General features: G+C 48.4%; 1 protein-coding gene across 3 annotated transcripts; it reads left to right on the top strand.

Annotated features, from left to right (window-relative positions):
* The first annotated feature begins 28,044 nt into the window (after window positions 1-28,044).
* On the top strand, window positions 28,045-140,337 carry nup160 (nucleoporin 160). Of its 3 annotated transcripts, XM_070871579.1 has the most exons (36): window positions 28,045-28,134; window positions 31,235-31,340; window positions 37,679-37,889; window positions 41,019-41,238; window positions 42,140-42,218; window positions 42,518-42,632; window positions 44,626-44,781; window positions 45,001-45,081; window positions 45,635-45,732; window positions 47,555-47,639; window positions 48,778-48,846; window positions 50,769-50,852; window positions 51,370-51,540; window positions 52,892-52,991; window positions 54,762-54,927; window positions 62,456-62,568; window positions 64,100-64,260; window positions 64,833-64,969; window positions 75,562-75,632; window positions 77,573-77,732; window positions 80,270-80,339; window positions 84,601-84,699; window positions 85,188-85,307; window positions 90,642-90,737; window positions 94,034-94,128; window positions 97,613-97,709; window positions 98,426-98,531; window positions 101,235-101,395; window positions 106,551-106,611; window positions 110,412-110,522; window positions 111,344-111,467; window positions 121,277-121,378; window positions 126,110-126,251; window positions 127,095-127,220; window positions 139,446-139,550; window positions 139,886-140,337. In XM_070871579.1, the coding sequence occupies exons 1-36, from the start codon at window positions 28,047-28,049 to the stop codon at window positions 139,976-139,978; spliced, it is 4,179 nt and encodes a 1,392-aa protein (XP_070727680.1). In that variant the 5' UTR covers window positions 28,045-28,046; the 3' UTR covers window positions 139,979-140,337. The 3 variants fall into 3 exon arrangements, with proteins under 3 accessions (XP_070727680.1, XP_070727681.1, XP_070727683.1); XM_070871580.1 differs by lacking the exons at window positions 126,110-126,251; window positions 127,095-127,220; window positions 139,446-139,550; window positions 139,886-140,337 and adding an exon at window positions 125,541-125,745; XM_070871582.1 differs by lacking the exons at window positions 121,277-121,378; window positions 126,110-126,251; window positions 127,095-127,220; window positions 139,446-139,550; window positions 139,886-140,337 and adding an exon at window positions 114,816-114,898.
* Window positions 140,338-144,179: the final 3,842 nt, after the last annotated feature.

The raw sequence follows: 144,179 nt of genomic DNA, 5'->3' as shown, positions 1-144,179 counted from the left end.
TACCAGATTCTGTAAATGGTTTCCCTTCGGTGTTTTCGAAGCACCCCCACGTTACACTAGTTCTAGTGCTGGGAGTGATTACTGTACTGAACAGATAAATGAGTCACGAATGAATACCTTGGTCTCCAAAGGCAATGCTTTTATTAATAAAGTTAAAACATTATTAAAGTTAAAAGTACTGCACCCAGTAAAACCACACACACCCTGGTATGTAAAACAAACAAAGGCAGTACAATACACAGTTTGGCCCCTAATGCGAAGTACCCACGTCTAAACATCTCCCCTGAAAACCCCTAAGAATTTGGTTGGAAGAACGCATGATATCCCCTCAAACTGTGGCTGTGACCTTAAAAGATGTGTGTGCAGAGATGATGCTCACCGATTTCACTGGCTTATTCGTTGCTTCTTCCGATAAAAGGTGTCTCTTCTGGTTTCTTCTCTCCGTCCCATTCAGAGGGTTGGATTCTTGTAGAGGCGAAGGAGCGAGGCAAGAGAGAGAGCTGTGTCCACATGGCTGCCTTTTATACCCCCATACTGTCCGCCCCTTTCAGCTTGACTAAAGTTTCGAGGCTTCCTGTGGGTGTGTCTTCTTTTTGGCTCAATAAAGTTTTCTTCCTTTGTTTCGAGGTTTCCTGTTTTTCCAGTGATGGATTTTGCTTCCGAACAGTCTGGGCTTAATGGCTTTCTATTGTTCTGGTATCTCATCCAGGTAATGGCTCAATCACTGATCAGTTCACTTGACGAGTTCACATTGCTTAACAAATGGACTCTCCATTTGCTCATCACCTGTGATGAATTGCCTTATCTTCCCAGATGCCCTGCCCATCATTCCAAGTCCAACATGGAAGAAGTACCTGGGCCCCGCCCACAAATGGCTTCCAGCTTTTTTCTGCAGTGAGAAATTAAAATGCAAGATCCAGATAACCAAAAAGTCTTGGGGATTAAAACGCAATGTCCAGATCCTTAGGGTGTCGATCCTTGCAACTATTTTTAGCTTTTCACCATTTAGAAAGTACCTTTGTCTATCATTTTTAGCTCCAAAGTGAATGACCTCACAATTGCCTACACTGAAGTCCGTTTTCCACAGTTTTGCCCATTCACTTAATCTATCAATATCCCTTTGTAATTTTATGCTTTAAATCTACGCTGCCTACAATGCTGCTTATCTTTGTGTCATCAGCAAATTTAGATATATGACGTTGTATCCTATCATCTAGGTCATTAATAAATGCTGTAAATAGTTGAGGCCCAAACACAGATCCCTGCAGGACACATCTTACCAATTAGAGTATCTGCCTATTATCCCTACTCTCCATCTCCTGCCACTCAGCCAATTTCATAACCAGGACAATAATTTGCCCTCAATTCCGTGTTATCTTATGTGGGACTTTATCAAATGCCTTCTGAAAGTCCATATAAATAACATCCATAGACATTCCCCTGTCTACTTTAGTCATCTCTTCAAAAAATTCAATCAGGTTTATTGGGTATGACCTACGCTTTACAAATCCATGCTGGCTCTCTCTGATCAACTGAAACATTTTGAGGTGTTCAGTCACCCTATCCTTAGTTGTAGACTCTAGTAATTTCCCAACAACAGATGTTGGATAACTGGTCTATAATTTCCTGGTTTTCCTCTCTCACCATTCTTAAGTAGCGGAGTGACACATGCAATTTTCCAATCTAAAAGAATGGTTCCTGAATCGAGAGAGCTTTGGAAGATTATAGTTCGGGCATCTGCAATTTTCTCACCTACTTCCTTTAATCCCTGGGATGGAAACCATCAGGTCCTGGGGATTTGTCACTCTCTAGTGCCATTATCTTCTTCATGACTGTTATTTTACTTACGTTCATTTTATTGAGTCCCTATCATTGATTTAATATTAGTTTCCTTGGAATTTCCAGCATTCTATCCTCTTCCTCTACTGTAAATACTGACGCAAAGTCATTATTCAATTACTCAAAAGATCCACCATTTCCTTATTATCATTGACAATATCACTGCTTACCTTTCGTTATATCATCTCTTATCATAGAAGTAATTTCATCCTTATTCCCTAAGACTACTCCTCCCCCTCCCCCCTCTACCAGATTCCTATCCTTCCTATAGACCTTATAACCTGGTATATTTAGTTCCCAGTCCTGACCATTTCAGTAAGGGCCATCTTGTCATACCCTCCAAATTGAATTTGTGTCTGCAATTCATTCAATGTATTCCATATACTCCATGTGTTTGTAAAAGAACGTTTATTTGGGCCACACATCCTAATCTGTCCTTCGGCTCTGATAGTCGATGGTTGATAGTCTCGCCATTATTCCTACCGGAAAATCCGAGCACATGTGTTTAGCAGTCAGATATCCGGGCAGGGGATTGTGATTGTGCAGCTGTAAATGGGTTGGACGGGTGGGTGCCGCTTTAAGGCAATTGTGGTTGCGCACCTGTAAATGGTCCGGGCAGGCGGGGGCCACTTTAAGGGGATTATGGTTGTGCAACTGTAAATCGGCCGGGCGGGCGGGTGCCGCTTTAAGGCAATTGTAGTTGTGCACCTGTAAATGGGCTGGGTGGTCGGATGCCACTTTAAGGAGAATTTGGTTGTGCATCTGTAAATGGGCCGGGTAGGCAGGGGCCACTTTAAGGCAATTGTGGCTGTGCAGCTGTAAATGGGGTGGGCAGGTGGGGGCCGCTTTCAGGCAATTGTGGTTGTGCAGCTGTGAATGGGCTGGCCGGGCGAGGGCCGCTTTAAGGAGTTTATGGTTGTACACCTGTAAATGGACCGGGCGGGTGGATGCCGCTTTAACCAAATTGTAGTTGTGCACCTGTAAATAGGCCATGAGGGCAGATGCCGCTTTAAGGGGCTTGTGGTTGTGCACCTCGAACTGGAGCAGGTGCCGCTTTAAAGTAAATGTGGTTGTGCACCTGTAAATGGGCTGGGCGTCAGATGCCAATTTAAGGGGATTATGGTTGTACACCTTGAATTGGGCCGGGCGGTCGGATGCCACTTTCAGGCAATTTTGGTTGTGCACCTTTAAATGGGCTGGACGGGCGGGTGCCGCTTTAAGGCAATTGTGGTTGTGCACCTGTAAATGGGCAAAGCGGGCGGGGGCCACTTTAAGGCAATTATAGTTGTACACCTGTAAATGGGCCAGGCGGGCAGATGCCACTTTAAGGGGAGTGTGGTTGTGCACCTGTAAATGGGCCGGCAGGCGCGTGCCACTTTCAGGCAATTGTGTTTGTGCACCTGTAAATGGGCCGAGCAGGTGGGGGCCGCTTCAAGAGATTGTGGTTGTGCACCTGTAAATGGGCTGGGCGGGCAGGGGCCCGCTTTAAGGGGATTGTGGTTGTGCACCTGTGAATGGGTCGGGCGGGCGGGTGCCACTTGAATGCGATTGTGCTTGTGCACCTATAAATGCAGCAGGCTGGACGTGTGGCGCTTTAAGAGGGTTGTGGCTGTGCACCTGTAAATGGGACGGGTGCCGTTTTCAGGGGATTGTGCTTGTGCACCTGTAAATGGGGCAGGTGCCACTTTAAGGCAATTGTGGTTGTGCACCTGTAAATGGACCGGGCGGGCCAGGGCCGCTTCAAGGGGATTATGGTTGTACACCTGTAAATGGGCCGGGCGGGCAGATGCCTCTTTAAGGGGATTATGGTAGTACACCTGTATATGGGCCGAGCGGGCGGGTCCCGCTTCAAGGCAATTGTGGTTGTGTACCTGTAAATGGGCTGGATGGGCGGGTGCCGCTTTAAGGCAATTGTGGTTGTGCATGTGTAAATTGGCCGTGCGGGCGGGTGCCTCTTACGGCAATTGTGGTTGTGCACTTGTAAATGTGCTGGGCGGGTGGGTGACGCTTTAATGCAATTGTGGTTGTGCACCTGTAAATGGACCAAACGGGTGGGTGTCGCTTCAAGGCAGTAGTGGTTATGCTCCTGTAAATGGGCCGAGCGGGCGGGTGCCGCATTAAGGCAATTGTGGTTGTGCACCTGTAAATGGGCTGGACGGGCGGGTGCCGCTTTAAGGCAATTGTGGTTGTGCACCTGTAAATGGGCCGTGTGGGCCTGGCCGCTTTAAGAGGATTATGGTTGTGCACCTGCAAATGGGTCGGGCAGGCAGATGCCTCTTTAAGGGGATTATGGTTGTACACCTGTAAATGGGCTGGGCGGGCAGAGGCCACTTTAAGGGAATTGTGGTTGTGCACCTGTAAATGAACTATGCGGGCGAGTGACGCTTTAAGGCAATTGTGGTTGTGCACCTGTAAAAGGGCCGGGCGAGCATGTACCGCTTTAAGGCAATTGTGGTTGTGCATCTGTAATGGGCTGGGCAGGGGCGGGCCGTTTCAAGGGGATCGTCGTTGTGCACCTGTAAATGGGCCCAGCGGGCGGGTGCCACTTTAAGGGGATTGTGGTTGTGCACCTGTAAATGGGCCATGTGGGCCAGGGCCGCTTTAAGAGGATTATGGTTGTACACCTGTAAATGGGCCGTGCGGGCAGATGCCTCTTTAAGGGGTTTATGGTTGTACACCTGTAAATGGGCCCAGCAGGCAGGGACCGCTTTAAGGCAAATATGGTTGTGCACCTGTAAATGGGCTGGGCGGGCGGTTGCGCTTTAAGGGGATTGTGGTTTTGCACCTGTAAATGGGCTGCACTGGCGGGGCCGCTTTAAGGGGATTATGGTTGTACACCTTGAAATGGGCCAGGCGGTCGGGTGCCACTTTCAGTCAATTTTGGTTGTGCACCTGTATATGGACCGGGCGGGCCGGGGCCGCTTTAAGGGGATTATGGTTGTACACCTGAAAATGGGACGGGCAGGTGGGGGCCGCTTTAAGGGGATTGTCGTTGTGCACCTGTATATGGGCCGGGCGGGCGGGTGCTGCTTTAAGGCAATTGTGGTTGTGCACCTGTAAATGGGCCGAGCAGGGGGTGCCGCATTAAGGCAATTATGGTTGTGCACCTGTAAATGGGCTGGATGGGCGGGTGTCGCTTTAAGGCAATTGTGGTTGTGCACCTTGAAATGGGACGGGCAGGCGGGGGTCGCTTTAAGGGGATCGTCGTTGTACACCTGTAAATGGGCTGCACTGGCGGGGCCGTTTAAGGGGATTATGGTTGTACACCTTGAAATGGGCTGGGTGGTCGGGTGCCACTTTCAGGCAATTTTGCTTGTGCACCTGTAAATGGACCGGGCGGGCCGGGGCCGCTTTAAGGGGATTATGGTTGTACACCTGAAAATGGGACAGGCAGGCGAGGGCTGCTTTAAGGGGATTGTCGTTGTGCACCTGTAAATGGGCCAGGCGGGCAGATGCCTCTTTAAGGGGATTATGGTTGTACACCTGAAAATGGGACGGGCAGGCGGGGGCCGCTTTAAGGGGATTGTCGTTGTGCACCTGTGAATGGGCCAGATGCGTGGGTGCCGCTTTAAGGCAATTGTTGTTGTGCAACTGTAAATGGGCCGGGCGGGCCGGGGCCGCTTTAAGAGGATTATGTTGTACACCTGTAAATGGGCTGGGTGGGCAGATGCCTCTTTAAGGGGTTTATGGTTGTACACGTGTAAATGTGCCCAGCAGGCAGGGACCGCTTTAAGAGGAATGTGGTTGTGCACATGTAAATGAACTGTGCGGGCGGGTGACGCTTTAAGGCAATTGTGGTTGTGCACCTGTAAATGCGGCGGGCTAGACAGGTGCCGCTTTAACGGGTATGTGGCTGTGCACCTGTTAATGGGGCGGGTGCTGCTTTAAGGGGATTTTTAATTTACAGCTGTAAATGTGGCGGGTGCCACTTTGAGGGGATTGTGGTTGTGCTTCTGTAAATGGACCTGGCGGGCAGGTTCCGCTCTAAGGCAATTGTAGTTGTGCACATGTAAATAGGCCGTGCGGGCGGATGCCGTTTAAGGGGATTGTAGTTGTGCAACTTTAAATGGGGTGGAGGCCGCTTTGAGGCGATAGTGGTTGTGCACAAATAAATGGGCCGGGCGGTTGGGGGCCGCTTTAAGGGGATTATGGTTGTACACATGGAAATGGGCCGGGCAGGCGGGGGCCACTTTGAGGGGATTATGGTTGTATACATGTTAGTGGGCCGGGGGGGGGGGGGGGGGCGCATGCCGCTTTAAGGGAATTATGGTTGTACACATGTGAATGGGCTGGGCGGGCGGGTGATGTTTAAGGTAATTGTGGTTGTGCACCTGTAAATGGGCCAAGCGGGCAGATGCCACTTCAAGGGAAGTGTGTTTGTGCACCTGTAAATAGGCGGGACGGGCAGGTGACGATTTAAGTCAATTGTGGTTGTGCACCTGTAAATAGGCCAGCCAGGCAGGTACCGCTTTAAGGCAATTGTGGTTGTGCACCTGTAAATGGGCCGGACGGGCGGGTGCCTCTCTACAGCAATTGTGGTTGTGCACCTGTAAATGTGCTGGGCGAACGGGTGACGCTTTAAAGCAATTGTGCTTGTGCACCTGTAAATGGGCCGGACGGGCCGGTGTCGCTTTTAAGCAATTGTGGTTGTGCTCCTGTAAATGGGCCGAGCGGGCGGGTGCCGCTTTAAGGCAATTGTGGTTGTGCACCTGTAAATGGGCCGGGCGGGCGAAGGCCGCTTCAAGGGGACTGTGGTTGTGCACCTCTAAATGTGCCGGGCAGGCGGGTGCCGCTTTAAGGCAATTGTGGTTGTGCACCTGTAAATAGGCCGGGCGGGTGGCAGCCGCTTCAAGGGGATTGCGGTTGTGCAACTGTAAATGCGGCGGGCTGGGTGGGTACCGCTTGTGGATTGTGACTGTGCACATGTAAATGGGTCGGGTGCCGCTTTGAGGGGATTGTGCTTGTGCACCTGTGCATGGGCCGCAGCATGTGCGGGTGCTGCCTTCAGGCAATTGTAGTTGTGCCCCTGTAAATGGGGCTGGTGCCACTTTAAGGGGAGTTTGAAAGTGCACCTGTAAATGTGGCGTGTGCCGCTTTAAGGGGATTGTGGTTGTGCACCTGTAAATGGGCCAGGTGGGCGGGTGCCGATTTAAGGCAATTGTGGTTATGCACCTCTCAATGGGGCAGGTGCCGCGTTATGGCAAATGTGGTTGTGCACCTGTAAATGGGCCGGATGGGCGGATGCCATTTTAAGGCAATTGTGGTTGCACACCTGTAAATGGGCTGGGAGGGCAGATGCCGTGTTAAGGGGATTATGGTTTTAGACCTGTGAATGGGGCGGGTGGGCGGGGGCCGCTTTAAGGGGATTGTGGTTGTGCACCTGTAAATGGGCTGGGTGGGGAACGCTTTAAGGGGATTGTGGTTGTGCACCTGGAAATGGGCTGGGCAGGCGAGTGATACTTTAAGGCAATTGTGGTTGAGCACCTGTAAATGGGCAGGTCGGGCGGGTGACGCTTTAAGGCAATTGTGGTTGTGCACCTGTAAATGGGCCGGAAGGGCGGGTGACGCTTTAAGGCAATTATGGATATGCACCTGTAAATGGGTCGGACGGGCGGGTGCCACTTTAAGGCAATTGTGGTTGTGCACCTGTAAATGGGCCGAGCAGGCGGGTGCCGCTTTAAGGCAATTGTGGTTGTGCACCTGTTAATGGGCAGGATGGGCGGATGCCACTTGAAGGCAATTGTGGTTGTGCCACTGTAAATGGGGCGGGTGCCGTTTTTAGGCAATTGTGGTTGTGCACCTGTAAATGGGACGGGTGCCGCTTTGAGGGGATTTTGAATGTGCACCTGTAAATGTGCCGGGTGCTGCTTTAAGGGGATTGTGGTTTTGCACCTGTAACTGCGGCGGGCTGGGCGGGTGCCACTTTAAGAGGATTGTGGCTGTGCACCTGTAAATGGGGTGGGTGCCGCTTTAAGTGGATTGTGCTGTGCACCTGTAAATGGGCCGGGCGAGCGGGGGCCGCTTTAAGGGGAATATGGTTGTACACCTGAAAATGGGCTGGACGGGCGGGTGCTGCTTTAAGGCAATTGTGGTTGTGCACCTGTAAATGGACCGGCTCGGCGGGGGCCGCTTTAAGGGGATTATGGTTGTACACCTGTGAATGGACCGGGCCAGCAGATGCCGCTTGAAGGGGATTGTGGTAGCGTACCTGTGATTGGGCCGGGCGGGCAGGTGCAGCTTTAAGGGGAATATGGTTGCACACCTGTAAATGGGCTGGTCGGGCGGGGGCCGCTTTCAGGCAATTGTGGTCGTGCACCTGTAAATGGGCCGGATGGGAGGGTGCCGCTTTAAGGCAATTGTGGTTGTGCACCTGTAAATGGGCCAAGTGGGCGGGTGCCGCTTTGAGGCAATTGTGGTTGTGCACCTGTAAATGGGCCTGACGAGCGGGTGTCGCCTGAAGGCAATTGTGGTTGTGCACCTGTAAATGGGGTAGGTGCCACTTTAAGGCAATTGTACTTGTGCACTTGTAAATGGGGCTGGTGCCACTTTAAGGGGATTGTGTTTGTGTACATGTAAATGGGCCGCACGTGCGGGTGTCGCTTTAAGGCAATTGTGGTTGTGCACCTGTAAATGTGCTGGGTGGGCGGGTGACACTGAAAGGCAATTGTGGTTGTGCACCTGTAAATGGGCCGAGCGGGCGGGTGCCGCTTTACGGCAATTGTGGTTGTGCACCTGTAAATGAGCAGGTCGATTGGGTGATGCTTCAAGGGGATTGTGGTTGTGCACCCGTAAATGGGCCGGGCAGGCGGGTGCTACTTTAAGGCATGTGTGGTTGTGCACCTGGAAATGGGCTGAGCGGGCGGGTGCAGCTTTGAGGCAATTGTGGTTGTACACCTGTAAATGTGCCGGACGGGCGGGTGCCGCTTGAAGGCAATTGTGGTTGTGCACCTGTAAATGGGGCGGGTGCCGGTTTCATGCAATTGTGGTTGTGCACCTGTAAATGGGGCGGGTGCCGTTTTCAGGCAATTGTGCTTGTGCGCTTGTAAATGGGGCGGGTGCCGCTTTAAGGGGATTGTGTTTGTGTACATGTAAATGGGCCGCACGTGCGGGTGCCGCCTTCAGGCAATTGTGGTTGTGCACCTGTAAATGGGGTGGGTGGCGCTTTGAGGAGATTTAGAATGTGCACCTGTAAATGTGCCGGGTGCTACTTTAAGGGGATTGTGGTTTTGCACCTGTAACTGCGGCGGGCTGGGCGGGGCCGCTTTAAGGGGATTGTGGCTGTGTACCTGTAAATGGAGCGGGTGCCGCTTTAAGGCAAATGTGGTTGTGCACCTGTAAATGGGCCGGGCGGGCGGCAGCCGCTTTAAGGCGATTATGGTTGTACACCTGTATATAGGCCGGGCAGGCGGGTCCCGCTTCAAGGCAATTGTGGTTGTGCACATGTAAATGGGCCGGGTGGGTGGGTGCCTCTTTACGGCAATTGTGATTGTGCACCTGTAAATGTGCTGGGCGGGCGGGTGACGCTTTAAGGCAATTATGGTTGTGGACCTGTAAATGGGTCGAGCGGGCGGGTGCCGCTTTAAGGCAATTGTGGTTGTACACCTGTAAATAGGCCGGACGGGCGGGTGCCGCTTGAAGACAATTGTAGTTGTGCACCTGTAAATGGGCCGGACGGGCGGGTACCGCTTTAAGGCAATTGTGATTGTGCATCTGTACATGGGCCAGGCGGGTCAGGCCGCTTTAATGGGATTATGGTTGTACACCTGTAAATGGGCCAGGCGGTCAGATGCCACTTTAAGGGGATTATGGTTGTGCATCTGTAAATCGGCTGGATGGGCGGGTGACGCTTTCAGGTACTTGTGGTTGTGCACCTGTAAATGGGCCAGATGGGCAGGTGCCGCTTTAAGGCAGTTGTGGTTGTGCACCTGTAAATGGGCCAAGCGGGCGGGTGCCGCTTTAAGGCAATTGTGTTTGTGCACCTATAAATGGGCAGGTAGGGCGGGTGACGCTTTAAGACAATTGTGGTTGTGCACCTGTAAATGGGCAGGTCGGGCGGGTGACGCTTTAAGGCAATTGTGGTTGTGCACCTGTAAATGGGTTGGACGGGCGGGTGCCATTTAAGGCAATTGTGTTTGTGCATCTGTAAATGGGCCGAGCAGGTGGGTGCCGCTTTAAGGCAATTGTGATTGTGCATCTGTAAATGGGCCAGGAGGGCGGGTGCCGCTTCAAGGGGATTGTGGTTGTGCATCTGTAAATGAGCCGGCCGGGTGGGGCCGTTTTAAGGGGTTTATGGTTGTGCATCTGTCCCTGGGCCGGGCGGGTGAGGCCACTTTAAGGGGATTATGGTTGTACACCTGTAAATGGGCCAGGCGGGCAGATGCCACTTTAAGGGGATTATGGTTGTGCATCTGTAAATAGGCTGGATGGGCGGGTGACGCGTTCAGGTACTTGTGGTTGTGCACCAGTAAATGGGCCAGATGGGCAGGTGCCACTTTAAGGCAATTGTGGTTGTGCACCTGTAAATGGGCCAAGCGGGCGAGTGCCGCTTTAAGGCAATTATGTTTGTGCACCTATAAATGGGCAGGTCGGGCGGGTGACGCTTTAAGACAATTGTGGTTGTGCACCTGTAAATGGGCAGGTCGGGCGGGTGACGCTTTAAGGCAATTGTGGTTGTGCACCTGTAAATGGGTCGGACGGGCGGCTGCCATTTAAGGCAATTGTGTTTATGCATCTGTAAATGGGCCGAGCAGGTGGGTGCCGCTTTAAGGCAATTGTGATTGTGCATCTGTAAATGGGCCAGGAGGGCGGGTGCCGCTTCAAGGGGATTGTGGTTGTGCATCTGTACATGGGCCGGGCGGGTGAGGCCACTTTAAGGGGATTATGGTTGTACACCTGTAAATGGGCCAGGCGGGCAGATGCCACTTTAAGGGGATTATGGTTGTGCATCTGTAAATACGCTGGATGGGCGGGTGACGCTTTCAGGTACTTGTGGTTGTGCACCTGTAAATGGGCCGAGCAGGTGGGTGCCGCTTTAAGGCAATTGTGATTGTGCATCTGTAAATGGGCCAGGAGGGCGGGTGCCGCTTCAAGGGGATTGTGGTTGTGCATCTGTAAATGAGCCGGCCGGGTGGGGCCGTTTTAAGGGGTTTATGGTTGTGCATCTGTCCCTGGGCCGGGCGGGTGAGGCCACTTTAAGGGGATTATGGTTGTACACCTGTAAATGGGCCAGGCGGGCAGATGCCACTTTAAGGGGATTATGGTTGTGCATCTGTAAATAGGCTGGATGGGCGGGTGACGCGTTCAGGTACTTGTGGTTGTGCACCAGTAAATGGGCCAGATGGGCAGGTGCCACTTTAAGGCAATTGTGGTTGTGCACCTGTAAATGGGCCAAGCGGGCGAGTGCCGCTTTAAGGCAATTATGTTTGTGCACCTATAAATGGGCAGGTCGGGCGGGTGACGCTTTAAGACAATTGTGGTTGTGCACCTGTAAATGGGCAGGTCGGGCGGGTGACGCTTTAAGGCAATTGTGGTTGTGCACCTGTAAATGGGTCGGACGGGCGGCTGCCATTTAAGGCAATTGTGTTTGTGCATCTGTAAATGGGCCAAGCAGGTGGGTGCCGTTTTAAGGCAATTGTGATTGTGCACCTGTAAATGGGTCGGACGGGCGGGTGCCATTTAAGGCAATTGTGTTTGTGCATCTGTAAATGGGCCAAGCAGGTGGGTGCCGTTTTAAGGCAATTGTGATTGTGCATCTGTAAATGGGCCAGGAGGGCGGGTGCCGCTTCAAGGGGATTGTGGTTGTGCATCTGTACATGGGCCGGGTGGGTGAGGCCACTTTAAGGGGATTAGGGTTGTACACCTGTAAATGGGCCAGGCGGGCAGATGCCACTTTAAGGCGATTATGGTTGTGCATCTGTAAATAGGCTGGATGGGCGGGTGACGCGTTCAGGTACTTGTGGTTGTGCACCTGTAAATGGGCCAGATGGGCAGGTGCCACTTTAAGGCAATTGTGGTTGTGCACCTGTAAATGGGCCAAGCGGGCGGGTGCCACTTTAAGGCAATTGTGTTTGTGCACCTATAAATGGGCAGGTCGGGCGGGTGACGCTTTAAGACAATTGTGGTTGTGCACCTGTAAATGGGCAGGTCGGGCGGGTGACGCTTTAAGGCAATTGTGGTTGTGCACCTGTAAATGGGTCGGACGGGCGGCTGCCATTTAAGGCAATTGTGTTTATGCATCTGTAAATGGGCCGAGCAGGTGGGTGCCGCTTTAAGGCAATTGTGATTGTGCATCTGTAAATGGGCCAGGAGGGCGGGTGCCGCTTCAAGGGGATTGTGGTTGTGCATCTGTACATGGGCCGGGCGGGTGAGGCCACTTTAAGGGGATTATGGTTGTACACCTGTAAATGGGCCAGGCGGGCAGATGCCACTTTAAGGGGATTATGGTTGTGCATCTGTAAATACGCTGGATGGGCGGGTGACGCTTTCAGGTACTTGTGGTTGTGCACCTGTAAATGGGCCGAGCAGGTGGGTGCCGCTTTAAGGCAATTGTGATTGTGCATCTGTAAATGGGCCAGGAGGGCGGGTGCCACTTCAAGGGGATTGTGGTTGTGCATCTGTAAATGGGCCGAGCGGGCGGGTTACGCTTCAAGGGGATTGTGGTTGTACACCTGTAAATGGGCCGGGCGGGCAGATGCCACTTTAAGGAGATTATGGTTGTGCACATATAAATGGGCCAGGAGGGCGGGTGCAGCTTCAAGGGGATTGTAGTTGTGCACCTGTAAATGGGCCGAGAGGGCGGGTGATGCTTTAAGGCAATTGTGGTTGTGCTTCTGTAAATGGGCCGAGCGGGCGGGTGCCGCTTTAAGGCAATTGTGGTTGTGCACCTGTGAATGAGCCGGACGGGCGGGCGCCGTTTCAAGGGGATTGTGGCTGTACACATGTAAATGGGCCGGGCGGGCAGATGCCACTTTAAGGAGATTATGGTTGTGCACATATTAATGGGCCAGGAGGGCGGGTGCCGCTTCAAGGGGATTGTGGTTGTGCACCTGTAAATGGGCCGAGAGGGCGAGTGCCGCTTTAAGGCAATTGTGGTTGTGCATCTGTAAATGGGCAGGTCGGGCGGGTGCTGCTTTAAGGCAATTGTGGTTGTGCACCTGTAAATGGGCCGAGCGGGCGGGTGCCGCTTTAAGTCAATTATGGTTGTGCACCTGTAAATGTGCCAGATGGGCAGGTGTCACTTGAATTCAATTGTGGTTGTGTACCTGTAAATGGGGCGTGTGCCGTTTCTAGGCAATTGTGGTTGTGCACCTGTCAATGGGGTGGTTGTGCACCTGTCAATAGGGTGGGTGCCGCTTTAAGGCAATTGTGGTTGTGCACCTGTAAATGGGGCGGGTGGCGCTTTGAGGGGATTTTGAATGTGCACTTGTAAATGTGCCGGGTGCTGCTTTAAGGGGATTGTGGTTTTTCACCTGTAACTGCGGCGGGCTGGGCGGGTGCCACTTTAAGGGGATTGTGGCTATGCACCTGTAAATGGGGTGGGTGCCGCTTTAAGGGGATTGTGCTTGTGCACCTGTAAATGGGCCGGGCGAGCAGATGCCGCTTTAAGGCAAATGTGGTTGTGCACCTGTAACTGGGCCTGGCAGGCGGGGGCCGCTTTAAGTGGAATATGGTTGTGCACCTGAAAAGGGGTGGACGGGCGTTTACCGCTTTAAGGCAATTATGGTTGTGCACCTGTAAATGGACCGGCCGGGCGGGTGGGCCGCATTAAGGGGATTATGGTTGTACACCTGTGAATGGACCGGGCCGGCGGATGCCACTTGAAGGGGATTGTGCTAGCGCACCTGTGATTGGGCCGGGCAGGCGGGTGCAGCTTTAAAGGGAATATGGTTGCACACCTGTAAATGGGCTGGGCGGGCGGGGACCGCTTTAAGGAGATTATGGTTGTACACTTTTAAATGGGCTGGACGGGTGGGTGACGTTTTCAGGCAATTGTGGTCGTGCACCTGAAAATGGGTCAGACAGGCGGGTGCCGCTTCAAGGGGATTGTGGTTGTGCACCCGTAAATGGGCCGGGCAGGTGGGTTCTACTTTAAGGCATTTGTGGTTGTGCACCTGTAAATGGGCCGAGCGGAAGGGTGCCGCTTTGAGACAATTGTAGTTGTGCACCTGTAAATGGGCCGGACGGGCGGGTGCCGCCTGAAGGAAATTGTGGTTGTGCACCTGTAAATGGGGCGGGTGCCGCTTTAAGGCAATTGTGCTTGTGCACTTGTAAATGGGGCGGCTGCCGCTTTAAGGGAATTGTGTTTGTGTACATGTAAATGGGCCGCACGTACGAGTGTCACCTTAAGGCAATTGTGGTTGTACACCTGTAAATGGGGCGGGTGGCGCTTTAAGGGGATTGTGGTTTTGCACCTGTAACTGCGGCGGGCTGGGCGGGTGCCGCTTTAAGGGGATTGTGGTTGTGCACCTGTAAATGGGGCAGGTGCCGCTTTAAGGCAATTGTGCTTGTGCACTTGTAAATGGGACGGCTTCCGATTTAAGGGAATTGTGTTTGTGTACATGTAAATGGGCCGCACGTGTGAATGTCGCCTTAAGGCAATTGTGCTTGTGCACCTGTAAATGGGGCGGGTGGCACTTTAAGGGGATTCTGGTTTTGCACCTGTAACTGCGGCGGGCTGGGCGGGTGCCGCTTTAAGGGGATTGTGGTTGTGCACCTGTAAATGGGCCAGACGGGCGGCAGCCGCTTTAAGGCGATTATGGTTGTACACCTGTATATGGGCCGGGCAGACGGGTCCCGCTTCAAGGCAATTGTGGTTGTGCACCTGTAAATAGGCTGGACAGGTGGGTGCCGCTTTAAGGCAATTGGGGTTGTGCACGTGTAAATGGGCCAGGCAGGCGGGTGCCTCTTTACGACAATTGTGGTTGTGCACCTGTAAATGGGCAGGTCGGGCGGGTGACACTTTAAGGCAATTATGGTTGTGCACCTGTAAATGGGCCAGGAGGGCGGGTGCCGCTTTGAGGCAATTGCGGTTGTGCACCTGTGAATGGGCCTGACGGGCGGGTGCCACTTTAAGGCAATTGTGATTGTGCATCTGTAAATGGGTCGAGCGGGCGGGCGGGTGCCGCTTCAAGGGGATTGTGGTTGTACACCTGTAAATGGGCCGGACGAGCGGGTGCCGTTTTCAGGCAATTGTGGTTGAGCACCTGTAAATGGGGCGGGTGCCGCTTTGAGGGGATTTTGAATGTGCACCTGTAAATGTGCCGGGTGTTGCTTTAAGGGGATTGTGGTTTTGCACCTGTAACTGCGGCGGGCTGGGCGGGTGCCACTTTAAGAGGATTGTGGCTGTGCACCTGTAAATGGGGTGGGTGCCGCTTTAAGTGGATTGTGCTGTGCACCTGTAAATGGGCCGGGCGAGCGGGGGCCGCTTTAAGGGGATTGTGGTTGTGCACCTGAAAATGGGCTGGACGGGCGGGTGCTGCTTTAAGGCAATTGTGGTTGTGCACCTGTAAATGGACCGGCTCGGCGGGGGCCGCTTTAAGGGGATTATGGTTGTACACCTGTGAATGGACCGGGCCAGCAGATGCCGCTTGAAGGGGATTGTGGTAGCGTACCTGTGATTGGGCCGGGCGGGCAGGTGCAGCTTTAAGGGGAATATGGTTGCACACCTGTAAATGGGCTGGTCGGGCGGGGGCCGCTTTCAGGCAATTGTGGTCGTGCACCTGTAAATGGGCCGGATGGGAGGGTGCCGCTTTAAGGCAATTGTGGTTGTGCACCTGTAAATGGGCCAAGTGGGCGGGTGCCGCTTTGAGGCAATTGTGGTTGTGCACCTGTAAATGGGCCTGACGAGCGGGTGTCGCCTGAAGGCAATTGTGGTTGTGCACCTGTAAATGGGGTAGGTGCCGCTTTAAGGCAATTGTACTTGTGCACTTGTAAATGGGGCTGGTGCCACTTTAAGGGGATTGTGTTTGTGTACATGTAAATGGGCCGCACGTGCGGGTGTCGCTTTAAGGCAATTGTGGTTGTGCACCTGTAAATGTGCTGGGTGGGCGGGTGACACTGAAAGGCAATTGTGGTTGTGCACCTGTAAATGGGCCGAGCGGGCGGGTGCCGCTTTACGGCAATTGTGGTTGTGCACCTGTAAATGAGCAGGTCGATTGGGTGATGCTTCAAGGGGATTGTGGTTGTGCACCCGTAAATGGGCCGGGCAGGCGGGTGCTACTTTAAGGCATGTGTGGTTGTGCACCTGGAAATGGGCTGAGCGGGCGGGTGCAGCTTTGAGGCAATTGTGGTTGTACACCTGTAAATGTGCCGGACGGGCGGGTGCCGCTTGAAGGCAATTGTGGTTGTGCACCTGTAAATGGGGCGGGTGCCGGTTTCATGCAATTGTGGTTGTGCACCTGTAAATGGGGCGGGTGCCGTTTTCAGGCAATTGTGCTTGTGCGCTTGTAAATGGGGCGGGTGCCGCTTTAAGGGGATTGTGTTTGTGTACATGTAAATGGGCCGCACGTGCGGGTGCCGCCTTCAGGCAATTGTGGTTGTGCACCTGTAAATGGGGTGGGTGGCGCTTTGAGGAGATTTAGAATGTGCACCTGTAAATGTGCCGGGTGCTACTTTAAGGGGATTGTGGTTTTGCACCTGTAACTGCGGCGGGCTGGGCGGGGCCGCTTTAAGGGGATTGTGGCTGTGTACCTGTAAATGGAGCGGGTGCCGCTTTAAGGCAAATGTGGTTGTGCACCTGTAAATGGGCCGGGCGGGCGGCAGCCGCTTTAAGGCGATTATGGTTGTACACCTGTATATAGGCCGGGCAGGCGGGTCCCGCTTCAAGGCAATTGTGGTTGTGCACATGTAAATGGGCCGGGTGGGTGGGTGCCTCTTTACGGCAATTGTGATTGTGCACCTGTAAATGTGCTGGGCGGGCGGGTGACGCTTTAAGGCAATTATGGTTGTGGACCTGTAAATGGGTCGAGCGGGCGGGTGCCGCTTTAAGGCAATTGTGGTTGTACACCTGTAAATAGGCCGGACGGGCGGGTGCCGCTTGAAGACAATTGTAGTTGTGCACCTGTAAATGGGCCGGACGGGCGGGTACCGCTTTAAGGCAATTGTGATTGTGCATCTGTACATGGGCCAGGCGGGTCAGGCCGCTTTAATGGGATTATGGTTGTACACCTGTAAATGGGCCAGGCGGTCAGATGCCACTTTAAGGGGATTATGGTTGTGCATCTGTAAATCGGCTGGATGGGCGGGTGACGCTTTCAGGTACTTGTGGTTGTGCACCTGTAAATGGGCCAGATGGGCAGGTGCCGCTTTAAGGCAGTTGTGGTTGTGCACCTGTAAATGGGCCAAGCGGGCGGGTGCCGCTTTAAGGCAATTGTGATTGTGCATCTGTAAATGGGCCAGGAGGGCGGGTGCCGCTTCAAGGGGATTGTGGTTGTGCATCTGTACATGGGCCGGGCGGGTGAGGCCACTTTAAGGGGATTATGGTTGTACACCTGTAAATGGGCCAGGCGGGCAGATGCCACTTTAAGGGGATTATGGTTGTGCATCTGTAAATACGCTGGATGGGCGGGTGACGCTTTCAGGTACTTGTGGTTGTGCACCTGTAAATGGGCCGAGCAGGTGGGTGCCGCTTTAAGGCAATTGTGATTGTGCATCTGTAAATGGGCCAGGAGGGCGGGTGCCACTTCAAGGGGATTGTGGTTGTGCATCTGTAAATGGGCCGAGCGGGCGGGTTACGCTTCAAGGGGATTGTGGTTGTACACCTGTAAATGGGCCGGGCGGGCAGATGCCACTTTAAGGAGATTATGGTTGTGCACATATAAATGGGCCAGGAGGGCGGGTGCAGCTTCAAGGGGATTGTAGTTGTGCACCTGTAAATGGGCCGAGAGGGCGGGTGATGCTTTAAGGCAATTGTGGTTGTGCTTCTGTAAATGGGCCGAGCGGGCGGGTGCCGCTTTAAGGCAATTGTGGTTGTGCACCTGTGAATGAGCCGGACGGGCGGGCGCCGTTTCAAGGGGATTGTGGCTGTACACATGTAAATGGGCCGGGCGGGCAGATGCCACTTTAAGGAGATTATGGTTGTGCACATATTAATGGGCCAGGAGGGCGGGTGCCGCTTCAAGGGGATTGTGGTTGTGCACCTGTAAATGGGCCGAGAGGGCGAGTGCCGCTTTAAGGCAATTGTGGTTGTGCATCTGTAAATGGGCAGGTCGGGCGGGTGCCGCTTTAAGGCAATTGTGGTTGTGCACCTGTAAATGGGCCGAGCGGGCGGGTGCCGCTTTAAGTCAATTATGGTTGTGCACCTGTAAATGTGCCAGATGGGCAGGTGTCACTTGAATTCAATTGTGGTTGTGTACCTGTAAATGGGGCGTGTGCCGTTTCTAGGCAATTGTGGTTGTGCACCTGTCAATGGGGTGGTTGTGCACCTGTCAATAGGGTGGGTGCCGCTTTAAGGCAATTGTGGTTGTGCACCTGTAAATGGGGCGGGTGGCGCTTTGAGGGGATTTTGAATGTGCACTTGTAAATGTGCCGGGTGCTGCTTTAAGGGGATTGTGGTTTTTCACCTGTAACTGCGGCGGGCTGGGCGGGTGCCACTTTAAGGGGATTGTGGCTATGCACCTGTAAATGGGGTGGGTGCCGCTTTAAGGGGATTGTGCTTGTGCACCTGTAAATGGGCCGGGCGAGCAGATGCCGCTTTAAGGCAAATGTGGTTGTGCACCTGTAACTGGGCCTGGCAGGCGGGGGCCGCTTTAAGTGGAATATGGTTGTGCACCTGAAAAGGGGTGGACGGGCGTTTACCGCTTTAAGGCAATTATGGTTGTGCACCTGTAAATGGACCGGCCGGGCGGGTGGGCCGCATTAAGGGGATTATGGTTGTACACCTGTGAATGGACCGGGCCGGCGGATGCCACTTGAAGGGGATTGTGCTAGCGCACCTGTGATTGGGCCGGGCAGGCGGGTGCAGCTTTAAAGGGAATATGGTTGCACACCTGTAAATGGGCTGGGCGGGCGGGGACCGCTTTAAGGAGATTATGGTTGTACACTTTTAAATGGGCTGGACGGGTGGGTGACGTTTTCAGGCAATTGTGGTCGTGCACCTGAAAATGGGTCAGACAGGCGGGTGCCGCTTCAAGGGGATTGTGGTTGTGCACCCGTAAATGGGCCGGGCAGGTGGGTGCTACTTTAAGGCATTTGTGGTTGTGCACCTGTAAATGGGCCGAGCGGAAGGGTGCCGCTTTGAGACAATTGTAGTTGTGCACCTGTAAATGGGCCGGACGGGCGGGTGCCGCCTGAAGGAAATTGTGGTTGTGCACCTGTAAATGGGGCGGGTGCCGCTTTAAGGCAATTGTGCTTGTGCACTTGTAAATGGGGCGGCTGCCGCTTTAAGGGAATTGTGTTTGTGTACATGTAAATGGGCCGCACGTACGAGTGTCACCTTAAGGCAATTGTGGTTGTACACCTGTAAATGGGGCGGGTGGCGCTTTAAGGGGATTGTGGTTTTGCACCTGTAACTGCGGCGGGCTGGGCGGGTGCCGCTTTAAGGGGATTGTGGTTGTGCACCTGTAAATGGGGCAGGTGCCGCTTTAAGGCAATTGTGCTTGTGCACTTGTAAATGGGACGGCTTCCGATTTAAGGGAATTGTGTTTGTGTACATGTAAATGGGCCGCACGTGCGAATGTCGCCTTAAGGCAATTGTGCTTGTGCACCTGTAAATGGGGCGGGTGGCACTTTAAGGGGATTCTGGTTTTGCACCTGTAACTGCGGCGGGCTGGGCGGGTGCCGCTTTAAGGGGATTGTGGTTGTGCACCTGTAAATGGGCCAGACGGGCGGCAGCCGCTTTAAGGCGATTATGGTTGTACACCTGTATATGGGCCGGGCAGACGGGTCCCGCTTCAAGGCAATTGTGGTTGTGCACCTGTAAATAGGCTGGACAGGTGGGTGCCGCTTTAAGGCAATTGGGGTTGTGCACGTGTAAATGGGCCAGGCAGGCGGGTGCCTCTTTACGACAATTGTGGTTGTGCACCTGTAAATGGGCAGGTCGGGCGGGTGACACTTTAAGGCAATTATGGTTGTGCACCTGTAAATGGGCCAGGAGGGCGGGTGCCGCTTTGAGGCAATTGCGGTTGTGCACCTGTGAATGGGCCTGACGGGCGGGTGCCACTTTAAGGCAATTGTGATTGTGCATCTGTAAATGGGTCGAGCGGGCGGGCGGGTGCCGCTTCAAGGGGATTGTGGTTGTACACCTGTAAATGGGCCGGACGAGCGGGTGCCGTTTTCAGGCAATTGTGGTTGAGCACCTGTAAATGGGGCGGGTGCCGCTTTAAGGGGATTGTGTTTGTGTGCATGTAAATTGGCCGTACGTGCGGGTGCCGCCTTGAGGCAATTGTGGTTGTGCACCTGTAAATGAGGCGGGTGGCACTTTGAGGGGATTTTGAATGTGCACCTGTAAATGCGCCGGGTGCTACTTTAAGGGGATTGTGGTTTTGCACCTGTAACTGCGGCAGGCTGGGCGGGTGCCGCTTTAAGGGGATTGTGGTTGTGCACCTGTAAATGGGCCGGGCGGGCAGCAGCCGCTTTAAGGCGATTATGGTTGTACACCTGTATATGGGCCAGGCAGGCGGGTCCCGCTTCAAGGCAATTGTGGTTGTTCACTTGTAAATAGGCTGGACAGGCGGGTGCCGCTTTCAGGCAATTGTGGTTGTGCACATGTAAATGGGCGGGTCGGGCGGGTGACGTTTCAAGGCAATTATGGCTGTGGACCTGTAAATGGGTCGAGCGGGCGGGTGACGCTTCAAGGCAATTGTGGTTGTACACCTGTAAATGGGCCAGACGGGCGGGTGCCGCTTGAAGGCAATTGTGGTTATGTACCTGTAAATGGGCCGGACGGGCGGGTACTGCTTTAAGGCAATTGTGATTGTGCATCTGTAAATGGGCCAGGAGGGCGGGTGCCGCTTCAAGGGGATTGTGGTTGTGCATCTGTAAATGAGCCGGCCGGGTGGGGCCGCTTTAAGGGGATTATGGTTGTACACCTGTAAATGGGCCAGGCGGGCAGATTCCACTTCAAGGGGATTATGGTTGTGCATCTGTAAATAGGCTGGATGGGCGGGTGACGCTTTCAGGAACTTGTGGTTGTGCACTTGTGAACGGGCCTGACGGGCAGATGCCACTTTAAGGCAATTGTGATTGTGCATCTGTAAATGGGCTGAGCGGGTGGGTGCCGCTTTAAGGCAAATGTGGTTGTGCACCTGTAAATGGAGCGGGCTGGGCGGGTGCCACTTTAAGGGGATTGTGCTTGTGCACCTGTAAATGGGATGGGTGCCGCTTTAAGGGGATTGTGCTTCTGCACCTGTAAATGGGCCAGGCGAGCGGGTGCCGCTTTAAGGGAAATGTAGTTGTGCACCTGTAAATGGGCCGGACGGGCGGCAGCCGCTTTACGGCGATTATGGTTGTACACCTGTATATGGGCCGAGCAGGCGGCTCCCGCTTCAAGGCAATTATGGTTGTGCACCTGTAAATAGGCTGGACAGGCGGGTGCCGCTTTAAGACAATTGTGGTTGTGCACGTGTAAATGGGCCGGGCGGGCGGGTGCCTCTTTACGGCAATTGTGGTTGTACACCTGTAAATGTGCTGGGCGGGCGGTTGACGCTTAAAGGCAATTGTGGTTGTGCACCTGTAAATGGGCTGAGCGGGCGGGTGCCGCTTTACGGAAATTGTGGTTTTGCACCTGTAAATGGGCAGGTCGAGCGGGTGATGCTTTAAGGCAATTATGGTTGTGCACCTGTAAATGGGCAAGGAGGACGGGTGCCGCTTCAATGGGATTGTGGTTGTGCACCCGTAAAGCCTACATCCGGGCCAGGGTGTCCTTAGAGATGGAGCACGCGGTCTCCACCGGTACGCTCGCGGCCTTCCGCGAGAGGTGGGCACCGGAGGGACTGGAGTGCATTGTCACCCCCGGCAACCAAATTTTAATTTGAATTTATATGTTTTAAAGTTTAATTTGTTTTAATTGCTGGGTTATTAGTGTGCCCCTCCCCTTTTATAGGGGGCACTTGTAAAAATTTATGATTTTATTGCCCCAAAAAAATCACAAATAAAAACAAAAAAAAAAGTTTTTAAAAAAAAGGAAAAAAAAGAGGGCAGTTAAAAGTGTCTGGAGTGTCCCCCAGATCGGGGGGCACTTGATTTAACGGTTTAATTTTGTTCTCCAATCAAAAGAGTTGTGCACCCGTAAATGGACCGGGCAGGCGTGTGCTACTTTAAGGCATTTGTGGTTGTGCACCTGTAAATAGGCTGAGCGGACGGGTGCCGCTTTAAGGCAATTGTGATTGTGCACCTGTAAATGGGCCGAGCGGGCGGGTGCCGCTTTCAGTCAATTGTGGTTGTGCACCTGTAAATGGGGCGGTTGCCGCTTTAAAGGGATTGTGTTCGTGTACATATAAATGGACCGCACTTGCGGGTGCCGCCTTAAGGCAATTGTGGTTGTGCACCTGTAAATGGGGCAGGTGGCACTTTGAAGGGATTTTGAACATGCACCTGTAAATGTGCCTGGTGCTGCTTTAAGGAGATTGTGGTTGTGCACCTGTAACGATGGCAGGCTGGGCGGATGCCGCTTTAAGGACATTGTGCTTGTGCACCTGTAAATGGGCCGGGCGGGCGGGTGCCGCTTTAAGGCAAATGTGGTTGTGCACCTGTAAATGGGCCTGGCGGGCAGAGGCTGCTTTAAGGGGAATATAGTTACACACCTGTAAATGGGCTGGGTGGGTGGGGGCCGCTTTAAGGGGATTATGGTTGTACACCTTTAAAAGGGCTGGACGGGCGGGTGACGCTTTCAGGCAATTGTGGTCGTGCACCTGTAAATGGACAGAGCGGGCGGGTGCCGCTTTAAGGCAATTGTGGTTGTGCGCCTGTAAATGGGCAGGTCGGGCGGGTGACGCTTTAAGTCAATTGTGGTTGTGCACCTGTGAATGGGCCGGATGGGCGGGTGCCACTTTAAGGCAATTGTGGTTGTGCACCTGTAAATGGGCCAGGAGGGCGGGTGCCACTTCAATGGGATTGTGGTTGTGCACCCGCAAATGGGCCAGTCAGGCGGGTGCTACTTTAAGGCATTTGTGGTTGTGCAACTGTAAATGGGCTGAGCGGGCGGGTGCCGCTTTGAGGCAATTGTGGTTGTGCACCTGTAAATGTGCGCACGTGTGGGTGCCGCCTTAAGGCAATTGTGGTTGTGCACCTGTAAATGGGGCGGGTGACGCTTTGAGCGGATTTTGAATGTGCACCTGTAAATGTGCCGGGTGCTGCTTTAAGGGGATTGTGGTTTTCCACCTGTAACTGCGGTGGGCTGGGCGGGTGCTGCTTTAAGGGGATTGTGGCTGTGCACCTGTAAATGAGCCGGATGGGCGGCAGCCACTTTACGGTGATTATGTTTGTGCATCTGTAAATGGGCCAGGAGGGTGTGTGCCGCTTCAAGGGGATTGTGGTTGTGCACCCGTAAATGGGCCGTGCAGGCGGGTTCTACTTTAAGGCATTTGTGGTTGTGCACCTGTAAATGGGCCGAGCGGGCGGGTGCCGCTTTGAGGCAATTGTGGATGTGCACCTGTAAATGGAGCGGGTGCCGTTTTCAGGCAATTGTGGTTGTGCACCTGTAAATGGGGCAGGTGCCGCTTTCAGTCAATTGTGGTTGTGCACCTGTAAATGGGGCGGGTGCCGCTTTAAGGCAATTGAGGTTGTGCACCTGTAAATGGGGCGGGTGGCGCTTTGAGGTGATTTTGAATGTGCACCTGTAAATGTGCCGGGTGCTGCTTTAAGGGGATTGTGGTTTTGCACCTGTAACTGCGGCGGGCTGGGCGGGTGCCACTTTAAGGGGTTGTGGCTGTGCACCTGTAAATGGGGTGGGTGCCGCTTTAAGGGGATTGTGCTTGTGCACCTGTAAATGGGCCGGGCGAGCGGGTGCCGCTTTAAGGCAAATGTGGTTGTGCACGTGTAAATGGGCCTGGCAGGTGGGGGCCGCTTTAAGGGGAATATGATTACACACCTGTAAATGGGCCGGGCAGGCGGCAGCCGCTTTACGGCGATTATGGTTGTACACCTGTATATGGGCCGAGCAGGCGGCTCCCGCTTCAAGGCAATTATGGTTGTGCACCTGTAAATAGGCTGGACAGGCGGGTGCCGCTTTAAGGCAATTGTGGTTGTGCACGTGTAAATGGGCCAGGCGGGCGGGTGCCTCTTTACGGCAATTGTGGTTGTGCACCTGTAAATGTGCTGGGCGGGCGGTTGACGCTTTAAGGCAATTGTGGTTGTGCACCTGTAAATGGGCTGAGCGGGCGGGTGCCGCTTTACGGAAATTGTGGTTTTGCACCTGTAAATGGGCAGGTCGAGCGGGTGATGCTTTAAGGCAATTATGGTTGTGCACCTGTAAATGGGCAAGGAGGGCGGGTGCCGCTTCAGTGGGATTGTGGTTGTGCACCCGTAAAGCCTACATCCGGGCCAGGGTGTCCTTAGAGATGGAGCACGCGGTCTCCACCGGTATGCTCGCGGCCTTCCGCGAGAGGTGGGCACCGGAGGGACTGGAGTGCATTGTCACCCCCGGCAACCAAATTTTAATTTGATTTTATATGTTTTAAAGTTTAATTTGTTTTAATTGCTGGGTTATTAGTGTGTCCCTCCCCTTTTATAGGGGGCACTTGTAAAAATTTATGATTTTATTGCCCAAAATAAATCACAAATAAAAACAAAAAAAAAAGTTTTTAAAAAAAAGGAAAAAAAAGAGGGCAGTTAAAAGTGTCTGGAGTGTCCCCCAGATCGGGGGGCACTTGATTTAACGGTTTAATTTTGTTCTCCAATCAAAAGAGTTGTGCACCCGTAAATGGACCGGGCAGGCGTGTGCTACTTTAAGGCATTTGTGGTTGTGCACCTGTAAATAGGCTGAGCGGACGGGTGCCGCTTTAAGGCAATTGTGATTGTGCACCTGTAAATGGGCCTGACGGGCAGGTGCCGCTTGAAGGCAATTGCGGTTGTGCACCTGTAAATCGGGTGGGTGCCACTTTAAGGCAATTGTGCTTGTGCACCTGTAAATGGGCCGAGCGGGCGGGTGCCGCTTTCAGTCAATTGTGGTTGTGCACCTGTAAATGGGGCGGTTGCCGCTTTAAGGGGATTGTGTTCGTGTACATATAAATGGACCGCACTTGCGGGTGCCGCCTTAAGGCAATTGTGGTTGTGCACCTGTAAATGGGGCAGGTGGCACTTTGAAGGGATTTTGAACGTGCACCTGTAAATGTGCCTGGTGCTGCTTTAAGGAGATTGTGGTTGTGCACCTGTAACGATGGCAGGCTGGGCGGATGCCGCTTTAAGGACATTGTGCTTGTGCACCTGTAAATGGGCCGGGCGGGCGGGTGCCGCTTTAAGGCAAATGTGGTTGTGCACCTGTAAATGGGCCTGGCGGGCAGAGGCTGCTTTAAGGGGAATATAGTTACACACCTGTAAATGGGCTGGGTGGGTGGGGGGCGCTTTAAGGGGATTATGGTTGTACACCTTTAAAAGGGCTGGACGGGCGGGTGACGCTTTCAGGCAATTGTGGTCGTGCACCTGTAAATGGACAGAGCGGGCGGGTGCCGCTTTAAGGAGATTATGGTTGTACACCTGAAAATGGGCTGGACGGGCGGGTGCCGCTTTAAGGCAATTGTGGTTGTGCACCTGTAAATGGACCGGCCGGGCGGTGGCCGCTTTAAGGGGATTATGGTTGTACTCCTGTGAATGGACCGGGCGGGCGGATGCCGCTTGAAGGGGATTGTGGTAGCGCACCTGTGATTGGGCCGGGCGGGCGGGTGTAGCTTTAAGAGGAGTGTGGTTGTGCAGCTGTAAATGGGCTGGGCAGACGGGGGCCGCTTTAATGCAATTGTGATTGTGCACCTGTAAATGGGCTAGACGGGCGGGTGCGGCTTTAAGGCAATTGGGGCTCTGCACCTGTAAATGGGCCGGGCGGGCGGGGACTGCTTTAACGCGGTTGTGGTTGTGCACCATTAAATGCGGCGGCTGGGTGGGTGCCGCTTGAAGGGGATTGTGGTTGTGCACCTGTAAATGCGGCAGGCTGGGCGTGTGCCGCTTTAAGGGGATTCTGGCTGTGCACCTGAAAATGGGGCGGATGCCGCTTTAAGTGAATTGTGCTTGTGCACCTGTAAATGGGCCGCACGTGCAGGTGCCGCCTTCAGGCAATTGTGGTTGTGTACCTGTAAATGGGGTGGATGCCGCTTTAAGGGGATTTCGAATATGCAGTTGTAAATGTGGCGGGTGGCACTTTAAGGCAATTGTAGTTGTGCACCTGTGAATAGGTCGTGTGGGCGGTTGCTGTTTTAAGTAGATGGTAGTTGTGCACCTTTAAATGGAGCGGGGCCGCCTTGAGGCAATTGTGGTTGTGCACCTGTAAATGGGCCGGACGGATGGGGGCCGCTTAAAGGGGATTATGGTTGTATACATGTAAATGTTCCGGACTCCTGGTGGGTCAGTGGCGGGTGGACTCCTTGCCGGAGGAGCTCAGGCCTTTTGCCTGGATTACGATCCATCTCCTCTAGCCCCGACGAGGAAGCCTGGCCGGCGAACTGGCAAGATCTGAAGGCCAAGGTCGCCGCTCACCTAGTGCACTGGACAGGACTGCTCCGAGTGCTGTCCTACAGGGGTCAAGCGCTAGTCATAAACCAGCTGGTGGCCGCTATGCTGTGGTACCGGCTGGTCACTTTGGCCCCTCCCCCTGCGTTTGTCGCCAAGAAACAGAAGAAGCTGGTGGACTTCTTCTGGAACAACAGGAAGCACTGGGTCTCTGCGGCGGTCTTGAGTCTCCCGCTTAGGGAGGGCGGTCAGCCGTTGGTGTGCGTCAGCACCCAGCTAGCGACTTTCCATCTTCAGACCCTGCAGAGATACCTTTACGTTGAGCCCCCTCCTAGGTGGCGTGTGCTGGCGACGTATTTCTTCCGCCAGCAGCACAGCCTCCTGCTTGATGGCGGAGGAGTGGGCTGGATGGCGCCAGACGTGCTGGCACAGCACCTAAATTCGGCCGACGTGCGGCCGATGCCATCGAGTCGCTAAAAACAGCTCTGGGCCCTGACTCCGTTAGGTGTGTCGAGGAGGCTCAAGCACATGGGAAGATCCCGTCCGAACTGACCCCGTCCGGATGGAATTCCTCATCGGCGCCAAGCCCCGAAACCTCCCTCGGGAGCCGGCACCTCACAACTTGAGCCGCCTCGGGGAAATCCCCTCCATGCCTTTCAGTTCGGAGGAGGCGGGGGTCCCCGATGGAGTGCACTCTACGCGGGAGTTCTCTATTTATCGGGGACTTGGCCTGGAGGATGGTGCATGGAGCAGTCCTGTGCAATACATTTTTAAGCCGGTTCACGGGCTCCCAGGCCGCCTGTAATTTCTACGGTCTGGAAGAGTCCGTGTTCCATGTTTTTATGGAGTGTGCGAGGTTGCAGCCCCTGTTCCATTATTTAAAGGGGCTGCTCCTCAATTTCTGGTTGCACTTCAGTCCCACACTCCTGATCTTTGGGCACCCTGTGCGGAGGGGAGCGGGTAGGTATGAGGGCCTCCTCATAGGACTGCTCCTGAGCACGACCAAGGGTGCCATCAGCCGGTCCAGGCAGCGGGCGGTCAAGGGGATCGTTCAGCCTGACTGCCTGCCTCTCTTCCACGCCTACATCCGAGCCAGGATGTCCTTCGAGATGGAGCACGTGGTGTCCACCGGTACGCTCGCGGCCTTCTGTGAGAGGTGGGCACCGGAGGGACTAGAGTGCATCATCACCCCCGGCAACCAAATTTTAATTTGATTTTTACATGTTTTAAAGTTTAATTTGTTTTAATTGCCGGTTTAAGTGTCCTCCTCCCCTTTTATAGGGGGTACTTGTAAATTCTGGTTTCACTGCCCAAAAAAACCCACAAAAAGCACAAAAAAAACCCCAAAAAAGGGCATTTGAAAAGTGTCTGGAGGGACACTCGATCTAACTGTTTATTTTGTACCCCCCCCCCCCTATAAATGTGGCGGCCTGGGCGGGTGTCGATTTAAGGGGATTGTGACTGTGCACCTGTAAATGGGCCGGACGGGCGGGTGCCGCTTTAAGGCAATTGTGGTTGTGCAGCTGTAAATGGGCCGGACGGGCGGGCGCCGCTTTAAGGAGTTTGAACTCAAACGGCGCCGGCGGGAAGGCTGTCCCAAAGTACTGCGCGGCAAGATGGCGGCGGGTTGGGAGCGGAGCCTGCTGGAGATCGGTGGCGCCGAGCGCGACCTCCCGGCCTGGAGGGAGGTGCGGGCCGACCTGGGTGAGTGAGTGAGTGAGTGAGTGAGTGAGCGGGGCCCGGGGGAGAGGCCGGAGAGCGGGGGGGACCCGGCGCGGGGCGCTGTCCGGGAGCATAGCCCGCGTGCGGTGAGGCCCAGGCCCGGTGTCGCTCCCGCCCGCCTGGTCCAGGAGCAGGCCGCACTCGGGCCCTCACACCGGGGAGCGGCCTCCCGCTCTCCCGACTGCACCTCTTCGCTGTCTCCCTGTCAGTGACCAACAACTAACTACTTGTGTTTATATACCGCCTATAACCCAATGAAACGTCCCAAGGCGCTTCACAGCAGGGTTATAAAACAACAGATACATTTGACACCGAGCCACATAAGGAGAAATTAGGGCAGGTGACCAAAAGCCTGGTCAAAGAGATAGGTTTTAAAGAGCGTCTTAAAGGAGGAAAGAGGAGGAGCGGTTTAGGGAGGGAGTTCCAGAGCTTGGGGCCCAGGTAACAGAAGGCACGGCCACCAATGGTTGAGTGATTATAATCAAGGATGCTCAAGAGGGCAGACTTAGAGTAGCACAGATATCTCGGGGAGGTTGTGGGATTGGAGGAGATTACAGATAGGGAGGGGCGAGGCCATGGAGGGATTTGAAAACAAGGATGAGAATTTTGAAATCAAGGCATTGTTTAACCTAGAGCCAATGTCAGTCAGCGAGCATGGGTGAGAGGGACGGTGCGAGTTAGGACACGGGCTGCCGAGCTTTGGATCACCTCTAGTTTACGTAGGAGGCCAGCCAGGAGTTCTTTGGAATAGCCAAGTCTAGAGATGATAAATGCATGGATGAGGGCTTCAGCAGTGGATGAGCTAAGGCAAGGGCAGAGACGGGTGATGTTAGAGGTGGAAATATGTGGTCGAAAGTGCATTTCAGGGTCAAATATGTGCACAGGTTGTAAATGGTCTGGTTCAGCCTCAGACAGAAGTTGGGGGGAGAGAGATGGAGTCAGTGGCTAGGGAACAGAGTTTGTGGCAGGGGCTGAAAACAATGGCTTTGGTTTTCCTGATATTCAATTGGAGTAATCAACAAAGGCAACAAATGTTGAACTATAATATCCAAACAGATATTAGAGGAAGTCCTGATCACACCGTGCAGGGTCAGGTCACACACACTGAGGAAAAGAACATAAAATAACAAATAGGAGCAGGAATAGGCCATACGGCCCTGCGACTCTACTCTGCCATTCAATCAGCCATGATCTTAGACTCATGGTCCAAGACACTCTGATCTCTGAACTTCACCTGCAGTTCCTTTTAACTGTTCATGGAGTACATGTTAACTATTTTTTGTTCCACATTGCAGCACTTTACACTTGTCTGCACTTGTCTTATCGAAACGTATAAAATTATGTGTGGGCTTGACAAGGTGGATGCAGAGAGGATATTTCCACTGATGGGGAGACTAGAACTGGGGGGCATGATCTTAGAATAAGGGGCTGCCCATTTGAGGCACAGATTGGGGGGGGGGGGATGTTTCTTCTGAGTTGTGGATCTGTGGAATTTGCTGCCTCGGAGAGCTGTGGAAGCTGGGACATTGAATGGATTTAAGACAGGAATAGACGATTGGGGGGGATAGGGTGGGGAAGTGGAGCTGAGTCCATGATCAGATCAGCCATGATCTTATTGAATGGCAGTGCAGGCTCGAGGGGCTGTATGGCCTACTCCTGTTTCTATTTATGTTCTTATTAACTTTTGTCTGCCACTGCTCTGTCCACTCACACACTTTAACTGATGCTGTAATTTCTGAAATGCTTCCTGATTTGACTGCTCTCTTTAGTCTTGGGGATCCATAAGCTCTGTGGACTTGGGTAAATTCGCTTGTATCAAACAACCATTTGACGTGTAGATTTCTCAGGTTTATTTTGGCGATAGTGGTACTCGCGTGTTTCCTGACCTGAGTGGCAGAATGTTGGGTTTCAAAAGGTGTTTGATATGGTGCCACATTGGAGTTGGGGTACTCATTAAAGAAAGTGTGGTAACATAGTTATGAAATTGGTTAAAAAGGACAGAAGACAATATTATTTCACTGCAGCGGACTGTTGGCGTCTGGGAAAATACACAAGTAAGATGATATGTTTTAGGAGGATACATTAATTAATTGGTACAACGTTTTGGAGTAGATGGATTGAAGGGTTCAAATACACAAATCTTTGTTTGGTTAGACCAGGTTGATAAAGGTATTTTTAGAAGAAAAAAAATCTGTTCCAAAGCTTTCTAAGTAGGGGTAAACAAAGAGCTACGGCTAAAGCTGTACAAATCATTCATTCGGTAATAGTTCGAATATTGTGCTGTTTTGAGGGCCCAACTTTCGGATTGTCATGGGCATGGGGAGGGTGTGGAAGAGATTCATAAAGATACCAAATGGCTTTACTTGTGAGGAGTGACGAGAGCTCTTTTGTTAGAATGAAGACGGTTAAGAAGAGATCTGATAGGTGTTGAGAATTGAGAAGGTTTGAGGAGGTAAATTGGTAGACTATTTTCACTGGTCAGAGAGTCTGTGACTGGAGGGCAAAAATGTACCACCAAAAGATCAGAGGGAGAGGTGAGAATGTTTCTGTCGCAGAGGGTTGTTAGGATCTGGAATGCTGGACCAGACAGTGGTGGAAGCACAATCCGTGATGGCTTTTAAAGATACATATCATAAAAATAACATTTTAAAGACTCGAGAGGAATGAGACTCAGTGGAGAGCTCCTTGAGAGATGGCGCCAGCCTGATGGGCCGAATAAGAAAGGGCAGAGGACGGAGACTGGAGAGTGTGAGGACCTTGGGGATGATGAAAGGGATCTTGGCACCTATGGAGTATGAGATAGTCTCTCCAGGAAAAGAAGTTAAGGAATAATGACAATGAGTAAACCATTATTGAAACTAAAAGCATGACATCCCATTAGACTAGTTTGAAAGATGATCTTTTAAAGAAGTATAGATATGTTTATAGAGATTATATAGTGTCAGCCTTTTGTCATGCAGCTACCTTGCTGGTTATTGGCGGTATTCATTCAGGGTATGTGTTTCCTCTAGCTGAGCCTCCCTGTATGTCTCCGCTGAGGATGGATGAAGAGAGAGTCATGTGTTGTGTGTCTGATCCACAGGTGTGAACGCTGTCCCAGGAGTGAAGTATTCTGATAGTGCTGGTGGATTTTTCTATGAAGAAAGTGGAAAGCTACAGTCTGTCACTAGGAATCGCTTCATACACTGGTGGGTATTATCTGCTTGAAAGAAAGATAGTGTATAGCGCCTTTCGCAATCTGCAGACGTCCCAAAGCTTTACAGCTAATGAAGTACTTTTGGAGTCACTGTTATAATGTGGGAAACGTGGCAGCCTATTTGCGCACAGCAAGCTCCCACAAACAGCAATGTGATCATAACTAGATAATCTGTTTGTTATGTTGACTGAGGGATAAATGTTGGCCAGGATACTAGGGATAACTCCCCTGCTCTTCGAAATAGTGCCATGGGATCTTTTACGTCCACCTGAAAGGGCAGATGGGGCCTCGGTTTAACATCTCATCCGAAAGGCGGCACCTCCGACAGTGCAGCACTCCCTCAGCACTGCAGGAAGTGCCAGCCTAGACTTTTGTGCTTGAACCCACAACCTTCTGACTCGGGCAAGTGTGCTATCCATTGAGCCATGGCTGACACTGCAGGGTGGGGTCCCGTGGCACTGTCTGTACCTGTCGGAGCTGTTGTGTGTAACACTGCTATGAGGATGCTTATTTAGGCACAGTTCTGAGGACTTTGGCCAGAGTGAGGATAGGTGTAGTAAAAAAAATTATGGTTGCGTGTTCCAAAAGTTTTGGGTTGTTGCTGTAGGGATAGAAACATAGAAACATAGAAAATAGGTGCAGGAGCAGGCCATTCAGCCCTTCTAGCCTGCAGCGCCATTCAATGAGTTCATGGCTGAACATGAAACTTCAGTACCCACTTCCTGCTTTCACGCCATACCCCTTGATCCCCCGAGTAGTAAGGACTTCATCTAACTCCCTTTTGAATATATTTAGTGAATTGGCCTCAACTACTTCCTGTGGTAGAGAATTCCACAGGTTCACCACTCTCTGGGTGAAGAAGTTTCTCCTTATCTCGGTCCTAAATGGCTTACCCCTTATCCTTAGACTGTGACCCCTGGTTCTGGACTTCCCCAACATTGGGAACATTCTTCCTGCATCCAACCTGTCCAAACCCGTCAGAATTTTAAACGTTTCTATGAGGTCCCCTCTCACTCTTCTGAACTCCAGTGAATACAAGCCCAGTTGATCCAGTCTTTCTTGATAGGTCAGTCCCACCATCCCGGGAATCAGTCTGGTGAATCTTCGCTGCACTCCCTCAATAGCAAGTATGTCCTTCCTCAAGTTAGGAGACCAAAACTGTACACAATACTCCAGGTGTGGCCTCACCAAGGCCCTGTACAACTGTAGCAACACCTCCCTGCCCCTGTACTCAAATCCCCTCGCTATGAAGGCCAACATACCATTTGCTTTCTTAACCGCCTGCTGTACCTGCATGCCAACCTTCAATGACTGATGTAACATGACACCCAGGTCTCGTTGCACCTTCCCTTTTCCTAATCTGTCACCATTCTAATAATAGTCTGTCTCTCTGTTTTTACCACCAAAATGGATAACCTCACATTTATCCACATTATACTTCATCTGCCACGCATTTGTCCACTCACCTAATCTATCCAAGTCACTCTGTAGCCTCATAGCATCCTCCTCGCAGCTCACACTGCCACCCAACTTAGTGTCATCCGCAAATTTGGAGATACTACATTTAATCCCCTCGTCTAAATCTTAATGTACAATGTAAACAGCTGGGGCCCCAGCACAGAACCCTGCCATTCCGAAAAGTACCCATTTACTCCTACTCTTTGCTTCCTGTCTGACAACCAGTTCTCAATCCACGTCAGCACACTACCCCCAATCCCATGTGCTTTAACTTTGCACATTAATCTCCTGTGTGGGACCTTGTCGAAAGCCTTCTGAAAGTCCAAATATACCACATCAACTGGTACTCCTTTGTCCACTTTATTGGAAACATCCTCAAAAAATTCCAGAAGAATTGTCAAGTATGATCTCCCTTTCACAAATCCATGCTGACTTGGACCTATCATGTCACCATTTTCCAAATGCGCTGCTATGACATCCTTAATAATTGATTCCATCATTTTACCCACTACTGAGGTCAGGCTGACCGGTCTATAATTCCCTGCTTTCTCTCTCCCTCCTTTTTTAAAAAGTGGGGTTACATTGGCTACCCTCCACTCGATAGGAACTGATCCAGAGTCAATGGAATGTTGGAAAATGACTGTCAATGCATCCGCTATTTCCAAGGCCACCTCCTTAAGTACTCTGGGATGCAGTCCATCAGGCCCTGGGGATTTATCGGCCTTCAATCCCATCAATTTCCCCAACACAATTTCCCGACTAATAAAGATTTCCCTCAGTTCCTCCTCCTTAATAGACCCTCTGACCACTTTTATATCCGGAAGGTTGTTTGTGTCCTCCTTAGTGAATACTGAACCAAAGTACTTGTTCAATTGGTCTGCCATTTCTTTGTTCCCCGTTATGACTTCCCCTGATTCTGACTGCAGGGGACCTACGTTTGTCTTTACTAACCTTTTTCTCTTTACATACCTATAGAAACTTTTGCAATCCGCCTTAATGTTCCCTGCAAGCTTCTTCTCGTACTCCATTTTCCCTGCCCTAATCAAACCCTTTGTCCTCCTCTGCTGAGTTCTAAATTTCTCCCAGTCCCCAGGTTCGCTGCTATTTCTGGCCAATTTGTATGCCATTTCCTTGGCTTTAATACTATCCCTGATTTCCCTAGATAGCCACGGTTGAGCCACCTTCCCTTTTTTATTTTTACACCAGACAGGAATGTACAATTGTTGTAATTCATCCATGCGGTCTCTAAATGTCTGCCATTGCCCATCCACAGTCAACCCCTTAAGTATCATTAGCCAATCTATCTTAGCCAATTCATGCCTCATACCTTCAAAGTTACCCTTCTTTAAGTTCTGGACCATGGTCTCTGAATTAACTGTTTCATTCTCCATCCTAATGCAGAATTCCACCATATTATGGTGGAATATCTTCCCCAAGGGGCCTCGCACAATGAGATTGCTAATTAATCCTCTCTCATTACACAACACCCAGTCTAAGATGGCCTCCCCCCTAGTTGGTTCCTCGACATATTGGTCTAGAAAACCATCCCTTATGCATTCCAGGAAATCCTCCTCCACCGTATTGCTTCCAGTTTGGCTAGCCCAATCTATGTGCATATTAAAGTCACCCATTATAACTGCTGCACCTTTATTGCATGCACTCCTAATTTCCTGTTTGATGCCCTCCCCAACATCACTACTACTGTTTGGAGGTCTGTACACAACTCCCACTAACGATTTTTGCCCTTTAGTGTTCTGCAGCTCTACCCATATAGATTCCACATCATCCAAGCTAATGTCTTTCCTAACTATTGCATTAATCTCCTCTTTAACCAGCAATGCTACCCCACCTCCTTTTCCTTTTATTCTATCCTTCCTGAATGTTGAATACCCCTGGATGTTGAGTTCCCAGCCCTGATCATCCTGGAGCCACGTCTCCGTAATCCCAATCACATCATATTTGTTAACATCTATTTGCACAGTTAATTCATCCACCTTATTGCGGATACTCCTTGCATTAAGACACAAAGCCTTCAGGCTTGCTTTTTTAACACCCTTTGTCCTTTTAGAATTTTGCTGTACAGTGGCCCTTTTTGTTCTTTGCCTTGGGTTTCTCTGCCCTCCACTTTTCCTCATCTCCTTTCTGTCTTTTGCTTTTGCCTCATTTTTGTCTCCCTCTGTCTCCCTGTATAGGTTCCCATCCCCCTGCAATATTAGTTTAACTCCTCCCCAACAGCACTAGCAAACACTCCCCCTAGGACATTGGTTCCGGACCTGCCCAGGTGCAGACCGTCCGGTTTGTACTGGTCCCACCTCCCCCAGAACCGGTTCCAATGCCCCAAGAATTTGAATCCCTCCCTGCTGCACCACTGCTCAAGCCATGTATTCATCTGCGCTATCCTGCGATTCCTACTCTGACTAGCACGTGGCACTGGTAGCAATCCCGAGATTACTACTTTTGAGGTCCGACTTTTTAATTTAGCTCCTAGCTCCTTAAATTCTTTTCGTAGGACCTCATCCCTTTTTTTAACCTATGTCGTTGGTACCAATGTGCACCACGACAACTGGCTGTTCTCCCTCCCATTTCAGAATGTCCTGCACCCGCTCCGAGACATCCTTGACCCTTGCACCAGGGAGGCAACATACCATCCTGGAGTCTCGGTTGCGTCCGCAGAAACGCCTATCTATTCCCCTCACCATCGAATCCCCTATCACTATCGCGCTCCCACTCTTTTTCCTGCCCTCCTTTGCAGCAGAGCCACCTACGGTGCCATGAACTTGGCTGCTGCTGCCCTCCCCTGATGAGTCATCCTCCCCAACAGTACTCAAAGCAGTGTATCTGTTTTGCAGGGGGATGACCACAGGGGACCCCTGCACTATCTTTCTTGCACTGCTCTTCCTGCTGGTCTTTCATTCCCTATCTGGCTGTGGACCCTTCTCCTGCGGTAAGACCAACTCACTACACGTGATACTCACGTCATTCTCAGCATCGTGGATGCTCCAGAGTGAATCCACCCTCAGCTCCAATTCTGCAACGCGGACCGTCAAGAGCTCGAGGCGGATACACTTCCTACACACGTAGCGCCCAGGGACACCGGAAGTGTCCCCGAGTTCCCACATGGTACAGGAGGAGCATATCACATGGCCGAGCTCTCCTGCCATGTCTTAACCTTAGATACCCTTAAATTGGTAATAACAATGTTACAGTTCACTTACTGATATAAAAAAGAAAAGAAAAGCTACTCACCAATCACCAGCCAATCACTTACCCCATTGGCTGTGACGTCACTTTTTGATTACTTTCTACTTCTATTTTGCTTTCTCTCCCGCTGTAGCTGCACCGGTACGCTGGCTCTCGATCTCCCGCTGGGCTTTTGACAGGTCGCTCCCCTCTCACCAACTGCCGCTGGCTCTCGATCTCCCGCTGGGCTTTTGACAGGTCGCTCCCCTCTCACCAACTGCCGCTGGCTCTCGATCTCCCGCTGGGCTTTTGACAGGTCGCTCCCCTCTCACCAACTGCCGCTGGCTCTCGATCTCCCGCTGGGCTTTTGACCGGTCGCTCCCCTCTCACCAACTGCCGCTGGCTCTCGATCTCCCGCTGGGCTTTTGACAGGTCGCTCCCCTCTCACCAACTGCTGCTGGCTCTCAATCTCCCGCTGGGCTTTTGACAGGTCGCTCCCCTCTCACCAACTGCCGCTGGCTCTCTATCTCCCGCTGGGCTTTTGACAGGTCGCTCCCCTCTCACCAAGTGTGCTGGTTGTTTAGTGGCAGTGCTCTCCCTGCAGTGTTACATTATTGGGGTATAACCTGCTGTGATTCAGTGCACCGTAATGGAATGGCCCTGTACTTGGGGTCACACTCTTGTAACTGCTGTGTTCCCTTGGCATAGTCTTGGATCAGGTGGGCACACCTTGCCTAACCGGTTAGCAGATTAATGAAGATTGAGCAGAATTTAAACATTCGCCTGTTTCAGCGGGCGTTAAGAGTATTGTAGCAGCAGCCTGCTCCTCTAAGTCCACCTGATTGTGCCACTTCTCCAGAGAAGAGGTCTGGTTAACCAATGGAGCTGTGAGAAGCACTTCAGTACACACTGCTATTCTGGTCCCTCTTGGTATATCACATCATTCTGTTCATCAGACGGGGCCAGGATTGCAGTGGAGAGAGTTCTGTGTACAATAATGCTCTATGACCATCTCTACACCACAGCACTTACAGGTGAGATCTGGCTATTATACCAGGCATTGTGCAGATTAAGTTGATCTGCAGGATGGGCAGGTGGCTCCCCATCCATCTGAACCAGGGTTATTCACTCCCATTCCGTTTCATATAGTCTCTGTCAAGTGGCTGTTACCCTGTGGCTCCGGCACGACCTGGCCTGTCTGAGACTACCTTGAGTTGGGCCAGTAGCACCAGCACAAAATACAGTCCCCTCCCCGAGGAGATTAGAAATGGCCCAACCAGACTAAACTGTGTGCAATTAAATCCCGATCAAGTTTCCTTCATCGGTGATGCCGTTGGTGTCCAGCAGAAGGTTTTGGCCACTCTGGGTTGGTACGTTTTAAAATGCGGTTATAACAGTGGCTCTCTACAAGCGGATACAGTGTTCCTTTAAAGTACTCATCAGTGTGGGTTAACGGGCTGCCCTAAATATCCAAAGTGGGGGTATAGACGAGGGTCTGGTTGTGCTCCTGTTGCTGTGCCAGCTGACTGGGGCTGCAGCTGAGCTCCAGGTATCACCCACTGCTCTGCTAGTTTTAGCAAGTATCTTCTGGATATTTGTAACCCTTCACCAAAGGCATGCTAGAAAATTAGCATTTATCTGAGTGTCAGTGGGAGAGGTTTGAAGTGCTAATGCTGTGTCCCATGCCCTCAGGACCAGCTCTGGCGACACCCTGCAGCTGATGGAACAGTCCTTGGACGTCAACCTCCTCAACAACACCGTGCGCCTAAAGTTCCTCAACTGTCACGTGCTGCCGGCTGGAGTCCATGTACACGAGACCCATGACCGTGTGACTCTCCTCATCCTCACCAACCAGACTGTGCACAGGATCGTGCTGCCCCACCCCTCCCGTATGTACAGAAGTGTAAGTAGTCATTCCCTAATGGTCCCTGGGGAGGAAAGAATCGTGGAGCTTCCCCCAACTCTCCCCGATTGATCGGATCACTCGCAGCCGAGTTGGAAGTTCGTGCGTTAGAGATGCTACAGTACGGTATCGCCACCGAGGTGGATAAATGTAAGATTGTGAATGTGTGAGGGGGCAGAAGATGGAGGTGTGCCTGCTCCTCATTACTGACCCCTTCTGAAGCCTCCTGTCGCGGGCTCCTCCGGCAGGATACCCAGGACTCTGACCTGCTCTCCAAATTAAACTTCCAGTCCGTGTCTCTGCCTTGGTTTGTGTTGAAAGTTTGGGCCTCATGGCAATTGAATACCTACCTCCTGTTGGGGGAGTGCTTCCTCCTGGGTGAGTGCATTGAGCGGGATGGTACTGAGCTACATGGGCAGGATGGTCATTGGTGTGAGCCCTGAACCATGCTGTGTCTGCTGGCACCTATCTTTGTGTCATCAGCAAATTTGGCTACAGTACACTCTGTCCCTTCATCCATGTCATTAATATAGATTGTAAATAGCTGGGGTCCCAGCACTGATCCCTGTGGCACCCCACTACTTACTGTTTGTCAACCTGAAAATGACCTATTTATCCTGACTCTCTGTTTTCTGTTAGTTAGCCAATTTCTATCCATGCTAATATATTACCCCCAATCCCATGAGCTCTTGCCTTGTACAGTAACCTTTTATGTGGCACCTTATCGAATGCCTTCTGGAAATCCAAATACATTATATCTACTGGTTCCCCCTTATCCGCCCTGCTTGTTACATCCTCAAAGAACTCTAGCAAATTTGTCAAACACGATTTCCCCTTCATAAAACCATGCTAACTCTACTTGACTGTATTATGGTTTTCTAAACGTCCTTCTACTACTTCCTTAATAATGGACTCCAGCATTTTCTCCATGACCAATGTTAGGCTAACTGGTCTATAGTTTCCTGCTTTCTGTCTCCCTTCTTTCTTGAATAGGGGTGGTACATTTGCGGTTTTCCAATCCGCAGGGGCCGCCCCAGAATCCAGGGAATTTTGGTAGATTACAACCAATGCATCCACTATCTCTGCAGGATGCAGGCCATCGGGTGCAGGGGACTTGTTCACCTTTCGTCCATTAGTTTGCCTAGCACTTTTTCTCTAGTGCTTGCTTTAAATTCCTCCCACCCTATAAGCCCCCGATTATTATTATTGGGATGCTTGTAGTGTCTTCTACAACAACAGCTACTTTTATTTAGTAAAATGTCCCAAGGCACTTCACAGCGTTATAAGACAACAAAAGGTAGATTTGAAACTGAGCATAAAAAGACACCAGATGACCAAAAGCTTCGTCAAAGAGGTAGGTTTTAAGGAGCAGAGGAAAGAGAGGTAGGGAGGCGAAGAGGTTTAGGGAGGGAGTTCCAGAGTTGGGGCCCAAGCAGCTGAAGGCACAGCCACCGATGGTTGAGCAGTTATAATGAAGGATACTCAAGAGGGCAGAATTTGGGGAGCGCAGACATCTCGTGGGGTTGTGAGGCTGAAAGAGATTAACGATAGGGAGGGGTGAGGCCATGGAGGTATTTGTAAATGAGGATGAGAATTTTGAAATTGAGGCATTGCTTAACTGGGAGCCAATGGAGGTCAGCGAGCACAAGGTGATGGATGAGCGGGATTTGATGCGAGTTAGGACACGGGCTGCCGAGTTATGAATGACCCAAGTTTACGTAGGGTAGAATGTGGGAGGCCAGCCAGGAGTGCATTGGAATAGTCAAGTCTAGAGTTAACAAAGGCATGATGAGGGTTTCAGTAGCAAATGAGCTGAGGCAGGGGCGGGCAATGTTACAAAGGTGGAAATAGGCGGTTTTAGTGATGCCGCAGATACGTGGCCAGAAGCTAATTTCAGGGTCAAATGTGACTCCTAGCTTGTGAACAGTCTAGTTTAGCCTCAGATAGATGCTAGGGAGAGAGATGGAGTCATTGGCTCGGGAATGCAGTTTGTGGTGGGGACCGAAGGTCTTCCCAATATTTAATTCTGCTCATCCAGTGCTGGATGTTGGACAAGCAGTCTTGACAATTTAGTGACCATGGAGGGATCGAGAGAAGTGGTGGAGAGGTAGAGCTGGGTGTCATCAGCGTACATGTGGAAAGTGACACCATGTTTTTGGATGATGTCACCGAGGGACAACATATAGATGAGAAATAGGAGGGGGGCAAGCATAGATCCTTGGGGGAACACCAGAGGTAACGATGCGGGAGTGGGAAGAGAAGCCATTGCAGGAGATTTTCTGGCTGCGATGAAGACCGATACTAAATATTTGTTCAAAGTCTGCCAATTCCCCAGTCTCATCCTCTAAAGGTCGATGTTTACTTTAGCTATTCTTTTCTGTTTTAGAAGCTGTCTGTTTTTAAATTTCTTGCTAACTTATTCTCATAATCTATCTTCTCCCTCTTTATTATTTATTTAGTCATTCTTTGCTGGTTTCTAAAAGTTTCCCAATCCTCTGGCCAACCACTAATTTTCACAACATTGTATGCCTTTTCTTTCAATTTGATACCACCCTTAACTACCTTAGTTAGCCATGGATGGTTCATTCTTCTCGTAGTCTTTCTCACTGGAATACATCTTTGCTAGAGTTATGAAATATCTCCTTAAATATCTGCCACTGCTTATCTGCCGTCTTACCCTTTAGTCTATTTTCCCAGTCCACTTTAGCCACCTCTGTCTTCATACCCTTGTAATTGCCTTTATTTAAGTTTAGGACACTAGTTTCAGATCCAAGTTTCTCGCCCTTGAAATTTGAAATTCTAACATGCTATGATGACTACACAGAAAATCTCCCAACAATGTCCTTGGCTCCAACCACCAGAGTTGCTTGTTTTCTTATCCCACAACAACCACTGAGTGAAATTATCCTTTGTGCTACATTAGGGAAGTTTTTTTAGTGGCTGAATTAAATCTCACTTCATACTTGAGCTGCCAGGATCTAACTATATAAACTTGCTCTAGTGTCCGGTCCCCTGAAAACAGCTTCCGTTGTTGAAGATTGCCTGCTGTTGTCTCTCAATTGCTGGAGTTAAGTTTCCCGAAGCGAACAGTTGCATTGATCTGTATTACTACTGTTGATATCTCTGCAGGAGCTGATCAGTGAGGGTCATATCCAGTCCATCTTCACTGACATTGGGAAGCTGAACCTGCGCGATCCAGCCAACAGTTTTTTGATTCCTGGTATCCAGGGCCACTCTAACTCAACAGCTTCAGCCACTTGGCTCAACGATGATGGAGAGGCCATGTTTGCGATGGCATCTGGGTCTGGAGGAATTCTGATCATCCAACTTCCCGAGCAAGACACTGCAGGTAATTTGGGGCACACCGCTAAATGGAGCAGGAGTTGATCATCTGAAGCTGTGATGTGTAACCTCCATTGTCTTGGAGTTTGTTATTGCAGTGTTGACTAATATCTGACGTGCACCGATTTCTTTGTGGGACCAAACTGGACAATGTGGAGTGTAATTGGCTATGTGAATCTGCTACTGGGGGAGGGGGCAAGGAGGAGGAGAGCAGATCAAAACCATTGTCTGGAACATCCCAGTGCATCAATTACAGAAACGTCTGGACAACTGTCAGTGGGCCTCAGATTTATGATGTCGTTTGAGCCCCTTTAATTAGATTCCAACCTGTATCTCACTCCCGGGTATCTGTTCTATATATAAACCACCTGAACCCCTCGATTAGATTCCAGTCTGTATCTCACTCCCGGGTATCTGTTCTATATATAAACCACCTGAACCCCTCGATTAGACTCCAGTCTGTAACTCACACCCGGATATCTGTTCTATATATAAACCACCTGAACCCCTCGATTAGATTCCAGTCTGTAACTCACTCCCGGGTATGTGTCCTTTTATAAACAACCCAAACCCCTCGATTAGACTCCAGTCTGTAACTCACACCCAGGTATCTGTTCTATATATAAATCCCGCAAACCCCTCTTAGATTCCAGTCTGTAACTCACTCCCGGGTATCTGTTCTATATATAAAATGCATTGTGCTTTCCAAACCCAAGGTGCAATATTTTATCAATGTCACAATGAGTAATTGATTTAAAGAACTGTAAATTCAGAAAGGGAGTCAGTACAGTGAGCATAATGAGGACTTGGTGAATGGAGCTGACATTGGAGTTACTCCTTTAGTGAATGTTTAGATTTCCACTTTGAATCGTAAGCTGATTGAGAGATTGACTGTTGTGTTGTTACAGGCTCTGCAGCTTTCCTGGAGCTGAAGCAGAGCTCCGTCATGCAAAGGTTACTCACAGGGTGGATGTCAACGGCAATCAGGTCAGTGTGAGCCCGCCCCCGTCGGCTATCACAGCCCCTGTCCCTGAGCCCGTCCTTTCCCCGCGGTGGGAGCGAGCCCTTGGAGGGGGGTGTGAGCAGTATTACCCATTGTTACTTGGTACCGGGTGAGGTTCATTACTTGTCCATCCTAAAATAATGGAGTGTCATGGAAACTAGAGGCTGCTTTGGGCAGTGAACAGGGAAATTAATGTTGAAGAGATGGAACCATTGCGTCTGAAGATTGGGTAAAACGGAGACTCATTAAAGATTATTGAAAGACTTTTCTGTGCTCTCTGCAGAGGTGACCAAGGGCCCTCGGACCTACCCGTCAGCCTAGCAGTCCAGCTGTTGGAACATGATGCTTTTATCTTCGCTCTGTGTCAGGACCACAAGCTGCGACTTTGGTCCTACAAGGTATGTACGATGGGTGTTGGTGATCGGGCGTTGTGCAAACTGTTCTGTCAAAGGGCAAGGGATGCTGCAGTTACCCAACACTTTCTCCATACCTGCAATTGGGAGGGGATAGGTAGTGGGGTGGGGGTTAAAATGGTCTGTTCTTTAAATTTTCAAGTTGCGTGGAAAGTATTGTGTACAGGCAATACTTCACAGAACATCGATGAGGGAGATTGTACTACGAATTGCTGTTGGTGTCCTGGAAAATCGCGCTTTTACTTTCCTTGGAAACTGTTCCGGATATCCCCTTCACCAGTGTTAAAGTTCCTCATTGTGTACAGTCCATGCGCCTCAGGTTACAAGAATGCTGCTACTCATATAGACCTGTAATATTCAAGTTTACCTGTGTGGGGACCACTTGTAAATATTGACACTCCCAGGACCCCTCTCCTCGCTGTGTGTGGGGACCACCTGTAAATATCGACACACTCCCAGGATCCCTCTCCTCGCCGTGTGTGGGGGGGCCACCTGTAAATATCGACACACTCCCAGGACTCCTCTCCTCGCCATGTGTGGGGACCACCTGTAAATATCGACACACTCCCAGGACACCTCTCCTCGCTCCGTGTGGGGACCATCTGTAAATATCGGCACACTCCCAGGACACCCCTCCTCGCTCCGTGTGGGGACCACCTGTAAATATCGACACACTCCTGGGATCACTGTCCTAAAGTTGAGAAACTTTAGCTCCCCAAATTTGCAGGCAATCTGGTTTATCAGCAAAAAAAACGTGCCATTTAAATCAACACACACGGTACGAATATATGATAGATCAGACTAATGTCTGCCTGAGATATGGGGTGGTGGAGGATATTGCTTAGATCTTCTCACTTTTCCGTCACCCATTCCAGTTCCAGGATTCCGAGTTTTTAAACCTATGGTGCAGACAGAGACCAGTGAAGAACATGCACGTCAACCACGTCTTGCTGCAACCACTGTCCATAATGACCCAGAATTTGCTGGAGCAGTGCATTTGGGGCAGGTCCCGTTAGTTGGACTTTATCCCATACCATTACCCTGCAAGTTGCTGGAAGTGCAAGCTGATAGCGGGCATCTGGGACCTTATCCACACACATACACTGTACCGTACTGCATCCACACGCACACGCTGTACCGTACTGTGTCCACGCACACGCTGTACCGTACTGTGTCCACGCACACGCTGTACCGTACTGTGTCCACGCACACGCTGTACCGTACTGTGTCCACGCACACGCTGTACCGTAGCTGGACGGAGAAGGAAGCGCTGCAAAAAGGAGAGCGGTCCTCCTCACGGTCTGCGGGGCACCAACCTACAGCCTCATGAAGAATCTTCTGGCTCCGGTGAACCCCAAAGATAAGTCGTATGAGGAGCTGTGTACACTGGTTCGGGAGCATCTTAACCCGAGGGAGAGAGTGCTGATGGCGAGGTATTGGTTTGACAGGACCAACACACTATCTCCTTTACCAATAAGGATTGAGAAAGAAACAGTAATGACGGAGAAGGGTGAATTAGTCATCGGGTACAGAAGGAGAAATGGAGAGGGAGAGAAAAAAGGGAGACAAAGGAAATCTAAGAATACATTTTAAAATCTCTAACAGTTTACTACCAGTAGGAATGAGACTCTGTGTTTTCAATTGTTCCTTTGCTGGGCCGGAGAGGTTGATTGCCATTTGCAGCAACATAAATCTCCTAATTAAAAAGGAACTTGGGCTGTTGAGTACCAGCCTTAACATTTTGCGACGAGTTTAATTGGCAATGAATTTGCTAATGCAGCAACTTCATGAAATACCTGTAGATTTTGAGGGCGAGGTGCCCAACCTGCGAGGCGAATGGTGGAGCGGCACAAATCGGCCTCGCCACGAGTTACACATTTACACAATATAGTGAGTGCCAAGTCCGGGTGTTGCTGGGTGTGAGTAACATTCTCTGTAATGATCTTGTAACTAGCTTGCGTTTATTTGTTTTGTTTAGGATCAGATGTGTCTGATGGTTGCGGACTTGTTGGTATTCATGCCAGCCAATAAGGAGCTGAGACACACAGTCAGTCTGGGCCACAAGCTACGTTTGGCATACTCTTCCTCCGGCTTCTTCCTGGGGGTCTACCTGCACTGCCCTAAACGTGGACAGGTACTGCACAGTGTGTTCCAACCTCACCAATTCTGGCTGCATTCACCTGTTTAAAATGTGCATAAAGCATTTAATCAACTGGGCACCAGGCTATTCATTGCACTGCTTCCCCTCCACTAAAACCCGGCTACTCTAATCCGTGCAACTGCAGGGCGGGAGGTTATTTTACCCATTGTCATCACTAACCCAGCAATGAATCTTGACTGTTATCTCTTGTAGTTTTGTGTCTTCCAATTGGTGAGCTGCATTGAGAGTAATCGCTACAGTCTGGATCACATTTCCACTCTCTTCTCCACGCAGGTGGGTACCTCCCAGTGTCGGCCACTTCTCAGTATTAGAAGGGTCTTGGTCGCAAGGCTGGTTTTTATTGTCTTCAGTGAAGGTCATTGTGTGAAGGTCTAGAGAATATTTGAACCTTATTTACAACACTTGGATTGAGAGATCTGTGTTAAACTACAGGCATTGCAGAGAAGGGGTGGGGTCCATGTCTCGGCGGTGGGGTCCGGTGCAAAGGCCCTTTCTTCCTCTTTGTTAACCCTGATGTGATCAGACTTGGTCTGAGCTGCTGCTCTACACGTGGTGCGTACAGTGCAGCCTACTTGCTGGTACAGGAATCAAAGATTATTCCCTTGGGAATGGTTAACTCCTCGATTGAGAGTAACTGTTGTGAAATGCAGCAGCCATTTGCAGTGAGGATGGCAACTTTAAGGACCTCTAGCTATTAAAATGGTATTTCAGTGCCATTTGCACCCCACCAAGACTGGGTGAAGTTGGTCGAGGGGACCATGTGTGTGTGTGTACTCTCTAGGATGAGGTGACTGATTTACATGCCTGCTCTTTGGTCTCCCCACAGGAAATGTTGGTGGATTTTGCTCTAACTCCCACTGATATCTGGGCCTTGTGGCAGGATGAGGATAACCAAGCAAATGTTCGATACATCAACTTTGAGCAGTAAGTTCTCAGTCAGGCTGTCGAAACAGAAAGCGGCAGCAAAAAAATTACAGCCGATTCCTTGGAGAAGATGGATGTTGCGGCAAAAACCTGGAACTCGAGTTCCCCGTTTACACTGTTGGCGCTGAACCCAAAAGTGCCCACTGATGGAGTGATTACTAATAACCGCTCCTACAGGATAGGAACATGTAGTGAAGGACTGTATGGTACTTTGTGCCCCATGGGCTGCCTGATATCATGCACTGGTGTGTTCCAGTGAGGTGGAGCAAGGGATAGACTGGGAAGTGGGGGAGGGGAACGAGCTAGACACCAGCATTGCAGTAGAATGAGTGTTAGACCAAAACTGCCAGGGTCGTTATCAGTGAGTGCAGAAGGACTGGTGGGATAAGAGCAGGGAATGCTGGCCAGTCAGCTCCGGGCAGAGCACCCACTGCCTCATTCGCGATACAAGTGAGGAGCAAAGAGAAAAACCCGTGGTTAGGAACCTGGTGTAGAGGAGCAGCTGGGGATTGGTTTTTAAATTCCATTTTATCAGCTGCGAACCATTCCCAGTTTAAATTTGACTGCATTGCCAGATCATTATGGGTGAGGGAGGCCATTGGGCCCATCCTGACTAGTCCATCCAACAGCGCTCTACCTTCGCCCCCATTGCGTTATCCAACAGCTCTCTACCTTCGCCCCTATTGGTTTACCCAATGTTGTTAGTGATTGCCAGGCTTTGTGCCCTGGTCCAGTCTATGTGTTTGTCCCTGGAGAATAACTTTCTAATGTCAGCCCTACAGTAGTTTGTATCTGTGGCCCATTGATCTAGCTTTACAATTTACTTGAAAGTAATATTCTGGGTTATCCTTATCCATACCATTTACTATCTTCTAAAATCCTCTAAGATCACCTCTCAGACCCCTCCTTTCCGAGGTGAAAAACCCAAGTACCTCTGGCCTATCCTCATAACTGCGCCCCGTAACACCAGGGATCGGCTTGGTAGTTCTCTGCACGGCCTCCAGTCCTCGACAGTCTCCCTTGTTCCTGGGTCACCCGCTCTGTGCCTGGTGCTCTGTGCAGTCCGAGTGGAGCCCCATGTGGTTTGATCACTTAGTGCGCTGATTCCCAACCAGAGTAATTGTGATCAACTGAAAGTGGGTTGCATATACATCAAGATCATGTAGCCGTGGTGTCTGGAAGAATAGCAGTCCGGAAGGCCTGCCCTCCTTTTACTTTGGGTTGGGTATATGGTAGTAGTTTAATTTCTTCCCCTCTCCAATTTAAAAAAAAAAATTAAATCTGCTATCGGCAGCACATTTTTGTGTATCAATTTCACACTGCGATAACGCCCACTTCCTCCCTCTCTCTTTTCTCCTGTCCTGTCCCAAATCTGGTTTGTTGGGTAAATGCAGTGCCAGTTATAACTGAGCTGTACAGTAGAGGAATGCCCCAGGTCCAGATCCTGCTCTGTGCTGAGTTACCTTTGCTGAGGGCCGTTAAATGATATTGCAATTGGCCTCAGCACGGATGGGCTAGGAGGTGCAGTCAGCCAGGATTCTCTCTTAACCCAGTGCTGACTCGCACACCTCCCCATTCTAGACAGTGGGTAAAGGGGAGTGTGGATATGGCTCACTTTGTTGCCCTCCTTTATCAAATACCCCGTCTACACTCGGTGCCTTGGCTCCATGTAAAGGGTGGTTGCTGGATGCGATTCGTACAATGGCCGGTGCCTGGGGTAACATGGGTGGCCATATTGCTGAGTTGTTGTGCCTTCAGAGAGGGGTAGCTTTGTTCCAGGGACACCTATGACCTACAGTCACATGATATGTTTTTGTTGCAGTAACAATGCAGGGCAGTGGAATCAGGTCTTTATCCAGCCTATTGCTGATGAAGAATTGCATGTGCCAGAGGATCAGGACCCCAAGGTGAGTGTTCATTACCTGTCAGACATTCTCTCCAGCCTGCAACACTGTAATCCTACTAACCAGATTGCATCATTATAGTCGGGTGTTGAATTGTACTTGCAATGTCAAGGCTGGGATTCGCTGTGTGTTTGGCTCTGTGCGCTCTGGCTAATCTGACCCATCTGATATTCTTATTGATGGGCGCAATTGACATCATCCCTTTTAATTGTGGCGACCCTGGTGGTGCGATGGGTAAATGCATCCTGCTATGGTACTGTGCCACTCGGACCAGGGAAGGTACTGTAATTGCCTTAACGTACGAGGGAACGAATTGGTCAGAGTTCCAGCGTCGGATGGCTGTCCAACTGGTGAATGAATGTGTGTGACAGATGGGTACTTGGCTCTAATTCTCCCTGCCCCTACCTCCACTGTGGACTAATAGCCTCCTGTCATGGAACGTGAGTATGGCGAGCTGAGGGAGGTGCTGAAGTGCTGCTGGAACCAGCAGCACCATTCCCTCTTTGCTGAGCCTGGGGCATAGCCATGTATTTTTGGGCAAGGGCGACAGTGTTCGCCAACTGGCGAATGGATTGGAAAGGTTGGCTGCCAGATTATGGGATGTTTGTAACAGTCCGCCCATATCCGGATTGCAATACAGGCTGATTTTAGTTTGGGGTGTTTTGGACGAGCACCATAAGTTTGAACTCAGCGGCATGTGTCCTAACTCGCATCAAGTCCCACTCATCCATCACCCCTGTGCTCGCTGACCTACTTTGGCTCCTGTTCCAGCAATGTCTCAATTTTTAAATTCTCATCTTTGTGTTCAAATCCCTCCATGACCTCACCTCTCCCTATCTCTGCAATCTCCTACACCTCTCCAAGATCTCAGTGCTCTTCCAATTCTGGCCTCTGGCCCATCCCTGATTTCCTTCACTCCACCATTGGCGACTGCTTAGGCCGTAGGCACTGGAATTTCCTCCGTAAACCGCTCAGCATTTCTACCCCTTTCTCCTCCTTTAAGGTGCACCGTAAAACCGACCTCTTTGACCAAACCTATCCCACTATCTCTCTCGCTCTGCCGTGGGATGTTTTACTACGTTAAAGGGGCTTTATAATGCATTGTTGTTTGTAATGAATCGCTATCCTGGTCTCTCCGCAGGAAGCCTACCTGGAATACCTCTTTGCCCCCGGCCGTTTCACAATTCAGGCCCTACTGAAAGCTCTGCAGGTAATCGCAGGGGATCTGTGCTTTTCAAATCAAAGCTCTGTTGCTATAGTGTAATGTCATTCTGGTTGGGCTCCTGGCCCAGTGTTCACAAGGTGGCTGGTGTGTTGTAACAGCGTGCCGGCATTTGGTGTCTGCTACAGAGGGTGGCAGCTGGACCAGAGGAGGGTTCCTACCTTGTTTCTGCTGTTGCTATTGGGCTGCAGAAGGGTGCAGAGCAGAATCCGGCTCCGGAGAGGGAGAAATCGGAGGGCAACATTTCGAGCCCTGGCGATGGCACCGTAACATCATAATCACACTGCTGGATGAGCAGTGGAGATGTTGAGAATTCAGATCCCACCAAGGCAGCTTGTAAAATTTGAACTCCATAAATCTGGTCATTTGTGGTTGGGGACCCAAGGGGAATCTCGAAAGCTGCCAGATTGTGGTTACAGCCCAATGGCTCACTAATGTGAATTCAGGAAAGGAAGCTGTAGCTGCGATGCACGTGACTCCTGTCCCACTTTATGCAGCTTATTCTCTCATGCCCTCTGAATTGGACTAGCAAGCAACATGATTGTAAAAACACTCGCTTCAAAATACCACCACACTCGGGGCAATTAGTAAACTGTCGGTGTCACCCACATCCCAGCAACACTTGATAAATAGTTGGTGCTTTATTCCTACTGCAGAGAATTGTAAAAAGAATTCAAGGACTTGTGTTTATATTCACTTTTCATGTCCTCAGGATGTCCCAAAGACATTGGAAGTATTCTTGAAGGATAGTCACTGGTAATGTTGTAATGTAGGAAACACAGCAGCCAATTTGCACAGCAAGTTCCCACACAGCTATGAAATAAATGGCTAGAATTTGTTTTTTAGTGAAGTTGGATGGGGGATAAATATTGGTTAGGACACCAGGGGGAAATCCTGCTGGTCCATTTCAATTAGTTCCATAGAATTTTTTATGTCCACCTGAGAGGGCAGACGTCTTATCCAATCATCCAGCACTCCCTCAGTACTATACTGGAGTGTCACCTAGATTTTGTTCTCAAGACTGGAGCGGGCCTTGAACCCAACTCCCCAAGCCTTTGAATGGCCAGCCTCTCTGGTTCAATAAACGTTGCTGAACTACAAATTGATTCAGCCATTGTGCTTCAGCGTAATGCTGGAGGATTTATGTGATCAATGTCTCAGCAGCTTTATTGCAGGCCCATAAATGTGTACTCCAGAATAATAAGTTTGGAGCTAGGTCCCACAAACTTTCCCAAATTTGGGAGTGTCTTTATTTGGATGAATAAGTCGTTGCTGGTTAAGTAGACTGTCTGAAATGCCAGTTAGTGAGAGCAGTGTGCCAGGAGTTCACAGCTGATGGGACGAGATGTGTCCAGTTTGGGGACATGGTCTACATGAAGGCTTTGAGTTGACAGTCTCAATGGTGGGATTACAGGTGTCTAACTTGAGTGTGCCTTGTTCGTGTTGGCTTTCGGTCTGTAAACATGAGATTTTTCATTGCTCCTTGTTAGGTTGGTTAGCAGTGAAATCAGTCTGATCCAATTGTTCAGGTTCACAGTTAATGGGTAATTCAATATTGTAAACAGTCCAAGCAATCTGATCGCTCAGTAAGGTCGGGAGGGGAGCTGATATCTGAGGGGCCGGGGGGTGGAGGGCGGAGGGCGGGGATTGGGGGACATGGGCCATGGGCGGGGTGTGGATTGGGGGAGGGGCCATACTAAGCTTCCCTTTTGTTGGATGAAAACCCAAACCGCAGATGTATAAGACCATAAGGTGTCGTCTTGTACCTTGCAAAAACTACCAACAGAAACTAGCATTAACCCTGTGTGCACCGTGGCCAACAACAAGCCCGATCAATAAAGTAACATGGGCTTACTGCACTAAAACCCAGTGATTGAGCTTTACCTGACATTCTTTAATCTTGGTTTTAGATATACTGTCGTGGGGCGGACAGAATCTCGGACCCTTCTATGGATGTACTGAAGAAGGAAGTGACCTTGGCTGTGGAAAATGCGGTAATGTTGGCGATGGCAGGGTGGGGGTAATGTTAGAATTTAATGTTCTTTAAAGCCAGGAGCCAGGATCGGTCTGCAAAATGTGTCTCATGAATATCTATTGGTACTGGATGCAGCTTTAAGTACATCACAATATAGTTTAGTGGTGCAGCTTCCTGCTCCTTGATTGTTTAATTTTGCATTTAAAATGCAGCGTTCCTTCTGTCCACCTTCCTGTGTCTTTAATTAAAGTGAAATGTTCCTCCTCTCTGTCTAAGTATATAACACGAGTGCTTTCCAGCTCATTGTTTGCACAATGAGTTTGGAGGTAGATGGTCTTCTCTCTCTGCATTTGTGCACATTCAGAAAGTGTTGGTTATTTTCCGAGCATGGGAAATTAATTAATTAGAAGTGGGAAGACTTTTTAAACTGAATATCGCAATTGTGTTGATTTGGATTGGCCTCGTTTACCCGACTGCCCCTTTTGAGGTCCGGGGTGAGTGTTGTCTGTTCTAATTTTTGGTCTTGTTGTGTTCAGATTCAAAACAGTGTGACGGAGTACGAGTTCTCCCAGGAGGTGTACCGTCAGCTGCAAGTGGAATTCTGGTCCAAGTTCTACGCTTGCTGCCTGCAATACCAAGAGGCCTTGGCACGACCCCTGGCATTGCTCATCGATGTACGCACAAACATGGTGTGCCTGCTGAAAAAGGTGAGGGCTGGGTGTCGGCCAGTTCAATCGGGAGTTGGATTTCTCATCGATGCACTGATTTCTCTCCCCACCTCCGGTGTGAGAGGCCCCTTAATAATGATGCCGTTAACAACAGCCCTCCCACCCAAAGATGATTCTGTACACAAAACTGACTGAATAAGCTGCCTATATAGTCGAGGGGCAGGTTTTAAACCATGTACTGATTCACTGTTAGCCGTGGCTGATGGGTAGCACCCTCACCTCGGAGTCAGGAGGTTGTGGGTTCAAGTCCCATTTCAGTGACTTGACAATCCGGTGCAGTGCTGAGGGAGCGCTGCACTGCCTGAGGTGCTGTCTTTCGGATGAGACATTAAACTGGGGCCACGTCTGCCTTCTTGGGTGGATGTACAAGATCTCGGGGCATATTTTGAAGAAGAGCAGGGAATTCTCAAAGATGTCCTGATCAATGTTATTCCTCCACTAACATTGCTAAAACAGATTATCTGGTCATTATCAGGTTGTTGTTTATGGGACCTTGCTCTGCGCAAATTGGCGGCCGTGTTTCCTACATTACAAAAGTGACTGCACTTCTTAGGCTGAGGTTGTCGAAGGCACTATATAAATGCAAGTCTTTAATTGATTATTAATGAGCAGTGTACAGTTTGATACAATGTGTGTTCTCCTGCTCTCCTCTGGTTGCCGAAACCAATATACCGCTTGCTTTCGGTCAGTATGTGTTGTAAAGCAGAGGACTACCTTCTCCGGCTTAACCCTCAGCTGCTGCAGACTTTAAAACATAGATGGCCATTTTCTTGTTGCGAAACCTCTGACAACTGTGCCAGAGATGCTAAACTACCCTGAGCCCCTCTCAGCACTGCTCCCAGGAGGCAGTGAGTCCAGGATCTGCCCACGAGTAATCAGTCACCGAGGGCTCCTGTTTGGAACTTCTCTTCAGAACTGTGGGAAGACGCTATACCCCTTCTGATTGAAATAACCCAGCGTGTTTGCATTCAATACCACTGAATAGCCAATCTTTGTCGATGGCTTAAACTGCTCTTCAATAATTCTGACCATTGCAGCTCACTGAACCTGGGTTTCCCATTATTCACATCTGAAGCCCCTGAGGGGGTAGGTAGTGACATTGCAGATCTATTGAGCCCTTCCTAAAAACCCCTGATCCTCCCTCCCTTTTTGAAAAACCCTGGTTGACACCGATTTAACCCCTTGTGTGACAATCCTAGCAGCGCATAAATAATCATGGCTTTTTTAAACTGCAACGTGAGCAACCCAGTGAAAACAATAGGTGAGGGTGAGCTGAATACTCTAGACCGGGCATTGTAAACATTATGACTGTTGGTTTGTTTCCTTGCAGGGATTTATGTCTGTCTTGTTTCCCTGCATCACCATAGACCACCTCTATATGTCCTCCGATGAGTGTCTGTTTCTAGAAGATGAGTGTTCCCTCACAGATGGTGAGTTAACTACAGGTCGAAGGGGTCTTATTGAAGAATAATTGGTGTAGTTCTGGGATCTGCAGAGTTCCTGTTTCCTTGTCCCCTCAGTTGATGCAGAAGTGGCTAATTCTGGGCTCGCCCTCACTTTGTGCTGAGCCTTGTTGTCACTCTCTGATCCAGCCATTTGAATTCCAGGCACTGATTCGGAAGTTCACTGTTCTTATCTCATGCAGGGCGATTGCCTTTGTTTTATCTGAAATAAACCGTTAACATCTCTGGGATTATAACTGGAAAGCTGCAACACATACGAGGCTATAAACTGTGCAGTGGAGATAGGGTGTAGAATTGTGAGTGACTGGAGACAGCTATTCTGAGGGCAGAGGAGAAGATGCGAAGAGTGCAGTAAAGGCCTCCGTCACCGGGGATCCTGCTACACCCAGGAGACACGTGTCTGGTTCAAGCTGAAGCGATACTCTGCTATCTTTTTGGCACGTTTCAGTGAAATCACTTTTTCTATTGCTGTCATTAGTCAACTTGGCTGAGAGGAGAAAACAACACGGAGCAGGGAATGATCATGGGCCCTTGTTGGTCTGTATGTTTCCCCTGGCTGGGAAGTCCAGAACAAGGGTCACAGTCTCAGGATACAGGGTGGGAACTTTGGGACCGAGGTGAAGAGAAATGTTTTCACTCAGAGGGTGGTGAACCTGTGGAATTCTCTACCACAGAAGGCTTGTGGAGGCCAAGTCATTGAATATATTTAAGAGGGAGATAGATTTCTAGACACAAAAGACATCAAGGGGTATGGGGAAAAAGCGTGAATATGGTGTTGAGAGAGAGGATCAGCCAGGATCATATTCAAGGGCTGAATGGCCAACTACTGCTCCTATTTTCTATGACTCGGTGATTCACTAACCCAGAGAGTCAGCGTGCAGACATGGCTTTCATAGCACTTCATGCCATTAGAGTGCGCTTCTTGAGACATTTCCCCAACCTGGGTAAACTAGGTGACCTTATCACTTGGTGTCTGGCATCAGATGTAAAGACCACAAATAGGCCTCTTGTATTGTGCCCAATTCAGACTGGTCCTGCTGTCAGCAGTTACTGGCACCTACAGATTGATGTACAGGAACGCTATGCCGCAGACCACCTTCAATCCGCACAATAGAAGTATTTCAGGAGGTCTACTCGCCCTGAAAATATCAGTGCACCGCAAGGGGACTCGGCTTTTCGGGGTGCGTAGGGCTCCAGAGAAACGTCACAACATGCAAACAAAAAAACTGCAGCTGCTGGACATCTGAAATAAAAACACACAATGCTGGAAACACTCAGCAAGTCGGGCAGCATCTGTAGGGAGAGAAAGTGAGTTAACTACAAGTTGACGACCCTTCGTCAGAACTGGAAAAGCATCCAGCGGACACCGTTGTGGATTGAGCAAGGTCTGCCACATTGTGTGACCATCCAGAGGTGCCAGCCCCAATTAGGCAGTGTACAAGGAGCCCCCTCGTGGCCCTCAATCCCAGGTTGATGATCACTTGTGAACGCAATGTGGGACAGCTGCATTCCTTCACACTCCTCGTCCGTGCTGAATCTCAATCTCTCTCTATTTTTGAGAATTCTGAGCAGTAACTGGTTTTGTTTGTTTTTAGACAAATGCATTGTCACCTGTTGGTTTTGAGGTCTTGCATTCACTTTCACACAGGTGTCTGGGCCTCTTGCACATGTCATGGTGGTCGTAGTGAGGGCTGCTGTCTGTGTGATGTGTAAAGGACTCCGTTTCTGCTCCCTTAGATCCAGATGTAGCAAGGGACCTATTTCGATTAGTGCAATGTCTCCGGCTTGTGGGAGACTCCATCTCTCTGGAAATGGCGTCGTTGATGGAAACGGCAGTTAGCCACCTGCAACCCCCAGAAAAGGCTGCTGAGCAGATCCTGGAGCATCTTCTGGCCAGAGACACGTGAGTAACGCTAAGTGGTGGTGCCGTGTTGTGGGAGTCATTGAATCCCACTCTTTACTGGGACAAAAGACACCATTTGAATAAAAAGGTGTTGCTGATGGTGCCTGGCTCTAAGTTAGTCATTGTCGGTTGTGGTGGTGGTTAGAATTTCTTTGCTAACCTCATTTCTCCCCTGCACATTGGAAGGTGTTGGTACCTTGATGGGCTAGCCACCCTCCAGGATTGTTCACGTGGGCGTCTTTGCGCGTCGGTAGATTATTTGGCAGTGAGCAGTACTGTTGCCAAAGCCCACACAACTCTTTTAGTCTGCTCAGTTTGGGAATTGTGCATCTTCCGAACACTGAACAAAGCTCTCGGAGCACCCACACTTCCCACTCCAGTACGAACTTGTAGAAAGTATAGCCAGGTGGGGAAGCTGCCAAGTTTCAGCCAAAGCCACAATATTAGTGCAGCCGTCCACAATAAGGTGGTGGATGGCCGTGGCCTTGTTCACACGGAGCGGATATTCTGGAGGGAAATGAGGAGAGGGGCGGTCCGAGGAGACAATGGGGGTTGGGACAGAGGTTGGAGTGTTGATTTTGTGCAGGGTCCTGCCATCTTGTTAAGTGTGGCCCAGATCTACCAGTGTCAACAGCTGTTGACTTGGGTACATGCACCATAAGAAATGACGGTGGTTGGCTGTGTCCTTTCATTATCACCCTGCAGACATTGGATAGGCCATCCCATGGGCATCTCTCGATTGGCTCCCAACACAGGCCTGCTGCGAGGAGCAATCCTCCTGCCTTCACTGGGTCTTCATTCTTCAAATAGAAGCATTCTCCACACCTATCCAGCCATGTGTCCAGGCCTCGGTCAACACAAACTGCGACGCAAGTATGACACCTGACAGGAAAAACCGGAGCAGCGGCTCGAGTGTCTAATTACCATCCATCTCCCCTGTGTGCCAAGTGCGTGTGCCCCTGCTCCAGGGGCTAACCTGACTTGCAGCCTTTGAGGAATGCTTCTGTTCGGTGCGTCGGAGAGGCGGGAGTCGGAGCGGCAGCGGCCTATAAAAGGCCCAGCAGTTCGGGGACCAGCGAGGTACGGCAGCAACCTATAAAAGGCCCAGCAGTTCGGGGACCAGCGAGGTGCGGCAGCAACCTATAAAAGGCCCAGCAGTTCGGGGACCAGCGAGGTGCGGCAGCAACCTATAAAAGGCCCAGCAGTTCGGGGACCAGCGAGGTGCGGCAGCAACCTATAAAAGGCCCAGCAGTTCGGGGACCAGCGAGGTGCGGCAGCAACCTATAAAAGGCCCAGCAGTTCGGGGACCAGCGAGGTGCGGCAGCAACCTATAAAAGGCCCAGCAGTTCGGGGACTAGCGAGGTGCGGCAGCAACCTATAAAAGGCCCAGCAGTTCGGGGACTAGCGAGGTACGGCAGCAGCCTATAAAAGGCCCAGCAGTTCGGGGACCAGCGAAGTACGGCAGCAACCTATAAAAGGCCCAGCAGTTCGGGGACCAGCGAGGTGCGTCGGAAAGGCCCAGCCGGTGCAGCTGCAGCAGGGAGGCAAAAAAGAAGTAGAAAGAAATCGAAAGGTGACGTCACAGTCAAGGGGGTAAGTGATTGGGAAGTAGTTTTTCTTTTTCTTTATCAGTAAGTAACCTTTAGCATTATTGCCAAATTAAGTTTATCTAAGGTTAAGTCATGGCAGGAGAGCTTCAGACACGTGTTATATAAGAACATAAGAATTAGGAACAGGAGTAGGCCCTCGAGCCTGCTCCGCCACTCAAGATCATGGCTGATCTGGCCGTGGACTCAGCTCCACTTACCTGCTCGCTCCACGTAACCCTTAATTCCCTTATTGGTTAAAAATCTATCTAGCTGTGATTTGAATATATTCATTGAGCTAGCCTCAACTGCTTCCTTGGGCAGAGAATTCCACAGATTCACAACCCTCTGGGAGAAGAAATTCCTTCTCAACTCGGTTTTAAATTGGCTCCCCCGTATTTTGAGGCTGTGCCCCCTAGTTCTCGTCTCCCCGACCAGTGGAAACAACCTCTCTGCTTCTCTTGTCTATCCCTTTCATTATTTTAAATGTTTCTATAAGATCACCCCTCATCCTTCTGAATTCCAACGAATAAATCTACTCAATCTATCATCATAAGGTAACCCCCTCATCTCTGAAATCAGCCTAGTCAATCGTCTCTGTACCCCCTCCAAAGCTAGTATATCCTTCCTTAAGTAAAGTGACCAAAACTGCACGCAGTACTCCAGGTGCGGCCTCACCAATACCCTGTACAGTTGCAGAAGGACCTCCCTGCTTTTGTACTCCATCCCTCTCGCAATGAAGGCCAACATTCCATTCGCCTTCCTGATTACCTGCTGCACTGCAAACTAACTTTTTGGGATTCATGCACAAGGACCCCCAGGTCCCTCTGCACCATAGCATGTTGTAATTTCTCCCATTCAAATAATAATCCCTTTTACTGTTTTTTTTCCAAGGTGCATGACCTCACATTTTCCAACATTGTATTCCATTTGCCAAACCTTAGTCCATTCGCTTAACCTATCTAATTCTCTTTGCAGCCTCTCTGTCCTCTACACAACCCACTTTCCCACTAATCTTTGTGTCATCTGCAAATTTTGTTACACTACACTCTGTCCCCTCTTCCAGGTCATCTATGTATATTGTAAACAGTTGTGGTCCCAGCACCGATCTCTGTGGCACATCACTAACCACCGATTTCCAACCCGAAAAGGACCCATTTATCCCGATTCTCTGCTTTCTGTTAGCCAGCCAATTCTCTATCCATGCTAATACATTTCCTCTGACTCCGCGTACCTTTATCTTCTGCAGTAACCTTTTGTGTGACACCTTATCGAATGCCTTTTGGAAATCTAAATACACCACATCCATCGGTACATCTCTATCCACCATGCTCGTTATATCCTCAAAGAATGCTCCTCCTGTACTATGTGGGAAGTCAGGACGCTTCCGGTGTCCCTGACGACTGTGTGTGGGAAGTGTATCCGCCTGCAGATCCTAACAGACCGCATTGCGGCACTGGAGCTGCGGGTGGATTCACTCTGCAGCATCCACAATGCTGAGAATGACGTGAATAGCACGTTTAGCAAGATGGTCTTACCGCAGGAAAAGGGTACACCGCCAGATAGGGAATGGAAGACCAACAGGAAGAGCACTGGAAGGAGGTAGTGCAGGGGCCCCCTGCGGTCATCCCCCTACAAAAACGATACACCGCTTTGGGTACTGTTGAAGGGGATGACTCATCAGGGGAGAGCAGCAGCAGCCAAGTCCATGGCACCGTGGGTGGCTCTGCTGCACAGGAGGGCAGGAAAAAGAGTGGGATAGTGATGGGGTATTCAATTGTAAGGGGAATAGATAGACGTTTCTGTGGCCGCAACCGAGATTCCAGGATGGTATGTTGCCTCCCTGGTGCAAGGGTCAAGGATGTCTCTGAGCGGGTGCAGGACATTCTAAAAACAAAGGGTGAACAGCCAATTGTCGTGGTACATATAGGTACCAACGATATAGGTAAAAAAAACGGGATGAGGTCCTACGAGATGAATTTAGGGAGCTAGGAGTTAAATTTTAAAAAGTAGGACCTCAAAAGTAGTAATCTCAGGATTGCTACCAGTGCCACGTGCTAATCAGAGTAGCTCAGATGAATACGTGGCTTGAGCAGTGGTGCAGCAGGTAGGGATTCAAATTCCTGGGGCATTGGAACTGGTTCTGAGGGAGGTGGGACCAGTACAAACCGGACGGTCTGCACCTGGGCAGGACCGGAACCAATGTCCTGGAGGGAGTGTTTGCTAGTGCTGTTTGGGAGGAGTTAAACTAATATGGCAGGGGGATGGGAACCTATGCAGGGAGACACAGGGAAATAAAATGGAGACAGAAGCAAAAGATAGAAAGGAGACTAGTAAAAGTGGAGGGCAGAGAAACCCAAGGCAAAAAACAAAACTTTACAGCAAAATTCTAAAGGGTCAAAGTTTGTTTAAAAAGACAAGCCTGAAGGCTCTGTGCCTCAATGCGAGGAGTATTCGGAATAAGTTGGACGAATTAACTGCGCAGATAGCAGTTAACGGATACGATGTGATTGGCATCATGGAGACATGGCTCCAGGGTGACCAAGGCTGGGAACTCAACATCCATGGGTATTCAGTATTTAGGAAGGATAGACAAAAAGGAAAAGGAGGTGGGGTGGCGTTGCTGGTTAAAGAGGAAATTAATGCAATTGTAAGGAAGGACATTGGCTTGCATGATGTGGAATCGGTATGGGTGGAGCTACGGAATATCAAAGGACAGAAAATGCTAGTGGGAGCTGTGTACAGGTCACCAAATAGTAGTAGTGAGGTTGGGGACAGCATCAAACAAGAAATAAGGGATGTGTGCAATAAAGGTACAGCAGTAATCATGGGCGACTTTAATCTACATATTGATTGGGCTAACCAAACTGGTAGCAATGCAGTGGAGGAGGATTTCCAGGATTGTATTAGGGATGTTTTTCTAGACCAATATGTCGAGGAACCAACCAGAGAGCTGGCCATCCTAGACTGGGTGATGTGTAATGAGAAGGGACTTAATTAGCAATCTTGTTGTGCGAGGCCCCTTGGGGATGAGTGACCATAATATGGTAGAATTCTTTATTAAGATGGATGGTAGCAAAGTTAATTCAGAAACTAGGATCCTGAACTTAAGGATAGGTGACTTTGACGGTATGAGGTGTGAATTGGCTAGATTAGACAGGCAAATGATACTTAAAGGGTTGACAGTGGACAGGCAATGGCAAACCTTTAAAGATCATATGGGCGAACTTCAACAATTGTACATCCCTGTCTGGAGTAAAAATAAAACGGGGAAGGTGGATCAACCGTGGCTAACAAGGGAAATTAAGGATAGTGTTAAATCCAAGGAAGAGGCATACAAATTAGCCAGAAAAAGCAGCAAACCGGAGGACTGGGAGAAATTTAGAATTCAGCAGAGGACGACAATAATTAAGAGGGGGAAAATAGAGTACGAGAGGAAGCTTGCTGGAAAACTGACTGCAAAAGCTTCTATAGATATGTGAAGAGAAAAGATTAGTGAAGACAAACATAGGTCCCTTGCAGTCGAATTCGGGTGAATTTATAATGGGGAACAAAGAAATGGCAGACTAATTGAACAAGTACGTTGGTTCTGTCTTCACAAAGGAAGACACAAATAACCTTCCGGGTGTTCTAGAGGACCCAGGGCCTAGTAAGAAGGAGGAGCTGAAGGATATCCTTATTAGGCAGGAAATTGACGGGATTGAAGGCCGATAAATCCACGGGGCCTGATAGTCTACATCCCAGAGTACTTAAGGAATTGGCCCTAGACATAGTGGATGCATTGGTGATAATTTTCCAACAGTCTATCGACTCTGGATCAGTTCCTATGGACTGGAGGGTTGCTAATGTAACACCACTTTTTTTTTAAAAAAAAGGAGAGCGAGAGAAAACGGGTAATTATAGACCGGTTAGCCTGACATCGTAGTGGGGAAAATGTTGGAATCAATCATTAAGTATGAAATAGCAGCGCATTTGGAAAGCAGTGATAGGATTGGTCGAAGTCAGCATGGATTTATAAAAGGGAAATCATGCTCGACAAATCTTCTGGAATTTTTTGAGGATGTAACTAGTAGAGTGGACAAGGGAGAACCAGTGGATGTGGTGTATTTGGACTTTCAAAAGGCTTTTGACAAGGTCCCACACAAGAGATTGGTGTGCAAAATCAAAGCATATGGTATTGGGAGTAATGTACTGGGGTGGATAGAGAACTGGTTGGCAGACAGGAAGCAGAGAGTCGGGATAAACGGGTCCTTTTCAGAATGGCAAGCAGTGACTAGTAGAGTGCCGCAGGGCTCAGTGCTGGGACCCCAGCTCTTTACAATATATATTAATGATTTAGATGATGGAATTGAGTGCAATATCCCCAATTTTGCAGATGACACTAAGCTGGGTGGCGGTGTGAGCTGTGAGGAGGACGCTAAGAGGCTGCAGGGTGACTTGGACAGGTTTGACGAGTGGGCAAATACGTGGCAGATGCAGTATAATGTGGATAAATGAGGCTATCCACTTTGGGGGAAAAACGGCAAAGGCTGAATATTATCTGAATGGCGGCAGATTAGGAAAAGGGGAGGTGCAACGAGACCTGGGTATCATGGTTCATCAGTCATTGAAAGTTGGCATGCAGGTACAGCAGGTGGTGAAGAAGGCAAAAATGGTATGTTGACCTTCATAGCAAGGGGATTTGAGTATAGGAGCAAAGAAGTCTTACTGCAGTTGTACAGGGCCTTGGTGAGGCCCCACCTGGAATATTGTATTCAGTTTTGGTCTCCTAATCTGAGGAAGGACATTCTTGTTATTGAGGGAGTGCAGCGAAGGTTCAGCAGACTGATTCCCAGGATGGCTGGACTGACATAGGAGAAGAGACTGGATCAACTGGGCCTTTATACATTGGAGTTTAAAAGGATGAGAGGGGATCTCATAGAAACATATAAGATTCTGACGGGACTGGACAGGTTAGATGCAGGAAGAATGTTCCTGATGTTGGGGAAGTCCAGAACCAGGGGACACAGTCTTCGGATAAGGGGCAGGCCATTTAGGACTGAGATGAGGAGAAACTTCTTCACTGAGTTGTTAACCTGTTGAATTCCCTGCCGCAGAGAGTTGTTGATGCCAGTTCATTGGATATATTTAAGAGGGAGTTAGTTATGGGCCTTGCGGCTAAAGGGATCAAGGGGTATGGAGAGAAAGCAGGAAAGGGGTACTGAAGGAATGATCAGCCATGATCTTATTGAATGGTGGTGCAGGCTCGAAGGGCCAAATGGCCTACTCCTGCACCTATTTTCTATGTTTCTAAAGTCATTGATGTATCTTTTTTCAGATCCAGGTCCCACTCTGTTGTATTAATTTGGAAGTTATTTAAACTGAGGGTATTATCCATGAGAATGCTCGGTAACATTTTGATTTCATTGAGCAGAGGAGCCAGTTACAGTACACGAGGTATTACGTGATTGCACTGTGGTGAGGGGCGGCTACTCCATTCATGGGATGTGGGCAATGCTGACCAGGCATTCATTGCCCACCCTTATTTTCCCATAAGCTGGTGGATCGTCTACTCGACCCACTGCTGTCCCTGCGGTGATGATGCTCCCACAGTGGTACTGAGCAGAGAATTCCGGGATTCTCACCCAGAGGTAATGAACGAACTGGTGTCATGGCACTTTGAGATGATATTCTCAGTCTTGTTGCTCCTTTCCTTCTCGGCGTTCGAGGCCCCAGGGCTTGGAGGTGTTGTTGATATAAGCTTGCTGAAGGTGGTATATACTGCAGGGGGCTGTGGGCTCCTTCGATAGGAACACGGGGTTCAGAGTGTGGAATTCCCTGGCTGCTCCAACATCTTGTTCTATTGATGACAACTCTGCTGTCTGAGCTTTTCCCCTTGGATTGTGGAGTGGTCCTCCAAGAACCAAAGATGAGTTTAATTATTTCTCTCTTGTTTTTCATAGTGAGACGCATATGGAGCTTCAAAGTAAATTGCAGGATATCCGTAACCCAGGGCACATAATCCAGCTGTTGCTGCGGGAAATGGACCTCGAGGGTGACCTGGACACAGGCAATGGTATGGGCTGACTCCTGGGGTGAGGGCTGGGCAGTAATCTGGGGAGCTGAAAATGTGGACTGCCCATCACATTCTCATCTGTTTTTGGCCAACTCTACAATATTTGTAGAACCAACGGTGGCTATTCATAAACGACTGTGGACTCACTGCATGCATTCGTGGGTTGTATTTCTTTGAATGGAGTGTGGTTAGGGTGATGCCCAATGATAACTGCTGTGGGATAGAGATTGGCAGTGGCTCTCTGTCTTCCTGATAGAATTGTACTCCACGGGATACTGAACCAGTAATCCAATGGGTATGGATGAAGTTGCTGCACAGGCTTGCTGTGTGGTCTGTTATCAGGTTGGGCTCCATCAGGCACTGATGCTGCAAACTGGTGGGCCTTTAGAAACCGGTCTGCCCAAAGGCCTTTGCTGCTATCATCATTGCCAGGGAGGGTGAGAGCAGACTAGAGTGGCTTTCTCCGGGCACTGGGATAATCGTGGCTTTCTCCGGGCACTGGGATAATCGTGGCGTTGTGTCTGACTGACTGGTTCTGAAGTCAACTGGGCCTTTTCCATTGGTCTACATCTCCATCACAGTAAGGTGACAGAAAATGCTGGAAATACTTAGCAGGTCAGGCATCCTCTGGAGAGAGAAACTGTTCATGTTTCAGGACAACCTTTCATCAGAACTGGGAAAAGTTAAAGATGTAACAGGTTTTAAGCAAGTACAGAGGCTGGGAAAGAGTGGGAGAGGGCAGGAAAGAACGAAAAGGGAAGGTCTGTGAGAGGTCAGTCGGCAGGAGAGCTTAAATGACAAAAGGAGTGATGGTGCAAGGCCAATGAGCATGGTAATGGGACAAGTAAAGAAACAAAAGATGGGTCTTGATGAGCTGAAAATGGCGAGCAGCATCATTTCCAGCAAATTGGGAGTAGTAGTTATGATCAGAAATTGTTGACCTGAGTCTGGAAGTCTGTAAAGTGCCTAATCGAAAGATGAGGTGCTGTTCCTTGAGCGTCATTGGAACAGTGTAGGAGGCCAAATTGAGTGGAGTGGGCCGGAGAATTAAAATGACAAGCGACCAGGAGCTCGGTCACATTGCGGACTGAATAGAGGTGCTCTGCAAAGCAAACTCCCAACCTGCGTTTGGTCTCCTCAATGTACAAGTGACTGAAAGCCGGCCTTTGCTGTATGAGGATGCTGACGAAGTAAACTGCACGTTTGTTTTCTGTTGTGGGGCTTACAGTATCTTTCTCCCTTCCCTTACTTGGGTGGTCTTGCACCACACTCCATCCCCAGTCAAAATAGACAATGCCCTGCCTCCTTGATCTCTGTTCTGAATTGGCCACTGGGAGGTGCATGATCCTATCCGGGCTAATGAGTGCGTGTGGGTCTTCCCACATCCGCATAGCTGCGATTTATTAACACAGGAGGTAGGGAACTCTGGACCCAGATCTGTGTGGTCCGATTGACACTATTCGATTACAACAGGCTGTGCTGCCTGCCCAGTATCTTGTGTTTTTTTATTAATTTGAAACTTGTTTTCCAGTCCAACCTCTGCACATCCGGATGAGCATGGCCCAGTTTTATGGCAGCAATGTCGCCATTAATGTTGTGTGTCAGGCGGCATACCACATGTCCATGACTCGGTTCCTCATCTGTCGTGACCTGCTGATTCTGCAGCAACTAATGTTGCATCTAGGAGACAACGTAAGTATCTTTGTACGGCTCATTAGACAGTCACACACCCTCCCCAGGTCTTACCCCTCCAGGCTGCTGGCTACTGTGGCTAGAGGTAGGTCTCCAGTTTATCTTATTGGCTGGCGAGTATATTCTGTGGTGATTTTGTTTCAGCTTATCTCCTTGGTTTGAGGTATATTCTGTCTCCATTTATTAATGCTTGGATGCAGAAATAAGTTTGCATTTAACCTCTGTTGCATTTGTCATTGCGAAAGTGACTATTTTCAAGGTGTTTGGTTATTGCCCTCTGGGTGACTGTAGTCAGCGGTGCTTCAATTTTCTATTATTTACACATATCCAGCACATTCAAAGTTGGGATATGGGGGCATTCCTTTTAAAGCAACCTCCTCGCCCAGTGGATGAGCAGATTACACCAACACAGTTTGAGGCTAGTCGGGGAGAACTCTGGGTGCTTTCAGCAATTTGAACCTGCTGGAGTTAGGAAATACGAAGCCCCCTCCTTCAATAGTTTCTCAAACACACGCACAGAGAACGATTTGTTCAATCCTAACGTGTTCCTCTTCCTGAATGCTATTCCTCAGGTGAATTTGGGAGCTAATGGATACCTCTTGCACTTCCAACAAGATCTGATTCCTCGGACATCTCTCCTCGTGTGTTCCTACTTTGTGGTGAGGTGGGCCAGTCGCACCTTGGCATCAGTGGTGCCCATTGACACGCTGTAAGTACAGTTAGGAGTGTGGGGTAAATGGGAGCAACATTTGCGTAGGGATTAGTGTCTTTCCTGAATTTTTTTTAACCATAATAGTCACCCAATTGTTTATAGCTTGACTATAACTGATTATCTCAGTTACCAGCAGCCACACACTGAGTACTGAGATGCAGTCCTTTTGAAGTCTTTTCAGGGAGAATAGAATCATAGAAATTTACAGCACAGAATTGGGCCATTTCGGCCCATTGTGTCCATGCCAGCTGACAGAGCTATCCAGCCCAATCCCACGTTCTAGCTCTTGGTCGGTAGCCTTGTAGGTTATGGCACTTCAAGTGCATATCCAATTACTTTTTAAATGCTATGAGTGTTTCTGCCTCTATCACCCTTTCAGGCAGTGCATTCCATACCATCACCACCCTCTGGGTGAAATAATTTCCCCTGAAATCCCCTCTAAATCTCCTACCAATTAATTAAAATCTATGAGCCCTATTTGTTTACCCCTCTGGTAAGGGAAATAGGTCCTTCCTATCCCCTCATAATTTTATTCACCTCAGTAAGGTCTCCCCTCAGCCTCCTCTGTTCCAAAGACCTCTGCTATTTATAATATACATTAATGATTTGGATGAGAGAATTGAGTGTAATATCTCCAAGTTTGCAGATCATTAAGCTGGGTGGCATTGTGAGCTGTGAGGAGGACGCTAAAAGGCTGCAGGGTGACTTGGACAGGTTAGGTGAGTGGGCAAACGCGTGGCAGATGCAGTATATTGTGGATAAATGTGAGGTTATCCACTTTGGTGGCAAAAACATGAAGGCAGAATATTATCTGGTGGCAGATTAGAAAAAGGGGAGGTGCTACGAGTCCTGGGTGTCATGGTACATCAGTCATTGAAAGTTGACATGCAGGTACAACAGGTGGTGAAGAAGCCAAATGGTATGTTGGCCTTCAAGCTAGGGGATTTGAGTATAGGAGCAGGGGGAGGTTTTACTGCAGTTGTACAGGGCCTTAGTGAGGCCTCACCTGGAATATTGTGTTCAATTTTGGTCTCCTAATCTGAGGAAGGACGTTCTTGCTATTTGAGAGAGTGCAGCGAAGGTTCACCAGACTTATTTCTCAGGATGACAGGACTGACATATGAAGAGAGACTGGATCGTTTGGGCCTATATTCACTGGAGTTTAGAAGGATGAGGGGGGATCCCATAGAAACATAAAATTCTGACGGGACTGAACAGGTTAGATGCAGGAAGAATGTTCCCGATGTTGGGGAAGTCCAAAACCAGGGGACATAGTCTAAGGATAAGAGGTAGGCCATTTAGGACTGAGATGAGGAGAAACTTCTTCACTCAGAGTTGTTAATCTGTGGAATTCCTTACCACAGAGTTGTTGATGCCAGTTCATTGGATATATTCAAGAGGGAGCTAGATATGGCCCTTATGGTTAAATGGATCAAGGGGTATGGAGAGAAAGCAGGAATGGGGTACTGAGGTGAATGATCAGCCATGATCTTATTGAATGGTGGTGCAGGCTCAAAGGGCCGAATGGCCTACTGTACCTATCTTCTATGTTTTTAAAACAACCCCAGCCTATCCAATCCTAGCTGAAATTCTCCAGTCCAGGCAACATCCTCATAAATCTCCTCTGTCCCCCCTCTTGTTCAATCACATCTTTCCTGTAATACGGTGACCAGAACTACATACAGTACTCTAGCTGTGGCCTAATTAGTGTTTTATACTGTTCAACCATAACCTTCCTGCTCTTGTATTCTATGCCTCAGCTAATAAAGGCAAGTATTCTGTATGCCTTCTTAACCACCTTATCTACTTGGCCTGCTACCTTCAGGGATCTGTGGACATGCACCTCAAGGTCCTTTGTTCCTCTACACTTCTCAGCGTCCTGCCATTAAATGTATATTCCCTTGCTTTGTTAAACCTCCCCACATGCATTACCTCACACTTCTCCGGATTGAATTCCATTTGCCACTGTTCTGCCCACGTGCCCAGTACATTGATATCTTCCTGCAGTCCGCAGCTTTCTTCTTCCCCTGGACCTGATGACTTGCATCCTAGGGTCTTAAGAGAAGTAGCAGCAGGGATTGTGGATGCATTGGTTATAATTTACCAAAATTTCCTGGATTCTGGGGAGGTCCCAGCAGATTGGAAAACTGCAAATGTAACACCCCTATTTTAAAAAAAAAAGGAGGCAGACAAAAAGCAGGAAACTATAGGCCAGTTAGCCTAACATCTGTGGTTGGGAAAATGTTCATTATTAAGTCCATTATTAAAAAGTCCATTATTAAAGAAGCAGTAGCAGGACATTTGGAAAAGCAAAATTGGGTCAGGCAGAGTCGGCATGGATTTATGAAGGGGAAGTCATGTTTGATAAATTTGCTGGAATTCTTTGCGGATGTAACGAATAGGGAGGATAAAGGGGGACCGATGGATGTGGTGCATTTGGACTTCCAGAAGGCATTTGACAAGGTGCGACATAAAAGGTTACTGCACAAGATAAAAGTTCTCAGGGTTGGGGGTAATATCAGTATGGATAGAGGATTGGCTAACTAACAGAGACCAGAGTCATAAGAACATAAGAATTAGGAACAGGAGTAGGCCATCTAGCCCCTCGAGCCTGCTCCCCCATTCAACAAGATCATGGCTGATCCAGCCGTGGACTCAGCTCCACTTATCCGCCCGCTCCCCATAACCCTTAATTCACTTGGTTAAAAATCTATCTATCTGTGATTTGAATACATTCAATGAGCTAGCCTCAACTGCTTCCTTGGGCAGAGAATTCCACAGATTCACAACCCTCTGGAAGAAGTTGTTACCTCTCAACTCGGTTTTAAATTGGCTTCCCCGTATTTTGAGACTGTGCCCCCTAGTTCTAGTCTCCCCGACCAGTGGAAACAGCCTCTCTGCCTCAATCTTGTCTATCCCTTTCATTATCTTAAATGTTTCTATAAGATCACCCCTCATCCTTCTGAACTCCATGAGTAAAGACCCAGTCTACTCAATCTAGCATCATAAGGTAACCCCCTCATCTCCGGAATCAGCCGAGTGAATCGTCTCTGTACCCCCTCCAAAGCTAGTATATCCTTCCTTTAAATAAGGTGACCAAAACTGCATGCAGTACTCCAGGTGCGGCCTCACCAATACCCTGTACAGTTGCAGCAAGAACTCCCTGCTTTTCTACTCCATCCCTCTCGCAATGAAGGCCAACATTCCATTCGCCTTCCTGATTACCTGCTGCATCCTCAAACTAACTTTTTGGGATTCATGCACAAGGACCCCCAGGTCCCTCTGCACCGCAGCATGTTGTAATTTCTGCCCATTCAAATAATATTCCCTTTTACTGTTTTTTTTTCAAGGTGGATGACCTCACATTTTCCGACATTGTATTCCATTTGCCAAACCTTAGCCCATTCGTTTAACCTATCTAAATCTCTTTGCAGCCTCTGTGTCCTCTACACAACCTGCTTTCCCACTAATCTGTGTCATCTGCAAATTTTATTACACTACACTCTGTCCCCTCTTCCAGGTCATCTATGTATACTGTAAACAGTTGTGGTCCCAGCACCGATCCCTGTGGCACACCACTAACCACCGATTTCCAACCCGAAAAGGACCCGTTTATCCCGACACTCTGCTTTCTGTTAGCCAGCCAATTCTCTATCCATGCTAATACATTTCCTCTGACTCTGCGTACTTTTATCTTCTGCAGTAACCATTTGTGTGGCACCTTATCGAATGCCTTTTGGAAATCTAAATACACCACATCCATCGGTACACCTCTATCCACCATGCTCGTTATATCCTCAAAAGAATTCCAGTAAATTAGTTAAACATGATTTCCCCTTCATGAATCCATGTTGCATCTGCTTGATTGCATTATTCCTATCTAGATGTCCTGCTATTTCTTCCTTAATGATAGCTTCAAGCATTTTCCCCACTACAGATGTTAAAATAACCGGCCTATACTTACCTGCCTTTTGTCTGCTCCCTTTTTTAAACAGAGGCGTTACATTAGCTGCTTTCCAATCCGCTGGTACCTCCCCAGAGTCCAGAGAATTTTGGTAGATTATAACGAATGCATTTGCTATAACTTCCGCCATCTCTTTTAATACCTTGGGATGCATTTCATTAGGGCCAGGGGACTTGTCTACCTTGAGTCCCATTAGCCTGTCCAGCACTACCCCCCTAGTGATTGTCTCGAGGTCCTCCCTTCCCACATTCCTGTGACCAGCAATTTCTGGCATGGTTTTTGTGTCTTCCACTGTGAAGACCGAAGCAAAATAATTGTTTAAGGTCTCAGCCATTTCCACATTTCCCATTATTAAATCCCCCTTCTCATCTTCTAAGGGACCAACATTTATTCTAGTCACTCTTTTCCATTTTATATATCTGTAAAAGCTTTTACTATCTGTTTTGATGTTTTGCGCAAGTTTACTTTCGGGATAAATGGTTCATTCTCTGGTTGGCAATCAGTAACTAGTGGGGTGCCACAGGGATCAGTGCTGGGACCCCAACTATTTACAATCTGTAGTAACGACTTGGAAGAAGGGACTGAGTGTAACGTAGCCAAGTTTACTGACGATACAAAGATGGGAGGAAAAGCATTGTGAGGGGAGGACACAGAAAATCTGCAAAAGGACATAGACAGGCTAAGTGAGTGGGCAAAAATTTGACAGATGGAGTATAATGTTGGAAAATGTGAGGTCATGCACTTTGGCAGAAAAAAATCAAAGAGCAAGTTATTATTTAAATCGAGAAAGATTGCAAAGTGCTGCAGTACAGCAGGACCTGGGGGTACTTGTGCATGAAACAAAAGGATAGTATTCAGGTACAGCAAGTGATCAGGAAAGTCAATGGTATCTTGACCTTTATTGCAAAGTGAATGGAGTATAAAAGTAGGGAAGTCTTGCTGCAGCTATATAACGTATTGGTGAGGCCACACCTGGAATACTGCATGCAGTTTTGGTTTCCATATTTACGAAAGGATATACTTGCTTTGGAGGCAGTTCAGAGAAGGTTCACTAGGTTGATTCCGGGGATGAGGAGGTTGACTTATGAGGAAAGGTTGAGTAGGTTGGGCCTCTACTCACTGGAATTCAGAAGAATGAGAGGTGATCTTATCAAAACGTATAAGATTATGAGGGGGCTTGTCAAGCTGGATGCAGAGAGCATGTTTCCACTGATGGGGGAGACTAAAATGAGAGGGCATGATCTTAGAATAAGGGACCGCCCATTTAAAACTCAGATGAGGAGAAATTTCTTGAGGGTTGTAAATCTGTGGAATTCGCTGCCTCCGAGAGCTGTGGAAGCTGGGACATTGAATAAATTTAAGACCGAAATAGAAACATAGAAACATCGAAAATAGGTGCAGGAGTAGGCCATTCGGCCCTTTGAGCCTGCACCGCCATTCAATGAGATCATGGCTGAACATGCAACTTCAGTACCCCATTCCTGCTTTCCCGCCATACCCCTTGATCCCCTAGTAGTAAGGACTACATCTAACTCCTTTTTGAGTATATTTAGTGAATTGGCCTCAACAACTTTCTGTGGTAGAGAATTCCACAGGTTCACCACTCTCTGGGTGAAGAAGTTTCTCCTCATCTCGGTCCTAAATGGCTTATCCCTTATCCTTAGACTGTGACCACTGGTTCTGGACGTCCCCAACATTGTGAACATTCTTCCTGCATCCAACCTGTCTAAACCCGTCAGAATTTTAAACGCTTCTATGAGATCCCCTCTCATTCTTCTGAACTCCAGTGAATACAAGCCCAGTTGATCCAGTCTGTCTTGATATGTCAGTCCCGCTATCCCGGGAATCAGTCTGGTGAACTTTCGCTGCACTCACTCAATAGCAAGAATGTCCTTCCTCAGATTAGGTGACCAAAACTGTACACAATACTCCAGGTGTGGCCTCACCAAGGCCCTGCACAACTGTAGTAACACCTCCCTGCCCCTGTACTCAAATTCCCCTCACTATGAAGGCCAACATGCCATTTGCTTTCTTAACCGCCTGCTGTACCTGCGTGCCAACCTTCAATGACTGATGTACCATGGCACCCAGGTCTCGTTGCACCTCCCCTTTTCCTAATCTGTCACCATTCAGATAAGTCTGTCTCTCTGTTTTTAAGCACCAAAGTGGATAACCTCACATTTATCCACATTTAGGCCCCAAGTTTCCACATGATTTGCTCCTGATTTTTAGGAGCAACTGGTGGAGAACGGAGTATCTTAGAAATCGGAATTCTCCACATTTAAGTTTTCTGCAGTTCTTGTCAGGTAGAACAGTTTCACTTTTGAACAGAACTTTTTTTTCAAAAGGGGGCGTGTCCGGCCACTGCCGCCTGATTTGAAAGTTTCCACAGTGAAAACGTACTCCAAACTAACTTAGAATGGAGCAAGTGAAGATTTTTGTAGGCTTGAAAAAACCTTGTCTACACATTCAAAAATCAGGCGCAGGTTACAAATTAGACATCGGGAACGAGGTGGAGGGGAAGGGAAGTCATTAAATTCTACAATAAATTCTTAGTTATACTTACACAAATATTATACAAATAAATCCAACCTGAATAAAAATTTATAAGCAAAGAAAAGATTAAATAAACCATGTTCCTACCTGTGTGAAAGTGCTTCAGGCAGGCCTTTCAGGCAGCGGTTTGCTGTCGGGACCGACCGACGGCAGGGGGGGGGGAGGCAGTGAGAAGGCTGCAGGAAGCCTCATTACTTGAGGCAGCCGTTTGCCGTCGGGCCCGACCGACGGCAGGGGGAGAAAGCTGCAAGAAGCCTCAGTGCTGATCATGGAAGGGCAATGTGGTTTTATTAAAAAATGTTAAAAATTGAACAGCTACAAAGAATTTGAATAGTCTCAAACAAGTGCATTTGTCCCGTTTATCACAGTCTATCTTTAATTACAGAATGCACTCCCTCACACAGAAATATCAAGAACATTAAAATACAAGCCTTTGCAAGGGTTCAATAAACAAATTTTCACTTTTTCTGCAACACTTTTTTTAAAATGGCCGAGTGCCAATGTTTACTTCAGACTGCGCGAACGCTCCAACGCGCACGCGCAGGGTTGCCGGCACGAAAAAAACTCATTTAAATTGTACCCGCCCCCTCCTACTTACAAAATCGGCATGAGTGGTAAGCTCCGCCCCCTGTGCGCCGCGCCAAGCAGACATCGAGCTGCAAAGCGCTCGAGATTAGCGTGTTTTTTTTCAGGAGCCGTTTTCGGTGCGAAAACGCCGCCCAGCTCAGAGGGACGCCTGTTTTGCCGCGTGTAGAAACTTGGGGCCCATACTTCATCTGCCATGCATTTTCCCACTCACCTAACCTATCCAAGTCACTCTGCAGCCTCATAGCATCCTCCTCGCAGCTCACACTGCCACCCAACTTAGTGTCATGCGCAAATTTGGAGATACTTTAATCCCCTCGTCTAAATCATTAATGTACAATGTAAACAGCTGGGGCCCCAGCACAGAACCTTGTGGTACCTCACTAATCACTGCCTGCCATTCTGAAAAGTACCCATTTACTCCTACTCTTTGCTTCCTGTCTGCCAACCAGTTCTCAGTCCACGTCAGCACACTACCCCCAATCCCATGTGCTTCAACTTTTCACATTAATCTCTTGTGTGGGACCTTGTCAAAAGTCTTCTGAAAGTCCAAATACATCACATCAACTGGTTCCCCCTTGTCCACTCTACTGGAAACATCCTCAAAAAATTCCAGAAGATTTGTCAAGCATGATTTCCCTTTCACAAATCCATGCTGACTTGGACCTATCATGTCACCTCTTTCCAAATGTGCTGCTATGACATCCTTAATAATGGACTCCAGCATTTTCCCAATGACAGATGTTAGGCTGACTGGTCTATAATTCCCTGTTTTCTCTCTCCCTCCTTTTTTTTTAAAAAGTGGGGTTACATTGGCTACCCTCCACTCCGTAGGAACTGATCCAGAGTCTATGGAATGTTGGAAAATGACTGTCAATGCATCCGCTATTTCCAAGGCCGCCACCTTAAGTACTCTGGGATGCAGTCCATCAGACCCTGGGGATTTATCGATCTTCAATCCCATCAATTTCCCCAACACAATTTCCCGACTAATAAGGATTTCCCTCAGTTCCTCCTTCCTACTAGACCCTCTGACCCCTTTTATATCCGGAAGGTTGTTCTGTGTCCTCCTTGGTGAATACCGAACCAAAGTACTTGTTCAATTGGTCTGCCATTTTTGTTCCCAGTTATAACTTCCCCTGATTCTGACTGCAGGGGACCTATGTTTGTCTTTACTAATCTTTTTCTCTTTACATATCTATAGAAGCTTTTGCAGTCCATTTTAATGTTTCCTGCAAGCTTCCTCTCATACTCTACTTTCCCTGCCCTAATCAAACCCTTTGTCCTCCTCTGCTGAGTTCTAAATTTCTCCCAGTTCCTGGGTTCACTGCTATTTCTGGCCAATTTGTATGCCACTTCCTTGACTTTAATACTATCCCTGATTTCCCTTGATAGCCACGGTTGAGCCACCTTCCCTTTTTTATTTTTATGCCAGTCAGGGATGTACAATTGTTGTAGTTCATCCATGCGGTCTATAAATGTCTGCCATTGCCCATCCACTGTCAACCCCTTAAGTATCATTCGCCAATCTATCCTAGCCAATTCACACCTCATACCTTCAAAGTTACCCTTCTTTAAGTTCTGGACCATGGTCTCTGAATTAAATGTTTCATTCTCCATCCTAATGTAGAATTCCACCATATTATGGTCACTCTTCCCCAAGGGGCCTTGCACAACGAGATTGCTAATTAATCCTCTCTCATTACACAACACCCAGTCTAAGATGTCCTCCCCCCTAGTTGGTTCCTTGACTTATTGGTCTAGAAAACCATCCCTTGTGCACTCCAGGAAATCCTCCTCCACTGTATTGTTTCCAGTTTGGTTAGCCCAATCTATATGCATATTAAAGTCACCCATGATAACTGCTGCACCTTTTATTGCATGCCCCCCTAATTTCCTGTTTGATGCTCTCCCCAACATCACTATTACTGTTTGGAGGTCTGTACACAACTCCCACTCGCGTTTTCTGCCCTTTGGTATTCCGTAGCTCCACTCATACCGATTCCACATCATCAAAGCTAATGTCTTTCCTTACAATTGCATTAATTTCCTCTAACGCCACCCCGCCTCCTTTTCCTTTCTGTCTATCCTTCCTAAATGTTGAACACCCCTGGATGTTGAGTTCCCAGCCTTGGTCACCCTGGAGCCATGTCTCCATGATGCCAACCACATCGTATCCGTTAACTGCTATCTGCACAGTTAATTTGTCCACCTTATTCCGAATACTCCTCGCATTGAGGCACAGAGCCTTCAGGCTTGCCTTTTTAACACACTTTGACCCTTTAGAATTTTGCTGCAAAGTGGCTCTTTTTGTTTTTTGCCTTGGGTTTCTCTGCCCTCCACTTTTACTCATCTCCTTTGTCTTTTGCTTCTGTCTCCATTTTGTTTCCCTCTGTCTCCCTGCATTGGTTCCCATCCCCCTGCCATATTAGTTTAACTCCTCCCAAACAGCACTAGCAAACACTCCTCCTAGGACATTGGCTCCGGTCCTGCCGAGGTGCAGACCGTCCGGTTTGTACTGGTCCCACCTCCCCCAGAACTGGTTCCAATGCCCCAGAATTTGAATTCCCTCCCTGCTGCACCACTGCTCAAGAAATATACAGTTTCTTAAACGATAAGGGATTATAAGGGGGCGGGAAAGTGGAGCTGAGTCCATGACCAGATCAGCCATCATATTGAATGGCGGAGCAGGCTCAAGGGGCCGTATGGCCTACTCCTCCTATTTCTTATGTTCTTCATTATCAACCACACAGCCAATTTTAGTATCATCTGCAAATTTCTTAATCATACCCCCTACATTCAAGTCTAAATCAAGAAATATTGCCTGTTGCAAAATTGAGCAGATCGGGCAGTGTGCCAAACACTGACTGTTGACCCCTGGGATCAAATCCAGCCCCAGATTTGGGGAGGAGGTTATAAGTATCTTGGATTTGTTGTCTTGTAAGAGTCGTGTATGATAAGTTTGGCCATCGGCCCCATTGTTCCCAATCTGGCACACTCTCTCCAACTGCAACATGGTTGCTGTGGAAAATGAGGAGCTCTTCTGAGGCTGGGGCTGCGGGTTAGAATCGAGCTTTACCTGTGCCCTCTGACCTGAGGGTGAATGTTCACACCAGGTATGTAAAGGAGAAAGTGTTGCACTTCCCAGCACACTCATTCTTCACCTTGAGCACCCGTTAAAAAAATTGAGCAAAATATGGCTTGCTCTTACCGCTTTTACTGTCTCGATACAGAGCAACACCGACACAGGGCCAGGAGTGGAGGTGTTGTCCTGTTCTCCAGGGTGGGCTGTGGCTATACTGGCTCCATCTCCAGCAGAGAGCGAGTGGTGGTGCACCACTGGCAGCAGTTGACAAGATGTGTGTCACATGGACTGCGTGCACTGCTGGATGAAAAGGGGGTTGTCTGTGGAGGTGAGTGTTAAAATGACAAGTCACAAGAGCGTTTGTAGAAGGTATGAACTAACAGTTTTGTGTGGTTTCAGGGAATCGAACCTGCGACAGTTGTCGGTGTTGGAACTGTCAGACACTAATGCCTTAACGTCACAACGGACAGGTGAGTACATCTGCCAAACCTCTGTCCTCTGGTGGCTGCCTTTATCCCTCTGCTGTGGGCACCAACAGACACTTCAAACCTCAGCACAGGCAGACAGAGAGTCTTGTCCTTTCATTCCTCCGCAGTCTTCAGCTACATGGTGTCCCAGTCGGAGTGCTGCCTCAGTACCGTACAGGTGGGGCCTGTTGTACGTCACAGGCGGAGTGCTGCCTCAGTACCGTACAGGTGGAGCCTGTTGTACGTTATAGGCAGAGTGCTGCCTCAGTACTGTACAGGTGGAGCCTGTTGTATGTCACAGGCGGCATGCTGCCTCAGTACCGTACAGGTGGGGCCTGTTGTACGTTATAGGCAGAGTGCTGCCTCAGTACTGTACAGGTGGAGCCTGTTGTACGTCACAGGCGGAGTGCTGCATCAGTACAGACGGGGCCTGTTGTACGTCACAGGCGGAGTGCTGCCTCAGTACAGTACAGGTGGGGCATGTTGTACGTTATAGGCAGAGTGCTGCCTCAGTACCGTACAGGTGGGGCCTGTTGTATGTCACAGGCGGAGTACTACTTCAGTACTGTACAGTGGGGCCCGTTGTACGGTCAGTTATAGTGTGGAACACTAGCTTGCTTTTCTGGTCCCTTTTACAGTTTTAATGAATGAAGCGAGGTGCTCCCTATCCCCACTGACTCCCTGAACGAGGTGATCAGTTAACAACCCAGCTATGTGTTTGAGCCAGGGTCCGAGCAGCAGCTGGTGACAGTGCAGCCCAGTGTTCCCTCTAAGCTGCACAGCTCTTTTCCAACGTTTAATGCCGCGCATGCACAAAACTCTGTGTGCCCCTTAAAGGAGCCACGCACCCAAAAAAGTTAGCTTGAACATTGGTGCAGTCCTCTTCTGGTGGTCTCGCCCTTAAACTATGGGCAGCTCAGTCCTATTTGCCCTTGTGTTTCTCATTTCTGGCACGTTTCCTTCACTAAAGGACATTGGTGAACCAGTTGGATTTTTATGACAATCCAGCAGCTTCATGGGCACTTTTACTCATACCAGCTTTTCATTTCCAAATGTATTTTCTAGCTGAATTAAAATTCTCAAACTAGCATGGTGGGGTTTGAACGCCCATTCTGGGGATTACTAGTTCAGTAGTATTACCACTGCACTATGCTTTTGAAAAGCCCTCTCGCCATATCTCACTGGTGGATAAATCAAAGATCAGCACACCAAGATCTGTTGTTATCAGCAACCTGAGATAAGTACATGGAATCCGACCTTGCAGGAGGCCCCGAGGCTGCATGGTAAGCCCCTATTGTAGCCCATGAAGGCAGGAGCTCGGAGAGCCCAACTTTGGGGCACCTCGATTGTTCTCGATAGCCGTTGAGAATTTGATCTAATGGGTAATGAGCTTGTGGGAGTTCAGTAGGGGGCAAGTGTCGAAAAGTTGTCTGGGCTCATTCCTTTACATTTTTTAGAGAATTACATTTCGAGAATAATGTGCCGGAAAGGGAATGGACACGCTAGGGTTATTCGGAGTGCACTACATGCATGTAAGGAGAATGGGGTGCTTGACAGAGGGATGAGTTAGCATGCTAGACGAAACGTTCAAGTTGAACCGTCTCTTCTCGTCTGACTTTCAGGTGTAATATGAAGAGACAATCCAAATCCAGCCCACTGGCCATGTACAACACACCACAATGTACAGCTGGGATCACTACTGCTATTCAATCTTACTTTTAGAATTGATGCTTAGATCCATGGGGATCTGGTCTTGTGGTTAATAAGGTACCAGTGGGTTTCTAGCTCTGGTTAATGTGGTTTCTGGTCCTGTCTTTCAGTCTCCAGCCAACTGAAGATGGTGAATTTGGTTAATATGGAACGGTTGGTTTCTCTGGTGTCGATGATTTGATTTCTAACCCTGGTTAATGTAATGCTGATTAATTGCTGTCCCTGTTTTCCAGCCACCAGCCCACGGACAGTGGTGGAGTTGTTCTACCAGAATGTGGGTAGAAAACACATCCTCTCCCGCCTATTATCCCAGGCAAATAGTCCTTTAAACCAGCCGGTGATCAACTGGGCACAGATTGGTACTGCCATTACCAACTACCTCCTACAGTACTTGTATCCTTTAAACTGATACTGTGCACAGTGCAGCGATGTTACTATCTGTCTTCAGCAACTTGCACACTCATTATAGGCAATGTCCCATGGGAGATGGGGACCGGCAGCAGCAATGGAAGAGTTAAGGGAGATGACCCAAAGAATGACTGAAGAGAGATTTTGAGGAGACTTTTTAAAGTGGAGAGAAGTAGAGTGATAAAGAAGTTTAGGAAGAGAGTTGAAGAGTAGGACGGAGGCTGAAAAAACTATCAATGCTGGGGGCGATACAGAAGAGGCAGAATTGGGCAACTGAAGGTTACAGAGGGATCTGTAAATGAGGATGAGGATTTTGAACTGCAGTTGAGGGTTGAGGAGCCAGTCGAGATCGACAAGGAGAGGATTATTGAGCCAATGGGAGTTGAGATGAGATTTGGGTGCTGAAGTTTTGGACAAGTTGGAATTTGTTTATTGTGTAACTCAGGAAGAGGGTGTTGGAACAGCAGAATTTAAAGGTGAAGAGTCGGAGAAGGGTTTCAGGAGTGGTAGAGGTGGGCGATACTGCAGAGCTGGAAGCAAGTGCTGAAGGTTGGGGTGGGCAGGGGGTTGACAATTCAGGATCAAGCAGGACGCTGAGGCAGATGGGGAGCAGGATGGATTCGAGGACAAATGTTGAGCTTTTGGCAGGGATTGAATAAGATGCCTTTTCTCAACTGGATGCGGCTCTGCCTTGCCCACAACAATCAATCAAGTCGTTGAGGATTGTGCCGAAGAGATGGAGCTTTCTGTTCGATACTTGTGGGAGCTGATCTGGTGCCGACTGACTGTCGCTGAGGCTCAACACGTTAGTCAGGAAATCCAATGGCGTAGGCAGGGGCACAGCATAACCTAGTCATAGTCACAGAGGTTATCATTGGAGGTTATGACCAGTGCAGTCACAGTACTGGGGGCACGGCAATAGCCACACTGGGGATTCCGAGAGAATTGTGCGAGCCAAGAGTCTGGAGCTGGGTGGTGATGACTAATTCAAGGATCTTGGAGTGCTATTTATTTTTTTTAAGTCTTTCATTTCTCTAGCGCCTTTCACAACGTCGCAAACTGCTTTACAGTTAAAGTATTTCTGAAGTGTATTCGTTGTAATGTAGGAAACACAGCAGCCAATTTGCACATAGCAAGGTCCCATAAGCAGCAATGTGATAACAGGTTAATCTGTTGATTTTGATTAAGGGTGAACTTCTCTTCGAAATAGTCCCATGGGATCTGTTTCCACCTGAGGGGGCAGACAGCGCCTCTGTTTAATGTCTCATCCGAAAGATAGCATCTCTGACAGTGCAGCACTCCCTCACTACTCTATTTATATTCGGCCGCCCAGTGTGTGGAGTGGTTAGAGATCGTAGTGGGCCTGTTCCTGGGGCTAGCTGATAGGTCAGGGATAGGATAGGCTCCACTGGGAAGGCCATTTCGGGGTGATTGTGGAGAGAGATCGCGTGGCACCCACCGATAATGTGTGAGGCCTTTTGTGACCGGTGGCTACTGCAGAATATTGTCTTTTATAAATCTGGTAAAATCAGGTGCTAGTATAGCTATTCGAGAGCCCTTCTAGAGTGTGTTTATTGGTTTGGTGACATTGGTTATACCCAAATCCCATTCTATGGTCTATTTCAAAAAATGAGACACCTGATGGGCTGAATGGCCTCTCTGCTGTACACTTCTGATCTGGTTCTATGGATGGGTCAATAGAAGGGAGTGTGAAGACCCCTCGGTCATGACTTGTGGTCATGTTACAATCCATGTATGACTTGGTTGTACTTTTATAGCCATCCTAATGACTCGTGACTGCTTGAGCCAGTTGGTAGCACTCTGGCCTGAGTCAGGTCGTGGATTCAAACCCCACTCCAAGAGTTGAGCACATGATCTAGGCTGACACTTCAGCGCAGTATTTAGAGTCTTGTATTCTTGGTGTGATCTATCAAATTGACACTAAACCAAGGGACCATCTCTGGATGTTAAAGATTCCATGGTGCTATTTCAAGAGTGAGAGAGTTCTCCCAGTATCCTGAACAATATTCTTTCTGCGACCGACACCACCAAAAACAGATTAGCTGGTCATTTGTTGATTTGCTGTTTATGGGACATTGCTTTGTGCTGTGACAGCTACGTCTGCCTATGTACCAACAGTAACTACAATTCAAAAGCAATTATTTGGCTGTAAAATGCATTGTAGCATCCTGTGGACAAGTGCTATATAAATGCAAGCTTTTTTTTCCCTGAGTGGCTTGTGTCTGTCCTTATGCCTTTCTAAATGATATTTTTCCTTCTCTCCGGTCGGTTTGCTCTCCATGCTCTGCCTTCGATGCTCCAAGGAGGCACGCCTGGTTGGTTCTGGCTCTGTGTGGGTTTCCTCACCCCATGACAGCGAGGCCACCGAGAATGGGAGCTCGGCAAAGTGAAATGCTCTATCTGCACAATTCAAATAGCTCCCTTCCCTCAGTGACCTGTCAATGTGACCATTCCCAGTGATCCGAATCCAGCATCCCCATTTTTCCTTAACTCTTACATAGGTGGGCAACTAACAGCAGTTTCCTGTTTCCAGAGTTTCTCATGGGCCACTGCCAGTATATACAGCTCCAGGTAGATCGTGCTTACTGCTTTCATCGTGTGTGCCTTTTGTGACTCGATGTGATCAAACTTAACACCTCATCCTGAAAGGGTGGTTTCCCTGTGATAATTTGTTGTGAGGAGCTCTTGTTTCAGTTTTGCTCATGTGAGCAGCCCTGTGGAAGGCTGGTTATTGTCCCTCATTCTGCCATAGATTCCCACAGCATTCCTTGTGCGCTGCGAATCGCTGTATGATCCTCCTACCTGGGGTGTATGTCTATTGTTTGGGGTTGGGTAGGGGTGGGGAGGCAGTGATATGGACCATATTTCCCTGAACCATGCTATTTAAATTCGTTCCTGGGATGTGGGTGTCGCTGGCAAGGCCAGCATTTGTTGCCCTTGAGAAGGTGGTGGTGAGCTGCCTTTTTGAACCGCTGCAGTCTGTGTGCTGAAGGTACTCCCACAGTGCTGTTAGGGAGGGAGTTCTAGGATTTTGACCCAGCAATGATGAAGGAATGGTGATACATTTCCAAGTCAGGCTGGTATGTGACTTGGAAGGTGATGATGCTCCCATGCGCCTGCTGCCCTTGTCCTTCTAGATGGTAGAGGTCGCGGGTTTGTGAGGTGCTGTCGAAGAAGCCTTGGCGAGTTGCTGCAGTGCATCTTGTGGATGGTACACACTGCAGCCACAGTGCGCTGGTGGTGGAGGGGGTGCCAATCAAACGGGCTGCTTTGTCCTAGATGGTGTCGTGCTTCGAGTGTTGCTGGAGCTGCACTCATCCAGGCAAGTGGAGAGTATTCCATCACACTCCTTGTGCCTTGTGGATGGTGGAAAGGCTTTGCGGAGTCAGGAGGTGAGACACTTTCCGCAGAATACCCAGCCTCTGCCTTATTTATGTGGCTGGTCCAGTTAAGTTTCTGGTTAATGGTGACCCCCAGGATGTTGATGGTGGGGGATTCGGTGATGGTATTACTGTTGAATGTCAACGGTGGTTAGACTCTCGCTTGTTGGGCTTTGTCATTGTCTGGCACTTGTGTGGAATGAATGCCAGTGTTGTAGCTGTACTGGAACAGCTTGGCTTAGAGGCACAGCTAGTTCTAGTTCAGCAGAACAGACTGGATGTTTTCGGGGCCCATAGCCTTTGCTGTATCCAGTGCGCTCAGCTGTTTCTTGATATCAGTGAAGTGAATCGGATTGGCTGAAGACTGGCTTCTGTGATGGTGGGAACCTCAGGAGGAGGCCGATATAGATTATCCACTCGGCATTTCTGGCTGAAGATGGTCGCAAACGTTTCAGCCTTGTGTTTTGCACTCGCGTGCTGGGCTCTGCCATCATTGAGGATGGGGATATTCATGGAGCAGCCTCCTCCCGTTAGTTGTTTAATGGTCCACCGCCATTCACGATTGGATATGTCAGGACTGCAGAGCTTTGATCTGCTCCGTTGATTGTGGGATTGCTTAGCTCTGTTTATAGCATTCTGCTTTTGCTGCTTAGCATGCATGTAGACTTGTGTTGCAGCTTCCCTAGGTTGGTATTTAAGGAAGGATATACTTGCATTGGAGAAGGTTCACTAGGTTGATTCTGGAGATGAAGTGGTTGACTTATGAAGACAGGTTGGGCCTATACTCATTGAAGTTCAGAAGAATGAGAGGTGATCTTATCGAAACATAAGATAATGAGGGGGCTCGACAAGGTGGATGCAGAGAGGATATTTCCACTCGTAAGGGAAACTAAAACATAGTTTCAAAATAAGGAGCCGCCCATTTAAAACTGAGATGAGGAGAAATTACTTCTGAGGGTTGTAAATCCATGGAATTCTCTGCCCCAGAAAGCTGTTGAGGCTGGGTTATTGGAATATATTTAAGATGGAGATAGACAGATTTTTGAGCGATTAAGGGAGTAAAGGGTTATGGGGAGCAGGCAGGGAAGTGGAGCTGAGTTCGTGATCAGATCAGCCATGATATTAAATGGCGGAGCAGGCTCGAGGGGCCAAATGGCCTACTCCTGCCCCTATTTCTTATGGTACCTCATTTTTAGGTACACCTGGTGCTGCTCCTGGCATGCTCTTCTGCACTCCTCATTGTTGGTCCCCGATATGATGGTAATAGTAGAGTGAGGAATATGTCGGGCCATGAGGTTACAGATTGTGATGGAGTATAATTCTGCTGCTGGTGATGGCCCACAGCGCCTCATGGATGCCCAGTTTTGAGCTGCTAGATCTGTTCTGAATCTATCCCATTTAGCATGGTAGTAGTGCCATACAACACAATTCATGGTGTCCTCAGTGTGAAGACAGGACTACGTCTCCACAACGACTGTGCAGTGATCCCTGCTACTTATACTGTCATGGACAGATGCATCTGCGACAGGTAGATTGGTGAGGACAAGGTCAAGTAGGTTTTTCCCTCGTGTTGGTTCTCTCACCACCTGCTGCAGGCCCAGTCTGGCAGCTATGTTCTCCAGGACTCAGCCAGCTCAGTCGGTAGTGGTGCTACCGAGCCACTCTTAGTAATGTACATTAAAGTCCCCCATCCAGAGTACATTCTGTGACCTTGTAGTGTTCAACATGGGACGACTACTGATTCATCAGCTGAGGGAGGGCGGTAGGTGGTAATCAGCAGGAGGTTTCCTTGCCCATGCTTGACCTGAAGCCATGAGACTTCATGGTGTCTGGAGTCAATGTTGAGGACTCCCAGGGCCACTCCTTCGTTACTGTATACCACTGTGCTGCTGGGGCAGGACATACCCAGGGATGGAAGAGTCTGAGACATTGGCTGAAAGAGCTGTCACAGACTAGTCATATGATTCTGTGAGTATGACTGTCTGGCTGTTGCTTGACTAGTCTGTGACAGCTCTTCTAATTTTGGTTCAAGTCCCCAGATGTTCGTGAAGAGGACTTTGCAGGGTCGACTAGGCTGGGTGTGCCTTTGTCGTGTCCAAGGTTGATGCTGGGTGGTCCTTCCGGTTTTATTCTTAGTTTTTTTTTCAACTGAGTGGCTTGCTAGACCATTTCAGAGGGCTCTGGGTCTGGAGTCACATAGGCCAGACCAGGTGGGTGTTTACAACAATCCGAAAGTTTCATGGTCACCAAATTAATTTAATTAACTGGATTTAAATTCCCCAGCTGCTGTGGTGGGATTTGAACTAGTGTCTCTGGTCATTAGACCAGGCCTCTGGATTACTAGTAACATAACCACTCTGCTACCATTTCCTTACTGCAGATTAGGGCATACTGCACCATACAAATAACTGCAGATTAGAGCATACTAAAATGTGAGAGTTGGGAGGGCGAGATCTGTGGGGGTGTCTGGTTGATGCTGAACATTTATTTTTTGATTCAGTTCAGTAGAAGTTCTGATGGGTGCTCATGTTTACAAGGAAAGTACTGATTGTAACATGGGTATCACACCCTCCCAGCAGCAGAGAGAGGTTATTAAAATGTGACCCATTTACATGACCTGTGTGTAGCGGTCCAGTCAATCCCCAGCCTCGAACCCTACTTCACCTGGAGACTACCCGTGGTCAAACTCCTTGTGTACACTGTTACAGATGATGATCTGGTTTACTGTATGTTTCTTGAGAAATGAACTGCAGTTTGTTAACACAGTCCCGCTATCATTCATAGGCAGTCCCTTGAACGAGGATGACTTGCTTCCACAAGAGTTCATGGATGTTTCAATGAAGGACCTGATGTTCCCATCCTGAACTCCAGTTGAGAGGATAGAAGATGCCTGTGCGTGAATTTTTTTAATGTGTGGTGACCGTTGCACATCAGCCACCACACGGGCTTGACAGAGCTAGGTCTTTATCCAGTGGCAAGGGTTAACCAGGACAACTGGAGACCTGCTCTGCTGCACGGACCTAGTGCGCATACATATCGCAGTGTGGGCAGGCCTGTGCTGTCCCTGGGCCCTTGGCTCTCCTGGGCCCCGTACCCTCATTCACCACACCTTTGCTCCCAATGTTCCAGGGCCTCGTGCTCCAACTCTCTTTATAGCCCCGGCCTGCGGTGGTGTTCTCACACAGGTCGGGGTGCGCACGATGTTCCAGGGATCTGCTATACGTGATCAGTCGTAGCTGTGAATGCAGTCAGGTAGTTATGTGCAGCCCCCAGTTGATGCAATGAACAAAGCCCAGGCTAAGGATGCAAGCTGGTCTGTGTTGTGATTGTAAGCTCTAATCTGAGCCTTATCTGAGCATTCCTGAGCTCCTGATGTTGCAGTGTTACATGCTATCATGTTGTTTAATTGGACTGTTGTCACTAGCCACGCGCACACTCTCTCCTTTTTACAGGATTACGTGCGTCTACTGCAGCCCTGGTGTGAGGTTAATGTGGGCTCCCGGCGGTTTGTGCTGGGACACTGTTACCTGGTCACAGGGGAAGGACACAAGGTAAGGTTGCAATGAGGATGGTAGGCCAGCAATAATCTTTTGGGTCGTCCTATTAATGCTACCAGCGCCAGCAAGCGTCACTTTATTTAAAGTCACTGGTTCCTTTCAGCAATGAACTTTTCTCCTCGTATCTCGCGTCGCTGTTCAAAAAAGTCTTTCCTGCTGGGAATCTGAATTACACCAACAACCACTCACTCCTGATGCTGTCATTTCAACCTGGGTGCAGGAACTGAGTCCTGAATCAGGGTCAGTGAGCAGACACTGGGATGGGGGCCTGTCCTGGGTGAGTGAGCAGACACTGGGATGGGGGCCTGTCCTGGGCCAGTGAGCAGACACTGGGATGGGGACCTGTATGCCATTCCTCCTCTTTCATTCCCTTCTAATAGATACACGGTTACAGGAGCTGATTCTAAATCCTCTCCTGTTGGTGTAATGTGCTGAGGCGTGTTTTATGGTTTTGTAACATGTCCGTGTCGTTGCTTTCGCAGGCTCTGGATTGTTTCTGTGATGCTGCTGCTGCAGTAGGCAGGGAAGAATTCCTGGACAAACTGATCAGAGTGGAGGATGAGGAAGCTGCCATTAATCCCAGGGTGCAGTATTACAATAAGGTGCGTACTGTGCTGTAGCTGATCTAGCCTTACACAGTGGCAGGCCTATTTACCAGGGCTGGCTGGAGTTGGTGAAAGTAGGCTGTCATTTGGCATGAAGGACAGGATGAACTTGGGCCCCAGCTAGGCAATAAGATAACCTAAAAGTCTCGCGTTTTTTCCTGAGCACACCCCTTATTTCCTCTTAGTTATTTTTGTCACTTCTTCCCCCACAGTAGATTTGTATGTACAAATTGTACAAGTACAACTGCCACCCGGTTTTGCTGTGTGGACTGTTAACTCCACGCACCATCCAGCGCATGTAATCGTTATCGTTGGAAACAATGTGAAAGATGGCAACACCCTCTGCCCCCGCAGTTGTTTTTTGGGTCTTTTTCACCCGAGCAGTCCCCCATTTTTGCTGATTTTTAGCTGTTTGTCTCCCCATTTATCAGCTGTCAAAACCAATTTTCCATGGAACTTTTGTAGAGTTTCTATTGTGAGTAAAGGCATTGGAAATCTGAAATAATGACCAGAGAAGTGTTGCAATGTACAAGTAAGGCTCCAGTGGGCTGTTGGATAGCCCATCTATGTGAACTTCAGGCTTGGAAAACATGCCATTGTATCATTTTTAACCAGCAATATTTCCTGTTCTTCACAAAAATTGTAAAAATAAAACTTACTATTTTTCTACTTTTTTAGGGTGAGTGAGTTTATACTTAAATGTTCACAAAAGATAAAACGTTAATATTTAATATCTAACTGTAGCACTTGGGACACCCAGTCCAGTCCAAGTTAATGGTGCAATCTGTACTTTTCTTCTGCCCCTTGGAGGAAACATGTACTTGCTGCATGTTGTCTGATTATTTATAAATCTGTCGATAGTGTATTAAACATATTGGCCTGGTGTTTCCGCTGGGTTGAGCTGATACTTCCAGTCCAATTCACCCCACTGCAGCCAAGCTTGTGAGAAATCAAGGAATTTCAAACACCCCATTATGGCCAGCACAAATCAACTTTCTGCAAAAAAAATAGCGGGCTTGAAACCTGCCCCGCCCACAAAACTGACCACATCAGGTCAAATTAATCACCGTGGCAATTTTCCACTAATTGCCCCCATTTGCGGCCCTTCGAGGAGGCTCTTATAATTGAGCTGTTTATGTGCAAAGCAATCATAGTAACTTTTTTTTAAAAAGCTTTTAAATATTAAAACAATAATTTACCAACGAGGACTACTGTACACTAATGTACCACAGGGATCAGTGCTTGGGCCCCAGCTATTCATAATATATGTAAATGATTTGGATGAGGGAACCATATGTAATATTTCCAAATTTGCTGACAACACAAAACTAGGTGAGATTGTGAGTTGAGGAGGATGCAAAGACGCTGCAAGGCGATTTTAGATGGGTTGAGTGAGTGGGCAAATGCATGGTAGATGCAGTATAACATGGATAAATGTGAAGTTATCCACTGGTAGGAAAAACATAAGGACAATGTATTATTTAAATGGTGATGGCTTGGGAAGTGTCGATGTACAGAGGGACCTGGGTGTCCTTGTACACCAGTCATTGAAAGCAAACATGCAGGTGCAGCAAGCAGTTAGGAAGGCAAATGGTATGTTGGCCTTCATTGTAAGAGGATTTGAGTACAGGAGCAAAGAATATCTTATTACAGTTATACAGGGCCTTGGTGAGACCGTACCTGGAGTATTGTGTGCAGTTTTGGTCTCCTTACCTAAGGAAGGATATACTTGCCATAGAGGGAGTGCAGTGAGGGTTCACCAGTCTGATTCCTGGGATGGCAGGACTGTCGTATGAGGAGAGATTGGGTCGACTAGGTCTGTATTCACTAGAGTTTAGAAGAATGAGAGGGGATCTCATTGAAATGTATACAATTGTGACTGGGTTGGATAGACTGAATGCGGGGAGGATGTTTTCCCTGGCTGGGAAGTCTAGAACAACGGGTCACAGTCTCAGGATACGGGGTAGGAAATTTAGGACCGAGATGAGGAGAAATGTTTTCACTTGGAGGATGGTGAACCTGTGGCATTCTCTACCACAGAAGGCTGTGGAGGCCAAGTAACTGAATATATTTAAGAGGGAGATGGATAGATTTCTACAAACAAAAGACATCAAGGGGTATGGGGAAAAAACGGGAATATGGTGTTGAGATAGAGGATCAGCCATGATCTTATTGAATGGCGGGCTCGAAGGGCCGAATGGCCTAATACTGCTCCTATTTTCTATGTAGCATATAGTTTTTTAGTCATTTTCAGTTATTTCAAATAGGGTTACACTCAGGTGGTGAATTAGATGCTCAGATTAAAAATATTTTTAGTGCTGAACCCATTTTAACGGGCCCAAGTTTCCACATGATTTGCGCCTGATTTTTAGGAGCAACTGGTGGAGAACGGACTATCTTAGAAATCGCAATTCTCCACATTTTTTTTTCTGCAGTTCTAGTGAGGTAGAACAGTTCTACTTTAGAACAGAATTTTTTCTTCAAAAGGGGGTGTGTCCGGCCACTGACACCTGATTTCAAAGTTTCCACAGTGAAAACGTATTCCAAACTAAAGTAGAATGGAGCAAGTGAAGATTTTTGTAGAACTGAAAAAACATGTTCTGCACATTATAAAATCAGGCGCAGGTTACAAATTAGGCGTCCAGAACGAGGTGGGGAGGAAGGGAACTCATTAAATTCTACAATCAATCCTTATTTATACTTCTACAAATATTATACAAATAAATCCAACCTGAATAAACATTTATAAGCAAAGAAAAGATTAAATAAACCATCTTCCTACCTGTGAGAAAGTGCTTCAGCCATTGTTTGAAGGAAACCGCTGTTTGTTGCCGCGCAGGGGAGGTAGGGGAAGGAGACAGTGGCTTGTTGCCGCGCAGGGGAGGTAGGGGAAGGAGACAGTGGCTTGTTGCCGCGCAGGGGAGGGAGGGGAAGGAGAAGGAGACAGTGGCTTGTTGCCGCGCAGGGGAGGGAGGGGAAGGAGACAGCGGCTTGTTGCCATGGAGGGAGGGGAGGGAGGGGAAGGAGACAGCGGCTTGTTGCCGCGCAGGGGAGGGAGGGGAAGGGGACAGCGGCTTGTTGCCATGGAGGGAGGGGAGGGAGAGGAAGGAGACAGTGGCTTGTTGCCATGGAGGGAGGGGAAGGAGACAGCGGCTTGTTGCCATGGAGGGAGGGGAAGGAGACAGCGGCTTGTTGCCGCGCAGGGGAGGGAGGGGAAGGAGACAGCGGCTTGTTGCCGCGCAGGGGAGGGAGGGGAAGGAGACAGCGGCTTTTGCCGCGTAGGGGAGGGAGGGGAAGGAGACAGCGGCTTGTTGCCGCGCAGGGGAGGGAGGGGAAGGAGACAGTGGCTTGTTGCCGCGCAGGGGAGGGAGGGGAAGGAGACAGCGGCTTGTTGCCGCGCAGGGGAGGGAGGGGAAGGAGACAGCGGCTTGTTGCCGCGCAGGGGAGGGAGGGGAAGGAGACAGCGGCTTGTTGCCGCGCAGGGGAGGGAGGGGAAGGAGACAGCGGCTTGTTGCCGCGCAGGGGAGGGAGGGGAAGGAGACAGCGGCTTGTTGCCGCGCAGGGGAAGGAGACAGCGGCTTGTTGCCGCGCAGGGGAGGGAGGGGAAGGGGACAGCGGCTTGTTGCCATGGAGGGAGGGGAGGGAGGGGAAGGAGACAGCGGCTTGTTGCCATGGAGGGAGGGGAGGGAGGGGAAGGAGACAGCGGCTTGTTGCCATGGAGGGAGGGGAAGGAGACAGCGGCTTGTTGCCATGGAGGGAGGGGAAGGAGACAGCGGCTTGTTGCCGCGCAGGGGAAGGAGGGGGAATATGAGAGCGGCTTGTTGCCGCGCAGGGGAGGTAAGAGAAGGAGACAGCGGCTTGTTGCCGTGAAGGGAGGGGAAGGAGATAGCGGCTTGTTGCCGCGCAGGGGAAGGAGACAGCGGCTTGTTGCCGTGGAGGGAGGGGAAGGAGACAGCGGCTTGTTGCCGCGCAGGGGAGGGAGGGGAAGGAGACAGCGGCTTGTTGCCGGGGAGGGGAAGGAGACAGCCGTTTGTTGCCGCGGAGGGGAAGGAGACAGTGAGAAGGGAAGCCTCAGTGCTGATGGCAATGTGATTTTATTAAAAAATGTTCAAAAATTAAACAGCTACAAAGAACTACAAAAATGGCCGAGTGCCAATGTTTTTTTTCACACTGAGCATGCGCGAACGCTCCAACGCGCACGCGCAGCGTTGCCGGCAGGAAAAAAACTAATTTAAATAGTATCCGCCCCCTCCCACTTACAAAATCGGCGCGAGTGTAGGCTCCGCCCCCCGGGCGCTGCGCCAAGGAGCTGCAAAGCGCTCGAGAATAGTGCGTTTTTTTTTCTGCCGCCGTTTTAGGCGCGAAAAACGGGCGCCCAGCTCAGAGGGGCACCCGTTTTTTATCCTGTGGAAACTTGGGCCCATGGTGTTGAGATAGAGGATCAGCCATGATCTTACTGAATGGCGGTGCAGGCTCGAAGGGCTGAATGGCCTAATACTGCTCCTATTTTCTATGTTTCTATGTAGCATATAGTTTCTTTTAGCCATTTTCAGTTATTTCAAATAGGGTTACTCACAGGTGGTGAATTAGATGCTCAGATTAAAAATATTTTTAGTGCTGAACCCATTTTATATTAATCAAACTGCATGTTACCACTCTTAAATACATTAAGGAATATTTTAAGGCAAATAAAAAAACGACATTCTAATATGCTGCCTGATTGCACAGGTTCATGGCAGATTTTAAGTGACGATATGCAAATGAGTTTGAGCGGAAACTTGAGAAAAAAATTCACTGATGAAAACTAGCGCACTTTGCATCCAAAGTGGAAGCTCCCTGCCCTTGTGTCTGCCAACTTTTTCCACTTGTAATTCCAATGTCCAAGCTTCGAATGGAAATTGCTGTAATTACACACATCTCCCCGCTCCACAGCGCCACCACTGTGGGGAGGGTGTAATTACAGTGACATTTTTACATGCAATTCCCATTGTAACTGGACATAGGAATTTGTAATGGCAATACAAGAACATGGCTAGAATGCCTGACTTTAAACTTCGGCCTGAATTGCACCGGTGGTCTGTGTAACTGGTATATTGTTTCAAAATCATGTGCAGGGCTTCCCGACGACCAACGTTGGTCACACTTCTGTTACATTTGCCATTTTAAATCGCCCCGTCACCATTTCCTGTCACCATGTCATGGCACAGTTGCAGGCTCGGACCCAAATCTATTGTTTATGTCTGTCTATTACATACATATTTATCGACTGATCCTGCACAGCGTCATCGGCAGAACACTGAGCCCAAACTGTTGTGTGCTGCTCTTTCCTAGATCCTGCGTTTACTGGAAGACATGGGCCTACCAGAGCTTGTGCTGCAGTTGGCAGCGATCGCAGTATCTGAGGCGAGGGATGACTGGAAAATTCTGGTGTGTAACTTTTTAATTCTTCTTTGGTATGACTTGTGCACTGTTAACCCCACCTGTGATGGAATGCAACCCCGACCCATGGCTTTACTTCAGTACAGAGTTTCTCAGAACGGGAGATATGCAACATCCCCATCAGAGGGTTTAATTCAATGTCGTGTCTTTGATTGGGATTTCACATTGCTGCAAGTACCCTGTAATTCGCAGTGTAATTGGAACATGGCTTGCAAACTGGTGTTCTCAGCCCTTTTCAATAAAGCGGTTTCAAAATAAGCGCATGTTGAGGTGAAGGATGTGTGTTGAATGACAGAGATACACTCGTTCTTGCAGATTTCAGGATTTTAGGTCCTGCGCTTGATCAGGGTGTTGCAGTGGAAGAGTAGAGCAGGGACTGTGGGGTGTGACTGCAGCCTGGTTCTCTCTCGGGTGGCACTGGGGAATGATGAACCCAGTAATGGTGACACAAGCAAAATACTGGAAATCTGAAATAATAAAAACATAAAATGCTGGAAATACTCAACCTGTCAGGCAGCATCTGTGGAGAGAGAAATGGTAAATGTTTTGGGTCTGTGACCTTGCATCAGAACTGGGAGAAATTTAGAGATTTAAGTTACAAGCAAGAATAGAGGCAGGGAATGAGAGGGGGTGAGGGCAGGGGAAGAAAGATCAAAAGGGAAGGTCTGTGATAGGGTGGGAAGCAGGAGAGGTTAAATGATAGGACAAGGCAAAAGGGGGTGGCAATGGGACAAGTAAAGGAACAAAGATGGGTCTAAAGGAAGTCTAAATGGAAATGGCAGAATCATTACCAGCCCCTGCTGCCTGGAGAAAACGGGGGCAGAAGTTATGGTCAAACAGTTAAACTCCATGTCGAGTGCGGAAGGCTGTGAGGTGCCAAATCGAAAGGTGTGCTGTCCCTCAAGCTTCCGTTGAGCTTCATTCGAATAGTGTATGAGTCCGAGCACAGAGCGATGGCAGTGGCAACCGGAAACTCAGTCACGCTTGTGAACTGAACAGAGGTGTTCAAGCAAAGCGATCGTCCAATTTGCATTTGGTCTCTCCAATATACAGGAGACCGCATCGTGAGCAGCAAATACAGTACATTTAAATTGAAAGAAATACAAGTAAATCGCTGTTTCACCTGGAAGGAGTATTTGGGGCCCTGCACAGTGGGAAGGGAGGAGGTAAAAGGGAAGGTGTAGCATCTCCTGCACTTGCACGGGAAGTTGATGTGGGAATGGGGGGGGTGGGGGGGGGATTTGAAGAGTGGACCAGGGTGCCATGAAAGGAGCGGTCCCTTTGGAATGCTGGGACGGGAAGGAAAGATGTGTTTGGTGGTGACATTCCAATGAATGTGGAGACTGGTGGGGTGGAAGGTGAGAACAAGGAGAATCCTATCGTGGTTCTGGGAGGGAGGGAAAAGGATGAGGGGAAGAAGTGCAGGAAATGGAATGGACACGGTCAAGGGCCATAGCAACTACGGTAGAGGGGAATCCTCGGTTGGAAAAAAAGGACATATATCGGGAAGCACTGGTGTGGAAGGTGGCATCGTCTGAACAGATGTGACGGAGAAACTGGGAGAATGGAATCTGGTCCCAATGGGAAGTGGGGGGGGGGGAGGAAGTGTATCAAATATTAAGTTAGCTGTGGGCTTATAGATGATGATGGATGATAGCCTATCCCCAGAAATGGATAAAGGAAAGTGAAGAGGCTGAGCTGGCCCATGTAAAGGCGATGGAAGGGTGGGAATTGGAAGCAAAGTTGATGACATTTTCCAATTTGGGGCGAGAGTAGGAAGCGGCATCGATGGTCATCACTGTACCAGAGAAAGAGTAAGTGAGGGAGCGAACCTGAATAGGACTGAAACAATGAATGTCCCACATATCCCTATCCCACGAAGAGGCAGACATAGCTAGATTGATACGGGTTCCCTTAACGGGGAGTTAAAAGTTGTTCAGTGCGAGAACAAGTTCAGCCAGGAAGAGGGTGGATGTTTTTGGGGACTGGTTGGGCCTCCATTGAAGGAAGAAGTGGAGGGCCTTTAGGCCTTCCTGGATTGGGTGGGGGTGGTGGAGGTATAGACGGACTGTCATCATCATCATAGGTGGCCCCTCGAACGAGGATGACTTGCTTCCACAAGAGTTCACAGATGTTTCAGTGAAGGACCCAATGTTCCAGACCTGAACTCCAATTGAGAGGGTGGGAGATGCCTGTGCGTGAATTTTTTTAACGTGTGGTGGCCGTTGCACACCAGCCACCACACTGGCTTGACGGAGCTAGGTCTTGGTCCCGTGGCAAGGATTACCCAAGACGAACAGGAGACCAGCTCTGCTGCACGGACCGAATGCGCACACATATCGCAGTGTGGGCTGGCCCGTGCTGCCTCTGGGCCCCGTGCCCTCATCTGTCGCACCTCTGCCATGATCTCTCGCCGCTCCTCCGCCACAAATATTCATCGCATCTCGCCACAAACACTTGCTGCTCATCCGCCCTGACTTTCCCACTCCTCTGTTCCTGAGTCCTGCCAATGTTCCTGCCCTCGCTCCAAAACAGCGACCAGGGTCTAGGCCACCATCAACAGCGTCCCTCTAATAGACTACTTTAGTTAGAAGTGGAATTATTTTTTGTAGATATCAACCTAGTGTGCTTTTGAGCTGCTCATTCTGTTTCTGAACAACTAGTCCAAGTTCCAGTTCATTTTCCAAAGCAGCATCTTTTTCACAGACCTGAAGCTTTAAGGCAGAAAGCTGCTTACTGCGTGGCCCTGTGGATGGCAGCTTGTACTTGCTGCAGCCAGTAAGTGCACATCACTCCCACAACAGACTGCCCGAGCTGCCGGCTTCCCAGCCAACCCGCGTTCGAATGCAGCTCGAGTACACTCACATTCACACCTGGCCTTCGTGGACATGTTCGCTTGCCCGTCCATGGGCCTGCTGACCAACACCAAGTGGGTCAGGCCCAAGATCCAGTACTTTTTCTCCTCCTCTGTCCACACCTACAGGTAGACGCTGTCAGCCATTGCTTTCCATGCATAATATCCATAGTGAAAGTAATGGTGAATTCCCTAGGAGGTTAGTGCCCACCCATGTTAATCACTATATGGTGCGTATTGATGTGACTGGGGTGGTACCGGGATTTATGAACCCTGTAATGATGGTGATCTCCCTCAGAGGTTAGTGCCCACCCACGTTAATCACTATGTGGTGTGACTGGGGTGGTACTGGGGTTTATGAACCCTGTAATGGTGGTGATCTCCTTCAGAGGGCAGTGTCTACCCATGTTAATCACTGTTTTCCTCTCAGGCTGCGCTGTGGACAAAGATTTTCAAGCATCACTTGGACCTGAGCCACAACCATCAGGCTTACGAGTCCCTGACACAGAACCCGGACACCAGCAGGTGAGGGAATGGAACGTGCACTGTTGGCATCATCTCCCCTCACTGTGAAGTGACGAGCTGGCACGCCGTGGTGTGATGTTGAGTTCAGTCTTGCGAGCATTGTTTGAGGGATCATTAGTAGGCCGGCCTATGAGCTCACCCTGGGCCATCTCCAACACAGCTGTGTTGTACTGGGTGGTGCCCTGTGCTGGGACACACTGCAACGTTACAGCAGGAATGACAAATGTAGCAGCTGCAGTTTCTCTTTCTCTCTTCTCCTCCCCCTCCCCCCCCTGGGGGAGGAGGGACACTTGTACCTCTGTTCAAGTGGGGTGAGGGGGTGGGGCTTGTGTCTCTGCTGAGCTCATAACTTCAGTTGAGTTACAGTGGGACTTTTTCTCTCTCTTCCCCTATCATGATCAGCCCACACCCTGCTTGTAATGAGACTGTGGCTCTGGGCGGTAGCTGGCTGAGCAGATTCGATGTGGGGGGGGGTCTGTGCAGGTTGTGCCAGCTGCCCGGGTGTTGCCCATTATCTGAGAGGGCAGGCTTCAGACTTGATGCACCCTACACACTGGGCCCAGGTCAGTGGTGCTTCGTGTTCGATCAGGCAGCTGAAAGGATTCACATTTTTTTGGCCATTATGTGTAACTTTGTCTATTGCAGCTGTAAAGATGCACGCATACATTTTAACACATACGGACTGCTGTGACGATCTCTCTCTGTTGCAGGCAGCAGTGAGGAGTTTTGTAGCTGTATCCTGCAGTCCCTTCATCGTGGACTCTATCCTTTTTCATTTCTACTCTGGATCGTGGACGCGATTCTGTTTCATTTGTAATCAGATCATAAGAACATAAGAAATAGGAGCAGGAGTCGACCATTTGGTCCCTCGAGCCTGCTCTGCCATTCAATAAGATCATGGCTGATCTAATCCTGGCCTCAACTCCATTTCCTCTCCTGCCCATAACCCTTGACTCCCTTATCATTCAAAAATCTGTCTGTCTCCACCTTAAATATATTCAAAGACCCAGTTACCACAGCTCTCTGGGACAGAGAATTCTAAAGATTCACGACCCTCAGGGAAAAAATTCCTCCTCATCTCTGCATTAAATGGGCGACCCCTTATTCTGAAACTTTCTCCTAGTTCTAGATTCCCCCATGAGGGGAAACATCCTCTCTACATCTACCATGTCAAGCCACTTCAGAATCTTATGTTTCAATAAGATCACCTCTCATTCTTTTAAACTCCAATGAGTACAGGCTCAACCTTTTGTCATAAGACAATCCCTTCATCCCAGGAATCAACCAGTGAACCTTCTCTGAACTACCTCCAATGCAAGTATATCCTTCCTTAAATATGGAGACCAAAACGATACGCAGTACTCCAGGTGTGGTCTTCTCTCCTTTTTATACTTTATCCCCCTTGCAATAAAGACCAACATTCCATTTGCCTTCCTGATTACTTGCTGTACCTGCATACTAACTTTTTGTGTTTCATGTACATGGATCCCGGGGTCCCTCTGTACCGCAACATTCTGTAGATTTTCCATTCAAATAATATTTTGCTTTTTTATTTTTCCTACCAAAAAGGATAAACTCACATTTTCCCCACATTCTACTCCCACCTGTCTTTGCCCACTCACTTAGCCTGTCTATATCCCTTTCCAGATTTTTTGTTTCCTCCTCACAACTTACTTTCCCACCTATCTTTGTATCAACAAATTTGGCTACATTACACTCGGTCCCTTCATCCAAGTCACTAATATAGATTGTAAATATAGTTGAGGCCCCAGCACCGATCCCTGCAGAACACCACTAGTCACTGTTTGTCAACCGGAAAATGACCCATTCATTCCGACTCTGTTTTCTGTTAGTTAGCCAATCCTCTATCCATGCTAATATATCCTGGGTTCGATCCCGTTTAATTTGTAGTCACTTTGGATTTGTATGTTCCTGAAGTAGGGAAGCACTGGGATAATTTGTAGTTGGGATAACATTCTGAAGATACCAATTGAGGCTGGTTCTTGCCCCTTCCCCTGGTACTCCATCAACTTGACAGTTAGTTCCTCACCAATGTTCAATTGACCGATTTAAATTTATTATCACTAAACATCTGTCTGTCTCTCTCTGTCCCTTGCACATCTGTCATTTTATTTTAAAAGATCCAGTCATTCTCCTGACCATGAAAATGCAGCTTATTAAGCTGTAACCTCGGTGATGGTTTGTGATGAGGTCCAATGCGGTGATGATGAAACATAGCTCCATCTTCATGGTTTGAGCAATGTCAAGGGAGATTAGCTGTAAGAAATCTATTTCAATGTCTTCGGATATTTTCAGGTCATTGGTAAAGGAGTAACAAACGCGGGTGGTAGTATAAGCCACCAGTCAGTCAGTCGGTCTTGACCCTACAGCATGAGCCCATGCTGCAAGGGTCTGAATCCACTACCCATCCCCCAACCATGCCTGCTCTTCATCTTCAACAGTGACCACCAAGACTTTGCTCCCCCACTGGCTGTAGATGGCCCAACTACTCCTCACAGGTACTGTTGGCGTCTGGGGAACTCCTCACTAAATGCACAGGTTTGGATCTCACCGACCCGACCCCTGCTGGGCCTCGACTGCCCTCCGGCCACCGGTTCCAATCGACTACAGTGCTGACCCGACCCCTGCTGGACCCTCGACTGCCCTGCAGCCACCGGTCCCAATCGACTACAGTGCTGACCCGACCCTTGCTGACCCCTCGACTGCCCTCCGGCCACCGGTCCCAATCGACTACAGTGCTGACCCGACTCCTGCTGGACCCTCGACTGCCCCTGCGGCCACCGGTCCCAATCGACTACAGTGCTGACCCGACCCCTGCTGGACCCTCGACTGCCCTGCGGCCACCGGTCCCAATCGACTACAGTGCTGACCCGACCCCTGCTGGACCCTCGACTGCGGAGGCGAGGACAGCTGGAGGAATCACGGCGGACACATGGTGCGTGTAATGCTGGCGGCCACCCTTTTTCCTTCTGCGACCCACCGAGAAACAAAGATGGAGTGGGATCGAGTTTAAAAAAAAACGTGAACGGGGCCTCCGTGTTTGCTCTCAGCCAGGGACTAATCCCTGAGAGAGTGAAGCATTGCCTCAAGTCCCTCACCCTCACTCTCCACACCTCAGATTTCCCACCATCTCGGCCCATACAGCAGTGCCTGGTCTCCGGTTGTCTTGGACCCCCTTGCCACTGGACCAAGACCTTGCGCTGCTAAGCCCTTGTGGAAGCTGGTGCGCAACGACCACCCCACATTAAAAGAATTCGCCCGCAGGCATCTTCCACCCTTTTTTAAAAAAAAAGTCTTCCTCGATTTTGAGGGACTGCCTATGATGATGATGGAAAGTGAAAGCTGTGGTCAGATACCAGAGGGATGTGGGCACAGTGCAGAAATATGCAGGAAGGGGAGTGGCTGGGAAAGTGAAGCCGTTGCTGTTCTCCTGTGTTTCACGTGTGTGTGTGTCTCCCTGTAGACAGCTGGACTGCCTGCGTCAATTGGTGGTGGTTCTGTGTGAGCGCTCACAGCTTCAGGATCTGGTGGAATTTCCTTACATCAATCTTCACGATGAGGTAAGCAAGACCTGGGGGGGACGGAGGAGAGGGTTCCTTGGCCAGACTGATTATCATTCTAGCCAGGCCCTGTTCATAAAAATACTGCTCTACATCATCCACTCTGAAAATCTGTGTAACATCAGTAACCTTGCTGATGGGACAGCTGGTATAGGTTAGTATAGTGCACACAGTATCTGTTGGTATAGATTAGTATAGTGCACACAGTACCTGCTGGTATAGGTTAGTATAGTGCACATAGTACTTGCTGGTATAGGTTAGTATAGTGCACACAGTATCTGTTGGTATAGGTTAGTATAGTGCACACAGTATCTGTTTGTATAGATTAGTATAGTGCACACAGTACCTGCTGGTGTAGGTTAGTATAGTGCACACAGTACCTGCTGGTATAGGTTAGTATAGTGCACATAGTACTTGCTGGTATAGGTTAGTATAGTGCACACAGTATCTGTTGGTATAGGTTAGTATAGTGCACACAGTACCTGCTGATATAGGTTAGTATAGTGCACACAGTACCTTCTGGGACTGCTGGTGTAGGTTTTGTTCGCACACACTACCTGATAACTTTGCGCCACATCTAGTGCCTAGAGGGCTCGACAGAACAGTCCATATTGTGGCTTTGCCTAAGTGCATGATTGAGCGGGTTGGTGGTGTGAGTATTGGAAATTACATACGATGGTGCTGAACCTCAGGCTCTCCGTGCTCCTGTCTTTCAGGTTGTTGGAATTATCGAGTCCCGTGCTCGGGCCGTCGACCTCATGACCCACAACTACTATGAGTTGTTGTACGCGTTCCATGTCCAGCGGCACAACTTCAGGAAAGGTAAAATGTGGGTCCAAGCTGACGCTCCCTGATGTGATTGCAGACCCTGTAAATACCAGCTATAGTGGCCTGCTGTATGTTTTGCTAAACGCATTTAACAGCCATTTTAAAAGAGCTGCCGCAAACTCGATGGGCCAAGTGGTCTCCTATGTTGTACTATTCTATAATTTTATATGCTCCTGCTGTCAGGGTTGGGAGGTTATCGCGAGTTTGGTAACAGTGCAGCACCCAGTCTGCTATTAAAGCCATAACATCAAATGACTATCCCAGTGTGAAATGGACAGTCGGCCATTCCCATACCATGAAGTACTCAACACCACAGACACTGAGGTGTGCACACTGTCACTGCCTGTACTATAATTGGATGCAGTCTGCCTCTCTCACACAAGCCTGTTAGGCAGTCAATCTCCTTTCTCTTCTGGTTCACAACATGTACACGAGACTTTGCAGTGGAGTATACAGAAATTACTTTATTGCTAAACAGTGAGATGATGATCAGTGTTATCTGTGTACAGGCAGTGGATATTTGGTTTCTGTATCTTTCGAACCCACTCTGACAAACTGTTGAAAACATGCTCTTTTATACAACCTATCATGACTACATCAAAGGAAAGTGTCAATGACATATCTATTTCCCAAATTATTTGAAAACAGACCATCTATGTAAACAGTACTGTTTACCTCTGTTCCACTTCCCCCTACACGAGACTTCCTCACTGAACATTTGCTAGCATCTTTGAAGTAAAAGCTGCCAGTGCAATCTGTATCTAACCGATTGCTCCCCGGTTTTAGTATCTGAAAACTAAAGTGTACATTTTCTTACCTACACTTAGTCTTTTACGCAAGTCCTTTACAGGCCGTGCTTTCTCCTCACCACACTTCAAAGTCATCCTGTTTATATATTAGAAAGCCTGTTGTTTTAAGATGCAAAAAAGTTTGACTGTTAGCCCTTAACTCCCCAAGATGTAAATACATCTATCCAGGATGTCTAACAAAGCCCATATTGTGTAAAGTTCCCCCTGCTTGCAGCAGTATGCTGGGCTGCCTGTCTACCCTTTGTCCAGACTAGCTTCACACTCTACATGTACCACAGGGCCTCAGGCTCCCAACATTGGACTGCCTCATGCCTTTCCCTCCCTGTCCTCCAGGACACATCTTCAGATCCCAGCCATGCCTCTAACCTGAATTCCCCCTCTGTCCATTCCTGTGCACATCTTGGCTGCCAGTCTCAACTCTATTCTGTTACTTCTAGCTCCCTTTATTTCTCTCAGACCTCATTCCCCTTCCTGTCGCTCAACCAAGCCACTTTACTTTTCTCTCGGGTAGTTTTCCCCCCATCCCTACCCAACCCATCACTACTCTCCTGCTGACCTACCCTGGCTCCTATTTCTTGTATTCTTATGACCCAAGCTTGAATCTACCTTGAAAAATCCCACAACTACCCTCTGTGTGCCTCTGCATTTTCCAAAGGGCATATTGAGGCACTTGTAGCTGCCCCCTTCTGAACAACAGCCCCAACCGCCCCTCCTCCTCTTGCCAGCTTTGCTGCCCACTGGCGACTGACCTCGCCAACCTCCCTCCTGAATGCTTACCACGTCCATCATTGGCCCCTTAAACTCTGCTGATGGATCCATAATCACCGCCTCCTTTATATTTCCCTCCACTCGTTCATAAATAGGAACAAATCTTGTTGATTGCGTTGATATCCTGGCTTTGGCTGAAACCTGGCTCACAGGTTGGCGGCAACTTGTCCCTTGACACTGCCCTGCTGAAACCGCCACGGTGGCGTTGTGACCCTCATTACCAAGTCACACTGTAGCCAAAAATCTGACTCTTGTTTCTCTCCTATCTCCTCATGCCCTCTCTAGCTCATCTCATCCTTCAGACCCACCACCTGTTCCCTTGACCCCATTCCCACTCAACTGCTGACCACCCATGCTAGCTAGCGTTGTAAACGGTTTCCTCTCCTTGGGTACTTCCCCTCTCAAACTGCTGACATTGCTCGCTCCTCTGAAACCTGCCTCGACCCCTCTGCCCTTCCAACCTCCCATTCCTCTCCAAGGCCTTGAACATGTCACCTCCCAAATCTGTCCTCACCTCTCCAGCAGCTCCATGTGTTGATGGTGGTTGACCATGTCACAGGCTGCAGAGATCGAGTGATTGTCTGACCATGGTGCACTTAGGTGTTGTTGTTTGTGACTTTGATAAAAGGCAGTTTCAGTGCTGTGGAAACCACCTTTTATCAAAGTCACAAACAACAACACCTAAGTGCACCATGGTCAGACAATCACTCGATCTCTGCAGCCTGTGACATGGTCAATCACCATCAACGCCTCTCCAATGTCCAGTGAGTGAAACAGCCCTTGCTCTCTCCTAGCCAGTGCATCTCCAGCAATGGCTTCTCTTCCCAACCCGACACTGTTGCCTCCAGAATTCCCAAGGATCTATCCTTGGCACTCTTTTTCTCATCCTTGACATCAGCCACAGACATGGGGTCAGCTTTCATATATATGTTGACTGACCCTTAACTCTACATCTATGGGGGGGGGGGGGGGGGTGCGTGGGGTGTGATGTGTTTGGATGGGGCTGATGTGGTGGGGGTGCGGGGGAGTGGAGGGGCTGGTGTGGGGGGGCACTGAGCTGGCACAGCACGTTTCACCAGTTTGGATGGTTTTGGTAACTTTTCTTTCTCTCCACTCCCAGCTGGGACGGTGATGTTTGAATACGGAATGCGTCTTGGACGTGAAGTGCGCTCCCTGCACGGGCTCCAGAAGCAAGTCCACTGTTACTTAGTGGGGATAAACTGCTTGCGGCAGATCCGACCTGAGTACGCCTGGATTGTACGGCCAGCGTCAGGAGCCATGGTATGAGAGTCATTCATTGTAAAGTGTTCCGAGCCTCGCATTACTGTGAGTGCGTGTGTCCACAAACTCCAATCAACACCAAGTGCTGCCCGCTGTACTTGGTGCCAAGTGACTTGGGCAGATGTTCCTGTTCCCCGTGGGGAGGGAGGGCACTGAGCAGCCCATTGTCCCTGAGTATGGGTTGGTGCATGCTGATGCCAGGTGTGTGGTCTGAGGAAGCACTGACCTGGGTGGCTTGCATCATTCTAATGCTCGAGGTCACATTGACCTCATGGTCTTGACGGAGACATGGTTGAGGGGTGATGAACTCTTTCCCCTTAATGGAGTTTCCCCACCTGGCTATTGTCTCACTCAAACTGCCGTGGTGCTGGTGTTGCCCGTGTCTCTAAATCACACTTGGTCTCTCGTTACCCCTCTGGCAACTTCTCCTTTGAGCATCACATCTTACTCCACCCCTTACGCCTCGTTTAAATCCTTGATATTTATTTCCACCCCCACCCTGAAGTATCAGATATCTTCTCTACTTTCTTGCCTCTGCACCGAGTGACTTCTCATCCTTGGTGATTTCAACCACACCTCAACTCCTCTTCTCTCTCCTGTGTTCACTGCCCTCCTTACCTCCCTTAAACTCTTCTACTCATCTACACGCCCACCCCTTGATCTTGTCATCTCACGTGTCCTCTCTACTCCCCCAGAAACTATCACTGACGAGGCAATCTCTGATCATTTCCTTATATCGCTCTCAACCCAGATTCCCCTTCCCACTTCTTTGTAACTGCCCCGCAAAAAAAAACTCCCCTCGAGTTCCTTACCACTCCACTTTCAAATTTCCAATAAATAAGTTCTTGATGAAGTAACAGAGGGTAGTGCAGTTGATGTGTAAATGGACTTTCAAAAGGCATTTGACAAACTACAACTGAATAGACTTGTTAGCAAAATTAAAGTCCATGGGAGTAAAGGGACAGTGGCAGCATGGATACAACCTTGGCTACGGGACAGAAAGTAGAGAGTCGTGTTGAATGGTTGTTATTCAGACTGGAAGGACTTGTACAATGGCCCTCCTTCAGTTGAATATTTTCACATTTCATTGTACTTTGTCGTTTTCCATAACTGTTCTAAATCTATTATCGTTACTGTTCCCCAACTGGTCCCCCACTGAAAAACACTCCACTTGCCCCACTTCATTCCCCAGAACTAGATCCAGCATTGCTTCCTTCCTCATTGGGCTGGAAACACACTGATGAAGAAAGTTGTCTTGTGCAGGAATTCCTCCCTCCCTTTGCCCTTTACACTGTTACTATTCCAGTCCATATTAGGACAGTTGAAGTCCCCATTATCACTGCACTATAGTTCTTGCAGCTTTCTGTAATTTGCCTGCAAGTTTGCTCCTCTATCTCCTTCCCACTATTTGATGGCCTATAGTGTACACCCTCTATTCTGTAATTTTAACCAAATAGATTGTTTTTTAATCCTCCAGTACGTTCTCCCTTTCTAGTGCAGTAACAGTATCTTTGATCGATTCTGTCATCCCCTTCCTTTATTTCCTTCTCTATCTTTGAATACATTGTAGCCAGGAATATTAAGTGCCCAATCCTCCCCTTATTTGAGCCAGGTCTCTTGTTATTGCCACTATATCATAGTCCCACATGGTGAATTGTGCCTGCAGCTCACCAACCTTCTTTACCACGCTCCGTGCACTTACGCACATGCACTTTAAATCTATCTTCGCCTGCTTCACATTTTCCCCTTGTCTGAACCCTCATGTGATCTTTACTCTAATGCTGTTTGTCTCTACCAGTCCTCTGTGCACCTTGTATCTTCTCTTCACTATTTCATGCCCGTTCCCCCTCCACCTGCCAACTGAGTTTAAACCCTTCCCCACAGCACTAGCCAATCTCCCTGACAGGGCATTGGATAAATTAAATAAAGCTCCCATAAGAACATAAGAAATAGGAGCCAGGAGTAGGCCAATTAACCCCTCGAGCCTGCTCTGCCATTCAATAAGATCATGGTCTTGGCCTCAACTCCACTTCCCTGCCCGCTCCCCATAACTCTTGACTCCCTTATCACTCAAAAATCTGTCTTATCTCCGCCTTAAATTTATTCAAAGACCCAGCCTCCACAGCTCTCTGGGGTAGAGAATTCCAAAGACCCTCTGAGAAGAAATTCCTCCTCATCTCCATTTTAAATGGGCGACCCTCTTATTCTGAAACTATGCCCTCTAGTTCTAGATTCCCCCATGAGGGGAAACATACTCTCTGCATCTACCCTGTCAAGCCCACTCATCTTTTATGTTTCAATAAGATCACCTCTCATTCTTCTAAACTCCACTGAGTATAGGCTCAATCTTTCTTCATAAGACAACCCTTTCATCTCCGGAATCAACCCGTGAACTTATCTGAACTGCCTCCAATGCATGTATATCCCTCCTTGCATAAGGAGACCAAAACTGTGCGCAATACTCCAGGTGTGGCCTCACCAATGCCCTGTACAGTTGTAGCAAGACTTCCCTACTTTTATACTCCATCCCTCTTGCAACAAAGGCCAACATTCCAGTTGCCTTCCTGATTACTTGCTGTACCTGCATGCTAACTTTGTGTTTCATGCACAAGGACCCCTCTGTATGGCAGCATTTTGTAGTCTCTCTCCATTTAAATAATTTTGCTTTTTTATTTTTCCTACCAATTATACTCCATCTGCCAAATTTTTGCCCACTCACCTTAGCCTATTTATATATCCCTTTGTGGATTCTTTGTGTCCTCTTCACAATTTGCTTTCCCATCTATCTTTGTATCACCAGCAAACTTGGCTACATTATACTCTGTCCCTTCATCCAAGTCATTAATATAGATTGTAAATAGTTGAGGCCCCAGCACCGATCCCTGTGGCACCCCACTAGTTACAGTTTACCATCCTGAAATTGACTTGTTTATCCCGACTCCTCTTTCCTGTTAGTTAGCCAATCTTCTATCCATGCTAATATATTACCCCCAATCCTGTGAGCTCTTACCTTGTGCAGTAACCTTTTATGTGGCACCTTATCAAATGCCTTCTGGAAATCCAAATACACCACATCCACTGGTTCCCCTTTATCCACCCTGCTCGTTACATCCTCAAAGAATTCTAGCAAATTTGTCAAACATGATTTCCCCTTCATAAAACCATGTTGACTCTGCTTGACTATTATGGTTTTCTAAATGTCCTGCTACTACTACTTTAATAATAGAGTCTGGCATTTTCCCAATGACCTGCTAGGCTAACCGGTCTATCGATTCCTGCTTTCTGTCTGCCTCCTTTCTTGAATAGGGACGTTACAATTGCATTTTTCCAATCTGCTGGGACCTCTCCAGAATCCAGGGAATTTTGGTAGATTAGAACCAATGCCTCCACTTCTTTTAAGACCCCAGGATGTAGGCCATCAGGTCCAGGGGACTTGTCTACCTTGAGTCCCATTAGTATGCCTAGTTCTGTTTCCTCCAGTGATAGTGATTGTTTTAAGTACCCCCCCCCCCCCCACTATTTAGATTAAAGCCCCATCTGCAGCCCTAGTTATTCAATTCGCCAGGTCACTGAAACATAGAAAGTAGGTGCAGGAGTAGGCCATTCGGCCCTTCGAGCCTGCATCACCATTCAATAAGATCATGGCTCATCACTCACTTCAGTACCCCTTTCCTGCTTTCTCTCCATACCCCTTGATCCCCTTAGCCATAAGGGCCATAATCTAGCTCCCTCTTGATGCCAGTTCATTGGATATATTCAACAAATCTCTGCAGCAGGGAATTCCACAAGTTAACAACTCTGAGTGAAGAAGTTTCTCCTCATCTCAGTCCTAAATGGCTTACCCCTTCTCCTTAGACTGTGACCCCTGGTTCTGGACTCTCCCAACATTGGGAACATTCTTCCTGCATCTAACCTGTCCAGTCCCGTCAGAATTTTATATGTTTCTATGGGATCCCCTCTCATTCATCTAAACTCCAGTAAATACAGGCCCAGTCGATCCAGTCTCTCCTCATATGTCAGTCCAGCCATCCCTGGAATCAGTCTGGTGAACCTTTGCTGCACTCCCTCGATAGCAAGAATGTCCTTCCTTAGGTTAGGAGACCAAAACTGAACACACTATTCCAGGTGAGGCCTCACAAGGCCCTGTACAACTGCAGTAAGACCTCCCTGCTCCTGTACTCAAATCCCCTAGCTATGAAGGCCACCATGCCAGTTGCCGCCTTCACCGCCTGACAGCTTTCAATGACTGATGTACCATGACACCCACCCAGCCCCAGCCTGGTTCAAGTGAAGCCCATCCCAATGGAACAGCTCCCTCCTATCCCAGTACTGGTGCCAGTGCCCCAAGAATTGAAACACATTCCTCCGACACCAGTCTTTGAGCCATGTGTTCATCTCTCTGATCTCATTTACCCTATGCAAATTTGCTCATGGCTCAGGTAGTAATCCAGAGATTATTACCTTTGTGGTTTTGCTTTTTAATTTAGCCCCTAGCTGCTCATAATCCCTTAGCAGAACCTCTTTCTTTGTCCTACCTATAACATTGGTACCTACGTGGATCATGACAACTGGATCTTCCCCCTCCCACTCCAAGTTCCTCTCCAGCCCAGAGGACATGTTCTTAACCCTGGCACCAGTCAGGTAACACAGCCTTCGGGACATATGCTCTCGGCTGCAGAGAACAGTATCTATCCCCTTAACTATACTGTCCCCTACCACGGCCACATTTCGTTTTACTCTCCCCACTTGAATGGCCCCCTGTACCACGGTGCTGTGGTCAGTTTGCTCACCCTCCCTGCAGTCCCTGCTCTCTCCACACAGGGAGTAAGAACCTCGAACCTGTTGGGCAAGAGCAAGGGCTGAGGCAGCTAGACTGCTCGCTGTCACTGGCACTCCAACCCCAATAACGGTGTGTGGCCAAGAGAGTACGTTTTCAGATCTGACAGTGTGGTGCTCCCTGATGGTTTGGTGGAGCAGACAGGTTCCACATTGCAGGTCTGGTATTTCACCCATTTATTTACGATGCTGACCCTGGTAATCTGCGGTTGTGTTAGGGAGTTAAAGGACTTCCTGTTCAACGCCACGCTACTCTCTGGGACACGCTGGCTGCAGTGGTGCTGGGTCCTTCTGTTTAAACTATTCTTCCTCCCAACAGTATGAGCGTCCTGGGGCATCACCAAAGAGGAGCCATGATGGGGAGTACACCACCACACACAGTGAGTCATGTTTTGTTTCAGCATTATATAAAGCATCTGCGATGCATCTCTCAATATTGATGCCTTGTTGAAGACAGTGCAATTGCTGCTCTGTGCCTGTGGGTGGTGCTGTAGAGTTACACTCACCGACATCAATGGCAGCTCCACCTCTCGCCTTGCCTTTTAATCCCGTTTCTTTATGGTTACTTTCTGACTGTTTGAAGGATGCGAGTTGTCGGTGTCTACTCTTTCAAAACCTTTCTTTATTTTTAAGACTTCTGGGTCACCCCTGAGCCTTCTCTTTTCAAGAGAAATAAAGCCCCAGCCTGTTCACCCGTTCCTGATAGGTATAATCTCTCATTTCTGGTGGTAAATCTTTTTTGTGACCTCTCCAATGCCTCTATATCCTTTTTCTAATATGGCGACTAGAACTGTGCAGAATATTGCAAGTGTGGGAACCAAGGTTCGATACAAGTTTAGCACAACTTCTCTACTTTTTAATTCTATCCCTCCGGAAATAAACCCTGGTGCCTGGTTTGCTTTTGTGTGGCCTTGTTGACCTGTGTCGCTACTTTCAGTGATTTGTGGATTTGTACTCCCAGATCCCTTTGCTCCAGATAGATTCTGCTGTTCCCCCCGGTCAATAAACTATTCTGCCCCAAATTGTGTCTCCTCTATAACAGTGCTTGGATCAGGATAATGGTCCCCAAGAGCCAAGCTCTTTACTTTGGTTCAGTATCTTGCTGCCAACTTTTACTTTCAGAAAGATTTCCTAAATAAATTAGTGCACGTTCGAGGATAATTCCCAGTGTCTCCTGAGGTAATGCTCTGGTCCATCCTGCTCCATTGTTGAGTTCAATAATAAAAATTATAACTTGTATTTATATAGCAACTTTAATGTAGTAAACGTCCCAAGGTGCTTCACAGCAGTGTTAGAAGATAAAACATAAATTTGACACCGAGCCATAAAAGAAGAAATTAAGGCAGATGACCAAAAGCTTGGTTAAAGAGGTTAAAGTTTTAGGGAGGAAAGAGGCGGAGAGGTTTAGGGAGGGAATTCCAGAGCTTGGGCCCCAGGCAGCTGAAGGCACGGCCACCGATGGTTGAGCAGTTATAATGAGGGATGTTCAAGAGGGCAGAATTAGAGGAGCACAGACATCATCTGGGGTTGTGAGACTGAAAAAGATTTCCGAGATAGGGAGGGGAAAGGCCATGGAAGGATTTGTAAACAAGGATGAGAATTTTGAAATTGAGGCATTGTTTAACTGGACGCCAACGTAGGTCAGAAAGCACAGAGTGATGGGTGAGCGGGACTTGGTGCAGGTTAGTACACGACTGCTGAGTTTTGGGTGACCTCAAGTTTACGTAATGTGGGAGGTCAGCCAGGAGTTAGTTGGAGTAGTCAAGTCCAGAGGTAACAAAGGCATGAATGAGGGTTTCAGCAGCAGAAGAGCTGAGGCAGGGGCGGAGACGGGCGATGTTATGGAGGTGAAAAAACGTAGTTTTAGTTATGCAGCGGATAGAAACATAAAATAGGTGCAGGAGTAGGCCATTCGGCCCTTCAAGCCTGCACCACCACTCAATAAGATCATGGCTGATCATTCACCTCAGTACACCTTTCCTGCTTTCTCTCCAAACTCCTTGATCCCTTTAGCCATAAGGGCCATATCCAACTCACTCTTGAATATATCTAATGAACTGGCATCAACAACTCTGAGGAAGAGAATTCCACAGGTTCACCACTCCGAGTGAAGAAGTTTCTCCTCATCTCAGTCCTAAATGGCTTACCCCTTATCCTTAGACTGTGACCCCTGGTTCTGGACTTCCCCAACATCGGGAACATTCTTCCTGCATCTAACCTGTCCAGTCCCGTCAGAATTTTATGTGGCCGGAAACTCATTTCCGGGTCAAATATGACACCTAGGCTGCGAACAGTCTTGTTCACCCTCAGATTGATGCCAGGGAGAGAGATGGAGTCAGTGATTAGGGAACACAGTTTGTGGCGGGGACCAAAGATAATGGCTTCGGTCTTCCCAATATTTAATTGAAGAAAATTTCTACTCATCCATTACTGGATGTCGGAAAAGCAATCTGACAATTTAGATACCAAGTAGGGGTCGACAGAAGTGCTGGAGAGGTAGAGCTGAGTGTCATCTGCGTACATCTGGAAACTGATTCCGTGTTTTTGGATGATATCGCCAAGGGCCAGCATATAGATGAAAAATAGGAGGGGGCCAAGGATAGATCCTTGGGGGACACCAGAGGTAACGATGCAGGAGTGGGAAGAGAAACCATTAATCATATTTTCTGGCTACGATTAGATAGAAAAGAATGGAACCAGGCGAGTGCAGTCCCACCCAGCTGGATGATGCTGGAGAGGTGTCGGAGGAGGATAAAATGGTCAACTGTGCCAACGGCTGCAGACAAGTCCAGAAGGACGAGGAGGGATAGTTTACCTTTGTCCCACTCTCAAAGGATGTCATTTGTGACTTTGATAAGAGCCGTTTGGGGACTGTGGCAAGGGCGAAAACCAGATTTAAGGGATTCAAACATTGAATTCATGGAAAGGTGGTCATGGATTTGGGAGGCGACAACAGTTCCAAGTACATTGGTCAGGAAAGGGAGGTTGGAGATGGGATGATAGCAAGCAAGGTGGGGTCAAGGGTTTTCTTGAGAGGGGTGATGACAGCAGATTTGAAGGAGAGGGGGACAGTAGCTGAGGACAGAGAACTGTTAACCATGTCGGCTAACACGGGAGCCTGAAAAGGAAGTTGGGTAGTCAGTATTTAGTGGGAATAGGGTCAAAGGAGCAGATGAGTTTGGACAAGATGAGTTTGGAGAGAACAAGAGGGGAGATCAGAGAGAAACTAGAGAAAGATGTGAGTTTAGGGCTAGGGCAGGGCGGAGCCTCAGATGTAGTTTGGCCCGATGGGCTAGGGGAAGGAAGGGAATTCGCAGAGGCAGCTGGTCGGATGGTCCCAATCTTTGAGACAAAGAAGTCTATGAGCTCCTCACATTTGTTGTGGGTGAGTGTGGTGGAGACGGGAGAGGGATTTAAGGAGACTGTTAGTCGTAGCGAATAGCAGCCCTCCTCCCCCCACTGCCTGGGACAGGGAGACCCCCCCCCCCCTCCCCACACACACACACTGCCTGGGATGGGGAGACCCCCCCCTCACACACTGCCTGGGAAGGGGAGACTGACCCCCCCCCCCCCCCCCCACCTCACTGCCTGGGAAGGGGAGACCCCCTCCCCCCCCCCCCTCCCCCCACTGCCTGGGGAGGGGAGACACCCTCCCCTCCACTGCCTGGGGAGGGGAGACACACACACCCCCTCCTCCCCCCACTGCCTGGGGAGGGGAGACCCCCCTCCTCCCCCCACTGCCTGGGGAGGGGAGACACCCCCCCCCCCTCCCCCCCCACTGCCTGGGGAGGGGAGACACCCCCCCCCCCCCTTCCCCCCCACTGCCTGGGGAGGGGAGACACACACCCCCCCCCCCCCCCCCTTCCCCCCACTGCCTGGGGAGGGGAGACACCCCCCCCCCCTCCCCCCACTGCCTGGGGAGGGGAGACCCCCCTCCTCCCCCCACTGCCTGGGGAGGGGAGATACCCCCTCCCCCCCACTGCCTGGGGAGGGGAGACACACCCCCCCCCCCCTTCCCCCCACTGCCTGGGGAGGGGAGACACCCCCCCCCCCCTCTCCCCCCACTGCCTGGGCTCATGGGGTGGGGAGGGGGGAAAACGATGTGCATGCTGGAGGGGATGGCGCGAGTGGAGTTGCCCAATGTCCCTGTTTAACAGGCGGATTTAATGTGTGATTACAGTCTGCCATCAGATTGATATAGTGGAGCTGAAGGATTTGGAGAAGGAGTACATGTTGGCACGTACACGACTACTGCTCGCAAAGCACGACCCACCATCTGCAGCGATAGCGGGTGAGGACTGGCAGCAAATTATCGGAAAAATTAATAATGTCCCATATTTGACTTGTTGCATTTCTACTTTGTTTACCTGGAGACCTTGATTAATTGGTAGTGAGTAGAAAATTCTACATGTACAAACACGTGAACGATTTTCAATTTTAATTCTCCTGTGTGGAGTGATGCATTAATAGTCTAACTGCCAGGACTGAAATACTGTGCATTGACTACCCATCCTCTGAGGGAACCAGTGCCTATTCCTCCCTTTCAAAGCTTATTTGATATGCATCCCAATCCTTGCCTCACCTAATCCCAGTGCAGACACCCCACTCTCAAAATCTGAGGCATCAAGACCATGTTTGCAGTGCCACCATTGCCCTGGTTGAGATCAGCTCACTGACCAGAGATGGAATGGGGGTGCTGTCCTGGTCTGTGTCACATCACAATCGCCGAGGATTTTATATATCCGTGCTAGGGATTTGGGCATTGCTGCAAGGCCAGCATTTATTGCCCACTCCGAGAAGCTCTGTACAACTGAGTGGCTTGCTAGGCCACTTCTGAGTCAACCACGTTGGGGTAGGATTAGAGTGGCATATTAGTACAATGCGGGAAAGGACAGCAGGTATGATTCTAATTCTCAAACTGCCGTGGTGGGATTTGAACACTCATCCTCTGGATTATTAGTCCAGTAACATCACCACTATGCTGCCATGCCCACGAGTGAGTGAGTGAATCTGCAGTATTTGGTGTTGTACCCTTGTTCAAATGTTGAATGAAGCTGTGCGGTGTGCCTCACTCAGTGCTTCCTCGGTATTTAACCCTCTGTTCTACTGCAGGGAGTGCCTCAGCTGAGGAGATGGTGGCCTTACTTGTTCAGGTGGGACTCTTTGATACTGCAATCTCCCTATGCCAAACCTTCAAACTCTCGCTCAGCTCCATCTTCGAAGGACTCTCCTTCAAGTAAGTGAATAAAGTTCAATAAAGTAAATGAGTTGACGGCACAAATCATTACAAATAGGTATGATTTGGTGGCCATTACAGAAACGTGGTTGCAAGGTGGCCAAGACTGGGAATTAAACATACAGGGGTATCTGACAATTCGGGAGGATAAACAAGAAGGGAAAGGAGGTGGGGTAGCTCTGTTAATAAAGGATGATATCAGGGCAGTTGTGAGAGATGATATTGGCTCTAATGAACAAAATGTTGAATCATTATGGGTGGAGATTAGAGATAGTAAGGGGAAAAAGTCACTGGTGGGCGTAGTTTATAGGCCCCCAAATAATAACTTCACGGTGGGGCGGACAATAATCAAGGGAATAATGGAGGCATGTGAAAAAGGAACGGCAGTAATCATGGAGGATTTTAACCTACATATCGATTGGTCAAATCAAATCGCGCGGGGTAGCCTGGAGGAGGAATTCATAGAATGCATACGGGATTGTTTCTTAGAACAGTATGTTACAGAACCTACAAGGGAGCAAGCTATCTTGGATCTGGTCCTGTGTAATGAGTCAGGAATAATAAACGATCTCCGAGTAAAAGATCCTCTCGGAATGAGTGATCATAGTATGGTTGAATTTGTAATACAGATTGAGGGTGAGGAAGTAGTGTCTCAAACGAGCGTACTATGCTGAAACAAAGGGGACTACAGTGGGATGAGGGCAGAGTTGGCTAAAGTAGACTGGGAACACAGACTAAACGGTGGCAAAATTGAGGAACAGTGGAGGACTTTTAAGGAGCTCTTTCATAGTGCTCAACAAAAATATATTCCAGTGAAAAAGAAGGGCGGTAAGAGAAGGGATAACCAGCCGTGGATAACCAAGGAAATAAAGGAGAGTATCAAATTAAAAACCAATGCGTATAAGGTGGCCAAGGTTAGTGGGAAACTAGATGATTGGGAAAATTTTAAACGACAGCAAAGAATGACTAAGAAAGCAATAAAGAAAGGAAAGATAGATTACGAAAGTAAACTTGCGCAAAACATAAAAACAGATAGTAAAAGCTTTTACAGATATATAAAATGGAAGATAGTGACTAAAGTAAATGTTGGTCCCTTAGAAGATGAGAAGGGGGATTTAATAATGGGAAATGTGGAAATGGCTGAGACCTTAAACAAACAATTATTTTGCTTCGGTCTTCACAGTGGAAGACACAAAAACCATGCCAAAAATTGCTGGTCATGGAAATGTGGGAAGGGAGGACCTTGAGGCAATCACTATCACTAGGGGGGTAGTGCTGGATAAGCTAATGGGACTCGAGGTAGACAAATCCCCTGGTCCTGATGAAATGCATCCCAGGGTATTAAAAGAGATGGCGGAAGGTATAGCAGATGCATTCGTTATAATCTACCAAAATTCTCTGGACTCTGGGGAGGTACCAGCGGATTGGAAAGTAGCTAATGTAATGCCTCTGTTTAAAAAAGGGGGCAGACAAAAGGCAGGTAAGTATAGGCCGGTTAGTTTAACATCTGTAGTGGGGAAAATGCTTGAAGCTATCATTAAGGAAGAAATAGCGGGACATCTAGATAGGAATAATGCAAACAAGCAGACGCAGCATGGATTCATGAAAGGGAAATCATATTTAACTAATTTACTGGAATTCTTTGAGGATATAACGAGCATGGTGGATAGAGGTGTACCGATGGATGTGGTGTATTTAGATTTCCAAAAGGCATTCGATAAGGTGCCACACAAAAGGTTACTGTAGAAGATAAAGGAGTCAGAGGAAATGAATTAGCATGGATCGAGAATTGGCTGGCTAACAGAAAGCAGAGAGTCGGGATAAATGGGTCCTTTTCGGGTTAGAAATCGGTGGTTAGTGGTGTGCCACAGGGATCGGTGCTGGGACCACAACTGTTTACAATATACATAGATGACCTGGAAGAGGGGACAGAGTGTAGTGTAAAATTTGCAGATGACACAAAGATTAGTGGGAAAGCGGGTTGTGTAGAGGACACAGAGAGGCTGCAAAGAGATTTAGATAGGTTAAGCAAATGGGCTAAGGTTTAGCAGATGGAATACAATGTCGGAAAATGTGAGGTCATCCACCTTGGGGGAAAAAAAACAGTAAAAGGGAATATTATTTGAATGGGGAGAAATTACAACATGCTGTGGTGCAGAGGGACCTGGGGGTCCTTGTGCATGAATCCCAAAAAGTTAGCTTGCAGGTGCAGCAGGTAACCAGGAAGGCAAATGGAATGTTGGCCTTCATTGCGAGAGAGATGGAGTACAAAATCAGGGAGGTCCTGCTGCAACTGTACAGGGTATTGGTGAGGCCGCACCTGGAGTACTACGTGCAGTTTTGGTCACCTTACTTAAGAAAGGATATAGTAGCTTTGGAAGGGGGTACAGAGACGATTCACTAGGCTGATTCCGGAGATGAGGGGGTTACCTTATGATGATAGATTGAGTAGACTGGGTCTTTACTTGTTGGAGTTCAGAAGGATGAGGGGGGATCTTATAGAAACATTTAAAATAATGAAAGGGATAGACAAGATAGAGGCAGAGAGGTTGTTTCCACTGGTCGGGGAGACTAGAACTAGGGTGCACAGCCTCAAAATACGGGAGAGTCAATTTAAAACCGAGTTGAGAAGGAATTTCTTCTCCCAGAGGGTTGTGAATCTGGAATTCTCTGCCCAAGGAAGCAGTTGAGACTAGCTCATTGAATGTATTCAAATCACAGATAGATTTTTAACCAATAAGGGAATTAAGGGTTATGGGGAGCGGGCGGGTAAGTGGAGCTGAGTCCATGGCCAAATCAGCCATGATCTTTTTGAATGGCGGAGCAGGCTCGAGGGGCTAGATGGCCTACACCTGTTCCTAATTCTTATGTGGAATTCTCCGCCCTCCCGCAGAATTCTAGAGCACATTATCCGAGATCAGTGGAACTGATCCCTTGAAGTGAACGGGTTGCTCTGGATGAAGCGGTACTTATGAAGTCTGGCGAGCATGTTAGCATAAGAAATATGAGCAGGAGTCTGCTCCGCCATTCACTTAGATCATGGCTGACCTTTGACCTCAACTCCACCTTCCCGCCCAATCCCCATATCCCTTGATTTCCTTAGTCCAAAAAGTTAAAAATCTCAGCCTTAAATATACTCAACGACTGAGCATCCCCTGCCCTCTGCAATAGAGAATACCAAAGATTCACAACCTTCTGAAGAAAGAAATTTCTCCTGATCTCAATCCTACATAGCCGACCTCTTATCCTGAGACTGTACCCCCTGGTTCTTACTGCATCCAGCCTGTCCAGCCCTCTCAGAATCTTGTATGTTTCAATGGGATCACCTCTCATTCTTCTAAACTCCAGAGAGTATCGGCCTAGTCTACTCAACCTCTCCTCATAGGACAGCCCTCTCATCCCAGGAATCAATCTAGTGAACCTTTGTTGCACCCCCTCTAAGGTAAGCATATCCTTCCTTGGACACACTACTCACTTAACCTGTCTGTCCCTTTGCAGACTCATAGCTTACTTCCCCTTGTATCGTCAGTTATCTTGGATACATTATTCTCAGTCCCTTCATCTAGGTCATAAATATAGATTGTAAATAGCCGAGGCGCCAGCATCGATCCTTGCAGCAACCCACGAATAACGTCCTGCCAACCTGAAAATAACCTGTTATTCCTACTCTGTTGTCTGTCTGTTAACCAATCCTCTATCCGTGCTAATCTATTATCCCCAACCCCATGAGCCCTTGTATTGTGAAACAACCTTTCATGTGGCACCTTTTCAAATGCCTTTTGAAAATCCAAATATACTACATTCACTGGTTTCCCTTTATCTACCCTGCTGGTTACATCCTCAAAGAAAACTCTCCAATAGATTTATCAATCACTATTTCCCTTTCCTAAAACCATGTTGACTCTTGCCTAATGGTTTTCTAATGCTACCTTCCAATCCACTGGGACCATTCCAGAATCTAGGGCATTTTGAAAGATTACAATCAATGCATCCACCATCTCTGCAGCCACCTCTCTTAGAACCCTAGGTGTAGGCCATCAGGCCCAGGGGATTTGGTCGTATTAATCTCGAGTACTTTTTCTTTACTAATGGTGATTATTTCAGGCTCCCACTATTTCTGCTATGTTTTTTGTGCCTTCTACTATGAAGACAGATGCAAAATATTTGTTTGACATCTTTCCCATTATAATTTTCCCTGTCTCAGCCTCTCCGAGACCCACAATTACTTTTGCTACTCTCTTCCTTTTTACATACTTGTAGAAGCTCTTACAATCTGTTTTTATATTAATTTACTTTCATAATCTTATCTCTCTCTCTCTCTCTCTCTCTCTCTTATTTTTACTCTTATTCTATTTTCTCCTATCAACTTTATTGGTCATCCTTTGCTGGATTCTAAAACTTCCAATCCCCAGGCTTGCTACTCTCAGCAACATTGTAAGCCTCGTCTTTTAATCTAATACTACCCGTAACCTCTTTAGTTAGCCACGGATGAATCACTTTTCCCGTGGCGTTTCGACTCATGGAATGCATATTGAGAATTATGAAATATTTCTTTGCTTACTACCATCATACCTTTTAATCTAATTTCCCAATCTACTTTAGCCAACTCGCCCCGCATATCTCTGCACTTGGCTTTATTTAAGTTTAATGCTCTAGTTTTGGACTTAAGTACATCAGTTTCTAACTCAGTATGAAATTCTATCATGTTATGATCACTCTTCCCCAGAGGATCCTGTACTATGAGATTAATTAACCTGGTCTCATTCCACAAGAAAAGATCTAAAATAGTCTGTTTACTGACTGGTTCCACATCATTCTTCTCTGAAACTGTCTCGAATGCATTCCAGGAACTTGGCCTCCAAATTACATTTGCCAATTTGATATGTCCGGTCTATGTGAAGGTTAAAGTACCCCACGAATTTGCATTATGGTTATGTGGATCTCCCTGTGGTGTATGCTAACTGTTGGCATGCTGATCAAAGATGAGACTGCTCTCTCTCAGATTTGCTGTGAAATGGCTCCTTTCTGATAGGAGAGCTGAGTTTGTAGGTTTAAGCAGCGGCTCCACAACACTGCAGGTGTGGGCATTCTCGGAGATATTCACTGAAACTTTGATTAAGGCAGAGAATGCCCATTAGAAACATAGAAAATAGGTGCAGGTGTAGGCCATTTGGCCCTTCGAGCCTGCACCGCCATTCGATAAGATCATGGCTGATCATGCAACTTCAGTACCCTCTTCCTGCTTTCTCTCCTTCCCCCTTGATCCCTTTAGCTGTAAGGGCCATATCTAACTCCCTCTTGAATATATCCAATGAACTGGCATCAACAACTCTCTGCAGCAGGGAAGTCCATAGGTTAACAACTCTTGATTGAAGAAGTTTCTCCTCATCTCAGTCCTAAATGGCTTACCCCTTATCCTAAGACTGTGTCCCCTGGACTTCCCCAACATCGGGAACATTCTACCCGCATCTAACCTGTCCAGTCCCGTTAGAATCTTGTATGTTTCTGAGAGATCCCCTCTCGTCCTTCTAAACTCCAATGTATAAAGGCCCAGTTGATCCAGTCTCTCCTCATATGACAGTCCAGCCATCCCGGGAATCAGTCTGGTGAACCTTCGCTACATTCCCTCAATAGCAAGAACGTCCATCCTCAGATTAGGAGACCCAAACTGGACACAATATTCCAGGTGAGGCCTCACCCAAGGCCCTGTACAACTGCAGTAATTACCTCCCTGCTCCTATACTCAAATCCCCTAGCTATGAAGGCCAACATACCATTTGCCGCCTTCACCGCCTGCTGTACCTGTGTGCCAACTTTCAATGACTGATGAACCATGACACCCAGGTCTCGTTGCACCTCCGCTTTTCCTAATCTGCCACCATTCAGATAATCTGTCTTTGAGTTTTTGCCCCCAAAGTGGATAACCTCACATTTATCCACATTATACTGCATCTGCCATGCATTTGCGCACTCACCTAACCTGTCTAAGTCACCCTGCAGCCTCTTAGCGTCCTCCTCACAGCTCTCACCACCACCCATTTTAGTATCATCTGCAAACTTGGAGATATTACACTCAATTCCTTCATCCAAATCATTGATCTATATTGTAAATAGCTGGGGTCCCAGCACTGAGTCCTACGGCACTCCACTAGTCACTGCCTGCCATTCTAAAAAGGACCCTTTTATCCCGACTCTCTGCTTCCTGTCTGCCAGCCAGTTCTCTATCCACGTCAATACATTACCCCCAATACCATGTGCTTTGATTTTGCACACCAATCTCTTGTGTGGAACCTTGTCAAAAGCCTTTTGAAAGTCTAAATACACCACATTCACTGGTTCTCCCTTGTCCACTCTACTAGTTACATCCTCAAAAGAATTCTGGAAGATTTGTCAAGCATGATTTCCCCTTCATAAATCCATGCTGACTTGGACCGATCCTGTCACTGCTTTCCAAATGCGCTGCTATTTCATCCTTAATAATTGATTCCAACATTTTCCCCACCACTGCTGTCAGGCTATAACTGGTCTATAATTACCCACTTTCTCTCTCCCTCCCTTTTTAAAAAGTGGTGTTACATTAGCTACCCTCCAGTTCATAGGAACTGATCCCGAGTCGATAGACTATTGGAAAATGATCACCAATGCATCTACTATTTCTAGGACCACTTCCTTAAGTAGTCTGGGATGCAGACTATCAGGCCCCGGGTATTTATCAGCCTTCAATCCCATCAATTTCCCTAATACAATTTCCCGCCTAATAAGGATATTCTTCAGTTCCTCCTTCTCACTAGACCCTCAGTCCCCTAGCACTTCCTGAAGGTTATTTGTGTCTTCCTTCGTGAAGACAGAACCAAAGTATTTGTTCAATTGGTCTGCCATTTCTTTGTTCCCCATTATAAATTCACCTGAATTTGACTGCAAGGGACCTACGTTTGTCTTCACTAATCTTTTTCTCTTCACATATCTACAGAAGCTTTTGCAGTCAGTTTTTATGTTCCCGGCAAGCTGTTATACTCTGTTTTCCCCCTCTTAATTAAACCTTTTGTCCTCCTCTGCTGAATTCTAAATTTCTCCCAGTCCTCAGGTTTGCTGCTTTTTCTGGCCAATTTATATGCCTCTTCCTTGGATTTAACACTATCCTTCATTTCCCTTGTTAGCCACGGTTGAGCCACCTTCCCCGTTTTATTTTTACTCCAGACAGGAATGTTCAATTGCTGAAGTTCATCCATGTGATCTTTAAATGTTTGCCATTGCCTATCCACCGTCAACTCTAAGTATCATTTGCCAGTCTATTCTAGCCAATTCACACCTCAAACCATCGAAGTTACCTTTCTTTAAGTTCAGGACCCTCGTTTCTGAATTAACTGTCACTCTCCATCCTAATAAAGAATTCTACCATGTTATGATCACTCTTCCCCAAAGGGTCTCGCACAACAAGATTGCTAATTAGTCCTTTCTCATTACACATCACCCAGTATAGGATGGCCAGCTCCCTGGTTGGTTCCTCGACATAATGGTCTAGAAAACCATCCCTAATACACTCCAGGAAATCCTCTTCCACTGCATTGCTACCAGTTTGGTTAGCCCAATCAATATGTAGATTAAAGTCACCCATGATAACTGCTGTACCTTCATGCATGCATCCCTAATTTATTGTTTGATGCTGTCCCCAACCTTACTACTACTGTTTGGTGGCCTGTACACAACTCCCACTAGCGTTTTCTGCCCCTTGGTATTCCGCAGCTCTACCCATACATATTCCACATCATCCAAGCTAATGTCCTTTCTTACTATTACATTAATTTCCTCTTTAACCAGCAATGCCACCCCACCTCCTTTTCCTTTCTGTCTATCCTTCCTAAATGTTGAGTACCCCTGGATGTTGAGTTCCCAGCCTTGGTCACCCTGGAGCCATGTCTCCGTGATGCCAGTTATATCATACCCGTTAACTGCTATCTGCGCAGTTAATTCGTCCACCTTATTCCGAATACTCCTCGCATTGAGGCACAGAGCCTTCAGGTTGTCTTTCTAACACACTTTGCCCCTTTAGAATTTTGCTGTAATGTGGCCCTAGTACAGGACAGGGAGACGGTGTGGGGCTGAATAATTCAGCCGAGTCCATTAATACAGGGCAGGGTGCGGGGCTGAATAAGGCAGAGAGAGCCCATTAGTACAGTGCAGGGAGACAGGGTGTGGGTTATCAGTAAGGCAGAGAGAGTCCATTAGTGCAGTGCAGGGTGTGTCTAAATGTGGCAGAGAGAGTCATAGAATCATAGAAATTTACGCATGGAAAGAGGTCATTTTGGCCTATTGTGTCCGTGCCGGCTGACCAAGTGCTATCCAGCCTAATCTCACTTTCCAGCTCTTGGTCCGTAGCCCTGTAGGTTACGGCACTTCAACTGTACATCCAAGTACTTTTTAAATGTGGTGAGGGTTTCTGCCTCTACCACCCTTTCAGGCAGTGAGTTCCAGACCCCCACAACCCTCTAGGTGAAAACATTACCCCTCTAAACCTCCTTTCGATTACTTTAAATCGGTGACCCCTGGTTGTTGACCTCTCTACTAAGGGAAATGGGTCCTTCCTATCCACCCTATCCAGGCCCCTCATAATTTTACACACCACAATAAGGTCTCCCCTCGGCCTTCTCTGTTCCCAGCCTATCCAATCTTTCCTCATAGCTAAAATTCTCCAATCCTGGCAACATCCTCGTAAATCTCTCCACCCTCTGGCTGTGGCCTAACTAGTGTTTTATGCAGTTCCAGCATAACTTCCTTGCTCTATGCCTTGTCTAATAAAGGCAATATTTCATATGCCTTCTTAACCATCTTATCTACCTGTCCTACCTTCAGGGATCTGTGGACCTGCACGCTAAGGTCCATTTGTTCCTCTACACTTCAGTGTCCTACCATTTAATGTGTATTCCCTTGCCTTGTTAGCCCTCCTCAAATGCATTACCTCACACTTTTCTGGATTGAATTCCATTTGCCACTTTTCTGCCCACCTGACCAGTTCATTGATATCTTCCTGCAGTCTGCAGCTTTCTTCATCAACCACATGGCCAATTTTTGCATCATCTGCAAACTTCTTAATCATACCCCCTACATTTAAGTCTGAATCATAGATACATATAAAAAGCAAGGGACTCAGCACTGAGCCCTGCAGAACCCTACTGGAAATAGTTTTCCAGTCAGAAAAACACCCATAGACCATTACCCTTTACGCCCTGCCTCTAAGCCAATTTTAGATCAAACTTGCCAATTTGCCCTGGATCCCGTGGGCTTTTACTTTTGAGAGTGCAGGGAGACAGGGTGTGAGTCTGAATAAGGCAGAGCGAGTGTTGGTACGGGCAGGGTGACAGTGACAGGGTGTGGGGTTGAATAAGGGAGAGATTGGACAAGCTTTCACAAACATTTGCACATCACTGTCGTGAAGCTTTTAGAATCTTCCACTGGGAGAGATTGTAAAATGTTCCTGAGATAACTGATTAGGTATCGTGAGCTTTCCACATTTGGTCGTATCTGTTTGTAGTGGCAGATTGTCAGTTGTACTCTTTCAACTATTTAATGTAGATGTGGCAAGAGCTGAATTAGTTTTGCTAGAATTGAACTCTGCAATTCAATGCTCCCAAGTAATATAATTTGAGAAAGCCTTGTCTGCCAATTGCCAATGGCTATCTCCATCAGCGGTGATGCGACCGATTGATAAAGCTGCTTTCTAGCAGATGCATCTTTTATGTATTTTTATACAAGTAATGTAAACTCGAATCACGGGTAGTTGTTGAACAATGTACCATGTCCTCCTGTTTCAGATGCATTAAACTACAGTTCTGTGGTGAGGCTGAGCAGTCTGCTGCCTGGGATTGGCTGAAAACCAATCAGATACCTTCTATAATTGCAACAAAGGAATCCAGGTACAGCTCCGGGTGGGGCGCTGGGGCGTGGGGGTGCGGGGGGTCACGCGCTGAGCGATTAGTGCTTGGAACGACATCTTGTGGATCAGGCACTCCCTGACTCCAGGCTTTGCTCCTAATGCAGTATTGCCAGTTCAGATGAAGGGCTCATCGCCTGACTGTGATGGAGAGCGTTGGGGAGGTGGATTTGTTTGTGGGCTTAAGATTCACTAATTGAGGACACTGCAAACTTGCCGCAATGGCGAATTCCAATAATCCTTCCCATGGAAAGATGACTGCTGGTGCACCGATTTCTACAGTCGCTCAGCCTGAACTCCCTGCGGCCCCCAGCCCAACAGAACAAGTGGACATTCCAGTACCTCACGAACCCCTGGTGTGTAATCTGGATTCTAATGAGACTTGGGGTCGTTCAGGAGCTGGGCTTTGTAGATAACTTGGAGAAGTTCAAACTGTAACCCAGACAAGACAAGGAATTGTTCAGGGTCTGATACCAAACTCCCAGAACAATTGATGGCACCCAAACTTCTCTGGTTTTCATCAGACAGCAATCAGTGTGGGCTTTAACCCTCCCACAGTCAACCCAGATTCACTGGCCACGGAATCAGGTGGGTCCTGCACATCAGGCAGAACAGGGGGCCTCAAGTGTTCTCCAACACACGCACACGCACATACCAGTGCAGTTCACACAAGTTTCAGAGCTACACAGCGCTCCAGTCCTGCAGGCCTACAATAATAAGTGCTGTGATGTGCTGGAGTCAGTTATTATCCTGCAAAGTCCTCGTATTCTAGCCATGTCACATCAGTTGGGAGTGGTATGTTGCCATCGACGTTCCTCCTAAGGTGCTCAGGCGTGTGGTTGAGCATCGATTGGGAGGTTCCGTGCAGGCTGTTGCCGCTGGAAAGGACACCGCACAGCTAATTTAACGGGACCGTGCACAAGAAAAAGAAATTAGAGGGAACATTGGTTGCCATCGCGCTGTAGATCTGGACACCAAACAGTAACGTCCGCCTCTGTAAGCTACTAAGTCTTGTGTAATGGGAGCCTGAGTGCCACACAGGCAGTTACAACAGGATCACGTGCAAGTACCGACTCCCCGGCACCAAAGTCCAGGCAAACATTCCAACCCCTCCAGGTACTCCTGGTTTAGTTGTACAATTAGTGCTGGCTGCTGGTTTAGTTGTGTTGTAATTGCCTGTCTGTGCCTCACAGGTTCCACTGCAGCAACAGAGGCTGAAGTTACCGTGCATCTTGCACCAAATGTCAAGCTATTTCTCCACTGTAGGGCCATGAGTAAGCAGCTCCCCAAGTAGTGGATAGATAAGCAGATGGTTGAGTGCATTCAATACTGCCAGCAGTGCCGAAGGGGCAGTGTCGCATTTTGGGAGTTTTGCTCAATTTTTTTTTCTCTTCACCGACAGGATTCGGGAATGAGTTTTAGAAACATAGAAAATAGGTGCAGGAGTAGGCCATTCGGCCCTTCGAGCCTGCACCGCCATTCAATGAGTTCATGGCTGAACATGCAACTTCAGTACCGCATTCCTGCTTTCTCGCCATACCCCTTGATCCCCCAAGTAGTAAGGACAGATCAAACTCCTTTTTGAATATATTTAGTGAATTGGCCTCAACAACTTTCTGTGGTAGAGAATTCCACAGGTTCACCACACTCTGGGTGAAGAAGTTTCTCCTCATCTCAGTCCTAAATGTCTTACCCCTTATCCTTAGACTGTGACCCCTGGTTCTGGACGTCCCCAACATTGGGAACATTCTTCCTGCATCTAACCTGTCTACACCCATCAGAATTTTAAACATTTCTATGAGATCCCCTCTCATTCTTCTGAACTCCAGTGAATATAAGCTCAGTTGATCCAGTCTTTCTTGATATGTCAGTCCCGCCATCCCGGGAATCAGTCTGGTGAACCTTCGCTGCACTCCCTCAATAGCAAAAATGTCCTTCCTCAAGTTAGGAGACCAAAACTGTACACAATACTCCAGGTGTGGCCTCACCAAGGCCCTGTACAACTGTAGTAACACTTCCCTGCCCCTGTACTCAAATCCCCTTGCTATGAAGGCCAACATGCCATTTGCTTTCTTAACCACCTGCTGTACCTGCATGTCAACCTTCAATGACTGATGTACCATAACACCCAGGTCTCGTTGCACCTCCCCTTTTCCTAATCTGTCACCATTCAGATAATAGTCTGACTCTCTGTTTTTACCACCAAAGTGGATAACCTCACATTTATCCACATTATACTTCATCTGCCATGCATTTGCCCACTCACCTAACCTATCCAAGTCACTCTGCAGCCTCATAGCATCCTCCTCGCAGCTCACTGCCACCCAACTTAGTGTCATCCGCAAATTTGGAGATACTACATTTAATCCCCTCGTCTGAATCATTAATGTAAAATGTAAACAGCTGGGGCCCCAGCACAGAACCTTGCGGTACCTCACTAGTCACTGCCTGCCATTCTGAAAAGTACCCATTTACTCCTACTCTTTGCTTCCTGTCTGCCAACCAGTTCTCAATCCACGTCAACACACTACCCCCAATCCCATGTGCTTTAACTTTGCACATTAATCTCTTCTGTGGGACCTTGTCGAAAGCCTTCTGAAAGTCCAAATACCACATCAACTGGTTCTCCCTTGTCCACTCTACTGGAAACATCCTCACAAAATTCCAGAAGATTTGTCAAGCATGATTTCCCTTTCACAAATCCATGCTGACTTGGACTTATCATGTCACCTCTTTACAAAAGCGCTGCTATTTCATCCTTAATAATTGATTCCATCATTTTACCCACTACCGGTGTCAGGCTGACCGGTCTATAATTCCCTGTTTTTTCTCTTTTTTTTAAATGTGGGGTTAATTGGCTACCCTCCACTCCATAGGAACTGATCCAGAGTCTATGGAATGTTGGAAAATGACTGTCAATGCATCTGCTATTTCCAAGGCTACCTCCTTAAGTACTCTGGGATGCAGTCCATCAGGCCCTGGGGATTTATCGGCCTTCAATCCCATCAATTTCCCCAACACAATTTCCCGACTAATAAGGATTTACCTCAGTTCCTCCTTCTTACTAAACTTTCTGACCTCTTTTATATCCGGACGGTTGTTTGTTATAAAACTGAGTGTGCAATAATTTACAAAGCCACAAATCTATTTTTAGGAGAGGTGGTGAATCCCTGATGGGAACACTGTAAAAATAAGAGAAATGTGGCAGTAAGTCAGGTTTTAAGCAGGAGACTGTGGGATCTGAATCTAGAGATGGTATCTAACTTGTAGGTCAGTTTTTAATGTAGAAGTAGTCAGGAGAGAAAGTTGATGCTAGCAGCAAGGAAGTCAGCCCATGAAACCGCCGTGGGGGTTGGGGGGGGCGGGGTCAGCCCATGAAACCGCCGTGGGGGGGGGGGGGGGGCTGGGGGTGAGAGAGAGAGTCTGTTTCCTCACTTTGAGGGCCGAAGCTTGCTTGAATGAAGAAAGGGGGATTTGTTTTGACTGGATGTTCACTTGCCATCTAAGTTCAGGCAGCTTGACGATTGGCACTCGTAAAAGACCCGATTAGAAGGGGTCAAATCCTGTCACACCCTCGGGTTAAGCATATAAATTCGATAATACACAGTACGGGCAATCTCCTGAACACACGACCACTTACAGGGGTATATCTGCAGTAGACCTGGAATTTCTATGGGGAAGGTTAAAGATTATTGCATCTGTGCATTGCCTGAATCCTGGGAATCTCTCCGGTTCTGAGTGACGGCATCTATGGAGCTGCCACATGGAAGAATCCATTACCATGTGTCGCTGTTTGGCTTTGCCAGCTGCACTGTGCCTTTACCAGATCTCTCTCTGGCGAGCTGGTATTTCAGGTTTTCTGTAGCAGATGCTCCACTCCTCCTAAGCGGTGTTGTTTGGTGTGCTCTTGTCACATGAAGGATGCTTAACCTGGGAGGTCGAGTGCCAGCTTTGCAGTGTTCTTCGAGTGGCCTGCATCTTCGACATGCCTTCCTCCTCTCAGCCCTGCAGGAAGGGGTGCGTTTGTAGGGCCTGTGTAGTTAGCTTCCGGTTGAAATGAACTGCAGGTATAGAGAAGGAGCTGTGAGTTTATGGGTAGATGAGTTCCATGCTCTGAAGTGTAACGGTTTAATCTGTGTGCTTAGCATGTGGTTTGCACAGAAAGGGAGAACTGCTGGGAAGGGTACAGATCATTCTTTGAATAAGACCACGCAAGGTAGGGAATTGTCGCCTTCAAAGTCTGCCGCACCAATAGTTATGCATATCTTAGCACTATCTGTTCCAAGTACAGCAGTGTGTGCGTGCTGTCCCAGCCAAGTCCAGTCCAGCTCTTAACTCTGTCTCGGCTGTAATGCATGTTTCACTTACAACATCTCACTTTTTTTAAACTGTTTCTGGAGTGCAGTGACTGTTAAATAGACAAACGTGACATCCATCTTGCACCATTAATTGAAGGTGGGTTGCTGGCCAAGATCCTGGGAGCATGCCTTGCTCTTTAATAGTTCCGTGGGATCTTTAACAGCCGCCTGAATTATGCGGGGCCTCGGTTTTATGGTATTAGTCTTTAACTGTGAGCTCAGTGGTGTAACATTCCTGGGTTGGGCTGAGGGTAAGGAAGGCCATTGCAAGACTGGCTAATTCCTCGCCTGGTGCAAGAGTGTCCAAGATTGTTGTCCTCACTAAACTCTCAATGTTCTGTTGTGTCTCCGTTCAGTTCCACAGATGAAGCCTGGAGGTTGCTGTTCTCTTACCTTGACCGCTACCAGGCTCAGAGTTCCCAGTACCATCGCTGTGTGATTAATAAACTGCTGTCTCACGGAGTGCCACTTCCCAACTGGCTCATTAACAGCTACAAGGCAAGGGGACGCTTATTTCTAACTTCAAGGAAGTCTCAAATGGCTTAAATGCAAATTGTTGTCTTGCTGGGCATCTGTTAGTTCCAAGATTATTGGCAGGATACCAAATGAACTGTGATAGTGTCTCCAAGCAGGAGCTTGGCATGGTGTTGTGGGATATGGGTTGTCCTGGTCTCGCAAAGGGGTGGCTGAGTTAGGCTGTTATCAGAGGGTCGGTATTGGTGCTGTGACATGAGAATTCCCTCCTTCACTGAACAGGGGAGTATTTATTGATGTTTGGGATTAATTGTGAAGGAGAAAGCTGATGTTTACTGAGTGAGTATCGGCACAGTTGTTGGCCGGGCTTCCTGTCCTGGCATGACGATTGAGAGCCACCTGGGCGAATATGGTTCGAGAAAGTGGAGCCTGAGGGGCCTGTCATTTTGCCTTTAGGAGAAAGTGGAAATATAGCACCAGACTTGGGAAGGGGTGAGGTGGGGTCTTGGACTGAGTGATTCAACACTCGGAGGGAGCTATGATAGAGCACGCTCCACCTGTCCTGGGACGGAGAAGATGCCCTGCATCTCATCTTCCATTGTTGGAGACTGTTCTAATACTCAGTGGACAGATGCTGGTGGTGGGGTAACTACAGGAGAAGGAGCATGTTCACCCCCCAGCTGTGTGTATGTGCATGCGCGCGCATGTATCCGAGGGGAGAGTGTGCGCACGCATGTACCGAGGAGTGTGTGTGCATGCGCGCACGTATCTGAGGAGTGTGTGCATACGCGCATGTATCCAAGGGGAGAGTGTGCGTGCGCATGTATCCGAGAAGTGTGCCAGCTGAACAGTTTTTGCCTTTAACAGAAAGTGGACGTGGCAGGGCTCCTGCGGCTGTACCTGAACTACGACCTTTTGGAGGAAGCAGTGGATCTGGTGCTGGAATACATCGATGCGTTAATGGGAAAAGGACACCAGTACTTCGGCATCGAGGTGAGTACCGACCATACCCACAGCATTGGTCACGTGGCAACTCCAGTCAGTCCCTCTTCAGCGTCAACGATGGACAGCATCCCACTGAGAATAGTAACTCAATACAGATACACCATCCTCCAATCTATAAGCATGCTCCCCTTCCCTGGGACTCAGCAGTTCAATTCCATTTTCACTCCAACCTTCGTCTTTAACCGACAGCTACAGATAAACTCATTACAATCTTCTGCAGCAGTTATCTGCCTTTTAATCATAGAATGATACGACACAGAAGGAGGCTATTTGGCCCATCATGCCTGTGCTGGCTCTATGAAAGAGCTATCTAAATGGTCCCACTCCCCCGCTCTTTCAGGCAGTGCATTCCAGATCATCATTACTCACTTGGCACTCTAGCTTTCTACTCTGACCATTGACTTATCAGCTTCACTCCTAAACTGCCTTTCCCTTATTCAGCCTGATTCTTCCATCCATATTCCACAATAGCCCCTTCTGTTTTGGAGCTGTTTTATTCTGTCTTTTCACACCCTGGCTCCACTGGCCTGTTCTCCTTCCCCTCGTTCTTTCAGTCCATCCCGCGAAGCGATCGTACTATCTTCCTTCTGTTCTGACAAATGGTTCCCACTCAAACATTAGCCTGTCTCTCCAGATGTTTATCTGTGTATTTCCAGTATTTCTTGTTTTTTTTTCTAATCTTGAGGTCGAATACTCATTGGGGACCAGCTATTTTAAAAAGACCAAGTCCTTTTTAAAAGTTATTTCCCCTTCCCACAATGGAGGCCTCCCTGCGATGGAGGCCAGTGTGAGGAATTGTACTGCGACATTGGCTGGAGCTGTGACAGTTGTTCTACCCTGGGATTAAGCATACAGTTAATGCTCTCTCGATGTCGTGGGGCATCTGAAGAGCTCGGAGATGGGTTAGTTCAGAGAAGAGATGAAGGGAGACTGGTGCTTGAAGCAGAGGCTTGTTAAAGTGATGAGAGCACGAGGCCTCCTTTTTTTAAAAAAAAAACAAGCAGAGTAGGAATAAATGGGTCCTTTCAGAATGGCAAGCAGTGACTAGTGGGGTGCCGCAGGGCTCAGTACTGGGACCCCAGCTATTTACAGTATACATCAATGATTTAGATGAAGGAAGTGAGTGCAATATCTCTTAAGTTTGCAGATGACACTAAGCTGGGTGGCGGTGTGAGCTGTGAGGAGGATGCCAAGAGGCTGCAGAGTGACTTGGACAGGTTAGGTGAGTGGGCAAATGCATGGCAGATGCAGTATAATGTGGATAAATGTGAGGTTTTCCACCTTGGTGGCCAAAACATGAAGGCAGAATATTATCTGAATGGCAGCAGATTAGGAAAAGAGGAGGTGCAACGAAACCTGGGTGTCCTGGTACATTAGTCATTGAAAGTTGGCATGCAGGTTCAGCAGGTGGCGAAGAAGGCAAATGGCATGTTGGCCTTCATAGCTTGGGGATTTGAGTCTCGGAGCAGGGAGGTCTTAATGCAGTTGTACAGGGCCTTGGTGAGGCCTCACCTGGAATATTGTGCTCGGTTTTGGTCTCCAAATCTGAGGAAGGACATTGTTGCTATTGAGGGAGTGCAGCGAAGGTTCACCAGACTGATTCCTGGGATTGACATACAAGGAGAGACTGGATCGACTGGGCCTGTATTTACTGGATTTTAGAAGAATGGGAGGAGATCTCATAGAAACATATAAAATTCTGATGGGACTGGACAGGTTAGATGCAGGAAGAATGTTCCTGAAGTTGGGGAAGTCCAGAACCAGGTGTCACAGTCCAAGCTTAAGAGGTAAGCCATTTAGGACAGAGATGAGGGGAAACTTCTTCACTCAGAGTTGTTGACCTGTGGAATTCTCTACCGCAGAGTTTTGTTGATGCCAGTTCGTTGGATATATTCGAGAATGTTAGATATGGCCCTTACGGCTAAAGGGATCAAGGGGTATGGAGAGAAAGCAGGAAAGGGGTACTGAGGTGAATGATCAGCCATGATCTTATTGAATAGTGGTGCAAACTCGAAGGGCCGAATGGCCTACTCCTGCATCTATTTTCTATGTTTCTAATTATAATCAGGAGATGCTTGGGAAATACCAACGTCTGTAGTCTTAGCTGAGAAGTGAGAGGCATAAAGTGAGATCCTCTACCCAGTGGAGATGGAACTTCTGCTCTGGATCTAGGTATGTCTCTTCCAGGACACCATGGGTACCCTCTCCCTTTTGATAGAGCAACAGTATTGTCAGCCTTTTGGATGGACAAAGTGAACCCATAAGAGTCTGTTCATAAGGGAAGTCATTGAGACACTGGGTCAAGGAGCAAAGCCTCCTTGGAATGCAGGGAACAGTAGTCATACCCAGCACAAAGGAAGGTGGTGATTGGAGGTCAATCATCCCAGCCCCAGAACCTCACTGCAGGAGTTCCTCGGAGCAGTGCCCTCGGCCCAACCATCTTCAGTTGCTTCATCAATGACATTTCCTACATCAGGTCAGGTATGAGGATGTTTGCTGATGACTGCAGTGTTCAGTTCCATTCGCAACTCCTCAGATAATGGAGCAGTCCGTGCCCGCATGCAACAAGACCTGGAAGACATTCAGGCTTGGGCTGATTAGTGATGAGTAACATTCGCGCCACACCATCCTGACTTGGAAATATATCGCTGTTCCTTCATCGTCGCTGGGTCAACTCCCTCGCTAACAGCGCTGTGGGAGTACCTTCACCACACGGACTGCAGTGGTTCAAAAAGGCAGCTCACCACCACCTTCTCTAGGACAATTAGGGATGAGCAATAAATGCCGGCCTTGCCGGAGACGCCCACGTCCCAGGTACGAATGTTTCTAAAGTCACTCCGGTCCCACCCCCCCCCCCCCCCCCCCCCCCCACACCTCTCCCGGGTTGGAGTCGAGAGATGTGATGCAGGAGTGCAAAGTGAGGGTGCAGTAGGATGAGAATAATCCAGTTACACTGCCCCAGCCCCAGCTCCAAGGTACTTCAGGTGGTACCTGTACCCCAGCAATGAACAGGAGACTATGTCACAACTGCAAGGTTAGCTATGAAATGAACACAACAACCAGCTCCACCTGCAACTGCTGCTCCTTCCCCTGGGTGGGAACAAACAGTCCCAATGCAGTTCTCCAGCAAGCCAGGCTAAGGTGCGCACAAGCTCCCAGCTCCTTCCCTGGAGGGTCCCTGAAGATGCCACCTTCCGGGCGTGGGACCCAAATAGAATGGTCACTGCTCCAAGCAAATTACCTCCTGCAACAGCAACAAACAGAAAGCAGAGAAGAGAATAAAAGTAAACAAAATAAACAAACCCCTTTAAGAGGCACAAGTCGAGATTGAAGTGTGTTAAGGGCCCTTAAGTGACTGCTCTGGAGATTAACAGTTAATAGATAATGAGGATAAATGAGGAATCCAAAGCAGACAAAGACACCTGGAGAAGCCCTCTGGGGAAGGAGCTGGGAGCTCGTGTATAGCCGAGCCTAGCTTCTCTGAGAGGAGAGTTTGTTTCCATGTTGCATTGGTTGAAGGTGGCTCTCGGGGATATGAACTGGTCTTGTGTTCAACCCAGGGCTGAGATCGTCCCTGCAGTGCTCCCTTGGCTCAGTGGTAGCACTCTGGTCTCTGAGTCACAGGGTTATATGTTGAAGCCCTACTCCAGAACTTGCGTACATAATCTAGGCCAGTCTTGTTCGATACAATAGCCACATGTAGCTAATTGGTCATCCAGAATTGATAATTTTTATTTACTAATCAGAAATGCAAATGTAAGTGTTAGACACAGTCATTGGGCTTGTTATCTGAAAACTCATATTTCGCACAGCCTGTGCATGTGAGATTTAACACATGTTTCTGATAAAATGATGAGCAGTGTGCGTATGTTTTTTTGATTGCTGTACTTTACTTCCTAGATTAGTGTTTTGTGTGTGTATAAGGGGTTTTCTAAAATTAGTGCATGTGGCTACAACGGTGTTGCCATGGACAAACCTGTGGCTCGTCGGTGATTTCTATTTGACAACAGTGATGCTCTCTTTCTCTCCCTCTTGCTCCCTTTCTCTCAAACTCTTGCGCTCTCGCCCTCGCGCTCTCGACGGCTCGCTCACATAGAGACATAGAAAATAGGTGCGGGAGTAGGCCATTCGTCCCTTCGAGCCGGCACCACCATTCAATATGATCACGACTGATCGTGCAACTTCAGCACCTCATTACTGCTTTCTCTCCATACCCCTTAATCCCTTTAGTCATAAGGGTCACATCTAACTCCCTTTGGAATATATCTAACAAACTGGCCTCAACAACTTTCTGTGGTAGAGAATTCCACAGGTTCACAACTCAGAAGAAGTTTCTCCTCGTCTTGGTCCTAAATGGCTTACCCCTTATCCTTAGACTGTGACCCCTAGTTCTGGACTTCCCCAACATCGTGAACATTCTTCCTGCATCTAACATGTCCAATCCCATCAGAATTTTGTTTCTATAAAAACCCTTTCCAAATTCCAGTGAATATAAGCATAGTTGATCCAGTCTTTCTTCATATGTCAGTCCTACCATCCCAGGAATCAGTCTGGTGAACCTTCGCTGCACTCCCTCAATAGCTAGAACGTCCTTCCTCAGATTAGGAGACCAAAACTGTACACAATATTCAAGTTGTGGCCTCGCCAAGGCCCTGTACAACTGCAACAAGACCTCCCTGCTCCTATACTCAAATCCCCTTGCTATGAAGGCCAACATGCCATTTGCCTTCTTCACCTGCTGTACCTGCATGCCAACTTTCAATGACTGATGTACCATGACACCCAAGTCTCGTTGCACCTCCCCTTTGCCTAATTTGTCACCATTCAGATAATAATCTGCCTCCACATTATACTGCATCTGCCATGCATTTGCCCACTTACCTAACCTGTCCAAGTCACCCTGCAGCCTCTTAGCATCCTCCTCACAACTCACACCGCCACCCAGCTTAGTGTCATCTGCAAACTTGGAGATATTACATTCAATTACTTCGTCCAAATCATTAATGTATATTGTAAATAGCTGGGGGCCCAGCACTGAGCCTTGCGGTACACCACTAGTCACTGCCTGCCATTCTGAAAAGGACCTGTTTGTTCCTACTGTTTGCTTTCTGTCTGCCAACCAGCTCTCTATTCACGTCAGTACATTACCCCCAATAACATGTGCTTTAATTTTGCACACTAATCTCTTGTCTGGGACCTTGTCAAAAGCCTTTTGAAAGTTCAAATACATCACATCCACTGGTTCTCCCTTGTCCGCTCTACTAGTTACATGCTCAAAAAATTCTAGAAGATTTGTCGAGCATGATTTCCCCTTCATAAATCCATGCTGACTTGGACTGATCCTGTCACTGCTTTCCAAATGCGCTGCTATTAATAATTGATTCTAACATTTTCCCCACTACCGATGTCAGGCTAACCAGTCTATAATTCCCTGTTTTCTCTCTCCCTCCTTTTTTAAAAAGTGGTATATTAGCTACCCTCCAATCCATAGGAACTGATCCAGAGTCTATAGAATGTTGGAAAATGACCACCAATGCGTCCACTATTTCTAGGGCCACTTCTTTCAGTATTCCAGGATGCAGATTATCAGGCCTTCAATCCCATCAATTTCCCTAACACAATTTCCTGACTAATAAGGATTTCCTTCAGTTCCTCCTTCTCGCTGGACTCTTGGTCCCTTATTATTTCCGGAAGATTATTTGTGTCTTCCTTAGTGAAGACAGAACCAAAGTATTTGTTCAATTGGTCTGCCATTTCTTTATTCCCCATTATAAATTCATCTGATTCTATCTGCAAGGGGACCTACATTTGTCTTCACTAATCTTTTTCTCTTCACATATCTATATAAGCTTTTGCAGTCTTTTTATGTTCCCTGCAAGCTTCTTCTCGTACTCTATTTTCCCCCTTCTAATTAAACCCTTTGTCCTCTGCTGAATTCTAAATTTCTCCCAGTCCTCAGGTTTGCTGCTTTTTCTGGCCAATTTATATGCCTCTTCCTTGGATTTAACATGATCCTTAATTTCCCTTGTTAGCCACGGTTGAGCCACCTTACCCATTTTATTTTTACGCCAGACAGGGATGTACAATTGTTGAAGTTCATCCATGTGATCTTTAATGTCTGCCATTGCCTATCCATCATCAACCCTTTAAGTATCATTCGTCAGTCTATCCTAGCTACCAAACAGGAAATTAGGGATGCGTGCAATAAAGCTACAGCAGTTATCATGGGTGACTTTAATCTACATATAGATTGGGCTAACCAAATTGGTAGCAACACAGTGGAGGAGGATTTCCTGGAGCGTATACCATTCTGGAGTCTCATACCATCGAAGTTACCTTTCTTTAAGTTCAGGGCCCTAGTCTCTGAATTAACTGTGTCACTCTCCATCTTAATGAAGAATTCTACCATATTATGTCACTCTTCCCCAAGGGGCCTCGCACAACAAGATTGCTAATTAATCGTCTCTCATTACACAAGACCCGGTCTAGGATAGCCTGCTCTCTAGTTGGTTCCTCGACATATTGATCCAGATAACCATCCCTTATACACTCCAGGAAATCCTCCTGCAATGTGTTGCTACCAGTTTGGTTAGCCCAATCTATATGTAGATTAGTCACCCATGATAACTGCAGTAGCTTTATTGCACGCGTCCCTAATTTCCTGTTTGATGCCATCCCCAACCTCACTACTACTGTTTGTTGGTCTATACACAACTCCCACTAGCGTTTTCTGCCCTTTGGTGTTCCACAGCTCTACCCATACAGATTCCACATCATTCAAGCTAATGTCCTTCCTTACTATATTGCATTAATCTCCTCTTTAACCAGCAACGCTACCTCACCTCCTGTTCCTTCCTGTCAGTCCTTCCTGAATATTGAATACCCCTGGATGTTGAGTTCCCAGCCTTGGTCACCCTGGAGCCATGTCTCCGTAATCCCAATTACATCATATCCATTAACAGCAATCTGCGCAGTTAATCCATCCACCTTATTACGAATGCTCCTCGAATTGAGACAGAGCCTTCAGGCTTGTGTTTTTAACACTCTTTGTCCTTTTAGAATTATGTTGTAATGTGGCCCTTTTTGATTTTTGCCTTTGATTTCTCTGCCCTCCATCTTTCCTTATCTCCTTTCTACCTTTTGCTTCTGCCCCCATTTTACTTCCATCTGTCTCCCTGCATAGATTCCCATCCCCCTGCCATATTAGTTTAAACCCTTCCCAACAGCACTAGCAAACACTCCCTCCAGGACAATGATTCTGGTCCTGCCCAGGTGCAGACCGTCCGGTTTGTACTGGTCCCACCTCCCCCAGAACTGGCGCCAATGTCCCAGGAATTTGAATCCCTTCCTCTTGCACCATTCCTCAAGCCACGTATTCATCTGAGCTATCCTGCGATTCGTACTCTGACTAGCACGTGGCACTGGTAGCAATCCTGAGATTACCTTTTGAGGTCCTACTTTTTAATTTAATTCCTAGCTCCCTAAATTAAGCTTGTAGGACCTCATCCCGTTTTTTACCTATATGCACCACGACAACTGGCTGTTCGCCCACCCCTCCAAAATGACCTGCAGCCGCTCCGAGACATCCTTGCCCCTTGCACCAGGGAGGCAACGTACCATCATGGAGTCTCTGTTGCGGCCGCAGAAACGCCAATCTATTCCCCTTACAATAGAATCCCACCACTATAGCTCTCCCACTCTTTTTCCTGCCCTCCTGTGCAGCAGAGCCATCCACGAACTTGGCTGCTGCTGCCTTTCCCTGATGAGTCATCTCCCCCAACAATACCCAAAACGGTGCATCTGTTTTGGAGGGAGATGACCACAGGGGTCCCCTACACTACCTTCCTTCCACTGCTCTGCCTGATGGTCATCCATTCCCTATATGCCTGTATAACCTTTACCTGCGGTGTGACCAACTCACTAAACGTGTTATTAACGCCATCCTCAGCATCGCGGATGCTCCAGAGTGACTCCATGCGCAGCTCTGGTGCTGCAATGCGGTCTGTCAGGAGCTGCAGCTGGATACACTTCCTGCACACGTAGTCAGGGACACCGGAAGCATCCCTGAGTTCCCACATAGCACAGGAGGAGCATGACATGGTTCTGGGCTCTCCTGCCATGACTTAACCCTTGAATTAATTTAATTTGGCAACAATGACCAGGTTTCTCACTGCTAAGGAAAGAAAAAGAAAAAGATTAAATACTCACCAATCCCACCAGCCAATCACTTATCCGCTTGGCTGTGACGTTGCACTTCGATTTCTTTTTACTACTTTGTTTACCTTCTGCCTCTGCACCAGCTGGCCGCCTCCGATCTGCCGCCACCCTTTATCCTGCGATGCTGGTCTCCTCCAATCTGCCATCGCCCCTTTATCCTCCTGCGCCGCCCGCTCTCGCGATGCTGGTCTCCTCCAATCTGCCCCTGCCCTTTATCCTCCTGCGCCGCCCGCTCTCGCGATGCTGGTCTCCTCCGATCTGCCCCTGCCCTTTATCCTCCTGCGCCGCCCGCTCTCGCGATGCTGGTCTCCTCCGATCTGCCCCTGCCCTTTATCCTCCTGCGCCGCCCGCTCTCGCGATGCTGGTCTCCTCCGATCTGCCCCTGCCCTTTATCCTCCTGCGCCGCCCGCTCTCGCGATGCTGGTCTCCTCCGATCTGCCCCTGCCATTTATCCTCCTGCGCCGCCCGCTCTCGCGATGCTGGTCCCCTCCGATCTGCCCCTGCCATTTATCCTCCTGCGCCGCCCGCTCTCGCGATGCTGGTCTCCTCCGATCTGCCCCTGCCATTTATCCTCCTGCGCCGCCCGCTCTCGCGATGCTGGCCGCCTCCGATCTGCCACCTTTGACTTATAACAGAGTCCGGCGCAGGTACACTGCGAGCGGTCGCGCCCCTCAACACCGTTGCCACCTGTTACATCACAGGCTCTCGATAACTCTTTCTCTCTCTCTCTCTCGATAACTCTTTTTCTCTCCCTCGATAGCGCGCGCTCGCTCTCTGCAATCCACAGAGCGCAGGGAACAGGGTCTGTTGGGCACTGTGGCCCTCCTTGGTCAGCGATATCACTTGAAGCCCCATCACAAAATATTTATCCAAGAAATCTCTCCATGTTCTTCAGAAGCAATTGTATCGATCGAGCAAATTCCTCTTGGGGTTTGCTAGTGCTGTTGGGGAGGGTTTAAACTAACTTGGCAGGGAGATGGAAACCTGAGAATCGGTTCAGTAGGGAGGGAAGTAAAGCTGGAATTAGAAAGCAAAAATGTAAAAAGTGAGTTTGAAGGACAGGAAACCAGCAGGAAAAAAGGGTAAAAAAACAAATTTAAAAGCTTTGTTTAAATGTACACAGCATTTATAACAAAATAGATGCGTTCACAGCACAAATAGCTATAAATGGATATGGTCTGATAACCATTACAGAGACGTGGTTGCAAGGTGACCAGGACTGGCAACTAAATATTATGGGGTATTTGACAATTCGGAAGGACAGACGGAAAGGAAAAGGAGGTGGGGGTAGCACTGTTAATAAAGGATGGGATCAGTGCGTTAGTGAGCAACGATATTGGCTCAGAGGATCAAGATGTTGAATCAGTTTGGGTGGAGATAAGGAATAATAAAGGGGAAAAGTTGCTGGTGGGCATCATCTATAGGCCTCCTAACAGTAGCTATACTGTTGGACGAAGTATAAATCAAGAAGTAATGGAGGCTTGTAACAAAGGAACGGCAATAATCATGGGTGATTTTAACCTTCATATTGATTGGACAAAGCAAATGGGCCAGGGTAGCCTTGAGGAGGTCATAGTGTATCCGGGATAGTTTCCTTGAACAGTACGTTGCTGAACCAACCAGGGAGCAGGCTATCTTAGATCTGGTACTGTGTAATGAGGCAGGATTAATAAATAATGATCTAGTAAAAGATGCTCGAGGAATGAGTGACCATAATATGGTTGAATTTCAAATTCAGTTGGAGGGTAAGAAAGTTGGTTCTCAGACCATGGTCCTAAGCTCAAATAAAGGAGACTACAAAGATCTGAGGGCAGAGTTGGCTAAAGTGGACTGGGAAGATAGACTAAAGAATGGGATGGTTGAGCAGTGGCAGACATTTAAGGAGATATTTCATAACTCGCAACAAAAATATATCCTAATGAGAAGGAAAGACTAAGAGAAGGGATAACCATCTGTGGCTAACTCGGGAAATAAGGGAGGGTATCAAATTGAAAACAAAGGCATACAATGTGGCCAAGACTAGTGGGAGGCCAGAGGATTAGGAAATTATTTTAGGCCAGCAGAGAACAACTAAGAAAATGATTGAGAGGGAAGATAGATTATGAAAGTAAACTAGCACGAAATATAAAAATAGATAGCAAGAGTTTCTACAGGTACATAAAAAGGAAAAGAATGGCTAAAGTAAATGTTGGTCCCCTGATGGATGAGACTGGGGAATTAATAATGGAAAACAGGGAAATGGCATAAGACGTTGACCAAATCATTTGTATCGGTCTTCAGGGTAGAAGACACTAAAAACATCCCAATAGTGGATAATGAAGGGGCTATAGGGAGGGAGGAACTTAATACAATCACTGTCACTAATGAAGTGGAGTAGGTAAAATAATGAGACTAAAGGTGCGCAAATCCCCTGGACCTGATGCCTTACATCCCAGGGTCTTGAGAAGTGGCTGCAGAGATAGTGGATACATTGGTTGTAATCTACCAAAATTCCCTGGATTCTGGGGCGGTCCAGCAGATTGGAAAACCGCAAATGTAACACCCCTATTTAAAAAAGGAGGCAGACAAAAAGCAGGAAACTATAGATCAGTTAGCCTAACATCTGTGGTTGGGAAAATGCTGGAGTCCATTATTAAGGAAGCACTAGCGGGACATTTGGAAAAGCATGATTCAATCAAGCGGAGTCAGCATGGTTTTATGAAGGGGAAATCATGTTTGACAAATTTGCTGCCGTTCTTTGAGGATGTAATGAGCATGGTGGATAAGGGAGAACAAGTGGATGTGGTGTATTTGGATTTCCAGAAGGCATTCGATAAGATGCTACATGAGGCTACTGCACAAGATAAAAGCTCACTGGGTTGGGGTAATATATTAGCATGGATAGAGGATTGGCTAACAGAAAAGAGAGAGTCAGGATAAATAGATAAATTTCCGGTTGGCAAACAGTGACTAGTGGAGTGCCGCAGGGATCGGTGCTGGGTCCTCAACTATTTACAATCTTACATTGGGACCGATTGTAATGTAGCCAAGTTTGCTGGTAATACAAAGATAGGTGGGAAAGCAAATTGTGAGGAGGACACAAAAAATGTGCAAAGGGATATAGACAGGCTAAGTGAGGGCAAAAATTTGGCAGATGGAGGAGTATAATGTGGGAAAATGTGAGGTTATCCACTTTGGCAGATATAATAGAAAAGCAAATTATAATTTAAATGGAGAAAAATTGCAAAGTGCTGCAGTACAGAGGGACCTGGGGGTCCTTGTGCATGAAACACACAGTGAGTCTGCAGGTACAGCAAGTAATCAGGAAGGCAAATGGAACGTTGTCCTTTATTGCAAGGGAGATGGAGTATAAAAGCAGAGAAATCCTACAACTGTACAGGGTATTGGTGAGGCCACACCTGGAGTACTGCGTACAGTTTTGGCCTCCGTATTTAAGGAAGGATGTACTTGCATTGGAGGCTGTTCAGAGAAGGTTCACTCGGTTAATTCTGGAGAAGAGGGAGTTGACTTATGAAGATAGGTTGAGTAGGTTGGGCCTGTACACATTGGAGTTCAGAAGAATGAGAGATGATATCAAAACATACAAGATAATGAGGGGGCTCGACAAGGTGGATGCAAAGAGGATATTTCCACTTGTAGGGGACATAGTCTCAGAATAAGGGGCCGTCCATTTAAAACTGAGATGAGGAGAAATGTTTTCTTGAGGGTTGTAAATCTATGGAATTCTCTGTCCCAGAGATCTATGGAGACTGGGCCATTGGAATATATTTAAGGCGGAGATACAGATTTTTGAGCGATAAGGGAGTAAAGGGTTAGGGGGACCGGGCAGAGAAGTGGAGCTGAATCCATGATCAGATCAGCCATGATATTGAATGGTAGAGCAGGCTCGAGGGGCCAGGTGGCCTACTCCTGCTCCTATTTCTTATGTTCTTATGATATTCGGTGCTGCAGAGTTTGTGAGCTGACCGTAATGGTGCTGAAATCTTCTTGTTGCAGAGGCCGTTGTCAGCCACCGCTCCACTTGTTTGGCTTCCTTACACAGCCATTGACCAGTTACTACAAACGCTCGGAGAGAACCAGGGGAACATGAATAACATGAGGGTGAGTGTGAATGGGACTGCCCACCAGGCATCGATGATTGTTATCGGGAGAGGCTGTGCCCTTCAGATGTGAGACCAAACAAATCTCTCGGGTGTAACAGTGCAAGCATGCGCAATTCAGTGCTAACTACAGGAGGGAGGGGTGGAAATGTGCTGCACCCCACTCATTCCTCATAATCGCTATCTTAAACTTGTTTCAAATAAACACTGCAGCCTGCTCCCTGAATAACTATCTCCTGGGAACATACCAAAGACTTGCCCTTGTTCATTGATATGTGCATATCTCATGCGAAAGCCCCTCATGGGAACGTAACAGACTTGCCCTTGTTTCCTCAGTTGTGTGAGAAGCTGCGGTCCAGACTGGAGGATTACCACCAGCAGGTGGATCAAGCAACTCACGACATGAACAGCTACCGGAGGCGGCAGTAGTTGTGGCAAGGGGGCTGGGCTTTGTGCTGCCTCAGTCCCCTGGGCAATAAAACCAATCATCGTGATGCCCAGCTCCAGGTGACCCGGTGCTGCTCTCCCTCAATGACCTCATGTGCCTGTACAGATTCTTGATCAAAGGAAATAACTCATGATTGTGCCAGCTTTTTATATATAAAAAAAACTTTAAAAATCTCCCAAGTTGGAAGCTCTGCTTGGTCAGGCTGTCCAGTTCTGACTGTCTCTGTAACCGGGGCGTTCCCCGGAACGCTGTGACTATCTCGGTAGCCGGGGGGGTTTTACCCGGAACGCTATGACTGTCTCTGTAGCCGGAAGGGTTTCCCCGGAACGCTATGACTGTCTCTGTACCTGGGGGGGGGGGGGGGTCCCAGGAATGTCCGGACTGTCTCTGAACCTGGGGGGGGAGGGGGGGGTTCCCCAGGAACGCTCTGATTGTCTCTGTACCTGGGGGAGTCCCAGGAACGCTCAGATTGTCTCTTTATCCGGGGGGGGGTGGGGGGGGGTTTCCCCAGGAACGCTCGGGAGAGTCCCAGGAACACTCTGACTGTCTCTGTAGCCAGGGGGTTTTCCCCATAATGCTCGGACTCTCTCTGTAGCCAGGGGGGGTTCCCCGGAACGCTCTGACTTTCTCTGTAGCCAGAGGGGATTCCCAGGAACACTCTGGGCTGTCGACTTGATTCTTTTTTTCTACTGTACATGAATGCTGAAGATTTGCCTTTTTGAGGCTTTTATTTATTGGAACTGTTTTCCAATCACGTTTAATAAAATAAGGAATTGTAATCGTGTTCATTCATTTCCCGTTTTTATTGGAAAAGCCTGTTGTTTACACTGGGGAAGCCGAGCTGAGGGCAGACTCTGTTGTGCTGGGCACTGTGAAGAAGAAGTCGTGGCACAGACCTGTTACATCGGGTCTCTGTCACAACACTGCTCCAGGGTACCCAGAGGCTTCAGATTGGGCAGAGTTTGGGCCTGTGCCTGTGGTAACGGCCTTTCCCGGCCCTCCTGTCAGGGTTTCCCATCGCTGCATTCGTGGGGTGACCCAAAGCAGCTGGTGGGGGAGCTTCCCCCCCCCCCCCCCACCCCACCCCGGAACAGCTGTAGAAAACATACTGGGTAAAGGATCCCAGCTGGACCTTTGGGTCTGGCTGCTGCTCTCCAGCACCAAGCCCTGCCTATCTGGCCCAAGGGAGCCCCATGGCCCAGAAATGTGGGCAGATTGCTCCCTTCTGTTGGAGAATATGAAAGGCAAGCTTGGAACTGTTCTCTCTGTGCCCGGAATGAGAGTTCCAGAAGCCAAGTCTTGCGCTTAAAGATATTAAAATAAATTATACTCGAGCCAACACATACGATGATGTGCAGGCTGCGGAGACCTTGCGTTAACAGTTGTTGAGCTCAATAGCAGGGTCACTGCGTTACACTCTTATTTTTATCCCTCAGCTGCACCATTACCTCGTGTTCTGCAGCCCGTAAGCTTTACCGTCTACATTAACTTGCGTCAGCTCAGCATTCCAAAGATCCGTACATAAAAGCTCAATGGCCTCCAGTCACCTACACTTATGGTGGCCTTAAGACAATAATTGATGTTCTTCTCCAAGGGTGTTGAAGCTACACAACAAACAGCTACCTTCACAACTCCAGCTGTAACAGTCACGAGGTATGGGAGATTCCACAACCTAGAATTCTAGCCGTATTGTAATTTGAGATGGCTCCAAGTGCTCCACACATGGTGGTGATTAGGTAATGGCAGTAGCCAATTTGCACAAAGCAAGATCCCACAAAAGGCAGTGATTTGAAGGGTTGGTTCTTCTGCTTTTGGTGCTGTTGTGAAATGTTGGTCAGGACATAAGGAGAACTCTCTACTCTTTACAATCTGAGTAGGTAGGCTCGGTCTCTGTTTAGAATCATCATGGAATTAGAAATTTACAGCACAGGAGGAGGCCGTTCAGCCCATCGTGTCCATCTGGCCGACAAAGAGCTATCCCGCCTAATCCCACTTTCCAGCTCTTGGACCATAGCCCTGTAGGTTACGGCACTTCAAGTAGACATCCAAGTATCTTTTAAATGTGGTACGGGTTTCTGCCTCTACCACCCTTTCAGGCAGCGCGTTCCAGACCCCACCACCCTCTAGGTGAAGAAAGTTCTCCACTCCCCTCTAATCCTCCTACCAATTACTTCAAGTTTATGGCCACTGCTTATTAACCTCTCTGCTAGGGAAAATAGGTCCTACCTATCCACTCTATCTCAGCCCTTCATAATTTTATACACCTCAATAAGGTCTCCCCTCAGCCTTCTCTGTTCCAAAGAAAACAAACCCAGCTTATCCAATCTTTCCTCATATCTAAAATTCTCCAGTTCTGGCAACATCCTTGTAAATCTTCTCTGTGCCCTCCCTAGCATAATCACATTTTTCCTGTAATGTGGTGACCAGAACTGCACGCAGTACTCTAGCTGTGGCCTAACTGGTGTTTTATACAGTTCAAGCATAACCACCCTGATCTTGTATTCTATGCCTCGGCTAATAAAGGCAAGTATCCCATATGCTTTCTTAACCACCTTATCTACCTGTCCCAATTAAGGTGTCATCCAAATACAGGCACCTCTGACAGTGCGGCACTCCCTCAATACTGCACTGAACTGTCAGCTAAGGTTGTTAATGTGCTCAAGTCCATGAGGTGGAGTTTGAACCCACCATTTTCTGACTCAGCCATTGTGGACAGACATGTCTGTGACTGGTGACGATGAGGTCAAGTAAGTTTACTCCTTCCTATTGGTCCCCTCACCACTTGATGCAGGCCCAGTCTGCCAGCGATGGCCTTCCAGGCTCGGTCAGTGGTGATGCTACAGAGTTACTTGCTGGACATTGAGGTCCTCCACCCAGAGGACATTTTGTGCCCTTCCCCCTCTCTGCTTCCTTCTAGCAATGTTCAACGGGGAGGAGCACGGTTTCAGTTATGGGGAAGGGGGTGGTGATCAACCATAGGTTTGGGTGAAGCATCACGACAGCTTTTTCACGCATGTTGCCTGTGCTTCCAACATATTCTGTTTCCTTGTCCGTTTGACCTGAGGCAGAGAGACTTCCTGGGGTCTGGAGTCAAAGTTGGGGACTCTCCGGGCTACTCCCACCTCACTATACTACTGTGCCTCCCCGCCACCCCCCCCCCCACATCTCTGGAACACACTCCGCTCTGGCTGGCGGGAACGATTTCCGTATCCCATTTGTTGTTTTTTTTTGAGGGATGCATTGTGGGTTTGTGCTGCTGTCAGTTTCAGGCTGAAATGCCAGTCCTGTCCCCCTCTGGCAGCGCTAGTTACCTCTTCAGGTCTGCACGCTCACCGACTCGGTTTCTGTGCTGGCACAATTTGAACACAATAATTCTTAGCCTTTCTCCCTTTCTCTCACTCGCTGTGTTTGGAGCAGTGCCCAGTCCAGTATAATGGAAAGCTGCCTCTCCCGGTCTGAAACAGCTGAGGCTGTACTGAGGAGCTTACTGTGATCTCAGTTCTGCTCCATGAGTCATGGAAAGGGGTGAGGGGACAGTCTCCAGGCAGTGGCACTAACCCCTCACTAATAACACTGCAGCTGCTCTTGTGGTCCATAAACATTCAGCTCCTCTACAATTTAATGACTCAACGCTGAAATCACACAGCAATACTGTCCTGCAAACATTGAGGCAACATTAAACTAGAAGAGCTCTGACACATTTCAAGAGCAAGAAAGCTTCAAAATCTAGCCCAAACGGATTGTAGTGCAATAGCACAACCCTCTGAGCTTTGTGCTGAGAAGGTCGAGATACAAACCAACATTCACTTCACCACCTCTATAGTGAAACAATCCACTGTCCCAAATGGGACTGGGTAGTACTACCAGTTAGCAGCTGCACTGCAGAGCTGGCTGGTGTAATGCTCAAAATGATGAGAACATTCTGCTCTATTTAACATCTGATGTCCCTGCCCTGGGAGTGTTTGATGGGGCAGTGTAGAGGGAGCTTTACTCTGTATTTAACCTGTGCCGTACCTGCCCTGGGAGTGTTTGATGGGACAGTGTAGAGGGAGCTTTACTCTGTATCTAACCCGTGCTGTACCTGCCCTGGGAGTGTTATATGGGACAGTGTAGAGAGAGCTTTACTTAACCCATGCTGTGCAGTGCCCAGTCCAGTATAATGGAAAGACACGAAGGAAGACG

The sequence above is a fragment of the Pristiophorus japonicus genome, unplaced genomic scaffold, assembly GCF_044704955.1.
Source record: "Pristiophorus japonicus isolate sPriJap1 unplaced genomic scaffold, sPriJap1.hap1 HAP1_SCAFFOLD_266, whole genome shotgun sequence".
Taxonomy (NCBI): Eukaryota; Metazoa; Chordata; class Chondrichthyes; family Pristiophoridae; genus Pristiophorus; species Pristiophorus japonicus.
This window is presented reverse-complemented; position numbering and strand designations above follow the sequence as displayed.

Excerpts from the sequence above, each read along its gene's own strand:
- nup160 (XM_070871579.1), top strand. The coding sequence starts at position 28,047 with ATGGCGGCGGGTTGGGAGCGGAGCCTGCTGGAGATCGGTGGCGCCGAG. Across the intron at positions 50,853-51,369 it reads CCTTGGCTGTGGAAAATGCG|ATTCAAAACAGTGTGACGGA; the intron begins GTAATGTTGGCG and ends TGTTGTGTTCAG. Across the intron at positions 127,221-139,445 it reads ACCAGTACTTCGGCATCGAG|AGGCCGTTGTCAGCCACCGC; the intron begins GTGAGTACCGAC and ends TTCTTGTTGCAG.